Below are 142,616 nucleotides of genomic sequence, written 5' to 3' on the forward strand. Positions count from 1 at the left end.
CAAACTCCTCCTCCTCCTCCTCCTCCTCCTCCTTCTCCTCCTCCTCCTCCTCCTCCTCCGGGCTAAAACTGTATCAATGAAGCGCCTTTTTGCATACTCTGTTAGATATTTCTGGAGTTTTGAGTACAAAACCAGAGCATTGCCCATGATGAAAAGACATCCAACAGTGATTTATTGCATTTAATTATTACGTTGCTGTGGAGAATAATCACGCTTTGAGAACAGTTTATATACTGAGGGCTACACACCATTGGAAGGTGAAATAATCTATGTCTTGTCCCTGTTATCAATTTTAAAACTGGCAACAGCATGCGTGGTTAATAAAGCCACAGGCTTTTCAGGCAAACCTCTGAAAGCCCCCTGCAAATGTAAACACGGTTGGTTGGCAGCATTCCTTCTTTCTTCATAACTGAAAACTTCCAGCAGGCTGGAATTATCTATACAAGGTCTCATTCCAAGCCTGAAAAATGAAGACATTCGGAATACAGCAAGAGCCAGTATGCTGAAAGAATTTTAGACTAAGATCTGGAAGACCCATGTTTGAAACCTCACTCTGCCAGTGACACACACTCTTAGCCTAACTTACCTCACAGGGCTGACTGAGAGGATAAAATGGTCGCTTGCATGACAGCCTCTTCCATTATAACTAGGCTGACCAGACATCCCGCTTTTGGCGGGACAGTCCCGCCTTGAAACAACTTGTCCCGTGTGCCGCGGGTTTTTCCAAATGTCCCGGGTTTTGGAAGGCTGTCGCACTGCCTTCTGGGGGGCAAGGCAGTGCGGCAGCCTCCTGCGCGGCCGCAGGAGTGCATGGCCTTCTAGGGTGCTGCCGTTTCCCGCCCTGTTACAGGGCAGGAAACGGGAGCGCCCCAGAAGGCAGTGCGCTCCTGCGGCTGAGCGCATGCGCCCACGCGCCTGCCTGCCCACCCGCCCGTCCCGGTTCACGAAGGTAACCATCTGGTCACCTTAATTATAACCCCCAGTGGACATTAAGATCTGGATCAAAATGGCTTTTAATAATCCCTGGCCCACGCGAGGTTTGATTGGCCTCGACACGCGCCAGGACCTTTTCGGTTCTGGCCCTGACTTGGTGGAACAGGCTGCCAGAGGAGATCAGGGCCCTGCGGGACCTTATGGAGTTCCACAAGGCCTGTAAACCGGAGCTGTTCCGCCAAGTACTTCGCTGAGGCCTGTCCTAATGTTATCATCTGTCCCCTATGGTTATGTACCACCCCTTTGCAGTTGGAAGACTCCGGAGTTGTTCTCCTACATTCATGAATTTTAATCAGATTTTAATTTAACTGAATTGATCTAATTTTAGTTAATGGAATTAGTTGCTGTACTTGATTTTAAATTATGAGTTATCATTCTCGAGTCAGTTTTTATTGTTTTATTCCTATTGTAAATTGCCCCAAGCCAGTTTGGGAGGGACGATCAAGAAGTTTGATAAATAAATAAGGGAATGTTGTAAGCTACTATGGATTCCAATTGAGGGAAAAAGTAGGATATAAATGAAATAAAAAAATGTAAGAAGCAACAATCAGACACTGGGAAGAAAACAAAAGCCCATTAGATATATCACAACCGACACATACACAAAGGGGAAAGATTTGGTATACAGGCATTGCTAGGCATGTTTATTTAGAAGTAAGTGTTGCTAAAATCCTTGCAGATGAGCCCCATTAAAAATCTCTGCAAGTAGAAAAGGAGCAAGAACACTGAGCAAATTGAACGAGAACTTTACCTTGGTAGGCTAGTTTTATGTTTTTCTTGCAAGAATTTTTACTAAAACATGAGGAACATTCAAAAATTATATGCTCAACTTGCCACCATAAGCGCTATTGTCCGCTTACCATTCAGGAGTCTACCACCTCATTTTCCATGCACCAATTTACACCTCACTGGAAAATAAATACAGCTAAGGTCAGGTGCTAGAATTTAGGTAATAGGCAGTATGTTGCAGAAATTCAGGACAAGTATTTCTGGCCACAAATCTGTGCCACGCTGACCCTGTTTATTACAGTGTTAGAGTAGGACTGGCGAGACCAGTATTCAAACATCATGATACGCACTCACCATTAACTTACCTTACACACTGAACACCTTGGAATAAAGGCAGGATAAACATGTTATAACTTATGAGGTAATAATAAAGATTTTGCTGTGAAAGAACCTTGGATGTAAATGAGATTTTTTTTTCTTGATAGGGGAAATTTTCTTGTTGGGGAAATTGGTAAAGCATTTGTTTTTGATGATTTTAAAAAGAGAGAATTCTACCGGCTTCTGTTCTTGTTCATGGTTTGATAGAGAATGCAGAGAGAAAAAACAGTTAATGGATCAGGCAGTGTGACAATATAGAAAGTGTAATTCTCCTGTCAAGTTAGAAAGCTTGTTTAGGCATAAAAGGGAATGGAGATTGATGCTCTAACATACAAAACGGCAGGCGCTTCGGAAAGATTAATTACCAAGACTGAAACAAATAATGTGAAAGGTTTCTGGGAAATAGTGACGGGAAGTACAAAATCAGAGAACCTCTGTGGGTTGGTGAGATGCCTAGGGAATGGGAGCAACATTATGAAGAAGTATTTAAAACACTGTAAATGAAGTTGGTGGCCACACATCTTGAACTGAATAGTTGCTGGCATCCAGTTTCAGCAGAGGTGGGATCCAGCAGGTTCTCACAGGTTCCCGAGAGTAGGTTACTAATTATTTGTGTGTGCCAAGAGGGGGTTACTAATTGGTGATTCTGCCACGTGATTTTTGCCTTAGTTACGCCCCTCCTCTCAGCAGTACCGCACAGAACTTGAAGCAGTCTAGCAGGAGGTGCACCGGTGGGTGTGGCAGCCTGCACCTGTGTGCATTTGTTTCCCGCCCAAGGACCGGCGCAGTGGCTGCGCCCTTGCCACAGCCCCGCCCAGCAATGCCCCTCCCCCGGAGTGCCCGACCACGCCCCCGGAATGCCCCGCCCAGCCCCATTGGCGCTGCACCACAGTTTGAATCCCACCACCATAGGAACCTGTTACTAAAATTTTTGGATCCCACCACTGAGTTCCAGATGAAATTAAAACAACTGATATCAGTAACAAAGGAGGTAAAAGCATTAGGACCTAACTGTATCCTTGTGGAATCTGTTAAATCAGATCCAGAATATGGGGCAAGAGGTTTTTTACATGTGCTTGCAAGAGTAATTGAAACAGGTCCATTCCCTGCAACATGGGCCAGGTCCATAACTGTTCCAGTCTGGTAATAAAAGAGATTCTTCCTCATACTGTCTATCTTTCCAGTCTCTTGTAGATTCTCAAAATTCTGTCTGGTTGACCTTAGTAGAACAACAAATACTAATGCTAGGATTTACACTGGAATCACTAGTTATGCTGCCTGCTTGAGAAATTTTTCGCTCCTTAAAGCAAAGATTAATTGATCAGGAATTCCAGTATCTCAGCAGTGCAGCAAATCCTGCTCTCCCCCTTTTTAAGAAATTCCCTTTAACACAGTTAGGGAGGCCAAATACCTGGGGCCCTTCCGCACACACAAAATAATGCATTTTCAAACCACTTTCACAACTGTTTGCAAGCGGATTTTGCCATTCCGCACAGTGCTTCTTTGAAGAGCACTGAAAGCAGTTTGAAAGTGCATTATTCTGCATGTGCGGAATGAGCCTGAGTCAATTAATCTTACCTAACCAGAGAAGAGCTCTCTCCTTGGCAAAGTACAATGTGCTTCCTTTGGCTGTAACAATGAGAAAACATCTGAAAATTTCCTATCAGGACAGAATCTGTGCCTGTGGCATGAAGCAAACTGAATCTGTAATTCATATGCTTCTACATTGCCCATTTTATAAGATGCTCATACCAGCACATATAAGATGATCAGGTCCAACTTGTTGACCTCTCTATTCATTAATAAAGGTCTGTCAGACCAACAAAAAATTCCTTCTTTATTGAATGATTCTTGCTCTGTCTCTGAAACGATGGCTAAGCACCTGTGCTACATCATTAAATTGTGACCATGTATTATTCTGCGATCACTATTAATCTATCTGCCAGGATTTTTTTCCTGTTTTATTATACATTGTACTGTTTATTACGCCACTAAAAGGTTTTTGATTTGATTTGATACTATCCAATTAGCCTGATCTCAATTATGGCAAAATTATACGTGCTGTGCTTACATGGAAAGCTGTTAGAACATGACATCCTGGCCCTATAGCAGGCTGTTTTTCTTAAAGGCCGTTCAACAACTGACTGGTGTCTAACACTCTCTCATTTAGTGTATAAATATGCCTCAGCGGACCATGGAATTTTATTTGTGGCCTTTATTGATTTGCAAGGGGTTTTTGATATGGCAGGGGTGTCCAACTCTGGCGCTTCAGATGTTCATAGACTACAATTCCCATCAGCCCCTGCTGGCACGGCCAATTGTGATATGGCATCCCACCCACGATTTTGGGAAAAATGATCTCTAACATCTATCAATCAGCACCTACTATGGCTGATAATTAAGCTGCATGAACGGCCTACAGCCAGGATTAGATGAAGGAATGGGGTGGGGAGAATGTCTGGAAAGATTCCATTAAGAAAGGGGGTGAGATAAGGCTGTCCCTTTGCCACTGTATTATTTATTTTATATCTAGGAGATATACCAGCTCAACTGCAAACAATTAGTTCTCAACATCATCTCATATTGGTCAAAAATAAGATCTGAATTCTGTTGTATGCAGATGATACGGTGCTGTTGTTGCAGACAGCAGCAAGTGGGTTGCACAATTTAATAGAGAAATATTGCAAAAATTAACATTTGATCATAAGGCCCAGAAGATTAAGATCATAGTGCTGAGTCGGAAGTAAAAATACCAGAAGTTGTCTTGGAAGGTGATGGGCCAAGAACAGCTGGACAACTTCATTTATTCAGACACTTTGTGTACTGCCAGATTGAATTAGAACTAAAAGTAAACAGGATGGAGGAATTAATGCAATTGTGAAGGTTTATTTCAGATGAGGAGGGCAATTCATACCAGTACATAAAAGAATATTTGAGGCTAAGGTAGTCCAACTGTTATACAGAGTCTCAATTCAGATTCATGGAATAAATGGTTCTGTGAAACTCCTCAGTGTAAGTTCTTTAGATAGTTAATGGGTTTACCCACATATGTTGCCAATGTAGCAATACGACCTGAACTGGCACTGAATTCACTCAAAATGAGAGCTTGGCGCTCTACTTTTAAGTGTTGGGAAAGGTTGGCGCTAAATATAAGTCCCAACTTCTATGTGCAATGTCTTTGGAATGATAATTGTAAGTCACCATGGAAACAAATGGTAGATAAAAGGGCTAATCAGCTAGGATTGTCGATGGATACTGTAAAATAACTGAGGGAAAGGAAGGTAGTGACTCTGATTTTTAAAAAAGCTTGGTCTTATTAGATCACAGTAATGTACACAGAAGAGCACTAAGAGTTTTCTTTTGGGGTATATCCCCACAAAGTATGCCGGAGTTTATAAATCTGCTAACCTTTCCCAAGTACAGGCCTGTATGCTTGCTTGTTTGAATGCTCTGCTGTCACCTGAGTAGACAGGTAGATTTAATAAAGTTCAATTTCCCAATAAGATCTGCCCTTGTGGGTCTGGTAGTATAAGTACAACATCACTTGTTTCTTCATTGTTCATTATTTGAAGTTGATACAGACTGGTTGAGTCATTTGATAACGAAAACAAGGCATTCCCACTTCTTGACATTTTTGTAACAAATAAATTGGAGATGGTAAAGATTACAAAATTTAGATATATTTTGGCTGCCTGTTTTAAAGGATGAGGGAAATAAGTTAAATGATTCGGCAATGGTGCTTCAGTGTGGTCCTGCTTAAGACCTATTGGCTGTTGGAGCTGAATCATTAAAATGAAAGTGAAGTACCCTTTAGCTTATCCTCTACCACTCCGTTTGATCAAGTCTGAAGCCTTCTACCAGCCTAAGGAATATTCCTCCAGATCAGGGGTCTTCAAACTATGGCCCTCCAGATGTTCATAGACTACAATTCCCATGAGCCCTACCACTTGGCCATACTGGCAGGGGCTGATGGGAATTGTAGTCCATGAACATCTGGAGGGCCATAGTTTGAAGACCCCTGCTCCAGATTATGTGGCCCTTCCTCTGGCAGAAAAGCCACGCAAATTAAAGGGAACATTCATTAGGCTGGTGGAAGGTTTCAAACTTGACTAAGCAGAGTTGTGGACCATGAGGCTCACCATAAAAGAACCCCAGTACCAAAACAGCATGCCCAAGTTTCCATCCTATTAGCATCTTTTCACACTCAGAAGAAAAAATCACGCTCGTATGTAAAAAATTGTTAGAATTTATTGAAATGCAAATTTCCAGATAATAAATTCTACACAATACAAAAAGCCATCATACTTTTTTTTTTTTTTAAAGGAAGGCGGTAAACCAACTTTCAAGACAAAAAAAAATTATCAAAAAATTAAACTGCTGGCATTTTGAAATTTACAGCATCTACCCAAGGGTTCTTAGTCCTCACATTCAGAAGTAGCGGATAAAAAGACAGTCCTCTGTGTCCATCCAAAGTGAATTTGCAATTTTCATTTTACCTTGTAAAAAAATGTCAAGAGACAGTACCATTCGGAACTTCCTCATCGGAATAAGGTGCCAGTGCACTTGGAAACAACATTCTTGCTTAAATTCAAATCCCATGATCTATAACAGAGTGAGAGAACCTGATAGCTTTGGCAACATCTCTTGAAAGAACATTTCTTGGAGTTTATGTTTTTTTCACTCCCTGAACATTAAAATATATGCTTGGAACTATGGCACTACAGATGTCTGGACTGGTTTGGACAGCAAAGCACTGTACTATTTAAAAGCCTCTTTTCAGCCTTTCCTGAAATATATTTCTTCTCTTTCTCTTGCAACCATAGCAAGGCATGTATATTTTTTTCTGTGTTTTAAATACAGCTGGCATTACAGCATAATGCAATTCATGTCCGAAGGATTTAAAGGAAGATGTCTTCTTGCCGTGCTGGGGGATCTTGAAGTTTACGTTTTTTGGGCGTTGGTTCTTCGGTTTTCTGTTCTGAGCAGTCATTGGTTTTTAGATTCTCATTGATTACAGTGATGCCTGTCAATAGGTACCCTCCGCCGCCACTCATGGTCAATTTGGGATGACTTCGATCCGGCAAGACCTTTTTGAAGAACAAGAAATAGCATGTCAGCATCACCAAGACTACAGTTCCCAGGAGACCTTGGGGCTCACAAGGTCTCCTGGGAAGTATAGTTCCCATCAGGCCGTTTTTACTGAGAACAGGCCTTTTGCAGCCTGAAAAAGTTCTCAAAAAGGAAAGGAACTAAGGTAAGTGTGGGAAGGGGGAAAGCTGCGCCGGGGGTGTGTGTGTGTGTAAAATATAAAATGTGCACCGGCCGCAGTTTGGCCCAGCTACGCCTCTGCCATCTACTCAAGCTCTTAGTTGCTTCCTAATCTGTCAGTCAAGAGCTGACTCTTCACAAGCCCTGCCTCAGGCACCCTCTGGAAGCAAAACAGAAGCACTATCACCAGAATAGTAGCTGGGCCATACTGCGCCCGGTGCACACTCTGTGTTTTCAGCCCAATGCCCCCCCCCCCCCCTTACCTTAGTTCAGGCTGAACTTGAGGCTGAAAACGGCCTGGTGGGAACTACACTTCCCAGGAGACCTTGGGGCTTGCAGTGTAGTTCCCACCAGGCCATTTTCAGCCTCAAGTGAACAGGCCACTTTTCCAGCCTGTACTTTCAGGCTGAACTAAAGTAAGTGAGGGGGCGCCGTGGGGGCAGTGGTGGGATCCAAATAATTGAACAACCGGTTCTGGTGGCGGAATTCAAATAATTTAACAACTGGTTGTTTACAAGCACCATTTTAACAACCGGTTCTGCCGAAGCGGTGCAAACCTGCTGAATCCCACCACTGCGTGGGGGGGCAGGAGGGGAGGTGCCGCAGGGGGTGATTTTCCACCCCCCTCGGCATGAGCCTGGTACGATGCCCATCCCCCACCCCCGCCGCCTGGTAGCTTCGCCTCTATCACTGATACACAGCCTCCTGCCAAGTATGGCTCCTCTAGAATAGCTTTTTGTTGACAGAAGGAAACCTCAGAACACTAAAAAAAACACCAGTAAAATACAGGAATGCCTCACTAAATAACTACTGGTTTCTGTCTGCTTTAACCTTAACCCCAGTATTTTCCGTATTCTGTTTTCTTCAGGTAATCACAGACTACGAGTGGCATACAGAGGATTAGCTGGGTCAAACTGCGCCTGGTGCGCATTCTATATTTTCTGCCCCCCCCCATGGCCCCCCTCCATGGCGCCCCCCCCCCCTTCCCACACTTATCTTAGTTCCTTTCCTTTTTCTTGAACTTTTTCAGGCTGCAAAAGGGCTGTTCGCAGTAAAAATGGCCTGATGGGAACTATACTTCCCAGGAGACCTTGTGATCCCCAAGGTCTTCTGGGAACTGTAGTTCTTCAGGCCGTTTCTACTGCGAACGGCCCTTTTGCAGCCTGAAAAAGTTCAAGAAAAAGGAAAAGAACTAAGGTAAGTGTGGGAAGGGGGGTGGGGGGGACGTCGCGGGGGGGGGGTGCCGTGGGGGAGAAAGGGCAAGGGACCTGGGAGCGATTTTCTGCACCCCCCAGGCGTGCACCCGGTGCATGGCGCACCCCCCTATCCCCTTGTCGCTCTGCCACTGGTGGCATATCAAAACAATGCCAGATATCAAAACAATTACAAATAGTGTGTCCACAAGTTAGAGCTGAGAGATTGGGGGGAATATAATCAATTTCTTCAATCACGTTTCCTTACCTGGTAGTTGCGTAACCAGGTTTCAGAAAGCTTCAAATTAACAACGCCGCCCCTCTCCCTCAGCTTCGTGTAGCATTCCAATAACGGCTAAGACGCAAGGGGGAAAACAAACAGTTACACAAATTTGCTTGAAAACTTCAAAAAGAAAGAAGAAAATTGTATTTGGATTCACCTCTTTATATTGGCAGTAAACAACGAAAGGCCTCGAGGGAGCCACAAATTCTAATAACGAGAGTAATAAAGGCGCTGGGTGGAATCGACTGGCTACAATTAAACTGCAACAGAAAGTGGTAGACGGGTTAGCTACATCTCCCAAAACATCAATTAAGAGAGTAATGGCTCGTGTCCTGCCATCAGCTTCCACTTATGGTCAAGCCTTCTGTGTGCCTCTAGGGGAAAGGGGAGAGTTGATTTCCCACAAATTCTTCCCACTCACAGCAAGACCCCCCCCCCTTGTCATGTGCTGTTCATGCAGGCCCTCTGACTCCGCCTTCCCGGAGTAGAATTTGTTTTTCTGGGAGAAGAGACTCAACAACTGGAGAAAGGATGTGAGAAAATCCTGTTCTGCAAGCATCACAGTTTATTATTAAAAGAAGAAGAGTTTGGATTTATATCCCCCCTTTCTCTCCTGTAAGGAGACTCAAAGGGGCCTACAAACTCCTTTCCCTCCCCATTCCACAACAAACACCCTGTGAGGTGGGTGGGGCTGAGAGAGCTTGGAAAAACTGTGACTAGCCCAAGGTCATCCAGCTGCCCTGTGTTGGAGTGCACAGGCTGATCTGGTTCCCAAGATAAGCCTCCACAGCTCAAGTGGCACAGCGGGGAATCAAAGCCGGTTCTCCAGATTAGAGTGCACCTGCTCTTAACCACTATGCCACTGCTGCTCTCCACAGGGGACTACCACAGGGAACTATTAGATAAGGAAACACAATTTCATAAAAGGTCCTGACATGGGTGGCCCAGGCTTGCCTGATCTCATCAGATCTTGGAAGCAGGGTTACTATGTGGACTGGAGACCACCAAGGAAGTCCAGGGCTGCCATGCAGAGGCAGGCAATGACAAACCACCTCTGTTAGTCTCCGGCCTTGAAAGCCCTACGGGGTCACCACAAGTCAGCTGGGACCTGACAGCACTTTCCACCACTTTATACAAGGATGGAGATAAAAGTCCTTAGGGTTAGTCCAGGGGTCTGCAACCTGTGGCTCTCCAGATGTTCATGGACTACAATTCCCATCAGCCATGCTGGCAGGGGCTGATGGGAATTGTGGTCCATGAACATCCGGAGAGCCACAGGTTGCAGACCCCTGGGTTAGTCTAAGGTGGATCAGGGGACTACTGCAGCAAAGCCATGCCAAGGAACATCACGATACCCTAATGATGCAAGTAAGTAGTGACATTACTGGGAGAGACAGTGTGGTGCGTGGAGCGTCGAATCAGAATCTGGGCAATCCCACTCTACCACCAAAACTCCCATTTTTCTCACTCTCAACCAAGTCTAGCAATAAAGTCGGTGAGGAAGGAAATGGGGCAGCCATAGAGGCTGGACCGCCAGTGTGTGAAGTGTGAAAGCCAGACAGGGTGACCTCAGACTCTGGCACAAGTGTTGTCACCTTGCACCACCAGAATTTAGTGCTGACCGAGAACACAAAGGGTAGACTGACCTGCTCTGCTTTGCCAGAAGCCCATTCTGTTTGAGTTGCTGAAATAAAAATGAAGACATTGCTTCTGGCAAAACACTTCACATTATATAATCAAACTCACCCATCGGCATCTTTGCCTTTCAGCAAAGCGGCAGCTTCTACCAACTTTTTTCTCCTTTCCTCTTGTTTCTTTTGTTTGTTCTGCATCTGAAAAGGATATTAACATATTTTAGAGGTTTTACGTAGCAGTTGCAACGAAAGAGCTACAGGTATCTATATCGCAGAAACAATTATTGAATGATGCTCTCGCCATATAGCTTAAATTGTTTTAAAGAGTGGCTTGGTTATATTCTGTTATGTTCATTTACTGATTTCCTCCGATCATGATGATACAAGCTGGGTGGGTGTGGGTTTGTGGATTCTCCCATCTAGCCAGTTATAAGAACTGGATCACCTTAAGAAGAAGGAGGAGGAGGAAGAGGAGGAGTAGTAGTTTGGATTTATATCCCCCCTTTCTCTCCTGTAGGAGACTCAAAGGCGCTTACAATCTCCTTGCCCTTCCCCCCTCACAACAAACACCCTGTGAGGTGGGTGGGGCTGAGAGAGCTCCGAAAAGCTGTGACTAGCCCAAGGTCACCCAGCTGGTGTGTGTGGGAGTGCACAGGCTAATCTGAATTCCCCAGGGAGGCCTCCACAACTCAAGTGGCAGAGCTGGGAATCAAACCTGGTTCCTCCAGATCAGAGTGCACCTGCTCTTAGCCCCTACACCACAATTTCTCTTAGCTTCAATTGTTACTATATCCTGGGCCTTCCATAAAAAAATAGATCTGCTGTGGAAGATAAGTGGTACCCCCAGTGGCTGCCATTAGCAGCTTCCACAATGTGCAGACACCTTGGCAGTGCCATGTGGCAGTTCATAGAGTGGACAACCTATGGTGCTCTAGATGTTCATAGACTACAATTCCCATCAGCCCCTGCCAGCATGGCCAACTGGCCATGCTGGCAGGGGCTGGTGGGAATTGTAGTCCATGAACATCTGGAGCACCATAGGTTGGCCAATGCCTACAGGCCTTTCTAACAAAATGAACTATACATCTCCTTACAAAGACTGAGTGGAGGTAAAAGCACCCAAGCGGATGTCTTCATGCTCTACTCTCAACTCTGCTCCATAGGGTTGTAATTAAGGCAGATTGGGAGGCTACTATAGCAGAGGCGTTCTGTGGAACATCACATGGGTCTGGAGCTGCAGGTAAATGTTCTCACGGAAGATAGGCAGAATGGTGCACTGGTTAGATTGTCTGACTAGAATCTGGGCAATTCTGCTATGGAATCTTGCAGGGTGACTTTGGGTCGGTCACTCACTCTAAGCCTGGTCTTCCTCACAAGGTTACAGTTGTGAAGTCAAAAACAGGATAACAATGCTGTTAAATATTTTGGCTCTCCACTGGGGGGAAAAGTGGGATATAAATTAATGTTGAATAAACAAACGCAAGAGTGGACAACCCCCTGAAAGAGTTATTAGACAATTCAGCATTCTACCAAAAGGTCCTGAAGTCAAGCATAAATGAAGATACCCTAATAACTAAAGCTATCTGCAATCAGTTTTCACAAATAGCATTTGGATAGATTCTTAAAGTTATAACATTTCTTTAACCATCACAATTTTAAATAGTAGCCACTCGACTAACAGTTCCTTTTGCTTTATTATCTTCCATTGCGTCCCCATCGGTGGGAAGATCCATGGTTTCTTGTTCGTCAGATGGCCTGGACTCCATCGCGACCTCAGTACCACTCGCCATATCTGTTTCTTGCATGGAAAGCTGCGTTTCATCCAGTGATCCATTGCTTTCTTCTGCCAATGGCATGTTCTCTTCGGTATCTGAAGGCAATGCCTTGATAGAAAATGTTCCAGAGAGAAGACTTCCCACTTTGTTGAGAGGAAACTCATAAAGTGTCTGGAAAAAGGATTCTGGAAACCCAAAACAGTTGGTGGCTGTTCGAACGGCTCCACCTCCAGGGTACATCTGAATAAGGGATCCATAACCTGCAGACAGAGGTCATAATTAACTCCATGTGGATCCAAACTCTTTTGCAGCCCAATGGTCTCTAGCCAACAGAGGTGGAGCTTCAACGGAGCCACCTGGGAACAATGCCCTGGGCGGCCACTGTTCAGTCACGGGGGCAGAAAATCACCCTCCACATCCCCTTCCTTTCCCAGGGAAGGCAGGAGCTGACCTTCCACCATGGCGCCTACCTGAGCCGCCCGCGGCCAAGCCCTACCCCTCGCCCTCTGGGGAGGGCAGGAGCCGGCCTTCAGGGAAGCTGGGTGGTGGTGGTGGGGCTCGGCTGCTGGCAACTCGGAGCTGGCCTGCCGCCACAATGCCAGTCCGAGCAGCCGAGCCCCGCCCCCCCCCCTTCCTGCAGGCCGGCTCCTCCCCTCCCCGGCCTTTGTGCTAGCTGCGGTAACTGGGGTGCTTGGGGGGATGGGGCATATCTAGGGAAAATAGAGTGCCCCCCCCCCCCGAAAACTCAGATTTTTGCCCCAAGCGCCATTTTCCCTGCTATTCCTATTCATACATGCCTCCTACTCAGGGAAAGACTGCAAGATCAAATGATTCAGATGTACATACGCAAAAAGACATGAAACTTTGTAGGGGTTTCCCATCTTTTTGAACAATACTTTTGGGCAGGGACAATTCATACATGCAGTAGTGCATCAGCAAGGATAAAAAGTTCAGTGAGCACACAAGCGACATGAATACTCAGATGAACAGGCTCCTCAGGAAGTCCTGTTTAGAATCAAGGTAAGCAACAGGGATGCCGTTGGGACTGAAGAGAATGTTTACAAGATTTACAATGCGACGGGTGTGATCCTATGATCCCTTCCACTGAGCAAGGAGAAATCCTCTGATGAAATAAGACTCCCTTCAATGGAGCAAGACTCCAGACTTAGGCCGCTTCCGCACATGCAGAATAATGCACTTTCAATCCACTTTCACAATTGTTTGCAAGTGGATTTTGCTATTCTGCACAGTAAAATCCAGCTGCAAAGTGCACTGAATGTGGATTGAAAGTGCATTATTCTGCATTCCCCCTGACACTTAGTAGCAGTTTTTTTTCCAGAAACAGCAAAGGGTTATGCTGAAGGGGCAGCAAAATTCCCTACGAATCACTCACTCTATCTACAAATGGATCAAACCGCAATGGTTGGGATCTAGAGAAGAGTGGAAACTACTTCCACAGGCCCCAGAGAGACTTCGGATTTGTGTATTGCAAGCAGCTGTGCACCTGCTTTTATGATAGCCCCATTTTAAAACCAAGGGGACTTTCAAACACTGTTTGTCTTATCAAATGGGGCTCTGATGTTCAAAGGGGGGAAAAATCCACTGGCCACATCCTAACTCTAAACTGCATCTAAAGTAACTCCAAGTCCTGGATTAACTAAATCAGCTACACCATCCTGCTGTTCTTAAAACTACTATTCACCAGAGACCAGCCCGCAGCACTCAGTGATTACTTACAGCAGGAACAAGAAACAGGAACAAGAAACATCTTCCACCTGCTTATTCCTCGCACCCAAACATACACTAAGCTTGCCTGACAAAATGCAGTGGAAGGGAGACGTGAGCAGGAGACATGACATTTCACCAGTGGTTTAACACTTCCATATTGGAAAAAAAAAAATCTTTTCCTTGGGTTTCTCATGGGAGTCTCTTCATATGCTTACCACCATGGAAATTTACCATCATCTAAAGATCAGACTGTACAACCAGGAATACCAATCTCTCCTGAGTACTGCACAAAGCCCCTGTTCCCCTCTATACTTTGGGATCACACCCCCGAAATCTAGCCCTGCTGTATATTTAGAACAGCTTGTTAATTATAAGTGCAGATGGGTCATGACAAGAGCAAGGTGCAACTCATTCCCCTCTGTCTATCTTCAAGGTCGTTTCCTTAACATCCCACAAAGTGAGTGTTGTTGTCGGTAGTGCCCCAACGCTATGGACTCAATCCCTCATATCCTGCTTTACTGTTCGAGGTATAATGATATTAGAACTGATCTGGGAGCTTTACTACCTTTAGAATTTATGTTTCTCTCAGACAAACTAAAAATGTCTAAGCTATTGAACAGCCCTAATGTAGAAATTTCTGAAGCAGTTGCTACATTTTTAATCCATGTTCTACATGATATATAACAATGATCCTGTTTTTGTACTTGGAATGTATGGTACTTCTGGTTTATGCCTAATAAAGGTTTTTGGATTGGAGTGGATTGGTTTAACACTTTTATCTTCCTTTGGGACTCTAATAAACAAATGAGACGGGGTTGTAGATTTCCGGTCCAAATGCTTTGCTCATCAAAGTGCTTTTCCAACATGGATACTTTACAAACACATGAAGATGAAAGGTCAAACACATATGCTAAAACAGAACTCTCGCAATGTAATGCTCTTGCTCTCGCTCCAAAAGAAACCAATGTCTAGATATCATGAAGCTGCATTTTCTTACCCCCCATCCGTTCCATCACTGCACCCAGCACCAATCCTGCACAGGTTTCCATTACGATCATCTTGTTCCCAGCATGGATGTTTCCCAAAGTCAACATCTGGGCTAGAGTATCGTATCGTAAATAGCTAGAAAAATAAGATCGCTTACTCTCAGCAAGACAGCAAATCACATCTGGACCAATTAATAATTCGGCTTTAGTAATCTGTCTCACGCGATAGGACATAGCGCGAACTTTGGAAGTAAGGAATTCAACAAAATAGTTAGATTAGATGGTGAAGATAGAAATAAGATGTGTTGATGATAAAGCAAGGTTGGGCAATATGTACCCACCTATAACCTGCAAAGTGCTTTTTGGAACAGGGAGGTTATTATAATAAAGAACCTTATGACTCTAGTGCAAGGAATTAGCAGAGGAAACAAAAGAAAACAGACATCAAAGCATTTCTGTGTGAAATATTATGATTCTGAAGACTATCTTATACGGGATCCGTCAAGTGTAAAAAAACTGATGTATGTTATCAGACTGTTTTTTAAACTCATGACGTTGACTCAGACTACTGATTCCAGGTGAGTAGAAACCAGCACCTTGATAGGAATCTGGAAATACTGAGTCTCTGAGTTTGCACAAACTGTTGCTAGGCTGCTGCAAGTAAACATTTTACCACAGTTTATCTATGAGTCTGTATAACTTGTTAAGACAGACAGAAGCCTTTATTGGCATTATAAATTACCACATTACAATATTAAAAACAAATAGGGAACTGAACCCATTAAAATATGCATTAAATATCTACATACAGACCCTGTATACAGAACACAAAGAGAGCTAAATTAACCATGACTATTTTGTGCAGAATAATTACACTTAGCCAGGTAATGCTTCAGAAAGCTTGCAACATTTTCACAGATAAGATCACAAGAACCACTGAGTAGGAAGTTCATAACAGATGATGACACGTCAATATTTAACCTCTACATATAACTTGATAAGCTGACCAGTGCGGTTTTTGTGCTCTCAGGGTACATGATAAGTTCAGGGTGGAACTCATCAAGTGTTACTTGTAACTTCCTTTAGAGTCTGTTCTGCTGTGTGCATCTTTCCATAAACAGAATCTTGGGACTGTCAGCATCTCTTGAGTCCCTGGATCACACTTCCTCTTCCGTTCCTTCTCCCCCCCCCCCACGCCTTTCCCCGTTTCCTTTCCATTCTGCCCCCATGCCCTTTGCTTCATCAGTGTTTATGCCCTCCCCATTAACATTTGTTGGCTCCTTTACTCTGCATTTCCATGGTTTCTCTGAAATCATTTCTGAGAACTGAAATTGAGGGAATCAACTCAGAAAAACACGAGCAGGACACTATTGTTAGTCTGAGTTTTTGTTTACATTTCAATTGAGTTTTATATGGTTATTTATCATTTTAACTGCATTCGTTTATGTTGCTAGCTGCCTTGAGCCAACTTTCGGTCAGGAAAGGCTGGGGTAAAATATAATAAATTAAAAATGAAGAAATCCTAGGAAATCAATTTCATTTGCAAAGTCTCAGTGGTGTTCCAGTCCTTGAAACTGATTTCAGCACAAATGGGTAATTGCTCAGGTCACATGGGCTCATTCCGCACATGCAGAATAATGCACTTTCAAACTGCTTTCAGTGCTCTTTGAAGCTGTGCGGAATACCAAAATCCACTTGCAAACAGTTGTGAAAGTGGTTTGAAAATGCATTATTTTGCGTGTGCGGAAGGGGCCTTGGTGATTCTCAAGTACCGAGAAAGAGAGGAAAACTTACTGATCTGTACAGATGTCAAATTAATTTGGATTTCTTGACCCAGATTAGAATTTGTGTCTACAAGCAAACTGTGTTGCAAAATATAAGCCTCAAATTCTACAATCTTATGTGTGTTTCGTAAACCTGAGCTCATTGATCTAGTTCTCACATTTTCCAGAATCTTCCAGACTATAAATGTGTGGCCAATTGCTGAGAAGTAATACAGGCTTTTACATAATCCAATATATTTGATATATTATGCATATTATTAAGGTCAAAAATGGATTCTGTGCTAGTTAGATCCTCATAGCTCAGATTTCCTAGAGTTGCCAGAAGAAAGCAAGATTTGCCACCCCTTCAAGCTAAAGTGAATCTCTATTTTCTTCCCCAAGCACACAGAAAATACTGCAGATTTAAGTGTTTGGGATTTTTCAAAAGGCTAAAAAAATAAAGCCTTACTTGATTTTTCCAGGTTCTCTTGCATAGTACATTGTTGACAGAATTCGGGTAGATGGTTTTATGATTGTAATGACAGCCTCATACCTGTAAACAAAGCACAGCAATGGTATTGAAATGGCAGACGATCTCCAAGTCACTATAGCCTCTTTTATCTACTAGAACTTACTTTTTCTTCTTTTTCTTTATGTATTTATCTTGGGCGAATTCTGTCTTGTCTCTGAACGTGGCGCTGTTTTCTATCAGCTGCTGAACTATTTCCTTTAGGGGAGAGAATGGTAAATCGTTTTTCTGTATAACATAAGTCGGGTTTGTTTTTTTAAAAAAAGAATCACTTAGAAACTATAAGATAAATAGCCAGTTTCTAATACAAGTTAGCATTTGTGGTTGCTTATTTGGGGTTGATCCAAAGGCACTATTCTGTCTGTGTAACAGCAGTTATGCTGGCAGATAGGCACTTCCACTGTTGGAAGAAGAGAGGGCAGCATGCACCCCCCCTCCCAGGGCCCCTTGGTTTTCTTCAAGGGTTTCACTCAATGGGTGGCTCTTAGGATCCTGCCCATTAAGTTTTGATCTGAGCTTTTGGGAGCAACGAATTCCAACTGATATCACCCAATCTGGGAGAATTGTGTTTCTGTATCTGAAAATGAACAATATAGTATTACACTAGGTTTTTTTTTAACAGGCGCCTCACCCCACCCCAACAGGAAGTCTTAGGTTCACATTTATATTTGCGTGTAATGTTTTTATGGAGGTGATCTTACTGTCAAGTTTTCTTTCTTTTGAGTAAACATGAGAACTGAATAAAAGGACAGCTAGATTCAAGCCCTGACCTAGATAACCCCGGCTAACCGGATCTTGTCAGATATCAGAAACTAAGCAGGGTCAGCTCTGGTCGGTACTTGGATAGGAGGCCACTGAGGAAACCTAAGGTTGCTATGCAAAGGCAAGCAATGGCTAAGCATCCCTGTTAGTCTCTTTCCTTGAAAACTCTACGGGGCCACCATAAGAAGAAGAAGAAGAGTTTGGATTTATATTCTCTCTTTCGCTCCTGTAAGGAGACTCAAAGGGGCTGACAACCTTCTTTTCCTCCCTCCCCCCCTCCCACAACAAACACCCTTTGAGGTGGGTGGGGCTGAGAGAGCTCCAAAGAACTATGACTAGCCCGAGGTGAGATTATTCTGGTTCCTAAATATACAAATGTATTTGTATATTTATATTTAATAATTGGGCCTAAAATGCCTGATGAAGACATAATAGTCGAAAGTATTGTTCTTTCCCTGGGTCAACACTCCCACTTTCCATTGACCACCAGCCAATGATTTTATCAACATCCTGTTCATCTAGGACAGTGGTTCTCAACTGGGGGTTGGGACCCCTTTGAGGGTCGAACAACCCTTTCACAGGGGTCGCCTAAGGCTCTCTGCATCAGTGTTCTCCATCTGTAAAATGGATAAATGTTAGGGTTGGGGGTCACCACAACATGAGGAACTGTATTAAAGGGTCGCGGCATTAGGAAGGTTGAGAACCACTGATCTATGAATACATGAAACCCATCAATGGAAGTTGAATGTTTGAAAGGCATCAGACACTGGTATCCTTCACTTCTACACCATTAGTGGATCTTACTGCATTACAGAGACTTGCTATTATTTTATTTTGGTTCCCCTGTGCGTGTATTGTTCATTGTTTTATTGTTGTTGTTTATAATATGTATGTTTTTGTTGTTGATTAAGAGTTGTGGTTCTGGTATATAAATGTTTTAATTATTTTCATTAATATAGAGTGTTAAAGTTCGCACTAGAGCCAGACAAGTTCTTTTCCCTTCTGTAAACTAGATACTGACTCTGGCTCATTATATATATATATTTTACTAGCCCAATGTCACCCAGCTGGCATGTGTTGGAATGCACAGGCTAATCTGGTTTCCCAGATAAGCCTCCACAGTTCAAGTGGCAGAGCGGGGAATCAAACCCAGTTCCTCCAGATTAGAGTGCACCTGCTCTTAACCACTACGCCACTGCTGCACTCCAGCTGCAACCCGACAGAACTTTCCACCACTAGCAGCAGACTGAAGTCCACTAGCAATTTAGAGACCAACCAGATTTTGGGGGTATAAGCTTTTGAGATTCAAAGTTTCCTTCATCAGATAAAAATACATTTTAAAAAATAGTTATAGGTAGCAAAAAAGGAGGGGGGGGGGATCCAGCAATCCTGTATTTCCTCAAGATGCTGACACCCAAGCTAGCTATGGTCTTCTAGGGGATATAGAAAGGCTTATTTTTCCAGGCCTGGGTATGCCAGGTATGCCTGGCAGGGGCTGATTGGAATTGTAGTCCATAACATCTGGAGTGCCAAAGGTTCGCCACCACTGGGATAGATGGATAATGAAGAAATTGTAAAAGAAGAAGAGTTGGATGTATATCCCACCTTTCTCTTCTGTAGGAGACTCAAAGGTGCTTACAATCTCCTTTCCCTTCCCCGCTCACAACAAACACCCTGTGAGGTAGGTGGGGCTGAGAGAGCTCAGAAGAACTGTGACTAGCCCAAGGTCACCCAGCTGGCATGTGTTGGAGTGCACAAGCTAATCTAGTACACCAGATAAACCTCCACAGTACCTGCTCTTAACCACAACATCATGCTGGAAGAGAGGGGATTGTATCAGCTCCGCACCCCACTTCATTAAACAGGATTTTATTAGCACGGTTAGATTTTTTTAATATAGTTTTTCACAAGAACAAAATAGTTTCACTAAGGAAAAACAGAAAGTGCATCCTAACGCAGCTCCAATACCATCACATACTGAAATAATGCTCAGACATGAGGAAAAGTATGAGACAGACCATTAAAACAAGGCATGTCCCAAATGAATTACCTGTCCTTTAATGCCTTTATCCTTCAAAGCCTTTATATCATCGTGAGTCAGTTTTTGAGACTTCCCATCATCAATTATGTTCCGGTTGTCGGTGCCTGCTTCCTTTGTTTCTGAGGAATTTTTTAAAAAGGCAGTTGTGAAACATTAGTGGAGAACAGCCACCTAAGAACTAAACGTAAGAAGTCTAACACCAAAAACACTTCTTCGGTCTCAACGCTCAGTATTTGCCATCACTATTTTTAAACATTTTTGCCTTTTCAGTATTTACAGAAAGAAAAAAGAAAAGCAATAAGAACAATAGAAAAGAAGATCGATCTTTTCCCGACTACCGTTCTCGGCACTAAAGGAGGCAGCATGGTTACACAAATAATATTTGGTGAAATCATAATCTAATCAGCAGATTTTACAATTTTTTGCCATCGCTATTGAATTGCACCAGTTGACCAATAAGTAAATGTTCGATGAAAGCCTCACAGAACTGAAAGGGCACTGAAAGTCACCGCACAAACCACAAGATTGTTGAAGCAGCTAAAGATTTCAGCTACTATTCATATTAATGTTAAGAAATCACGGGGACCTAATTTATCCCAGAAGGGGTAATCAACTTAGAAAGGAACATCTGAAGGTCAAGTCTGCCTCACAGCAAACATTACTGCTTATTGTGACCCAAGGTGTTTCATATCAAAGGGCAACTGGAGCAATTTCTTAGAAAACACCGCATGAAGATAGTCACGTACTATGTGTGACAGTTTCATTTTAGAAATATATGTCTCCTGGGGGTAAAGACAGCTGGCTGGATCTTACCGTTTCACTGGCAACAAGAGCCAACTGTGTCAGTAGAAAGTCCCAAGGGTTAATGGAGTAAAACAGCAGGCAGCAACACAGTTAACTCAAAAGGGACTGAGCCACAAGAAATAGCAATAGTTTTTGTGCATCTTTGAGGCTCTTTCACTTCTTGGATCAGTCATCTCCCCCCTACTTTTTTTAAATTAACCGTAGCACTGAACAGATTTGGAGTTTGTGCAGAATCAAGAAAATGAGCTTACAGCCAGGAAAAATGGGGCAAGGGAAAATGGAGCCCGGGGCAGAGTCCAAGTTTTCTGCCGCCCCCACCCTGGGCCCCTGCACTACCCCCTCCCCCTGTGCCCCACTTACCTTAGCCAGTGGCGGGGCAGAGGTGCCTGGCAGCAGCCTCTGCCAGACCTGGCCTGGCAAGGCTAGCCCGGCAGTGGTCTCTGCTGAGCCTGGTGGGGCGAGGGGAGGGGGAGGAAGAAGGGTGTGGGGGGCGATTTTCCTCCCTGCCACGTGACCTCAATGGTGACCACCCAGGGGGCCTGTCCCCATCCTACCCCATGTTAGCTACGCCACTCCTCACAGCACAATCCTATGCAGAGTTACTCCGGTCTAAGTTCATAGAAATGAATGAGCTTAGACTAGAGTAACTCTCTTTAGGATTGCATTATTAATATTTGGTTCCTGCTAGTATGATATTAGGGGAACAAAATCATATGTTGGTTAAGAGAAATACTCATAAATACAGCATTGATTGCATCTCTGCCAAGCAACTGGCCGCTGCTTCTCTCTTACCTGCAGTTGCCTCTTCCGCCCTCTTTTTTGGCTGAAGGCTTCCCCCACCAGTCACCTCAAAGGTCGTTCCATAAACGTGTCCAATGGCATTGTCCAGAAAGAACCACTGCTTTTCAAAGGTGATTTTTCTGAAAGGATGATCAGACGGAAACTGATGTCCTGCAACATTCATGTCACTAATGCTCTTGAAAACTAAGCAAAGGATGATAAGACCTTCCTAACTGTCATGAAAACAAAATGAAAAAGGAAACATTTTTTCACACAACGTGTGATTGGTGTTTGGAATATGCTGCCACAGGAAGTGGTGATGGCCACTAACCTGGATAGCTTTAAAAAGGGCTTGGACAGATTTATGGAGGAGAAGTCGATCTATGGCTACCAATCTTGAGCCTCCTTGATCTGAGATTGCAAATGCCTTCGCAGACCAGGTGCTCAGGAGCAGCAGCCGCAGAAGGCCATTGCTTTCACATCCTGCATGTGAGATCCCAAAGGCCTGGTGGGCCACTGCGAGTAGCAGAGAGCTGGACTAGATGGACTCTGGTCTGATCCAGCTGGCTTGTTCTTATGTTCTTACCAATTGTACAACAGCTCATTTAAAATTAACAGTACTTCCACAATTATTTGTGGACGCGGCTTGAGCCAAAGTGGCTACTTGCAGATAGCTTTAAATGATTTGGGCGTGAGGCATACTCACTCAGTTTCCTTGCTTCTGATATCCACTCCCCCAAAGAAACAGGAACTTAGAAATGAGGAAAATGAGAATACAGAAAAGCCCTTTTTGCAAATCATAAACACAAAGAATATCAGTGTTCAGTATTCAAACATGCAGTTTACTGCTTGTCAACTGGGCTCAAGTTCAGGACATGACAGCTAAGAAGAAAATATGCTCGTGTGGCTAGAATTAATTCAGAGAACTACTAGCCTCATTTTTACGGTTTCAAGAGCATGACTGTGCATCCACCATAGTGGTGCATTGTACTGTCCCGGCTGAACAACTCAGGGTAGGGCTAACCTAGCTACTGAGACAGCACAGTGGCAACAGATGTGGTAGGAGAAAGTACATGGAAACATGGGAAGAGTCAACAGCAAGTGATGGTAAGACGTGCTTTCAAGTTGCAGCTAACCCAATAGGGTTTTCAAGGCAAAAGAGAAATAAAGCTAGTTTGCTATGAATTGCCTCTGTATAATAACCCTGGACTTTCTTGGTGGTCTCCCATCTAAATACTAACCAGAGCTGATCCTGCTTAGCAGCCATGATCTAAGAAGATCAAGGTAGCAGGGGCCACCCAGATCAGGGGAATAGCAAGTTAGACAGTGCAAACATGTATATACAGAGTTGCTTCTAGTCATGGCTTTCCCAGCATTTGTGCACAAAGCATTTTTTTTTCACAAGACTCGAAACAAATAAGGGCAAAAGACTTACCACAATATACAAAACATGCCTAGCGAAGTATACATGAACACCATTAATCAACATAATGAATTACAGGTGCTGGTGAGAAATTATGAAAAGTTATAGAATGACTTATGTAATTAGTATTTCATCATTTTATTTTTGGTTTATAGCACATGTGTCAAACTCGCGGCCCTCCAGATGTTATGGACTACAGTTCCCATTATCCCCTGCCAGCATCATGCTGGCAGGGGATGATGGGAACTATAGTCCATAACATCTGGAGGGCCGTGAGTTTGACACCTATGGTTTATAGAATAGATGTGTTTCTGTAGCGCAAAGGAATTCAGACAGCGAACACTGCAAAGTAAAAGGGATGGAGAAGACTAGGAAATATTTGAAAAGCAGAAGTTCACTTTGTGCAGCACGGTGCAGTGTTTGGAATGTCAAGTTAGGATCCAGGAGGCCTGGGTTCAAATCCCCACTCTGCCATGGAAGCTCTCTGGGTAAGCTAGGGCTAGTCATACGCTCTCAACTTAACCTACCTCAGAGGGTTGCTGTGAGGATCTAATGGAGAAGAAAGATGTATGTTGCTTTAAGGCCATTTATTCATGCACTTCTGACCGCGCAGCTGTTTGCTTTGGAATGGGGTTTTCTCGTGGTTTTTGGATACATGGGGATTTTCACCGTACGAAGTGTCCCTAGTGATCCATCATTTTGCTGCTCCTCCCCGCCCCACACACTTCCTCATTGTTTCCTGCCAATTTTGATCTCGCCCTAGTTTGCCAGACCATGTTAATTTCTTGTCAATTTCATAGTGCCTATTGCTCCAGTGGGGAGAAACAGCCCTTCTGAAATGGTGACTGGAAGAGAGGGAGGAACTGCTGCAGTGAGTCAAGGGAAGGCGAGGAGGAGCAAGAAAACCTGGATAAAGCTAAATGCTTGCTGATCTCTTTCGCTTCCCCTGCGAAGGGAGAGGAACAGTCACACCTTTCAGAGCTTTTGGAAACTGTGGGGATTCTCTGGTCTGGCAGGCAACTGCTGAAAAGGGGGAAACGTGTGCATAACTGAGAATCAAACCTGAAGGGAATGTAAGCTCAATGCAAAGTAGACTACAAATGTGTAAATGGCCTTTGTTCCACTGGAGAGAAAAGCAGGGAACAAATGAAGTAGATGCATAGATCAATGCAACAGGAATATTTATGTCATCTCTGTAGCTTGCATGTCAATGAAGAATAAGGAGATTTCTACCAGTATTGTTTCTTCCATTTATGCCTTTATCCAAGGAAGTTTATTTTATCTCCTCTGGGACTGGGAGCTGCGGCTCAGTCCTAAAGTACCTGCTTTGCACACAGATCCCAGGTTCAGTCTCTGACATCTCCTGTTAAATGGATCACATAGTAGGGGATGTGATAAAATTTCTACCTCTTGAAAGCTGGGATGATGACAACAACAACGACAAGATTATCCAGCATCCTAACAATAAAGCACCCACAAGAGAAAGAAAGAAAGCCCTCCACCGAGGAAATCCCTCTTTATTTAATATAATAGGAAGGCTGCAAGAAAAGAATCTGGTTGGCAAGCAAGTCCTCATTTGAAATGTGACGTTGTAGGAGAGTTTTACAGATACCAAGGAGCACCTAAAAGACAAATAAGTGAATTCTAGATCAAATCAAGCCCTAGCAATTAAAATAACTGATCTGAGGATATACTTTGGCAATATTACGAGACTCACTGGAAAAAACAACGATAGGAAAAATTTGAAGGCAGCAGGAAAAGCGGGTGGGTTGCCTCCACAAAGGAAGCCACAACCTTCGGTTTGCAAGACCTGAGCAAAGCTTTTTACCAACAGGATGTTTAGGAGGTCATTAATTCATAGGGTCGCCATAAGTCGGAGGCGACAAGAGGGCACTTAAGACACACACATGCAAGCAAGCCCTATCGGGGACCTGGCCATTCCTGCCCCTTACCTTCGTTTCAGCACCGCTACCGCCTTGAAGACTTCGTTCCGCTTGAGCACGGCCCAGTCCCCCTCGCGGATCACGTGCAGGGGACCCGATCTCAGGCTCTCCTCCATGAGGTGCGCCTGCCCCTTCCCCACAATGTAAACAGCAGCCCCTTCCGCAAATGCCGGCTCACGCCACAAGGAAAAAGGAAGTAGAGCCTGTGCGCATGCGCCAACGGGACTAGCGGCTCTCTTTCTCTCGTTCTCTATGATCTTGCCTCCATTTTGACATTACGACTCATTCACGCATGCCCAGTGCCTGTTCTCCTAGCGGGTTTTTAAAAAAAAGTTTTGAAATTATATGTTGGCGCTTCTAATACAATAAGTAAGTGGAAAAAAAGAAGACAGGCTTTCATCGCCAATATTCCCTCGCTACACCACGCTTTCAACCTTTCAGATAAGAAATACCCAACTGCGCATGTCTGTAGGCAACGGCACGCTTTCCTCACATTCATGAGCGAATGGAAGCCCGTTTTCATAGCATGGACTGCGCATGCGTTTTGGGGGTTTCGTTTCGTTTATCGGAAGCCTCGCTATTGTGACCATAGCAACAGAAGCCGCGTCGCTCTTACTGGTGCCGCTTCCGGATGTGGGCGGAGACTGGATGTTTTTGCGCCAAAATAGAAATTAAGGAAGAAAAGCAATAGATGAATTTGCGATTAGAATTAAGGTAAGCGTAGTATTCATTACAGGTTGCAGTAAAGTTTCTAGTTTTGGTGTTGGAAAACTCACGTGACTGGAAGTTTCTATACGCTGACCTACCCGCCTGAAAGTTCCTCACATGTAGAAAACTAGCATGTCAGGGAGGGAAGGCCTAACCTAGGGGTATGCAAACTTTTTAAACCGTATGCAAACTTTTAAAAAATTACTTTTTAATTTTAGCAACAAAAAATTACAGGACAAGAAAAGAAAATAGTAATAACAATAATATATTTTAAAATTGTTAGAATGGATCTGTATTTATGATCTTGTGCTGTGCTAGTGTTACCGCACCCTGGGTCTAGGCACGATGGAGCCAACACCAAAAATAATCACAGAAAAACTTTTATTTTAAACTGACAAGGATTCATTCAGCAGAGGGGCAAAGAACCAACAAGCAAAAAAAGACAACCCCTTTTATAGGGTTTCAAACAGTTACATCGAATCAGAAATTATTCATAATAATCCATTCCTACCAAGATTCTTCTCCGGAGACTCTCTGGCACCTCTCAGACGTCAATCATCCCAGAATACAAACATCATACGATAGATACTTGTCTCAGATGCTTCTTTGCACATCTGGTCATTCCTGCCCTATATCATTCCTGGGGAGGGGGTACTTGAAACATTTTATGGAGTTGTTGGAAAAGTACTAGGCTTGCGTTGTTGTTTTCCTATGTCTCTTAGTCAAAACTTTAACACGTTCAGTATTACCAGGCAATGTGACCTTCCTTCGCCTTTGATAAGACATTTTAGTGTTTATGTCAAGTATGTCCTGAACTGTTATCTCTTTTATTCTGGGCCTGCAGGAATGTCTGCCAGGCAGGCTTTTTCATGTTTAACAGAAGAACCATTTTATGTGTCTAAAATCAAACTTATATGTCCATCTAAGGATTACATTTCTCTAACTAGTTTCTAAAATAAATTTGATTTCTTATGGTCTGGTTACACTAGCTTTTGATAGACATCGGCTTCCTTGTTTGAAATATTTCATCATGCCCTTCTTACTGTTTATTGCTCCCTGTGGTAACCTTTACAGGGGTCATGACTGAGTTTCACTGCCACTGTTGCTTTGGCTGCTGTTACTTCTTCATACCATGGTGATGGTGGGCTCTTTCCTCCCCCTCCCTTAACTAGTTTGCTGAGTTTGTGCTCAGCTACCCAGCATTGGTGGTGTCTGTGGGGTTGGAACTGCTTCCCCTGTAACCTTGTCGTACTGCTCTGCTTTATTTGTAGGAGCAGAGGCTAAAAAAGGCAGGTTTTGCTTCCTCCTTCTCAGTCGTGAAGATCTCCCTGGCATTATTGAAACTAAGATGACTTTGTTGTCATTATAGAATGCAGGCGGATTAACCCATCAGCAGGTAACAATTGCAATACAGGCACATAGTAAGCCAACAGGGATCTTTCCCTCTGATACCGTGTTTCTCCGAAAATAAGACAGTGTCTTATATTAATTTTTGCTCCCAAAGATGCCCTATATCTTATTTTCAGGGGATGTTTTATTTTTCCGCTCCACAGCTGCATGCTGTGGTGTTCTGTTCGATGGGAATGCTTCCAAACAAAAACTTTGCTACGTCTTACTTTCGGGGGATGTTTCATATTTAGCACTTCAGCAAACCTCTACTACGTCTTATTCTCAGGGGATGTCTTATTTTCGGAGAAACATGGTAGTCTTGGTTTTGACCTTGGGCCCTTGGAGATAGAGCCTATGGCCATCAACCGTTTGCCTGGCTGTTACCTCTCCTGTGATGGAGGACTGTGCCTGCCTGTGAACCTGCGATCTGAAGATACTGACTGGAACAAAGTCTCAGTATGGACTGGTCCTGTTTCCTTTTCTTGCTGAGACTTGTTACAGCTCCCTGCAAAATGAAATATAGATCAACAGCGACAGCTTGTCATTCTTTTATGGAGGGTTCCCCTCATTCTGTTTGGACCATATATTCTGATTAATGCTCTTGGTCTCTCCAGATTCTAGTTTCACTGCCTAGTGTGTGCTGTATTAACACCAGATTTCCATGTTGGCTAACATCATCAGTAGTAGCAGTAGTAGTAGTAAGTTCAGTAGGAACTGTTAGATGCTATACAAGTTGTGAGAAATTTCACAGATATGGGAACAAGACACATGGAGTAGTATGCTTACTATTGCTTACCTGTTCTGATTTACTCTAGTCTCTGTCTTTCCCAGCATTAAAGGTGGCAATACTAGGAGTCAAACACAGGATCTTGTATGTGCAGAAACATTTATGCCACAACTGAGTTAAGGTCCTCCCCTCCGCCAGGCTTACTTCCACTCATTGCGCTCCAAGCCACCTTCCAGTTATTTTCCTAGTTTAAATTGTAACAAGGAGCAAAACAAAAAGCATATGAAATTTTTAATTGATCTTTATCCAAAGGGACTCTCTCCTCAACCAACCCCAAATCATCTCATCCTGTCCCTTAATGATAACAGCATTACTAAACCCAGTAGAGTTGTATGTGCATTTTGGTATCTTGTTACTTTCTTCCATTGAAATAACCTTGGGCCCTTGGAGAGGGCATATAGAGAGGCCTGCACAAAGCAGTGTACTGTAATTTGCTATACATTGCTGAGTGACAGAACTGTTCTTTCGATTACTTTGTAGATTGCTGATGTGTTAGAATGCTGAGATGAGCGCTCAGCACAGAGGGAAAGGCCCAGGGCCAAGAGGAAGAGGTTTCCAGCAGTGGAGAGGAAGAGGAAGATGGCAGGGGAAAGGAAAAGTGCAAGGACAGAGAGAAGACTGGAAAAGCACAGCTGGGAAGCCGGGATCGGGTATGCTGACTTCACAGTGTGACTTTGCTGTGTTCTGTTGTTGGGGCTTTTTAAATTTTTAGTTACATGTTGGCTGGAAGGATAAGAAGAACATCTGTTTTATTTTATTTCGTTTGCATTCTCTTTTCTTCTGTCGTGGAACTTGAGGTATTGTACATAGGATTCTCTGAAGATCTAGCCACCCACTAAATCTTCAGACTCAGGCCTTCAATAAATAAGGCTGCCACTGCATCTTACTCCTACCAACATGAGCTGCAGTAGCTTGTATGCAATGGCTAGTCTTGGGTCTTGCTGTATTGTGGAAGAGCAAGACACATAAGGGGAGATCTGGGGTAGACTGAAGTTTTCAGAGAAGATTAACATGTCCAAGCTGTTTTTTTGTGGTGCCCATTAATTTATCACTTTGGTTCTTAAGTGTAAACTTAATGTATGTTTCTCTCCCGTGTTTCTCTCCCGTCCCCATTATGATTAACACATAGTTTTGATACTTTGCAGCTCCATCCCAGCTCATTCAGGCAAAACCGAACCCAAATAGTCCTTATAGGGGATGGAAGCTTTATTTCTCAGAAGGTGAGTATTTTTTATGGAACACTTGACTGCATATAGAGAGGCCAGCCCTCAGGACTGAAGAAGTGAATAATATTTCAACTCTGACTTTATTCTCAGTGTAAATCCATGCATGCCTTGATAACCCTCACCAGTTTAGTACATGTTTAATCAAATTAGTGCAGTTCCAGTGGGATTGCTTGTAGTCCTGATTATGTATAATTTAATATAGTAAGCATACAAGTATCTGAAGAAATTCTAGACCACAATATGTCAACTGACGCCCAAATTACAGTCTAAATGAGGGACATTTCTCCCACTGACTTAATGACTGATTGCCTATCAGCAGAGCAGTAAAATGTGGCCACCTACAGACAAAATCCCGGGCTTTTCCAGGTATGCAGAGAATTTTTCTTTAAGAAGCAGCACCGCCTCCCTCACATGCTTACTCTCTTCCTCACATTGAGGGTTGATCAAAGCAGCAGAGGAAGAGAGATGGGGAAACTGTTCTTCTCAAGTCCCTAAAACCTGAGCCAGCATGGTGTAGTGGTTAAGAGCAGGTGGATTCTAATCTGAAGAATTGGGTTTGATTCCCCACTCCTCCACCTGAGTGGCAGAGGCTTATCTGGTGAACCAGATGTGTTTCCGCACTCCTCCATTCCTATTGGGTGACCTTGGGCTAGTCCCAGTTCTCTCAGAACTCTCTCAGCCCCACCTACCTCACAAGGTGTCTGTTGTGGGGAGAGGAAGGGAAAGGAGCTTGTAATCCACCTTGAGTCTCCTTGCAGAAGAAAAAGGTGGGGTATAAATCCAAACTCTTCTTTTTCTTCTTCTACAAAGTCCTGGGGGACAGGGCTGGTATTCTCCTTTGTTATGTATCCCCATGCAATTTTTGTAGGTTCCTAGATTGTAACCAATAATAAAAATGAATAAAAAAGTGTTTCAATCCTACACGGAATCTTCAAAAATTGTCAGGAAAAAAAGTGTATTAGTTCAAAACAGCAACAGTTCCTTCTTTTTCTAAAAAGATGGGAAATAACAGGATCGACTTCTAAAACAACAATATCTACAGATTAGGGATTTTAAAAGATTCTGTATTGCAAATAGTAATAAGCAATTGCTCATTGCTGAGAATGTTGGGAAGCCCGCCTACCCTGAGTTGTTGGTCTTAACAGAATAATTTCAAAACTTAGTAACTTAAATGAGTATTTCTCTGATTGCCTGATCATCTTGACTTCTGTGGTTTTATGAAAGGGTCCTTGTCTGTTATTTTTAATGAGATTTTAGTCTGCTGGCTTTAATTGTCAGGGTTTTCAATTGCATTGTAACCTATTTTGAGTTCGTTGGACAAAAGCAGGTTAAAAGCACTGCTAAATGCTGTGTGTGCCTTCAGTGTATAAGATTGGGGAGACTTAAGGATATGAATCTAAATGACTAAATATCTACATTGTCTAATTCAGCATATGACGACAACTCCCCTTTCGTTCAGAAGATTAGAGCGTTTGAAAAGTTTTTCACGTCGCGCATAAACCTTTATGATAAGGTAAGACATTATGGGGTAAGGGAAGGTGGTATGGCATAGCCCAATCTCATAGATCTCAGAGGTTAAGCAGAGTCAGAATCTGGAAGGGTGACCACCAAGGAAGATTGAGAGAAAGGGAATGGAAAACACCTCTGCTTCTCACTTGTCTTGAAAGCCCCTTACAGGGGTTGCCATAAGTTGGCAGCAACTTGATGGCACTTCATACACACACAAGGCATTACAGTTTCAACACTTGCTCACCCCACATGTTACGATCTTCAGGCCAGTGGCGGAGCTACAAGGGGGCCGGGGGTGCGCCGTGCACCAGGCGCACTCCTGGGGGCGTGGAAAACCGCCCCAGGCCCCTCCCCCTTTCCCCCTCCCCCGCGGCAACCCCCCGCACACACCCTTTCCCACACTTTCTTTAGTTCTTTAGTTCCTTTCCTCTTTCAGAACTTTTCCAGGCTGCAAAAGGCCTGTTCTCAGTAAAAATGGCCTCAGGAACTATAGTTTCCAGGAGACCTTGGGGCTCTCAACGTCTCCTGGGAAGTATAGTTCCCATCAGGCCGTTTTTACTGAGAACAGGCCTTTTGCAGCCTGAAAAAGTTCTCAAAAAGAAAGGAAGTAAGTGTAAAAAGGGGGAAGCGGGGGTGCCGGGAGGGGGGCCATGGGGGGGGCGGAAAATATAGAATGTGCCCCGGGCGCAGTTTGGCCCAGCTACGCCTCTGCTTCAGGCGAAACCTTGCTTGGTTGGTAGAAGTATTTTGGCTTTTCTTGTGGAAGGGCATCTCCTGTGTAGTCCCCTCTTAGAGAGACAAGTAGACCAGTCGTGTACACAGGTTGTTAGCGAAATCTCATTCTGTGAAGTCTTTTGGGGCTTGGATGGTAGCTTTATTTTGTGTCCTTGCTCTGTGTGTGTGTGTGTGTGTGTTTTTCACTGTTTTCTATTGAGACAATATTTTTACTGGGTTTTGTGTTGCTAATCTATCTGTCACTGCATTTATGGTTTTATGCTGTGGATAGCTTTGAGGGCCTTGGTGTGCAGAAGGCTTTGCTATTAATACTCTCTATTTCTCAGTCTTGGGACTAGAAGGGAACTGGGCATTGAGATCTCCCTTGCTCTGCCTGGATCTCCTTGTGCCACACCATATCCACTTCATGCGTTAGCCTTCTCCCACCTTAATGCACCATATCCTAATAATAATATGGCACAATGGGAAAACAGAAATCTGTAGGCCAGAAGTTCCTTCTTGATGCAAAAATACTTGATTATGCCATTCAGAAGATACTTTTAAAATATAATTTGTATTGGTATATTTGGATCATCCTCATAAACATATTTCATCATTGTACTACATCCATAATATACTTCCCCCCCTTTTTTTCCCTCCCACCCCCAAAATTCTTTCTTTTTTCTTTAAGTGCGCAGCAGCAGGTTCATCCGTTCCACTCTCTTTTCCCATCTTTCCTCTTTGATTCCGGCTTCTCTCCTCCACTCTACGAATTCAGCCCAAATCTTCATCATTTCCATGTGTTTTTCTTACCATTCTTGGTTCCTTGACATTATTTCAAAAATTTATAATTATACTTGTTCCCATACATATTCTAACCACTTCTGTATTGTCCATATCCTTTTATTTTTCCATCCCAACGCAATTACTGCGTGGGCTGCTCTTACCATCATTTTATATGATATCTTTCTCTGTTGTTCTGTTGTTCTATTTGCCATTATCGCAGGCAGCGCCACCTGGGAACACATCCAGCCTGTGCTGCGTCAGCTGCATTGGCTCCCAGTAGAGTTCCGGATCATCTTCAAGGTGTTGGTGTTGACCTTTAAGGCCTTACGCGGCCTGGGACCATCGTATCTTCGAGACCGCATCACCCCATATGTCCCTGTAATGGGCCTTTCGCATTCGATCAGTTGAGGGGCCAATCTACTAGTGAGATTCCCTGGCTCCCTCGGTGATCGCGGCTGGCACTCCACACGGGCTACCAGGGCAGCTTCACGGCTCTGGCCCTGGCCTGGTGGGAGACGCTTCTTCCCTCCAACTGTCCGGGCCCTGCGGGACCTTGGTGAGTTCCGCAGGGCCTGTAAGACAGAGCTGTTCCGCCTGGCCTTTGGAGGAACTGGACGCTGGATGGTGCCCCCTCCCCCCCTTCTTTCATGGCCCTCTACACTCAGACAGTGGCCCTCTACATCTGGGACCTGCCATTCCTCCCTCTTGGGGAGAGGATTTTGAATATGGAGCTGCTGGACGCCATTTATATTTATTATTGTATTTTTATTGTATTTTATTGTATTGTATTTATAAGATTTAGCTTTTACTGTTTTATCACTGCTTTTAAAGATTTAGCTATTTTATGTTATATTATGTTTATTGTTGTGCACCGCCCGGAGCCCCTCGGGGATAGGGCGGTATAAAAATCTAATAAATAATTATACCCATGAACAATAAGTCTATTTTACTGGTATCTTAACTTTTACGTATTTCTCTATATACAATATGACCAGATCCCACCATTGTTTTACCGCCACATATGTGTATAAATTGCATTTTTTTACCACAATGCCAACATTTTGGACTGAATCCCATTCAGAAGATACTGATTCATCAGCCAAGCCATATAATTTCACCCCTCCTTTGAACAGTCCCCTTAGAAAAGTATCAGTGATATTGATTAAACCAGGGGTGTCCAACTCTGGCGCTTCAGATGTTCATGGACTACAATTCCCATCAGCCCCTGCTGGCATGGCTTGGCTGATGGGAATTGTAGTCCAAGAACATCTGAAGCACCAGAGTTGGACACCCCTGGACTAAACCCTTAATGATGGTGATCCAGCCTTGGCTGTGACAAATCTGTTTCCCTTTATCTCATTTTATAGGATGAAATAGAAAGTAAAGGAAGCATTCTTGTGGATTATAAAGAGCTGATTAGCGCAGAAGAAGTAGTTGAGTCAGTACCTGATATTTCTACTGAATTGAGGGATATACCGCAGAAGATACTGGACTGCATGGGCTTGGCAATTCATCAGGTAAATATCCCAAGTGGGTTTAGAACAATACAGTTTTGAGTATGAAACATTCACAGACCGTAAGAAGCATTGTGGGGGTATCGTTTACAATTGGTAGAAGTATGACTGCAAGAGGAAAACTCCTTAAACACTGACCAGTGCTTGGAAGTACAGCTGTCCCTTCCACTTTCTGCATTGCGGTTTTATTTATTTATTTTATTTATTACTTAGATTTTTATACCGCCCCATCCCCAAGGGGCTCTGGGCGATGTGCAACGTAAAATCTTGATACAATTATAAATATCATTTCTAAAACCTTTAAAAACAGCAATAAAAATAATAGTAGACACAGGCGTCTGCTAAAACCCCATTTTCAAAATCCTCCCTAAAAGGGAGAGACGGCGAGTCCCATGGGATGAAAGGGCCCGGATGTAAGGGCCAAAGCAAGGGGGGGGGGCACCTTCAGCGGCTGGTCCCTCCAAAGGCCCGGCGGAACAACTCCGTCTTACAGGCCCTGCGGAACTCGCTAAGATCCCGCAGGGCCCGGACATCTGGAGGACGAGTGTTCCACCAGCCCGGGGCCAGAGCCGTAAAGGCCCTGGCCCATGTGGAGGCCAGCCGCATCATTGAGGGGCCAGGGACCACCAGTAGATTGGCCTCAGCCGAATGGAGAGGCCGTGTAGGGACATATGGGGTGATGCAGTCTCGGAGATACGAGGGTCCCAGGCCGCGTAAGGCCTTAAAGGTCAGCACCAACACCTTGAAGACGATTCGGAACTCTACTGGAAGCCAATGTTTTGGCTTATTGCGGGTTGGCACTGAACCCCATTCCCCAATATGAGCACCCCCTGGTACCACAAGGGGAGTTGCTGTGAAAAGCCCCCCATATCCACCACTATCCATGGGCCACTGCTGCCAATGTCACCGTCCACTGTCTCTGGAGCAGACCCAGAGAAGCTGAATAGCCACAGCCACACACAGACTGCCACACACAGACCACCAACCCCACCACTCGCTTCCACCCAGAGGCAACCACCTTGTCAAAAAAAAATTAGACGGTTTTCCAGATCACGGGGGGCGCCGTGCCCTGACCCCAGCGATGTGAAAGGGACAACTGTAAGTTCCACTGAATTCCATGGGACTTCTTTTACAGTAAAATATATGTAGGGTTGCGATTCAAGTCTTCTCTTTCCACAGAATAATTACTTTGGGTTACCAATCTTTTGGTTTATTAGTTTGGTTTGGTTTATTAGATTTCTATACCGCCCTTCCCCGAAGGGCTCAGGGCTGTGAACAACAACTGCAGAATGACAGTATCAATAATATAACATTAAATAACAACCAGCAAAAACATAACATCAACGAACATGGAATAAATAACATAACATTATGACATATCATTCTAACTACAATGACTATAACATTTTAAACCTAGGATTGTAACAACAAACATCAGCATCATAACATCATATAACAGTATAATAATCATAACATAACATCGTAAATTATATAAAGCAATAATACCCATAACAACAAACATCATTAGCGGCATAACAACAATAATAGGGTACGTGGTACATTTCTTTTTCAATAACATACTACAAAAACAACACAGTGACCCAAGAATTAATCCCCCATACCAACTACAGCTAAGTTAGCACAAAAGCTTAGCTTAATAATAAATCTTAATACAATAACATACCACTACACTAAACCTATACCTAAGCTAAACTAACTCTTCTAGCTGAATATGCAATAATACAGTAAACACAACCAATATAATAATAAATGGTAGAATCATTCCACCTGCACTAAGATCATCCTAACAACTTTCCTTTGCAAGATCAGGACTAACCCAGTTCCAACCTAAGCCAGGTTACATGCCTCTACATACGTCAAAGGTCGTTTCCCCACTTACCTCGACCAAAAATTGCTGCGCGCTACTCCCAGCGCGCGTCATTTCTGGCACGCTCCTGGGCTTCCCCACGACCCCGCAGTCATCAAAAGGCGCCGTTTCGAGGAGCGCCAGGAATGACGCGCGCTGAGGGGGCGCAACAGCAGCAGCGTCGGGGGGGCTGCATTGTCGCCGCCCCTGTAGTGGGGAGTGCCGGGGGACCCTGCGCTACTTGGGGAGAGTAGTGCGCAGCAGGAGGTAAGTGGGGAAACGACCAAAGTCAACAAGCACTGCATTTGCTATAAACAGCCATTTCCTTATAGTATCCTTTATCCTGGGTGTATTTTCTTAAAAAGAAACGGAGACTGGGTCGCAGCTCTGTGGCACAATTGGTCCAGTCAGAAGTAAATACTGTCAGGCTGGAAATGACGTAACACAGCCATGGGTGGTACAGCCATCTCCTGACTACATTGAAGAGGTGTAAAAGACCTTCATGGCCGAGAAACGAGACCTCAGTAGGAGCTATGGGGCTGATGCAGAGAAGGTGGGTGCAGCTTCACACGGAAAGCGACCTGGAGAGACTGCCAGGTGTGCTCTGATACAGGCACCCAACACAGGCAGTTATCTGGTGACTACTTTCTCCTCCACTTGCTGCCTTATATGTTATTTGTACATAATAAATAATCGTGTTATGAACACTGCCCCATTAGAGCCCTTGTAATGAAGACCTCCTAAAGGGCTGTTCCACTTAGTACTCTGTTTTTAGAAACAGAACCAGGATTGATCTCATTTGACCTGAGGAAAACTCTGCTGAACCAGCAAGCACTTGCGTTTGCATCATGGAGAACACAAAAATTAGAAAGGGGTTTGCTTTTTTTAAAAGGATGCGTATGGGGAAGCTTGTTCTGTCTCCTGTAATTGTTTTTATGTTTACTGGAAAATAGTCTTGCTCTCTGATTTTGGCAGGAGAGGGCAGGAGGAGGGCAGCTGTGACTTCCTTGAATGCCTTTATAGAAGTCTGTTTCAATTAAGCATGTTTAAAACTAAAATCCTACAGTTTTTTCCGCTAATTTTTTTGATTATGTTATTGCAACATGTGGACATCCAAGAAGAAGAAGAGTTTGGATTTATACCCCCCTCCCTTTTCTCGCCTGTAGGAGACTCAAAGGGGCTTACAATCTCCTCCCTCCTCCCCAAAAAAACACACCCTGTGAGGTGGGTGGGGCGGAGAGTTGTGGCTAGCCCAAGGTCACCCAGCTGACGTGTGTTGGAGTGCACAAGCTAATCTCTTTTAACAGCCATTCATCACAGTTGCTGTGTGATTGTGAGGAACCAAATCCAACTCTTAAACAAGCAAAGATTCAGTCGGCCTTGAGAGAACCAACCCATCATCCCCATCCCATCTCTGCCTTGCAAATGTCCAGCGAAAGAAAAAGAAAGTTGGGGTGGTTATAATTCTGGACTTCAGGGTTATAGTTGGGGGAGGGGATGAGGCTTAGTGGTGGAGAATCTGTTCATCATGAAGATATTCCTGGGTTCAGTCTGCAGCACCTCCAGGTAAAGGGACCAGGGGTCTGTTTCGGGATACAGCCACAAGCTAATCTAGTTCCCCCGATAAACCTCCACAGTTCAAGTGTCAGAGCGGGGAATCAGACCCGGTTCTCCAAATTAGAGAACACCTGCTCTTAACCACTATGCCACTGCTGCTCCAAGCCCACATGTACAAGATTTTTAGGCTTCCAGAGCTTGTGCTTCAGGAAATATTTATTGTTGGCATCAAATATCTCTTTCTCATGCTATCTCTTTTAATTTGTATAGTTTCATAGAAATATTTTGCCTCTTTTTCCCCCTTGAGGTGCTAAGCAAAGATCTTGAGAAACATGCCGCAGAACTGCAGGCCCAGGAAGGACTGTCCACTGATGAAGAACCCATAATCAGTGTTCCATGTATCCATGCAAGGTAGCTGTTCCTTTAATTGATTTGTTAGTGCATCATCGGGCAATTCCTTCCATCAGTTAAAAGGGTGTCATGGGATGTCATGTTGATGAGGGAACAGGCTTGTTTTCTGCTGCTCCAGAGACTAGGGTCAGCAGTAATGGGTTCAAGGTGAAGGAAGAAACTTCCTGACAGAAGGGCTGTTCGACAGTGGAATGCACTATCTAGGAATGTGGTGGAGTCTCCTTCTTTGAAGGTTTTTAAAGAGAGGCTGGATGGCCATCTGTCAGGAGTGCTTTGATTTTGTGTTCCTGCATTGCAGGGGATTGGATTTGATGTCCCTTGAGGTCTGTTCCAACTCTATGATTTAATGTAGCATTTTTTTAAAAAAAATCTTGAATATGGATATAAAAACTACAACATGTCTATGTGTGATTTTTTTAAAAGGGACAGTTGTGAACATTTCTCGTCCCTTCCCTGGAGTATCCCAAGGATGATATTTAATTCAAAAAATAGAAATGGCCAAGAGTGATGATACCACCCAGAAAGACTGTGGGGCTCTGCCTCAAGTCTAGATTAAAACCTACTAATTACAGTGGTCTTTGGCAGATTTATTTGGAACAAATTCCTCAGAATTCATGGCGAAATTCTTTCCCAGAAGAACAAAATTCGAGTCCAGGACCACTTTAAAGACCAGCAACAATTTCCAGGGTCTAAGCTGTCCTGAATCAAAGCTCACTTCTCAGATACAAACTGATAAAGTGAGCTTTGACTCAAAAAACCTTATACCCTGAAAACTTTGTTGGTCTTTAGGGTGCCGCTGGACTTGAATTCTGTTCAGCATCTGCATGTTAACAAAGCTACACCTCTGGAATTATCTCTCCAGATGTGCCTAGGATTGCGTAGGGTTCAGGAAGGTCCATGCCTTGACCTCAGAAGCACCCTTGTCTATTGTATCCCTGTCCACACATCCTGTTTGGGGCTTGCAGAACCTCAGAACTGGAAAGGCGAAGGGCTTTGCTGCACATGTTTCCTCTGCCCTCTTCTGGGTCTCTCCTGTGCAGCATGGAGAGAGAGAGAGAGCACATCCACCTTCCCACTGGCTTTCTTATAAGTGGGCCACACACATCCAGTCTGCTCCTCCAAAGTCTTGTGAGAGCTACCGGTCTCCTCAGGCTTCAGAGAATCACAGTTTGCACTGTTTCCATCTTCCATTACCCCAGTAAGGCTAAACCACTGATAGCTTTGGGCAGTGGCAGCACTGGGGCTGTAAATGGTCCAAACTGTGTCGCCGTTGTCACAGCGAGCTTCTTGGTTGCCCTTGCAGTGAATTTCTAAGCAACCATCCCATGGCTCCAGCTTCCACAATGGGGTGTGGACCCACTCCTAGACTAGGGGGTCCTCTATGAGGTGCCCATAAGCAACGTGGCGCCAGCCAAAGCTTTCCTGGTACCCACCATGTGTTTTTCGAAAGTGGGTGGAGCCAGATGGGTCTTCTGCTCAGCAATGCTTCTGATTAGCCAATAGAGATTTGATTGGCTGTGCAGATTTTTCTAAATGTTGTGTTGGTGGCAGCTACCACCATAGCACAAGGATATGCACTATGTGACTGTGGGTAAGCTGTGGCAGCCATTTTTTTTAATGCCTCCTGAGCAGCTTTTTTGTGACATCTGTTTTGTGGCTGTACCTGAATTTGAAAAATGCCCACAGGCTGAAAATGGAGGATAAGGAGAATTTATATCCCTCCTTTCTCTCCTGTAGGAGACTAAAATCTCCTTTACCTTCCCCCCTCATAATAAATACCCTGTGAGGTGGGTGGGGCTGAGAGAGCTCTGAAGATATATGACTGTCACTAGGTTACCCAGCTGGCGTGTGTTGGAGTGCACAAACTAATTTGGTTCACCAGATAAGCCTCCACAGCTGAAGTGGCAGAGCGGGGTATCAAACCCAGTTCCCCAGATTAGAGTACACCTGCTCTTAACTACCACACCACGCTGTGCTAGACAGATTGTATCCATTGGAATGACTAACATTCTCTGTTTGGGGCATGATATGCTTAAGGTACAACTAGGGAATAGCATTCTTTCTTAATCGCTTTTTTAATAGAGTCTATAACTATGAGCCGCTTACTCAGCTAAAAAATATTCGAGCCAATTGCTACGGGAAATACCTTGCAGTACGTGGCACTGTCGTGCGGGTCAGTAACATCAAGCCTTTCTGCACCAAGATGGCATTTATGTGCAGCGCCTGTGGAAATGTCCAGAGTGTACCTCTTCCTGATGGAAAATATACACCCCCTACAAAGGTAAACAAACGACTTAAAAACTTTACAGCTACCTTTTTTCTCATGTAAGTTTACAGACATTAAAGTAATGAGAGGACACAAAACGTCTTCATCAGAATTAAGCTAGATTGTAAACTGATTTGTGGAGAAATAATTCAGTACAGTTAACTCCCCCACCACCAAATAAATTAAGTCATGTCAGGTACTGCAATGTAAACTTAAATGTAAATGTCATCTGTTTTTAGTGTCCTTTGCCTGAATGCCACGGACGATCGTTCACTCCAGAAAGAAGTTCTCCTTATACCATTACTGTGGACTGGCAGTCTATTAAGTAAGTGTAACCCCCATGCTCAGAATGGGTTGACCCAGTAAGGGGTGGAGACTCAAAGCAGCAAGAGGCTGCAGCAGACCTCATGTAGTTGGAGGAGACAAGGCTACCAGACTCGGACCTTGGTTGTATTAGCCCTTAACACCTTGTTAAGGGTTTCTTTTAGTGGTTGTAATGGGTGAAAGTTCTCCTGGAAACCTTCATCATGTTGAATCCTGTTCACCAAGCCCTTGGAGTCTTCAGGAGCCAACCCACTTGCAAGAAGAAATGGACTTGGCAGTATCAGTAGACTGTAAATATAAGGACTTGAAAATGCAACCTGAACAGGACCTTGAAGTGTGATGTTAAATGTTGATGTTTAATGTTATGTGTTAAGAAAGTAAACCATATTGTTTTTAAAAATTTGTTGTTGCAAACTCATTCCACGTTCTGCCCCACAGAACCCACAAGCTGAGGTTACATAAGCACTCAGTTTTGTTTCTTTAAACCAGTGGTTCTCAACCTTCCCAATGCCGTGACCCTTTAATACAGTTCCTCATGTTGTGGTGACCCCCAACCCTAACATTTATCCATTTTACCGATGGAGAACACTGATGCAGAGAGTCTTAGGCGACCCCTGTGAAAGGGTCGTTCGACCCCCAAAGGGGTCCCGACTCCCAGGTTGAGAACCATTGCTTTAAACTCATGTCTGTTGCAATAATTGAAATTTGTATCTTAATTGAAATGTTATTGTTGAGAACCAGTTGTCCAAGAGCATTTCAGTGAGCTGAAAAGTACAAAACCCTGAGGTATAAAGAATCCCCACAGCTCAGACTAGGTAGCTGCTATCAGTCCCTTTAACTACCCAAACAACCAGAAGCTTCCAGCCTTTCAGGGAGTCACTCACCCTGCCTACAAGGTCGACCACTTACTGAGCGAGTTTCATAAGAATCAGTTAATTTGGGAGCCAGAGCCAATCCAGGCTGAGATCCCAGAACAGTGGTGGCAAACCTTTGGCACTCCAGATGTTGTGGACTACAATTCCCATCAGCCCCTGCCAGTGCCATGCTGGCAGGGGCTGATGGGAATTGTAGTCCATAACATCCGGAATGCCAAAGGTTCGCCACCACGGTCCTAGAATTAGATTGAAGCCTCCTAAAATTAAAGATTCCACAAAAATATAAAGGGGTTTTATTAAAATTTTGCAAGGAATATGAATAAGAGAGACAGTGAACAGTGAGGCTGAAAATAAAAATGACTAACTACACAGTAAATGATCATAGCTTAACTTGAATAATGGGGCATATAAGGAAAATATTGTTTTTTAAAGCAATCTTAGAACTTGTCTCAGTTCTTATATGAAGTAAGCAACAGAACAGTGGTTTAAACCTGGAGTATAACTTGCCTTTAAAATGGCAATGAATAAAAATACATTCAATTCAGATGTGGGTGGTAATCTTCTGCTCTCAGAGAAGTAAGGTAATGGATATAGGTCACACAGAATTCTGAGACAGGCTTAGCATGATGAATTGGGAACAGCAGCCACCATTGTGCTATAAACGAATATTCACTCAAAAAGTACATAGCTTAATCCCGTGGTGGCAAACCTTTGGCACTCCAGCCAATTGATGGCAGGGACTGATGGGAATTGTAGTCCATAACATCTGGAGTGCCAAAGGTTCGCCACCACTGGCCTAATCTATTGCACTGCTTAGCATGCAGTGATGGAAACGAGCAGCACTTCAAAACAGCAGTGTTGGAGCCAGGTACTACACCAGACCTACAGGTGGCACATGTACCAGCCAAACTTCCTGAGCTTATCTTGTGTTCTATCTAATGATCGGGCAATGGAACACATGCAGTCAGTGATTTGGGAACCAAACTGGGTTTCTGGAGCCTTCCAGACATGCTGGAACTCTGTTTTGGGACTGCAGAACCCTAAATAATTTGAGCACTCAGTACTGAGACATTCCATCCGTCCTGCACTCTATTTAACAAGGTTATTACCTTCTGGTAATAGGCTGGTTTAGGCTACCTTCTGGTTTAGGCTGACAGCATAAATATTATCTATCTTTATGTAACACCAGTGTGATATAGTGATTAGTGTCAGACTAGGATCTAAGCAGCCCAAGTTCAAGTCCCAGCTTTTCCATGGAAGATTGCTGATGGTTTTGTTTCAATCTAATCTACCTTATAGGGGGACTCTTGTCATGGAAGAGAGGGAATGATGTAAGATGCTTTGGGTCCTGCTTATGGGGAAAGGCGGAACACAGATATCATAATAATGCATATTGTGAAATATGTTCTAGGATTCAGGAGCTCATGTCAGATGATCACCGAGAAGCCGGTAGAATTCCTCGCACCATAGAATGTGAGCTGATGCAGGATCTTGCAGACAGCTGCGTCCCAGGAGATGTGATTACTGTCACAGGAATTGTCAAAGTCTCCAACAGTGAGGAAGGTACGCTAAATCTGTCTGTAGCTTTTGAAGCAAATCGATGCATCTACCTCAGAGGATGTTTGTTGTGAGGGGGAAAGGGAGAGGAGTTTGTAAGCCCCTTTGAGTCTCCTTACAGGAGAGAAAGTAGTGATATAAATCCAACTCTTCTATTTTATGCAGATAAGCAAGACCACGTCTACTCTAGCAGATGCTTTGCTCTGTCAACATCAGATGTAGGACTTGCAGCACTTTAGAATTCAGTCCCGTTTCTCTTTTACCCTGTAAGCTCTTTGTACTATTTCTCTGCAAACCAAGTATAGGTAACATATTCCATGGAGGTCATAGCTTCCAGAGCTTTGCTTGAGGACAGAACACAACCCTTTTTGGATGTCTAGATAATCTGATTATTTGGGAAGAGACTTAAAATCCACTCAGCTTTTTTCCTGCTGTGCTTCCTGCTTCATTCGCTGTCTGTAGGGAGTTCATATTCAAAGATGTTCTACTTGTCTTTTCCTACAAATGCCAACTGGTAACTCATTATGTGTCTGGCTAAGTAGAAGATTCTCCCCCATTGTGTACCAGGACCTCTGAGATACTTAACCACATACTGGGTCATCCCACCAACAGCCTGAAAGGGATCAAATGGGGAAATAACTTGTATTGTCGAAGGCTTTCAAGGCCGAAATCACTGGAGTGTTGTGGTGTTTCCCGGCTATATAGCTGGGTTCCAGTAGCATTTTCTCCTCTGAAGATGCCAGCCACAGATGCAGGCAAAACATCAGGAGAAAATGCTGCTGGAACACGACCATACAGCCCGGAAACTCCGCAACACTCCAGGAAAAGAACTGTTTGCTGTGGCAGTATTCTCTGCTCCGTTACTTCTGTCTCTGATTTGCCATGAAAACTGAAGGGATCCAGTTGTTTTCTTCATTGAAAAGAAAGTAAGGCAAGCCCTTTAGTCATAATGGGTTGGATCCCACTGGATGAGCTCCTCTTCTTCAGCCACATCCTGTTGCCCCTGAGAACCTTCTTCAACCACATCCTGTTGCCCCTGCGAACCTTCTTCAACCACATCCTGTTGCCCCTGCGAACCTTCTTCAACCACATCCTGTTGCCCCTGAGAACCTTCTTCAACCACATCCTGTTGCCCCTGAGAACCTTCTTCAACCACATCCTGTTGCCCCTGAGAACCTTCTTCAACCACATCCTGTTGCCCCTGAGAACCTTCTTCAACCACATCCTGTTGCCCCTGAGAACCTTCTTCAACCACATCCTGTTGCCCCTGAGAACCTTCTTCAACCACATCCTGTTGCCCCTGAGAACCTTCTTCAACCACATCCTGTTGCTCCTGAGCTTGGAATTATGGGACTGTTGTGGATAAGAAGTCATGAAGATCACATACTTGCAGTGAGGAAGTGGAATCAGGAAAGATTCCCCCCCCCCCCCCGCCCCCGCCTTTCTTGCAACAGAACACTGGCTGGATAGTTCTCAGAGTTTCTGTCTGATGTCCATTGTGGAAATAAAGCATTCTTTAATATTAGAAGTACCTGGTTTATCTTAGAACTGCATGCACTAACCGTCTGTCTAGTTATTTCCAAAATGTTCAGGAACCGCCTCCTTTGTTCTTCATGCCTTTTAAAACTTAAGGCTAGTGATTTACTGTGAGGCCTTGGAAATGATAGACCATTAAAAATACCTCTGACTATTTCAATAGGGACATCTAAAAACAAAACTGATAAATGTGTCTTCATGTTATACATCGAGGCAAACTCCATCAGCAATAATAAAGGACAGAAAGTCAAGGATTGTGAACTTGGACTACACCATCGGCCATGCATGGAGTTCTCGCTTAGAGATCTTTATGCTGTTCAGGAGATCCAGGCAGAAGAGCGTCTGCTCAAACTCGTCGTCAAGTATGTAAAGGGTATTCATTTTCTTTCAGCTTCATCTTGGTTTCCTACTTCAACATCTGTGTCCATGCGCAAGGATTTTACTAGTAGAGCAGGACCGGTTGGTTAAGCATGAACTTGCAGTTAGAAATAACCGCTGGATTTGTTAGGCATCCCAAATATTTGTGAATGCAACATATCAGAAGCTTTTGTTCAAATGTTAAATGCTAAAACGCAGCAGCTTTGGTATCTGGGATGCACTGCATATTGGTGTGCCTTCATCATGAAAATCAGGCATGTTTCATTGTATTCTCATCCTCTGAAGGGGTGGAAGAGTGTTCTACAATTCCCATCAACCTCTGCTGGCCTGGCTGATGGGAATTGTCGTCCATGAATATCTGAAGCGCCAGAGTTGGACACCCCTGCTGTATAGCATATATTCACTTTCAATGAAGTGTTAACTGCACATTCTTTTCTCTCCGTAGCTCCCTTTGTCCCACTATCTATGGTCACGAGGTAAGTATATGCCAACAAAGACATTCCAGCCCTTGATAACATTGATGGTCGCCATTTTTGTTCAGCATTAGAGTCGTTATGTTGTTAGATATGCTTCCAAAGTCTTCTGGGGGTTAGGCACTGATGGTAGTTGGAGATGTCAGGTGCTTTGAACGGGTTTTTCCTCCCCCTTGCTTTAAATTGAAGCAGCCTGGCCAGGACTCTGGAGCATATATGCAGTTCCTTCTTGTTTACTGGTTTATGTTTCTCCACGAGGAACTATTTCACTTTTGCAAGAGCCAGCATGGTTAAGTAGTTAAGAGCAGGTGGACTCTTGTCTGGAGAACTGGGTTTGAATCCTCATTCCTCCACATCAGTGGCAGAGTCTGATCTGGTGAACTGAGTTTGTTCCCCCGTTCCTACATTTTTGCTGGGTGACCTTGGGCTAGTCCCAGTTCTCTCAGAACTCTCTCAGCCCCACGTACCTCACAAGGTGTCTTTTGTGAGGAGAGGAAGGGAAAGGAGTTTGTCAGCCGCCTTGAGTCTCCTTACAGGAGAGAAAGATGGAACATAAATCCAGATTCTTCTTTATATTTGTGTATTTTATTTTTGTCCCATCTGGAAAATTAATTTTTAAAAAAGATATGTGAACAAATTTGCCTTTGAATAATCTGCCAATGCTAAACAACAGATTCTATTAGTCTGGCTTGAAATTCATCAGAATAAATTACCTTTCAGGAAATATTAAATGTCTCCACTCTTCTGATTTGTGTCTTAATTTACTGCCTGTCTTTGATTTAACAGATAGTGAAAGCTGGTTTAGTGCTGGCATTGTTTGGAGGATGCCAAAAATACGTGGATGACAAAAACAGGATTCCTGTTCGAGGAGACCCACATGTCTTGGTAGTTGGTGATCCAGGATTGGGGAAGAGTCAGATGCTGCAAGTACGCAATTATTACCTCATGCATATGGTCTCTTGAACATACTGTAATCCTTAAAGGTTTTTTTTAAAAGCACTAGCTGCCATATTTCCTCGAATACAAAAATATCACACGTCCTTTTCCCAAGGCGTGTTCTTTTAGTGTAATTGTCGTAGCCTGACCACAAGCCAATAAATGTTTTCCATTTGTTTAGGCTGTATGCAACATTGCTCCTCGCGGAGTGTACGTTTGTGGCAACGCTACAACTTCGTCTGGCCTGACTGTCACTCTGACAAGAGATGGCGCCTCTGGGGATTTTGCTTTGGAAGCTGGGGCCCTCGTACTTGGAGATCAAGGTACGACACAAAGCTGTTAGATTTCTTGGACGCACCAGTTGAGCTAGGCTCATTCCGCACATGCAGAATAATGCACTTTCAAACTGCTTTCAGTGCTCTGAAGCTGTGCGGAATAGCAAAATCCACTTGCAAACAGTTGTGAAAGTGGTTTGAAAACGCATTATTTTGCATGTGCAGAAGGGGCCCTAGTTTCGGTCAATTCATGTAGCAGATGCTATCAGCAGAGTTTAAAGCGGAGTCACTCTGATAAGGTGTGAAGGTCTAGTAATCTTCTTCCACTCACTGCAGCCTCCTACCACACTTGGAAAAGAATACTCTCCACACAAGATATTCTTTCCATAGGAAGGTTTTACTTTAGCAGTTGCAAGGTTACACAAGTCTCTGCTATACAAGTCAATAAGACTATGCAGAACTCTTCAGCAAGAACAAATTTCATCACATACACAGAACTCAACATTCTGAACTTAGACTCAGAACTTAGCATATACCGGTACAATGCTTTGCTTCTTATACATCCAACAAGGATACTTTCCCCCTGCCCCGGCAACAGCCTCTCATTGGTCTAGAGTCACAGTTGAACTCATAAATCATGTTAAAGGTTAACTGTAGCCACTTCTCCCTAGACTGACTGTCTCCGGCCTTTTTGTTGGGCAAACTTCTGCTGACTAGAAAATGAACCTTTTGTGAACCTTTCTTTTATATATCATGACAGATACGATACAGTAAGGCCCTTTCCGCACGGGCCAAAAACAGCGTCCTAGGGATGGCAAAAACGCCGTCCCTAGGGAGCTGTTCGCATAGGAGGTAGTGCTGCATCGCAGCAGCGCTGTCCTCGCTCCCCCCCCCCCCAGCAGCACGAAGCCGCCATTTTCCCACCTCTCTCCAAGAATGAGGTTGTTGAGAAGGGACGGCTTCCCGTCAGCATGGTGTGAATTGCACCGCAGGGAAGCTGCCCCTTTCCCTGTCGCTCCCACTCACCTGCCTCTCCAGCGTCATTCTCCAGGGGTCGGACTCCAGGGGTCGGAGGGCAGCGTGGGCGGATCCCGGCAGCCCTCCAGAACGACGCTGGAGAGGCAGGTGAGTGGGGGAGGGCGACCGAGTGGTGGCTCCGTGCAGAGCCGCCTCTCTGGCGAGGGAGGGAGTTGGGACTGCTCGTGCGAGCAGTCCCCACACCTCCACCGGCATAAATTATGCCTGTGGAGAAGCCCTGCTGCCGCAGTGCGGAAAGGGCCTAATTTTTTTTAAAAGCCTTCCTTCCGAGTGGGTTAGATTCAGCACAAGAAGACTTTGGGACTGCGCAAGGGGACCTTTCCAACTTTCTTCCTGCTTCCAGCAACTATTTCCAGCCTTTGGAAAGTTTGTCTCGCAGGTCCAAAGGCAGCAGCTGGGTGAAATCACTCCCTTCTTCCTCGTCCGTCAGCAGACCTCAACTCATGCAAGAAGCAGGAGGGAGGGATTTTGTCACCTCCCCCCCGCACGCCTGCCCCACCAAGAACCAAACCTTAGGGTGATAGCAGTGCCAAGCACCATGAGCTCTAAGCCAGAATCTCAAATACCCCAAAAGATTATTTGAAAATGTATGAATGTAAAACTACAAAAATGCAAACTGAAAATAACAGTAGAATGCATCAATGAAGTAGATCAGTAAATGAGATCAAGCATCATTAAACCCTTTCTGGGCTGCAAAAGTGTACCGTGGATGCCGTGTACAGAACTGCTACACAGGGCTAAGTGCACCACCCCAGGTGCTAAACCAGGAACCACTTAAGCATGTGTTGGCCACCTCGGTCAGTTCTGTCAACTTTGATAGCACCAGTTGCACAACTGACAAAGGTTGGCAGGGATGATGACTCCATCCAGTTTTTCTCCAATGGTGTAGTGGTTAAGAGCAGGTGCACTCTAATCTGGAGAACAGGGTTTGATTCCCTGCTCTGTCACTTGAGCTGTGGAGGCTTATCTGGGGAACTAGATTAGCTTGTGCACTCCAACACATGCCAGCTGGGTGACCTAGGGCTAGTCACAGCTCTACAGAGCTCTCTCAGCCCTACCCATCCTCACAGGGTGTTTGTTGTGGGGGGGGGAGGGAAAGGACATTGTAAGCCCCTTTGAGTCTCCTACAGGAGAGAAAGGGGGGTATAAATACAAATTATTATTATTCTTTTCAGGCCATGTGGTTGGTGCAGGTGGGGGCATCTGTTGTAGCACTCGGTATTGCTCGACATCACTGCCTTGAGGGGAAAGAAGAGGGATTTTTATTTAGACCGGTATCTAATGGGGTGTCTCAAATTAGTCAGAACTGTTGAATACCGTGTTTCCCCGAAAGTAAGACAGGGTCTTATATTAATTTTTGCTCCAAAAGATGCGTTAGGGCTTATTTTCAGGGGGTGTCTTATTTTTTTCCATGATTTTGCGCCGCCCCCCCCCCCCCCCAACATGACCAGATCAGCTGCGCAGGGGAATCTGTAACTGGGGCTTATTTTTGGAGTAGGGCTTATATTTCAAGCATCCTCCAAAACCCCCGAAAAATCATTCTAGGTCTTATTTTCGGGGTAGGTCTTATTTTCGGGGAAACAGGGTATGTAAAAGAAATTCTTGGCCACCCCTCTTTCAACTGTTAAACGATGACTCAAATTTAGGAGACAGAAAATACAGATACAAGGAGCTGCTGTGGATGTAATGGGGGTGGATTCTACCCTTGTCCTTTTACTCCGCTGAGCAAAGTTTGATGCCTCCTCCAGCTAAAGTGGCTCTTCCACTGGAGGAAAGCTTGGTGGGTGGATGTTTCTACCCCATTATATCTGATCCTTTTCCTTCAATGCACTCTGCTATCACTGTGATGGTTTAAGAAAGGATTCACCCGCCAATTATTTTCTCTCCCCCCCGTCCCCGCTTGTGAAAATTATTTCCAGGGATTTGTGGAATAGATGAGTTTGACAAGATGGGCAACCAGCATCAAGCCTTGCTGGAAGCTATGGAGCAGCAAAGTATCAGCCTGGCGAAGGCCGGCATCGTTTGTAGCCTGCCAGCTAGGACGTCAATAGTAGCAGCAGCCAATCCAGTTGGAGGCCACTATAACAAGGGCAAAACAGTATCGGAGAATTTGAAGTAAGTATTTTCTACAACGCTACTTGTTTCCAGCAGGATTGAGATGGGTGGCGGTTCTGCGATCGTTCATGCAAAACTGGTTGTTGTGGGTTTTCCGGGCTGTGTGGCCATGGTCTGGTAGAGCTTGTTCCTAACGTGTTGCCTGCATCTGTGACTGGCATCTTCAGAGGTTCAGGGGAGTTACACACTGAGTCCAGACTTCTCTCTGTGATACACCTCTGATGATGCCAGCCACAGATGCAGGCGAAACGTTAGGAACAAGCTCTACCAGACCACGGCCACACAGCCCAGAAAAACCCACAACAGCCAGTTGAATCCGGAAAGCCTTTGTCAATGCATTGTTCATGCAAACATTCAAAGCTTTATGGTAGGAACCTACTTTTGCATCTGTTTGCTTTTAGGGTGGAAATGTATTTTCTGTTTTCTCCAGAATTCACAACATGAATTGTTTTTACTCCTTGTAATGTGTGTGTATGTAGTGCCTTAGTAAAGGCTTGCAAACGTGTGTCGTGGCTTGCTTTGAATAAATTTTGTGCTATCTGATATGCTCTTCCATAGAATAAATACATACTCAACATCCTGCACAGTTATAGACGTTCTGCTTGCTGACTGTTCGTTTTCCCTCCCCCTATTGTAGAATGGGCAGTGCCTTATTGTCCCGGTTTGACTTGGTGTTCATCTTGCTGGACATACCAAACGAAGACCACGACCACTTGCTCTCTGAACACGTCATGGCAATGCGTGCTGGGAAACAGGCGGGGCATAGCAGTGCTGTGGTGACTCGTGGAAGTTCTCAAGATTCACATGTGTCAGTCCTTGAAACCATTCCAGATAAGCCATTATCAGAACGTTTAAAGGTAGTTCAGTCTGTTAAGGTATTTTTTTTAAATAACATTCCCTATCTTCATATGTGAGCGTAGACTGCCTAGATGTGGTTTGCTACAGAAGGACTTTATCATTCTTCTGTATGCAAAAGTGGAAGAAGGTGCTTGGGCATTATTGTTTGTAACTCACACTAAATCCTACTACTGTGTCAGGTCTGTGATGGCGTGAGACCATTAATCTGCACTTCATCATCTTATGCTGCCCTCTTGAATCACTGCTTTCTATATGCTTCAGTTAAACTTCACTTGTGATGCTTCTGAGTGCCACAAATCCTTCCTTTATTTCCTCTGGCCTCCAACTTGTGTGCTCTCACTCATCATGTTCTTACCTTTCCCCCCTTCTTCTGCTCCACTTCACCCTTAGGCTGTTTCTGCACAGCGGCAGGAAACGGCTCTCCACCGGCATCATTCATGCCGGTGGAGCTTCGGGACTGCTCACATGGTAACGTGCAATCAGCCCCAAAGCTGCTGTGACCTGCAAAGGCGGCTCCGCATGGAGCAGGTTGTCCCATTTACTTACCCTCTTCTCTGGACATCTGGAGGGCACTCTGGGGGTTGGAGGACAGTGTGGGCATGTCCCCCTAGCCATCCAGAGCTGCGCAGGGAGAAGAGGTAAGTAAACGGGAAACCGGAGGGGCCAAAAGTGGCGCCTTCACACTGGTGCGCTTTGCACTGCTCCGGCAGGAAGATCCTGCTTTTGAAAAACCTCGCTCAGGGAACAAGGTACAAAAGTGGCGTCTTTGCACCAGTTTGGGGGGGGGGAAGCATGCAAATAGCGCCCCAGGGACGGTGTTTTTACCATCCCTAGGGGGCTGTTTTTTGGCTGTGCAGAAACAGCCTTAGTTTCTTCTGTATGACTATCTATTAATCTTGTGGCAGGCACTGCTGATTCTTGCGAAGTTCTTGACATGCCCTAAATTCCTTTTGTGACTACTGCTTGTTATGTGTAGAAGTATCTGCCTGCAAAAACAAAACAACCTCTGCCCCGCTAGCTGCCTCAAAAGGATACCACAGCTGATGATACTGAAAGCTTCTGGGAAGGCCAGAACAACCAGAATGTGCTACCCGGTGAAGGTCATCTAACAAGGTTTCCAAGAAAGTTTCTGTGCCACAGTGAGGAGAGAAACCAGAGGAAAAAGAGAACTAAACTCTCAGGCTGTTTCTGCACGGGCGGAATACAGTGACCCAGGGAAGCTAAAAACAGCGTCCCTGGGGAGGGGTTCGCACGGCCGCCGCCGCCACATCGCAGCAGCGGTGGCCTCGCAACCCCCGAGCGGCACGAAGCCGCTGTTTCTGAACCTCGCTCCCTGCAAACGGCAGCGGCTGGAAGGCGCCATTCCACCCCCTTTCCTGAACGCCTACCTTGTCTCCTGGCTTCCGGCTTGTCGCAGAGGCCAGGGGACACGCCCCCCTGGCCTGCGACTCCAGAGCCGTCGCTCCAGACTGCGGGGGCGTGTCCCCTGGCTTCTGCGACGAGCTGGAAGCTAAATTCAGAGTAAGCGGTCGATAACAAACGCCCTGTGGGAATTTCGCCGCCTTCTACCGCTCCCTCCTGGGACCGTCCACGTGAACGGTCCCAGGGGGGTGCGTCGGCTTGATTTATGCCGACGCACCCCCGCACCGTTGCGGTGCGGAAAGGGCCTCTGTTTCATTCAGAAAGCCCTGAAGAGTTATGTCTTGCCCAAGGAGAATAAATTCTCTGCTGCTCTTCAAATGTTTCTCATCATGGAGAAGAAGTGTGCACACACGCTTCCTGCACATGTAGGCATAATGCTGATGAACCACCAATCTCATAAAGGCAGTGCGCACATGCATGTTCCCTTCTTGGTTCATTTTCTGAATTTACAGAGTGTGCTCAAGGCTGAACTGGAATTCCTTAAGATCTAAATTATAATTATCAATCTTAGGTCGTTCCTGGAGAAAATTTTGACCCAATTCCACACCAACTGTTAAGGAAGTATGTTGGCTACGCTCGACAATATGTTCATCCCAGACTGTCTCCAGAAGCTGCTCAGGTTCTGCAGGATTTCTACCTGGAGCTTCGACGGCAAAGCCAAAGAGCAGACGGGATGCCTCTCACGACAAGGCAGCTCGAGTCCCTGATACGTCTTACAGAGGTATGCTTTCATTTCATTTCACTTTCTTACCATAACTTTTGTGCATATTTCTGCCTGTGTGAAAAAGATAGTGGAGTGATTCTTGTATATCCGTCTCTCAAAGAGTTTGTTCATTAAACCTTTTGGGTGAACCTGGATCAAATGTGAATTTCCTGGTTTCTTGTGGCTGCAGGGGGGAAAAAACGTGTCTTGCCATTTCAGGGGCAACAACTTACCTTTGGTCATCTTCTTAAAACCCTTTTAATTGAATATTTCCTGTGTGTATATAAAATATCACTCTATCCCTCGGGTGAAATTTTTTGTCAACTTCATCCTTAGATTGGCTTTTATCTAGCCAATCAAGCATTTTACCAATTAGTACTATACTCTTTTATGTCCTCAGAAGTATTTTGTATCAGGGCCTAGTTTCAGAGTATATGCCTTGCACTAAATCGAACAGTTGATCCATCTAACCCCATGTTGTCAGATCTAGCGTTGTTTCTCCGAGGTCTCTCACAGAAAGAAACTCCCAACTCTGAGATAATCAGGGACTGACCTTGGGACCTCTTCACACTCACATCCAAGCTGTGAATAAAATAGTGTGTAAGACTTCAGGGGGCACCTAAAGTGAAATCCCACTTTGACAACCACGTGGCTTATTTATAATGAATCCAGTACACATGAACACATGAAGCTGCCTTATATGAAATCAGACCATTGGTTCACCAAGGTCAGTATTGCTTACTCAAACTGGCAGTGGCCCTCTAAGGTCTCGGCTGGAGCTCCTTCACATCACCTGTCACCTGGAAGAACTGGGGATTGACCCTGAGATGGTCTGGAGTTCAAGCAGGTGCTCTACCACTGAGCCATGGCACCTTCTTAGAAAGCTGTAATTGTTGAGAGCAGCAGTGGCGTAGTGGCTAAGAGCAGGTGCACTCTAATCTGGAGGACCGGCTTTGATTCCCTGCTCTGCCACTTAAGCTGTGGAGGCTTATCTGGGGAACTAGATTAGCTTGTGCACTCCCAACACATGCCAGGTGGGTGACGTTGGGCTAGTCACAGTTCTTTAGAGCTCTCTCAGCCCCACCAACTTCACAGGGTGTTTGTTGGGGGGAGGGAGGGAAAGGAGATTTAAACCTCTTTGAGTTTCCTTACAAGAGAGAAAGGGGGTTATAAATCCAAACTCCTCCTCCTCCTCCTCCTCCTCCTCCTCCTCTTCTTCTTCTTCTTGATTGAGTGTAGTTTACCAGTCTGAGTTGATGGAGTCCTTTACTCTGTCATAAACTTTAGAAGAGCTTCCTGAAACATGCCTGTATTCAAACTGAGGTGCGAGTATGCTAAATATGAACGTTGCAATGCGATTTTGTGTGCAAATAAAGATTTTTGGCATTTGAAAATGTGGATAAACTCTTCTCACCTAAAGCTCTTCAGCTGTTATTATACAAGAGCTTAGCAATTCTATGACATGAAGTATTAATTTTTCATTTAAGGCCCGATCGAGGTTGGAATTAAGGGAAAAAGCCACCAAAGAAGATGCTGAAGATGTTGTAGAAATAATGAAATACAGGTATGTACACTAAGGTGCATGCACATCTAGCTGCCCTAAAATTATAGGAAAAAAGCAGAACTGCTAGACTAAGATCGTTTAGTAGTCAGTCATTTAATCTGATGCTATCCAATGATCCAACACATCTTGATTTCCTTAATAATATACGATCTCAATGCTCAATCCCAAATGACCTTCTAGGGCCACCAGGAGACAATTCCCAGTTGTATAAATTTGATGCCTTGATAAATAGAGCACTAATCTTGAAATCGCCAACTATTCCATGGTTTAAATTATTCAAAAGTGATCATCTCAGAGCTGCCTATTTCAATCAGTGCGGCCTTCGCATTTTTATGCTTTCAGTGGCTGTATTGGCTAGACGCTATGGTCAAACACCCAAAAGCCATTGCTTTTGTATCTGTAGATCTCCAACGCTGGATAACCTACTCCGTTATATAATTGTCTGTTGTATGTGGAACCCAGGGCTACATTTCTTGCCGGAATGGTTTCTGTTTTAAGTATCCACTCTAACGATAAGAGACTAATATTTCTGTTATCAGATTGCAATGAGTATATTTCTCATAAAATGTCCCTGTGTGCCCTGGCAGCAAAGAGAATTGGTCCAATGTGGTTGCTAAGAGAGCTTAGGTTGCTAAGTTTTTTAGATCTGATTATGTTGATGGTTATGTTTTACTGGTAAATTGTGGTGTATTTTGTCTAATATTGCAGTATATTTAGGTAATGTTCTATTTTTTAAATTATCTATATTCATAATGTTTTGAGATACCTGTTGATGTACGACTACATACAAATAAATGCATTCACATTCACACTAGACAAAATGTGGTTGGGGTAAAACTGAAACTTGATAGAGCTCCGATAGGTATCTGGAACGCTATGTGCCCTCCTCACTCACTTTGGTGAACTGCTCACATTGCCAGAGGATTGTTTTTATTTATTTTATTTACTCCACATTATGTACATGTGGAGCTCCACAAGATTAGAATGAGTGTCTGTCTTGAATAGTTTGATCTGTGTTTGTCATGCAGACAAATTCATTATTAGCTAGTAAAGATGGTGGGCCAAGTGTGATGAGGGGTTGGGTCAAAAGTTTTGTTCTAATAATGGTGGAGCCTTTGTGTAGTACAAGGAATCTTCTATCAGTGGGACACATTTCACCACTAAAGGAAGGACGATGAACTAATAAGTACCATGGACAAGTGCTGCTCATATTTGTTCCTTAAACACTTAGCATCAACGAATAGTCAATATTTCTTAAAGATCTTCTTGCAGCATTATAATTTACAGATTAATGTCAGCCAAAGAGTCCAAGGGAGGATTACTGCTTAGAAGCTTTTGTTTAAATAGTAATTGACAGTGTAAACTGTTGTTGATTTGTGTGTGTCTATATTTTTTGCTGTCTCCAGCATGTTAGGAACCTACTCAGATGAGTTTGGAAGATTGGACTTTGAACGTTCTCAGCATGGTTCTGGTATGAGCAACAGATCACAAGCAAAGAGATTTGTTTCTACCCTCAACGGCATTGCAGAAAGAACCTACAACAATGTCTTTGAGTTTCAGCAGCTCCGGCAAGTTGCAAAGGAGGCAAACATAAAAGTAAGTTGGAAACTAAAAATATGAGTTTGGCAGGGATGAATTTTTAATATCTGCTTCAGCAAATGTAAAACCGTTGTAGAAGTTAATTAAAAAAACTATTCCATTACTCAATGGGATCCATACATACAGTTCCAGCTGATTGCGAAACACAAATATATGGAAGTTGTTTGCCTTATTCATGTGTCATCTTGCATCAGCACACCAGGCAGTTGCTTCCACAAACATAAACACCAAGAGCTATTTCTACTGGGCTAGAATGTGCCATTGCTTCTTCTTGATTCCCCATCCTTTTAAGTAGCATTTCACAATGCCACAGCACTAATTGCTTTTGGAAATCCTCTGCTGTAATTTTTTTTGAAAGAGCCTTAATATCATATATTTACATTTTATGTATTGCATATTTATTTGTCCACATGTCATAGTTAGTGTGTTTTTCTTCTTCTACCAGGTGGCTGATTTTGAAAACTTTATCGGATCTTTAAACGATCAGGGTTATTTCTTGAAGAAAGGTCCAAGATTATATCAGCTTCAGACTATGTGAGGGAATCTGTCCAGTAGAATACCATGTTGTGTTGTGGTAAGGATGATTACAACTTACAGACAACCAAAATTATTATCTTGGCTGAAATTCAAGATAAATTACTAATTAGTACTTCCTGAAATACTGTTAGCATGTGTTCTAAGTTGCACAATTGTATACTGTGTGTGCAGAAATTATTTGCATGATAAGAGACGGCTGGAAGAATATGTAAGCTCATACATTCCCTCCTTCCTTCTATCGTGGGGCTATTCTCTATTTTCCAGTTCTAGTGTTAACCGTAATTACTTGTCTTGATGGTTAGCATTAATCAGGAAATGCACACCGAAACCACACGTGACTGGGGGAGGACAGAACATAGGGCTTGTTTGTGACCACTTCCTGAAGCAAGCTATTGTTAAAATATCTTGAAACTGAGTCAATAGCAGCAGCTTCTAAATTTTATTTGGTAACATTTTTGAGAAACTAATATAATTTGGTGTTTCAGCATTTTTCATGTTGAGACTGTTTAAAATGGTTTGCTAAATTTGAAAAATGTGTGTTCTGCCTTTTTAAAGAGAAGAAAAAAACAGTCTTGGTATATGTTCAGAGCACTGTGAATAAATGTTTTAGTTGTATAAAACTGCTGTGCCAGCTTTAAGCTACATACAGGGTACAATGTTGGGTTATATAAAATTAAAACAAAAACCTTGCTGAATACCAAATGTTAGCTTTGTGTGTTTATATTTTGCACAGTAACATGGTGTACCCAACTTCTACTTGCATGTGAATAAAGCCCAGGCATCACCTATATAACAAGAGGATTGCTGGGCTTTTTTATAAGACACATGCTTCAAGAAAGCAACAGTAGGTGGTAGTTATACTGCTCTGTATGGTAGCATGGTTGGCCTCCCAGTGGACAAGAGATGATCGAACAGTTGCTAACACAAGCAGCACAGAGAGTACTGCATGTGCATGCATTTCTCTGAAGGCAAGTTAACAAATCCTGCAACTGTTTTAAGCAGCTCTGGATGGAATCTAAAACTGTCTCTCCCTGTGCACATCTTCCTGAGGCAAGCGAAAGAAATTCTCTACAGGTTCCAAATGCCTTGAATATGAATATCTAAGGACATATACTCATGAGGGCTGCAATCATTTAAAATGTTCACACACACCTTTTCTCCCAGTAGGAATCAAAATGGCTTGAGCCTCGAGGCCTTTTTTCTTCTGTTGGTAATCCATTTTGCTCCTTGTATTTACATTTGATACAGCTGGAGGGTCAAGCTACAACACTTTTGGATTGAGCTGTGCTATCTCATCTACAAAACAAAAAACAGGTAGTACAATTTAAGGGACACCTGCTCTGTGTACAGAGCCCAGCAAACTCGAAACAATAACTCTCCTGTTAGAAAACTTTTGACATTTGGAATCCATTTCTGATTGCAACATGTGCGATTCCTAAAAATGTGATTTTTTTTTTCAGGCTGTGGTGTTTATAGTAGATAATTCCCCTTTTATCCTCTCAGTCTGGCCCTTTCCGCTTACATAGCGGTCGTCCAGTGCACCCTGGGACCATTAGCGGTGGATGGTCCGGGAGAAGCGACGAGGCTGATGGTGCAGCCGTCCCTGAAAGCTTACCTCGTCCCCTGGCCTCCGGCTCGTCCCAGAGGCCAGGGGACCTTCCACAGGCTGGAGGCGAGCAGCTCTAGAGTGCATGAGCAGGGGGGGGGGGCTTGTCCCCTGGCCGAGCGAGGCAGGCGGGAAGCCAGGAGAGGCGAGGTAAGCTTTCCAGGGATGGTGCTGAGGGGCGTGTAAGCGCCTTCCAGCTGCAATGCTTGCGTTACGCACGGCATTTAGCGTTTGGGAAAGCTTTCACTGTTTCCGGAACAGCGGCTTCGTGCCATTGGGGGGGAGCGAGGGTGGCGCTGCTGCATTGCGAACAGCTCCCTAGGGACGGCGTTTTTGCCGTCCCTAGGGCGCTGTTTTTGGCCCGTGCGGAAAGGGCCTGTGCTCTAAAGAAATTTATTTTAGCATAACAGAGGGTTTAGAACTGTGGGGTGGTCTAGCTGCATTATCAGCTAGGCTTTTATGTATCTCTTAAACTGGGCCAAACAATACTAATGTAATAGCTAGAGAGCCAGCGGGGTCTCATGGAAGCTTGCTGGATTGACATGGGACCAGTCACAACCACTCTAGTCTACTTCACAGCAAAGTTGTAAAGATAAAAAGGAGAATGATGCAAGCTGTTTTAGCTCCTCACTGGGGAGAAAGGTGAAATATATTTATGTCTGCCTCTGGTAAAATATCTTTGATACTTTAAATGATTCTTATAAAATTAAGTTGTCTGTGAAGACCAGATATGTCTGCTTAATCACACATTTTGTGTTTCCTGTGAATCATCCCCCATGCATCTTTTTATCCTGCTTTATTCACCCTGAACATCAATTCAGCAGATTATGGGAAAAAAGCAAAAGTTGGATCTGTGTGGATTCTCTAGTTTTTCATTAAAAAAAACAGAACATCCCCAAATTCAGTATCAAATCACAAGTCTTAGCCAGGGACACAGACTGAACCATACAAAACACAAGTCCAGTACTTGAAGAGCCTGTGTGGTGTAGAGGTTAAGAGTGTCAGACCAGATATGGGAGATGCAGGTCTGAACACCCACTTGTGTCATGGAAACCTGCTGAGTCACCAGTCACCCGCTCTCAGCCTAACCTATCTCGCAGGGTTGTTGGGAGAATAAGATGGAGAGGAAAATGATGTAGGCTGCTTTGAGTCCTTGCTGGGGAGGAAGGCAGGATGTAAACGAAGTGAATAAGTTTCACGGTATTGCAGTTGCGCAGATCTAACTTTAATCCAGTCCCCTGCTTTATGAATGAGCCAGTGTGAAGTGGTTAAGAGCAGTGGACTTTAATATGGAGAACTGGGTTTGATTCCCCACTCCAACACCAGTGGTGGACTCTCACCTGGTGAACTGGATTTGTTTCCTCCCACACGTGACGCCTGCTGGGCTAGTCACAGTTCTTTCAGAACTCTGACCTCACAAGGTGGGCAGATGAAAAGAAAGGTGTTTGTAAGATGCTTTCAGACAGGAGAGAAAGGTGAAGTATAAATCCAAACTCTTCTTCACTGGTGATTACTATTCTGCTCATTAATTCATCGCTGATGTGACACTAGTGCGCTGACATGACACTAGCGCATTATCAGCTCTCCAAAAGAGAATGGACCTAGGATATAAGCGGCAGTAACATCCACACAAACAAAAAATGCACCCCCTCCTTGTCAACTGCCTTCCTACACTTGTTTCCCACACCTGTCTACCTCTTGGCTAGCAAGGTGAGCGAGGAGGAGCCCGTCTTTGTTGGCCATGTGAGAGTGTCTCCCCCCTCCTGACCCACCACCAAAAGCCCTTCAATGCGGAAAAAAATAGCTACTTCCCTCCCCAAAAAGGCTCTGTTGGGGCGGGGGGCTCATCAGCCCCATAAATTAAGGGGTTGGGGGGAAATAGCTGGGAGGCGTGCCGCCGTAAAGCAAAGAAGCGACGTCGTAAAGGCCACGCACGCTCCGCGCGGTGTCCGGCCAAGGTAGTCGGCGGGCGGCTGAGTTGAATGGAGGAGGCGGGGTGGCGGCCACCGGCGCTGGGGGAGCGGGCGAAGAAGAGGAGGGGCCTGAGGCCTGCACCCCTTCCTCAAGGCCTCCTCTAGCGGGCAAGGAGGCCGTCCGCCTCCGCCGCACCGAGTCATGCTGACTGCGGCTTGGTTGGGCCGCGGCGCCGCTTGCGGGTGGAGGGTCCTGAGGAGCGCCAGCCTGGGGAGGCCCCTCGCGGCCACCGTAGCGGCCAGAATAGTCGGTGCGCGCCGCAGCAACAGCAGCGCTGGAGCGTCGCTCGCGGCCTCCTCCTTGACTGGCCTCGCGGCGCCCTCCGCCCCTTCCCCCTCCCCACGCCGAGCCCACCGGTCGTTATTGCGCGTGCGCAAACCCAAGTCGGAGCTGTTCGTGGCCTCTACCTCAGCCGGCGGCGTCGCCTCTCTCGGAGCGGGACAGCCGAGGCGGTCCCGCAGCAGTGATGAAGGAACCCCTCGGGACGCTGGGAGAGCGGAGCGACAAGGATATGCTGAACTGGTAGGGGGGGGGGGATTAGTGGTGGCAACCTGTGGCCGTAGCGACAGGTGGGGGTCACGTGACGATGGGACGCCCCTTGACTGGCTACCTTTCTACGAGCAGGGGTTTGGTTTACAGAGAGCCAAGCAGGAGCCTTCCTTTTTATTTATTTATTTATTTATACATACATACATACATACATACATACATACATACATACCCACCCAAAGTGGCTTACGTTGTTCTTCTCTCCTCCATTTCATCCTCACAGCAACCCTGTTATGGTGGTGGCGAACCTATGGCACTCCAGATGTTCATGGACTACAATTCCCATCAGCCCCTGCCAGCATGGCCAATTGGGAATTATGGGAATTGTAGTCCATGAACATCTGGAGTGCATAGGTTCGCCACCACGGGCTGGGCTAAGGTCATCCAGTAAATCTCTATGGCACAATTGAGGATTGGATCTTGGATGCGCCAGATACTATTCCAGCTGGCTTTCTTGTGGCGCCTTAAAGTCCCTGCGGCGTTTCATTTTAGTGTCAGCTTTAGCACAATGTCTGTTTTAGTGAAAATAATTCCCACTCGTATTCTCACATCTAAAAAAGCCCACAAAGGCTTTATGTTGAAGCGGAACTTTTTTGGCCTTTAAGATGCCTGTTTGTTTTTGATGCAACAGACTTTTGTGGGTTCTTCTATGCAGTTATGAATAGTGAGAATTGGCCTTTCCTATGTAAATAACCTGCTGTGGTTAACCGGAAGGATGACTTTTCCTTGGGAACTAGCCTGCCACAAGCATATATTAATTTGGGATTCTTTTCATAGATAAGCAAGAATGCTCTCGCATCATATTGACGACCAGAGACCAGCTATCCAGCTGTGTTTGACACTGCTTTCCTCAGATTGTCAATAGCTGGGGAAGTTAGATACTTGCTTTGCAATCCGGCACACATCCATCATCTGTTCAACCCACACTGAAAGAGCTGATGTCACGCTTTGAAAAGTTTTCCTTTAGCTTTTCTGTCCTCTGTCTCTACATTTTGTTTTGTTTTTTAAATCTTTGAAGTAGGAACATCCAGAAGGTCTTCAGAATGACTTAACTATTACTTCCATGATGCTGTTTGTAAAAACAGATGCCCTTTTAATCTATTTTCGTTTGAAGGGTTAGCCAGCTGCAGTGTCATATCCATGTACTGAGATTTGGTTAATGTCAACTGAATAGAGAGATGTGCTTTGCTTGGTTTAAGTGTAACTTCATCAGTGGCTTATGCTGTAAAGTTCTGCCTAGCGGTTTCGTTACAAGTGGCCACATACAGGGATGGCAGCACGTGAGCAGCTGTTTTATAATGTATGCAGTGGTAGGATTCAGCAGGTTCACATGACTTTGGCAGAACTGGTTGTTAAAATGGTGCTTGTAAACAATCAGTTGTTAAATTATTTGAATCTCACCACCGGAACTGGTTGTTAAATTATTTTAATCCCACCACTGAATTTATACATATGGCTTTGCCTCTTATGATGCAGTGTGAGATCAAGTCGTGACTTGAATATGTGTGATGGAGCCTGTTACAGATAGAATTTTTCGCCTTGCGTGCATTGTGTTTCAGTGGTGTCAAGTTCATGCACTTCAGCTGTCGATCATCCAAGGATGTTTAGTCTCATGAAAAGACTTTATCTTCAGCAAGGGGCATTTGAGTAGACCTTGGATTGAGAGGTCAGCAGGTCAGTCAGAGACAGACAAGATGCTGCTCTGTGCAGCCCATCATCAGATGCATCAGAATTGTTCTGTTCCCCCCCCCCCCCCCAAAAAAAATCAGGTGCTTTGTACTTGGCCAGAACAGAGCGTAAGACCCGCAGACAAATAAGTAACAGTTCAAAAACGGTTGAATAATACTGAAAGTTTCGGACTCTGACTCCTCCCATGAAGTCTATTTAATAAAGAATACTTGCAATGCTGGAAATATTTGGAGATTGTTTGAAGAACTTTCAGACACCAACTCTTTCCTTAACTGCCTTAACTTTTTCCTTAACTGCTCTGTGCTGCTTGTACTGTTTCTGAGATCTCCCGGTGTCCTCTACTTGGACTGTTTCCTTGCAATTCTGTTGAAACTGGATTACTTAAAATATCATGGGTCTTTTACACCTTAAAGGACTGAGATAGTGTTGTCTCTAGCCTTCTCCAGACACCTGAACTAAAACAAACTGTAAAACAGGAACTGTAAACTAATGAGTATGCTATAGTGTTTTGCCTCCAGAGGGCTTCTTAAAGGGACAGGGTCTAAGCCAGGGGTAGGGAACCTTTAACACTCAAAGAGCCATTTGGACCCGTTTTCCATGGGAAAAGAAAACACTTGGAGCCGCAAATAATTTTTGACATTTAAAATAAAGATAACACTGTATATATTGGGTTTTTTTACCTTTTACTCCTCGCTTTATTCTGAGAAGCTGGATGGCTGTCCGCCTTTGCCTGCAGGGCGAGCAAGATGGGGCCAGCGGCTCAGACTCTTCGCCTCACGGCTTGCCGCCTCAGCTCGGGCCCAACGGGATACAGGCGCAGGGTGGGGAAGCCCAAGGGCATCGCCCAGCTTCAGCTGTAAGCAGTTGGTGCACTCCACCCTGCCACCTTTGTATGCAAGCAAGGATGGGGTTAGCCGCTCGCCTTCCATGGAGTCAAGCGCAAGGGCAGGCAGAAGAGTCAAGACGTGGCTCTCGAGCCACAGGTCTCTCTACCCCTGGCCTGGGTCTGCAGAGTGCAAGGGAACTGTACTCAAAAATTTGGACCCGTTTCCATGGGGAAAACACTTGGAGCCGCAAATAATTTTTGACATTTAAAATAAAAGGTCTTACTGTATATATTGGGTTTTGCAGCACCTCGCTCATTCTAGAGAAGCGCCTTGGACCTTCGCCTTGCTGCCTGCAGAGGCGGAAACAAGAGGCCAGCAGCTCCCAGCCTCGCCGGCTGCGGAGAGCGCCCGCCCGCTCAGGACAGAAGCGAGAGAGGGAAGCCAGCGGCCGCAGCCCAGCCAGCTGCAAACAGGTTGGAGTGCACCACCCTGCTGCCTGCAGGGCGCAAGGGAATGGGGCCAATGGCTTGACTCATGGAGCCCATAGTGCAAGAGCAGAAAGAGCACTTGCTCGACTCTCGAGCCACAGGTTCCCTACCCCTGGTCTAAGCGATTCCTAGAATCAAATTACGCAAGAGAAAGCATACCAAAAAACTCACAGGGTCTAACAGAGTGCTATTCAAAAGGCAACTAAACCCATTCTAACTAAGGGTACAACTGAGGCTTAAGTAAGGAAAATAGTGAGGGTGTCTCTGGGGGCATGACATGAATCTCATTCACAATTTTAATATAATTATTTTCATATCCTATTTTTTCTCTTTTCCTTTAACTAACAGAATACCATGGTACTTTACACATTTTCCTTGTGAAATGCTTCAGTGTCAGTAGAAATTGCAGTCTTTACTTAGTACATATTCTCCTGCTCTTTCTCATTTTTTCCTCTTTACTGTCCTTCCAACAACCATGCAAAGTAGGTTAGTCTGAGAAAGTAGCTGGTCCAAAGTCACCCAGCAAACTTCCATGACAAAGTGGGGATTTGAACCTAGATTTCTGAGACCCATAGACCACATCAGCTTTCCATGGGGTATTGCAGAGGGTGCAGTTTCATTACACCTAAAACTGTCTTGGGTTCCTGGGACCCCATTTTTGGTTCTTTATTGTTTTCTAGAAACTTAGTTCATTCTTGAATTCTTGGACTGCAAAGCAACTGCGAAATTTTTCTTTTTGTAACCAGCACAAACCAACTAAAACCGTTGAGCTTCTTAGACTGAAGTATCTCTGCATAAGGTTGTACTGACAGACTTACTTGAAATGCCTGCTGCTGTTGTTTCCTCAGTATGAAAACCCCTGGACGGTCCCTAATTTCCTTTCAATGGCGAGGATTGGTCTCGCACCAGTTTTGGGATACTTGATTGTTGAAGAAGATTTCAATATTGCATTGGGCGTATTTGCTCTAGCCGGCATCACTGATTTGGTAAGTCTTATGTTACAACATGTTTTTTTTTAAAGACTCACCTTTACATCTTCCATAGGCAAGAATAGAAATATGCCACAAAGATCATGCGACAAAGATCATGTGCATAGCAATTCTGCCAGCACACGGGGCCGACCAGGCTCTAGAGGCCAACTAAGGTCAGCCCCACCTTCCAGAACAACCCCACGGGGTAGCGTGGGAGTGCCAGTGCAGAGCTGGGTGGCGCAACCAGGTGTCCCAGGGCCCTGTAGCATCCAGGCACCAGTGGAATTGTCATTCCACTGGGGTAAGTGCCTCAGGGAGGGCAAATACGCTGGTCTAAGCTTGCGCTGCTTCCAGAGGGGGATTTCCCCCCCCCCCGCCCCCTTGGCTGTTCGTGTATGAAAAGCCCTGTTGTGTATGTATTTGCATAGCTACAATTTATTGATATCTGGTTGGATTCCCAGTGTTTCTGTTCTCATTATTACTGTATACATTGCGCAGTTAGAAGAAAAGTGTGCACAATGCCAAATTGTGTAATGAACTGAAACCGTTTTCTTCTAAGAGCCAGGATCCAAGGTATGGTGCAACTAAAGAAAGGGGCGGAAAGGGGTGGTTTAGCTGCTGTTCTTGATGCCACATTCCAGGCCTCTGTTGAAATTGAGCAGACTTTTCCAGAACAGTTAACTGAATGAATTCCACGGGGAATACTCAACATTTGGGAATGCCTAAAACAACTCTTTGGATCCTGACCAAATTTTTAGAAGTGAACAGTAGCATTCCTTTTTTTTCTCTCAGTTGGATGGCTTTATTGCACGGAACTGGATCAACCAAAAATCTGCATTGGGGAGCGCCTTAGACCCTCTGGCTGATAAAGTACTGATCAGCGTCTTGTACATTAGCCTCACTTACGCAGATCTTATTCCAGGTAAGAAAATAGCCATCCTTCAAATGGCAGTGGTTACGAATGATTGAATGAGGGGGAACTTTCTTGTTTCTAGATTTTGGGTGATTCGACCTCAGGGTTAGGCTCATCACTTAAGTTCCCTGTAAACTGCGTGCGTGTGAAGGTAAGGGGTCGCCTGACAAGGGGAGCTCTCCTGGGTGGCTCAGTTTTGCACAGCTTTTTTGAACTGATGCGGAGCACCAGAGAATGCTTAGAGGAGAATGCAAGCATGGCGTGGTATGGTGATTAGACTGGTGAGTTTTGTTCCGAGAGACCTGTATTCAGAGCCCCTCTCTGCTGTGGAAGCTCGCCCTGTGATTTCAGCCAGTCATGTTCTTTCTGCCTAACCTATCTCAAAGGGTTGTTATTAGTATATAGTCAGGAAGAGATAACCAAGTATGCCACAGAGAGCTATTTGGAGGAGTAGCAGAATGAAAATGGACTAGGTGGCCTAGCAAAATGCGAATCGAACAGAAAATGTAGTTTATATGTAGTCTTGTAATTGAATTAATTACTGCATTCAGTTTCTTCTCTAAGATGATTTAACTAGACCTTTAAAGAGTTTTGAATGACCTGGAAATAGCAAGTGATAATTGGTGTTTGTTAGAATATACAACAAGGTTCACCTCTGCCTGGTTGCTGGATGAATTGCTAGTTAAACAGCATGTGGACTTCAGAATTGATCAGGAGATGTGCACCACTGTTAATAAGAAAGCAGTTAGTATGTACACATCGCATATTACCAGGGTACCAGGCACCGATATAACTTGTGCCTGGAAATGTGATTGGTAAATCAGCTTGAAATCTCCAATTAGTTGTCCGTTTGTCCTTTTATGTCTGTGAGTTTTTTGGTACACTTTCTCTTGTGTAATTTGATTCTAGGAATCACGTTAAAGTTGTGCTTCTATATCGGGTCTGCAACCTACGGCTCTCCAGTGGTTCATGGACTACAATTACCATCAGCCCCTGCCAGCATGGCCAAATGGCAAGGTTGATGGGAATTGTTGTCCATGAACATCTGGAGAGCCGTAGGTTGCAGATCCCTGTTCTATAGCATCCATTGAATACGCAGCAACAGATTTTGTTCTCTGTTCCTGACCCTTATGCACTGTTACAATACGCTTATCCTGTGGATAGCACATGCAGCGCCACTGATTTAGACTGAATGGAAAAGACCAAGTAGACGGTGTGTGTTGTCTTTATGTGTTAATGAATCTAGATGTTGTGCCCAAGTACATTATTATAAGGGTAAAGTTTTAGCTTGCCTTTTTCTCTGCACGCATAGAGTGCAGATATTATATATATTTAAAACAAATTCTTCTTTTTTTTTCTTTTCCAGTTCTCTCGTTACTTCTATGCGATCAGTTGGTTAAGAGTATTACGGCATTAATTGCTGCTGTTTTTTATGTGCGCTACAGAACACTTCCTCCACCAGTAAGTAACAACTTTGTGGTTGAATCCTAAAAACCCCAATTGTAATTTTATGTGTAATAGCAGAATGGCATGAGGTGTGGGGGGGGGGGGGGGGGCAGAGGGGACCAAATGATGCAACCCTGAATCTTCACTGAGGGAGGCTGAAATCTGACGGTGTCTCTGGTTTACTGCTCTTAATAGGGAAATAGGAGGATCCATTCTGCAAGTTGTGTTTCTGCTCATAATTCTCATAAAGCACCCTGAGAACTCCCAGCTGTTCTTAGGAGTTCAGAGGAGCCAGGAAAACAAAATCCCTGCTTTAAAACGATATGCCAACAGTTGAACAATGATAGAAACACCTGCTCTTAAACTCTGTCTTCCTCTTCAAACCCTCCTTTGGTGCTGTTATTATCAGGCAGCTGAGCTGGCATTTTGACTTGCTTTAACAGTGTTGCATATCGTAATGGTACATACGAAAAATTAGTGTTCCCTCCCTGAATGCTTCAGTAGGTTTTCTGGTTTCAATGCGGAGTATCGGGCAAGAAAAGGTTTGCCTCCCATCGACTGTGAGAAGAGTATCATTTTCCAGCATGAGTCCCTTGTTGTTAATGATGTGTTCAGCCAGTTTGAGCTGAGAGCCATATTTTAATGTTCTAAGCTTGTTGTAACCCGCCCAGAGCCCTTCAGGGCGGGATATAAATCCAAAAATAAATAAAGTTTTCTTTCCATTTTCACAGAGAACGCTTAGTAGATATTTCAACCCGTGTTATGCCACTGCTCAGTTAAAGCCGACATTTGTGAGCAAGGTAAGAATAATTGGTGCTTCTTGCAGTTTGTTCGGCGTCATACCCGTGTCATTCTGTTGCGGCGCTGGGAAACTTACAGCAAGTGTGAAATGTGAACTTGGTCCAGCATTATGGTGTCTTTGCCCTCCCTCCAAATCTTGTCATGGGATAAATTTAGAGCATCTGTGCATGGGGATTGTAACAAACTAGTGAAAGACAATGGGCAAGAGACACTGGTGCTGTCATCCCCTATCCTTTGGTACCCTGAATGGTTCTACTAACAAGCCCTGGGGAGAAAATCACAAGGTCCTTTGCTTCCATCCTTCTTCCCCTCTGACCAGGCCATCAGCTACTTTTTTACTCATTGTCTACTAGCAGTTTGTGTCCCAAGGATATTTTGTTCATGTAGGTCCTGTAGGACCACCTTTTTGGGTGGTCAGAGAGACCTATCCAACCCATTTCCTCCTGGGAGGTGTGTATTGTGTCTGCATCTGGTCCCACAGGATGCCACATGTATGGTGCAGTGGACACTAATCTGGAAAACTGGGTTTGATTCCCCACTCTTCCACATGAGCAGCAGACTCTTATCTGGTGAACTGATTTCCCTACCTCTACATTCCTACTGTGGGCTAATCACAGTTTGTTCAGAACTGTCTCGGCCCCACCAACCTCACAAGGTGTCTGTTATGGGGAGAGAAAGGGGAAGAAGTTTGTAAGCTGCTTTGAATCTCCTTGTAGGAGAGAAAGGCCGGGTATAAATTCAGACTTTTCTTCACAATGGGCTGATCTCTTCCTTTTATTTCTTGCGTGTGGGTGGTAGTTGCTTTGAAATTTTTACTCCTAATATTTGGTGGTGAATTAATTGAACTCAAGTTTTCTTGGAGGGAACAAGATTTTGCCAGTTCATCTGGTTGAACTAGCAGAATCCTGGTCCTACCAAGAGAGAGAGAACGAGGAGCTGAGACAGAATGTACAGATTTAAGAGTATGAAGTTGAAAAAGATAAAATGAAATGCTTGAAATTCCTGTTAAGTTTAGTGAACAAAAGGTTAAGCACAAGCATGCGTCTTGTTGACCCTAGTGGGATGTCAAAATGCTTAATGTTGACAGGTTGGTGCCAGGATGGTTATATCTCGTGACCTAGGTTTGTCATTTAATCTTTTATCAGATGAACACTAGCCAGCAGCCTAATCTTAGTGGCAAGGCGTCCATTATTAAGCAGCTCCGCTTCTAAATTACGCGGGATGTTACATACCTTCAAACGTTATGGTATGTAAACATTTAATATTTTTTGTGATACTGTTAATTTGCAAGAGAAGTGGGAACCTGGGCAATATATAGATACAAATTTGTATTACAACTCATCCTACAACTAAATTAAACCGGAATATAAAGATGGACTGTAAATAGCGTGAAACTCAGTCGGATGCATATTTACCTGAAAATATGTTCCACTGAATTGAATGGAATATAACCCTAGTGCGAATGGCATATCCATGTACACTGAGTGTAATAGTGAAATTGGTATGGTGTAATGATTGAGCTTTGCAAAAAAATTACCCCTTGGTTCCAGATGCCCATTCAGTGAATTTGCCAGAAGTCTGTGGGCAAGCCATAATCTGGTCTGTAATATGGAAGTAATAAAACAGACCTTTTTACAGGCTTATTGCTGGAAGTACTATCATAATCTAAAGTAGTCTGTGAATACTATGTACAATTGCTAGAAAGGCCACAGAGCATATGCTTTGGATGAGTGGAGAAAATACCAGTTCCATGTCCCTGGCCTTTCTAGTTAAACAGGCTTCCTAAAGAGCAGGCTGGAAAAGGCAGAGCTGACGCCAGAGCTGGATGTGGCCAGACTCAGTGGATAACACCAGGCCACATCCCACTGTAGTGTTGCATGACCACACTTTGGGGAGATGTGCTCTCTCACCTTTTCTTATCACACTCCAGTGTTTGTCCCACACATCTTTCACAGAACGCCATATTTTCTACCTTCTTTTCAAAACCAACATTTGAAACCGTGATTTTGAAGAGTTGTCAGTCTGAGTGCAGAAGATCAATCCAAGCCATGGTTTGATTGATTCGACATCCTATATGGAGCAGCAGTGGAGTAGTGGTTAAGAGCAGGTGCACTCTAATCTGGAAGAACCGGGTTTGATTCCCCGCTCTGCCGCTTGAGCTGTGGAGGCTTATCTGGGGAACTCAGATTAGCCTGTTCACTCCCACACACACCAGCTGGGTGACCTGGGGCTAGTCATAGGTTTTCAGAGCTCTCTCAGCCCCACCCACCTCACAGGGTGTTTGTTGGGGTGGGGAGGGCAAGGAGATTGTAAGCCCCTTTGAGTCTCCATATAGGAGAGAAAGGGGGGATATAAATCCAAACTCTTCTCTTCTGTGATGCTGGAATCTGAAAGGGGTTGCAGTGCAGTGACTGGAATCAAAGTACTCTCACCATGTAGCCAAACTACAGTTTGGCATTGCATAAACCGGGCTAATGTGGGTCCGTTTCATGGGCTCATAATTTGGGCTTAGTTCAGGTTTGGCTTGAACTGCCAGATGGCTCAGTTTTCTTAATCACCATTAGTTGCTGCAGCAACAACATATTTTAAGCCCTGCCTTGGAAGCCCCTGACTGGTAGGCCCTTTCTGCACGGGCCAGAATCACCGATTCCAGCCCAGTAAAACATTGTTAGGGGAGGACGCTTCGCACAGGCGGTGCTCCAAAAACAATACAGCGCCACTCTTTCCCTCCCCAAACAATGGGTGAGGTTTTCGGAATATGTCGTCTTCCATCTGGTGCCAAGTGAATGGCAGTGAGTGAAAGCCGGCGTATTCCCTGCGCTGGCCCCAAACGGCTTCTTACCTTGTCCTGGATTCCGTCGCTCTGAGGAGGCCAGGGAACATGCCTCCTGGCCTCCGCCACACGCTGCAAAGGTAATCTTCGGGCCCTTCTTGGCCATGGGGATGTGTCCGTCCTGGCCTCTGGTATATGCTGCTGCTGCTGCCGCTGCCGCTGCCGCTACGCCGCTGCTGCTGCCAGAGTAACAACAACAACGGAACGGCCAGGAGAAGGGGGGCTCATGCCGCAGTAAAAGCGGAGCCTGCTTCCTGCTAGCTGGCGCGAGCCCCGTGGGGCTGTTCAATAGAACAGAATGGCCCCAGGGCTAGCATCGGCATGAATCATGCCGATGCAGTCCCACAAATCTGACTGTGCAGAAAAAGCCGTAGAGATCAGTCGTTCTTTAGGTGTGATTTGCTAAGAAACTTAATACAATTTGTTTTCTCCCTGAAGGTGCATCACAGCTTTCACAACAGCAACATCTGCATACAGTTACTATCATTATGGCCGAAAAACTATTCAGGTGCTAAACAACAAATGAAGTTTTGCAGCACAACTGCTCATGATCTGTTGGGCCTGCTTTGGAACGCCGTTGCCTGCAATGTGTCTGGACTGTGGATGAGAACACTTTTTTAAACCAGTAATTTTGTCTCAGCGAAACCATGTCTTCACCACAGAGCTAATATGAAGTTAATATGAAGCTTTGATCATGCAAATATGCAGAATTTTCAGTGTAATTTTTCAATTTGTTACAAATGAAATATAATTTTGTACGTTAGTGTACTCGAGCAGATGCAGCTGTTAGTGCCTGATGCCACGAGGGTTACTGATTGGTTTTCAAAAGCTGGCAGTTGGTTGTGGAGGGTATGAGGCGAAGTTGTTTCGAGACATAGGGTGTCAAACTCGCGTCGCCTTCCAGGATGTTATAGTGGATTCAGGTTCCTTTATCATCCCCGCCAGCATGATGCGCTCAGTTTCATCATCCCCGCCGCAGGAGATGATGGAACTGGAGTCCATAACATCTGGAGGGCTGCGAAGCTTGACACCTACAGTTTCACACCATTTGGCAGCCATCTGAATCTGAAAGATTTTATCATGGAGCAATTTTGTCACAAGCCGCAAGTAATAACTGAATCTCTGGAATGTGGTGACTTAGTGGATTCCTCCTGAAAGTTCCTGCGAAGGAGTTATCTCTCAATGTACATAAAACGAAGGTGTCCCTGGTTACCAGAAAAATAACCTTTTAGGGAAACTATGGTCCATTTTATGAAAGCAGTCCCCCCCCCTAAAAAAAAGCCACCTGTGTCACATATAGCTTTCTTTACACGCGAGCTCCATTTCCAAGAAGCTCATTTGTGGAAAGGAGAATCCACTTCCACTGACGTTTCCATTTCAAATCCAAATCCAACAAATATATCTGGAGTGCGTATTTCTAGCCAGCAGGACTCATCGGGTTGTGAAACATCAAGCATTACACCTAACAGCGTTAGGCAGGCAGCATTATGCTTTCAACTGAGGAGTTCTCTTTATTTGTCTTCTTTAGTGATGTGCTCCTTCGCTAAGTTACGAAGCCCTCCCTTCAGGCGTAAAATGAAACCTTGAACATCTTCTTCAAGCACCCAATTTCTAGATAGGCAAGCTTCTGTTTAGCACCGAAACATCCTTAAAAGCACTGTGTTGGCGTTAGCTTTCAGCATGGAACCTTCTGTTGCTCTATAGGAGGTTCTGGATCAAAATCAGTGATTTCACAAAACAACGTGGAGCTTTTGGAAGAAAGCTGGTTTTGATTTTTTTTACAAAAATTAGGCATTAACTGTTACATCAGGATGCCCCATTTTAAGATCATTTTGAAAACTCAGGCAAGTTTCTCTCTTTCTTGGCTTCAACTCTTCCCACCTGCAAAAGAGAATAACACTGACTTGCCTTAACAGGTGGGTTGTGAGGCCTCAATAAAATAACGTGCCTGAAATGCTGCATGAATGTGGCTATTGTTTTGTGAATACATCGGGAGCATCTTGCCTGTGAACAAAGACAAGGTCCGCTTAAAAACCTGTTGTCAGTGGAACTAGCATTTGTCAATGAACTGTGCTGTGATTTAAAGTTGCAACTCTCTTATAAAGCCTGAAGATGCTGAAAACATTATGAGAATATTATGCAAAACACTCAGTAGCATGGAAAGCGGTGCAGACGTCATTTTACTAAAATCTGTGGTTGGAGTAGTGAAGTTCTTGGAGATATTATGTAGTCAAAGTCAGTGAGCCTTTTGTTCCTCTGGCACACATATAGAACACAGGAAACTTTCTTATACAGAATCAGGCTATTTGTCTATCAAGTATTATCTGCTCTGACTGGTGGCAGTGCTAGGATCTTGTGGCCGTCTCTTACATCATATATCACCTAGCACTTTTAACTGGAAATGCTGGGGATTGAACTTGGAACCTTCTGTGTACAAACCAGATGCTCTGCCATTGAGGCATGGGCTGATCCCTCAATGAAATGCAAAGTAGTTATCGTGCTAAGGAAAGCATTTCCTCCTCCCTCCCAAAAATGTGGTTGACATAGCATGTGGAGAAGTTTGGTGGCAGAAAAAGCTTAAAGGGATTGGTCAGATTAAATAGCCAATGGCTCGGCCTTTGAGTTGTATTTAAATTGAAGATTCTCTCAAAGGACGCTAAGAAGGACATAAATAGTTTCAGGGTGGTCTGTAATTCTTCAGGCAGGCAAACCAAACAGGGAAGAGCTCTTGGGCTGAACTCACACCTGCAAAAGCCAAGAGAAAACGGCATTGAATGGCCCTCCATTTTTTTTAAATGTAATGCTGAAGTTTTGTAAAGCCAGTATAGACACAGAAATGAAGCATGCTAGGCTGGAAAACGTAGGATGCGTAGCAATGTGGCATGTGGCATGTATTGCACGAAGTAAATATTGTGTTGCACTGTTACGGGACCGAATAAACTGAAAATGGATGTGGGCATGTTGGGTCAAGCTGCAAACTCACCAGGTAGGAGCTTTCTATGGAAATGAAGGCTGGGTGAAGGGGAACTGATTAGGATTTGCTTCTTTATGTATATAAATAATTTTATACTATGATTTTTATATGGAAACTTGTATAGAGACTGTATATTGGGGGGAAAAGCCCTTTGATACTTCATACGCAATCTCTGGATGCTGCAGTCTATCTACTAGTGTCTTGTGATATGAACTGGACAGAGGAGGGAATTTTATTCTCTGGCTTCTGGTGATTTTATCAAGGCGAAGGCATGGTGAGCTCTGTAGCCAATCGCGATTCTTCCACATGAAGACAAGAACGGGTCTCTATTGACGGGTTTAGAGAAATGAATGGTAATGACGGGATCCTTTTGCAGGACTGTTCTGTTGGTACCACTGCCCTTTCAAAATATAAATTCTTTATACTATTATTCTGGGACCCCTGCAAGGTTCAATTGTACTGCTCTGATGAAGCCCGCCATTGTAACTAACAGAACTTTTTCGCAAGAGTTTGCCGGGTGTGGGTAAAGCAGCGAGTGACTCTAATCTGGAGGAACTTGGTTTGATTCCACAAAGAACCCGTTGGGTAGGCTCGCGAATAGTCGCTATTCTCTTCAGACTTTCAGTCCAACTCCGCTTCACGTAAAATCGCCTGGAGGGAAGTAGGTGATTGTCAGCTGCTGGCACCTCTTCTGGCGTTGAGCGTTTTGGTAGGAAACCAAACCTTCGCTTTGAGTTTGGTAAGTTGCTATACAAAGCTGGAATTTTAAGTTTTCAATGCTGCTTTATAAACCGGATCCTTAATATATCTACTGGTTCACCATTATAATCTCAGCATCGTGATAGCAAACAACAAGCTAGTATGGTTAGTGCCGTAGCAGATCAAAATCCAAGTTCAACTCTGCCGAGCTCTCGCTAGCCAGACTCTTCAGCTTAACCTGTTCCACACAGATTGGTATCGTAAGGAAAACACGCATACCTGCTTTGGTCCCCGGCTAGGTAGGAAAGGTTATAAAAACAGTGGTAATGTGCAGGAGCTCTTTCAACATCAATTTTATCCCCATCAGTTTGTGTAGGGGTTTTATCCCTGATTTTGAAATGTCAGAAACCAATGAACTTTTTTGTCATCTTAAAAAAATCCACCAGCTATAAAAGGACAGTAAATGGATTTGAAATGAAAAAGACTATGTCTCTGCTCAGGATTAAAGCCGCTCATGCAAGTGCCGTGCGTCGACAGAGGCAATGAAGGTTTTGGGCCAAATTCGCTGCTTCAAACCATGACAACAAAAGGCATAATTGTGCATGGTGTTCATATTCTTTCAACCATCCATGATCATAAACATAGCTCAGCGGATCAGACCAGAGTCCATTCCACTGCGCTACCTGCTACCAATGCCCGCTACTCAGAAGCCTTTGGAGCTCATGCAGGATGAAAGTACGCCTTCTTGCTGCTGCTGCCAAGCGTTCTGGGATACATTCATTAAGCGGATTGGCAATCCAGATCAAGGAGAACGGCGATTGCAGATCAACTTCTCCATAAATCTGTCCAAGCCCTTTTAACTATCCAGGTTAGTGGGCCATCACCAATCTTCTGTGGTGGCAGCATATTCCAAACACCGTAATCACCATCGCTATGCGGAAGGAAGTGTTTACTTTATTAGTCCTAATTTTTCCCCCAGTGGTTTTTTTCAATGAATTTCGGTTCTAGTATATGTGAGAAGAGAAAGTTTCTCTCAACAACATTTTCGTCCCATGCATAATTTTATAGATCTTCAATTTTTTTCCCCAGAGTTCCTCCTCTCAAAGTGCAAATATCCCAACGCGCCTCCTTAAGGTGCTCCGTCTGGTGGCGTCATGGCGAATATCCAAAGATTATCTGGATGGCGCAAGTGGTCAGCGCCCGCCACTGGCGCTTTACCATTTTTTATGCATTTGTTATCGGTGCAAAATAAAGATTCCATCAGATGGGATCCCCCAGAATTAGAGATCTCCTGCCATGGTATATGGATATCTTGAGGTATCCTTTGCCCATAGCAATTCATTGACGCCATACTGGCTAACCCCGGAACATCGTGGTTTCCGAACCTGGATGAATAACGAATTCCCAAAATACAGGGAAACTGCATTTAAAGTCATGCAATTGTAATGCGGATGCGCTCGGCGATGCGAGTTTCGCTTATTCCTCGCATCCCAACATTAAAAATCCCGGCTGTTCAAACGAATATTTATTTAGTTCGGTTCAGGTCGCCACCGCATTAATACATAAACGTGGTAGCCGCACTCTTCAAACCAGAAATATTATATTTCATAAACATACTAAAAGCGCAGCAGAAAACCGTAGTTCAACGGTATTGTACATGTTAGCTGGTTTTGATATGCTTAACCCCTAAATATTCGCTAAAGTTTTTAACCATTACTTTCCCATTGTCAAAATAATTTGTGTCCAAGCATCAATGCTGCTTTAACTTCAGCAATTCATTTTATGACAGGAGATGTCTTTCATTTTAGCCAGCCATTCCTTCCTCCAACTCTAAGTGACCCATTAAACTTAAACCGGTTTACGACGCGTATGCAGAAATCACAAAAATATCCCATCCCCAAAGAAGCGCCGTTTTACTGCCAGAGTAAGTTGATGACATGAAGTATCGTATGGACTACGAAATTAACAAGCTCCACCACACCATATATATCCTCCACCAGCGTTCAAAAAAACGGTTCATAATGGTAAAGCGATACCCCTGCCGTTCACCCACAAAAAAGTTTAAAAAATCCTTGAATGCCGAGGCGTCGCCTCCCGAGAAACGGGCACTGGGTACTTTCAAATGCTTCGAAGCATATTCAAAAGATCACCTCCCATGTTCCGGCGAGCACCTGCAACTCATTAGTTATCCCTTTGGAGCCTGACGCCTAGTGGAACGTTGTAAGGCTCTGTAAGAGCTACAGCTGACCAAGTTTGGTTGAGGCAAAGCCTCCCCATCAATGGCCTCCCTCCTTCACGGTTCCATTCCTGTTTGCGGGCCATCAGAATTTGTAAATTCATAATAGTAATGTTATTTGTACCCTCAGGTTTTTGAGGCTATTATGAGTTTTAAACTGATGTTTCGTGATTGTTTATATTATTACGTATGTTGTGATTGCTTCGGAAGCAGCTCGGCCTGAAGTGGAAGGGTCACAAATATAAGTATCGGTAATAACAAAACTCTTTGCCGTTTGTCTAATAGAAATGGACAAATCTTCGCCCAGTTTTCTATCAGATTTTGCGGGCAATAAACAGAAACGCAAGCTTTTCATGCTTCAAGTTCTGGGAAATCTATCTTCCTTAGAGACGAAGGACGAGCTCGACCACCTTTCCGTCATCCAGTGGAGATGACATTTAATTCCGCGACATCTTGACAAGGTAGTCTGATGAGTTTCATCCATCCGACTCATTACCATGCAGGACTGATGCACAGAAGGAAGGTGAGCCTGGAAGACGTAGCCCGAAGCATAAAGAAGGCTTTTGCGATAGGATGCACAAACGCAATTTCATCAGCAACAGTTGGCCGGGCGTACAGGCTTACCAATCAAAGACTGGAGGTTAAGAGAGTGGCAGAGAATACATCATCTCCTCTAAATCACTATGCGCAGCCTGTACCAACCCGTGGGATCAGATGCCTGTGTATACAAACTCATCTGCTGAGTTGTCCCCTTTGAGAACCACAGCCCTTTTTTTTTCGGAAGCGAAAGTTACTCCTTGTCGCTGTACCATCCGCTTACAGCGGTAGCGTTTAATAACCTCCTGAACGCTTTGGTAACGAATAATGCGGTAAAGCGGTGGTTGCCTTTGAGTTTCTTATATCGACGTATTGTGATCTTCAGCGCACGCCAGCCAGGGATCACTTCTGCCCTGCTCTGGAGTTGCAGGGTAGGGCGTAACTGCCCACAGCCATATCGAAGATCGCAGGGATGCCGATCGGTGAAAAGGGGATGGCAACGCCCGTACTGGCGCAGCGAAGCTCGCCGAAGCTGGAAACAGCGTCAAGGCTGCTGGGGTGCGAGATGGGCGTGGCTTCGTAATGCAGCAGCGTTCTTCATGCTTAACAGCTCCCTAGTGCTTTTGCCATCCCTAGGGAAGCGCCAATGGCCCTGCGCCCAGCGCCCTGCATGGAACAAGGTTACCAGAGATACTATTTCCTTTACGACTCTTTGAGGTGAAGATGAGTGAGCCATAAGTCAGTTTCTGGAGAATTCCTCCATGGCTCTAGTTGCCGCTGTTCAAACTTCTTTCAGCATACTTAGTGTCGCCAGGTCCGCGTCCCCGAACGCCGCTGCCTTCCGCCATCGCTGACCACTGAAATCTTTGATCTCACCGTTCCTGTCACCCGATTCCAATGTCAGTTTAATACCGACAATTTATCAGTCCTCTGTCAGCATGGCCAATTGGCTATGCTGGTAGGGGCTGATGGGAATTGTAGTTCCTGAACATCTGGAGAGCCGCAGGTTCCCTACCCCTGTCCTAGACGGAGCAATGTTAGAGTTCGTTACCTTATTGATCATGCTGTGGAATAACCAACCTCAGCATTGGGGCGCCAGAAAGTGAGATGCTCCCATTTACAGCATTCACCTAGAAGTTGATCTACTGCACAGTTTCACGTTCCTTACTCTGAGGTTTAAAAATTGGAATTGAAATATATTTTGGGAGGATGGCAAGTTTGGTTTTTAAGTTTAAGAAGAAACCCCCTCCCATAACCCATTTGTTTATCATATTTATAAAATAGTAAAAATAAAGGGAGGGGGAAAATAAAACATGGAAAACAGTAAGTGGAAGGCAGACCCGGGAATGAATCCGGAAGTGCCTTTCCATCCGCAGAAGGAATCTTCTACTGGTAAGACTCCTTTCGGAAATGCAAAAGAACCCCCACCCCATTTTTGTCATTTAAAACAAAAGGTCCATTTAAAAACAAACAAGGTTGAGCACTGGTTGTGGTGGGCTTTCCGGGCTGTGTGGCCGTGGTCTGGTAGATCTTGTTCCTAATGTTTCGCCTGCATTTGTGGCTGGCATCTTCAGAGGTGTATCTGCCAGCCACAGATGCAGGCGAAACGTTAGGAGCAAGATCTACCAGAACCCGGCCATACAGCCCGGAAAGCTCACAACAACCAGTTGAGTCTGGCCGTGAAAGCCTTCGGCAATACAAGGCTGAGCATCTTCCTAACACATCTTACCTTTCCTATTTCGAGGAATCCTCAAAAGCAGGGTTTTTATAGGAAACAAGATGTGTGTTTAACTGTTCAGGGTGGGGCGTTTTAAGTCTCTTGCAGAAGCACCCGGACGTGCAAAGGATACCAATAAGAAGGAGTCCGCTCACGACACTCAAGACAGCAAAACTGGATTTGACGTTGGATCTGGTGGTAAAGGCAACACACGACACATTGCGTTGTGACCAGCCTGTGGACTGGCTTGACCCGGCTTTGTTGAAAGCAATTACGCATGCCTGGTAGCTGGAACCGGGTCGGAGGCTGTTCAGGGTGTATTGTCTGGTAGTGTGGAAAATATCTTCAGAGACAATTTTTTTATTCAAGCTGCCTTTGAGGCGGTAGATGAGCTGATAGAATCTTACATACGAGTTTGGGGCACACCAGTGGATCTCTGCTGACGTGTCCCTTATTTTGGACACCTCGCGGAGCCTTGGTGGTTCTGGGATGGTGAAATCGTCCGATATCCCTGGACACAAGCAAAAAGATAGTTGCTGGAGCTCAGAGCAAGGTGTTTGCAGATGTCTGCAGGGATCATAGGCACACGGGCCAATCGTCTGGGCTTCAGATTCCTCTTGGTGATCTTCATAGTCATTGTGATCTACGTAATGTAGTGGAACATCAGTGGAAGCAGGATTTGAAAGAGTGGGTAATTTGGTCGAGTTTTGCATTGGTAATTCGGTTGGAGTGGAACTTTTCAGTGGGATAAATAAGGCACTTGGGGTGGGCGAAGAACCTGTTTCAGTTGGTGCAGCTGTAGGAGGGCTCAGAGTAGAATTGTACAATGTTCCTACTGGATGGACAAGTGAATCTGCTTTTGTGGGATCGTGACTTCTTAGATCAGTTGTGTCCCCCAGGGTCTGCTCAACAGAAGTCTTTGCCAGCATTGTGGAGGTAGTAGTCAGAGCGACCATTGTAGATGGGCTCTCTGTAGACCCGTTTGCTGTTTCTTCTTTATAAGCAAGCATGTCTGCCTGTGTAGATTCTTGCACTGTTAGGTCGCCCCTAGAAACGCTGTGCGGGTCAATGGAACTGTGGTGCCATTCCTGGGGAAATGAAGCAGAATCTGGTGATGTTTTTGTGGTGAAGCTGGAATATGTGCTGTAAAGGTTGCCTGTCTTCAGCTGCGGGGTTGGATCAGTAGTTCTGTTGGATTGGCACTCATCATAGAGTCTTGACAGCGGTATGGATCCAAGTGTTACGTTGTCTTCTGGGTGTGCGTAACAAATGGTTTCTGATGCCCTGAGTTAAAACAGCGGAGAAGGGGTTAGAAAAAGGATCCTTGAAGACAGAAATCTGATGGAAATCACATAACACAAATGGTGCATCTGTAACTTTTTTTAAAAAAAGAGTTTATTGATAAATGTTAAGAACAGTACATAGTAACAATAACAATTTCAGCAAAAGGCAATAACATATAGCATACTACAGGATATACCGGTATGTTCTGTGAAAGATGTTCTGTGAGGTCAGTTTAGGTGTAGCGGTTGAGAAAACTGTATGCTTCCACATTAGAATATAGTCCCAAACCAGAGGTGTAGCTGGGCCAAACTGCGCCCTGTGCGCAGTGTGTTTTTTCTGCCCCCCCATGCCCCTCCCCCGCGGCCCCCCCCCCCCCCGCCTCCTTCCCACACTTACCTACGTTCCTTTTCTATTTCTAGTACTTTTTGAGGGTAAAAAAAAGCGGCCTCTTCACAGTTCAGGCTAAAAACTGACTGAGGAACTATACTTCAGCAGTTGTCCTCAAGTACCACTTACTAGTTGAGAGATGGCATTAGAATCGGTCCCTTTCTCAGCAAATCAGAAAAGATACCCTGATGGCTAAAAAAATCTAATACCACAGAAACAGTTCCTGCAGGGGATGCTAGAAAAGACATTGTGCTGTTTACATTGGACTGTCTTTATCTACAAAGGAGAATCACATTATGGGCAATATTAAATTCTACATGGTTAAAGCTTCAATAACAAACTACCACACTTTAGCCAAAGAAGACATGTCAAACAATTCAAAGGCTGCTGAATTGGAACTCATGCAGACGTGATGGTCTTGGTCACAATAAAACAGTAGAGTTGCTCCTTTAAGGCGGAAAGCAGTTTTCCCTTTTTAGAGGTTTATGCCTATCGTTCAACTTGCTGTTCGCTTCCACAACACCAGCTGGGTGAGGTCGGGTCACTCTGACCTGATTGTGTAAGCTTTTGAATGGTTTCCATTTGTGGATCTGCATAGCAATGCAACACACCCACCTTTGGACTGCTGAGCCTCCAGGCACCTGTTTGGCTTTGATCTACCACAAAATTGCTGTGGGCTTAGAGGTGCTTGAGTTTTGAGGATTCTTCTCCTTCTCTCTTTCATAAGGACATGCTAAAGCATATGCCTGCATGCTAACTCTCCACTAAGCAAAGTTTAAAACCTGCCTCTGTCCAAAGGAGACTTCCTTGTAATGGGCAGCCCCATGCAAACCGAAGGCGGCTGGGGACAGCACCGACTCCAGACAGTTTTTTGGCGGCATGGGGAGGCAGGAAAAAGTAACAGCCCACCAGCTGCCTTCAAAGCCCTCCATTGGCCAAAACAGAGTGGCATAACTCCGAGCCTCAGACCACAGCCTTTCTGGCACCAAAGCCCACCTGCAGCAAGGCCCCGGCCTGCCCTCCTCTTCCTGGCCCCTGAGTGGACACCAGCATAGCTTTGTGATGGCACCCACTCCCAGGTGAGACGGCTGAATGCCCTTCCCATTGGCAGGGATATCCGCTACACTGGCCGAGGGGGCAAAGCAGTGGTGGGATCCAAAAATTTTAGGAACAGGTTCCCATGGGGGTGGAATTCAAACAGTGGCGTAGCACCAATGGGACTGGGTGGGGCATGACGGGGGCGTGGCCAAGCATTCTGGGGGTGGGGCATTAATAATTTCTCTGTTACTGTAAAAAAACTCTTACTGTAAAAAAAAGTTCCTAATTTCCAGTTGGTATCTTTCTGTCCATAATTTAAACTCATTATAGCAAGTCCTATCGTCTACTGCCAACAGAAACAACTAAAGAGTCCCCTGGACCCAACAGTAGTTAAAGGGTCCCTCTTCTTACTAGCCGGCAAGCTCCGCGCTATGAGAAAGAAGAAGAGAGGGGGAGGCGAGAGTGTGGAGACGGAAAAGCGGACCCAATTAGTAACCTCCTCTCGGCACACACAAATAATTACTAACCCACTCTCGGGAACTGGTGAGAACCTGCTGGATCCCACCTCTGGGGCAAAGATGTTGGTGCGAACTTGCGCTGCGTCCAAGTGGCAATTTGATCCTCCCCCACCAATTTAGACTGCAGTAGAGCCATTTCTGTTGGAGGAAGACTCCTTAGGCTAATGGACGGTTTCAAATGGGAAGATACAGGCTGGACTGTGATGCCTGTTAACTCAGCCCTGAACAAGGAACCAGGGACTCTCAACAAGGAAATAGGAATCATCTTTGTAGCTCTCCTTACCTTTGCAGAACTATTTTTTGGGGCTCAGAGAACAGCCAGGACAACTCACAACGGCACTCCAAAGGGTTTCCATAGAGGTCGATGACCAGATTGTCCAAGGAGCTAAGATCCCATGGCTTTAAGGAACTCAAATTACAGCTAGAATAAGAGAGAGAAGCATGAAGTTAACTAATGTATGGATGATAGGTTTTGTAGATTCTTCTGCCCATTATATAGGGCTGACTCTTGCTGATCGTTTCCATGCATGCGTGGTAGGGCTGAAGGAGCAACATTTTGAGGGGCATTTTGAGCTATGGTGGCAGGAGAGACTGAGAAGCTGCAGTCCGCTGATAGACCTCTTTCCATCAGCAGAGATGTTTGGGGAAATCCATGCCACTACATGTAGGTTTCCACCAATTCCATAGGCAAAAGCAAACGGAAACTGCTCTATACTGAATCAGACAATTGATCAAACTGGGAGCAGATCCCCTGGGATCTCAGGCCTGAGCCTTTAATTTGGCAGTGCTGGAGATCGAAACTGGGACCTTCTGCATGGCCAGTGGATGCTGTACCAACCACTGAGCCACTATCCCGCCCCAGGTATATATCCTGGTCAGTGGCGTAGCGCCCAGGGGACAGGGGGCATCTTGCATTGGGCACGCACCGGTGTGGGGGCGTGGCAGGGGCACAGGGCACACACGTGCCCCAGGCACTGTTCCCCCTTGCTATGGCTCTGATCCTGGTAGGAGCTGCATATGGATGCTACACCTGTTGGATTTAATTGAAAAATTACAGCTTGAAGCAATTAGCTGCTGGGCTTCTTTAAATTACAAGGGGGAGAGTTGTGTTGGAGCAGCAGTGGCGTAGTGGCTAAGAGCAGGTGCACTCTGATCTGGAGGAACCGGGTTTGATTCCCAGCTCTGCTGCCTGAGCTGTGGAGGCTTATCTGGGGAATTCAGATTAGCCTGTGGGACCTTCACATATACCAGTTGCGTGACTCTTGGGCTAGTCACAGCTTTTCTCAGCGCTCTCTCAGCCCCACCCACCTCACAGGGTGTTTGTTGTGAGGGGGGAAGGGCAAGGAGATTGTAAGACCCTTTGAGTCTTCTACAGGAGAGAAAGGGGGGATATAAATCCAAAACTCTTCTTCTACTCTTCTCTCTTTCTTTTGAGGACAGAGCGGTGATAAGAGAAAGCAGTAGAAACCGCAGGCTAGGTGTGTTGACTATAGGGAACTATTTTAAGGAAGTGTTTCTGCTTTGCTGGATTATATTTTGCATAATTTTTAATATTTGTATTAAAGAAGAGTTTGGATTTATACCCTGGTTTTGTCTCCTGTAAGGAGACTCAAGGGGGCTTACAAGCTCCTTTCCCTTCCTCTCCCCACAACGGACACCTTGTGAGGTAGGAGCGGCTGAGAGAGTTCTGAGAGAACTGTGGCTAGCCCAAGGTCACCCAGCAGGAATGTAGGACAGGGGAAACTAATCTGTTTCACCCGATAAGAGTCTGTCATTCAGGTGGGGAATCAAATCCACCTGCTCTTAACCACTACACCATGCTGGCTCTAGAATCCATAACATTTTGTCCTCATGCCAACCTGCAGCATTACCCCTTGAACCTACACAACTTTTCTTGCTTAATGTTAAAAAGGGAACTGGTGAGCACTGTCAATTTTGCTAGAGATACAGCCATCTTAACAAGTAGGCAGAGGAAAACTTACTTTTGGAACGTGAGAAAAGCCAGCTCAGAGATCTGGCTGAAGGACTCTGTTTCCACCTGGCTAAGGACGTGGGAATCGTGGCAGTACAGTTTTTGCAGCCGGGGGGTCTGCACGAAGACCGCCGCGTCAAGGCTTTTCAGGCGGCTCATTCTTGACAGATGGAGGGTTGTCAGCCTGGGCAGATCTTTGAGCCACTCTGGATTAACTGGGGGAAGAGAAGAAATTTTTAACAGACTGTGTGATCTCAAAACAGAAGAGACTGGAGGAGGGTTTCACCCTATGGAAAGCGACTTGACTGCTGTCTGACAAATGCCAGAATTTGCAAAATAACAATACTATTACTAGAAGAAGAGTTTGGATTTATACCCCACCTTTCTCTCCTGTAAGGAGACTCAAGGTGGTTACCAGCTCCTTTCCCTTCCTCTCCCCACAACAGACACCCTGTGAGGCAGGTGGGGCTGGGAGAGTTCCGAAGAACTGTGACTAGCCCAAGGTCACCCAGCAGGAATGTAGGAGTGCGGAAACACATCCAGTTCACCAGACAAGCCTCCACAGCTCAAGCGGCAGAGCAGGGAATCAAACTCGGTTCTCCAGATTAGAATCCACCTGCTCTTAACCACTACACCACGATGACTCTACTGCTAATTATAATATGAGTGCATGAAACTACGTTGTACTGTGTCAGACTATTGATCTGGCAAACTCAGTTTTGCCTGTCCATGTGACAGCACCATATCTGTTATCTGGAGGGCAGTGTTGTGGCTCAGGGTAGAGCATCCGCTTTATCTATCTATCTATCCATCTATCCATCTATCCATCCATCCATCCATCCATCCATCCATCCATCCATCCATCCATCCATCCATCCATCCATCCATCCACCCATCCACCCATCCATCCATCCATCCATCCATCCATCCATCCATCCATCCATCCATCCATCCATCCATCCATCCATCCATCCATCCATCCATCCATCCATCCATCCATCCATCCATCCATCCATCCATCCATCCATCCATCCATCCATCCATCCATCCATCTATCTATTTATTTATTTATTTATAGGCCGCCTCATCCCCGAAGGGCTCGAGGCGGCTCACAACACTGCTGTTTCCAACAGCAAATTGGTACAACATAAAATTACCCCATTAAAATCAGCAGCAATTAATAACAATAAATTAAAACAGCAAGATTGTGTAAAACACATATACACACAGGCGCCCAATCTAAAGGCCAAAGAAAAAAAGAAGAAGGAAGGAAGGGGAGGAGATAGGCAGGGTCCAAAGTGGAATTAGGGCCCAACCAGGTGGTCCTAACAGGCAGCTTTGTGTATGGAAGGTCAACCCCCAACAGCCCTCGCTGGTGGCATCGGGCGATCTCCCACTATTACTATTACTATATTCTCTCAGGCTTTTCCCCAAATCTCCAGGAGTCCCCCAACCTGGAGATGGCAACCCTACCCCATGTCCCCCGCTGGTGTCGGGGGTGGGCGGGCGCATGGCAACCCCAGAAGTCATTCTCCAGCGGAGCCATTTTCTCCCAGGGAATTTATTTCCTGTTGTCTGGAGACCAGTTGTAATTCTGGGAGCTCATCTCCGGTTCCCATCTGGAAGTTGACCATCATACTTCTAAAGGCCTTGCAGAACCCCACCCCCCCACCCGCCCCGTCTCCTCCATTTGAGGCCCGCAGGAGCTCCCCAGCAGAAATTTAGCTCTTACTTCTCTCCAGGAAGGTGGCGCTGAGGTGAAGAGTAATGAGAGCACTCCCCACAGTCTCAGAGGCGTCCCCGTGCAGAAAGTTCACTGCAAAGGCAGACTCCTGAATCCCGTCGTTGCCGTCTTGACCCAGCAGAGTGGAAGAGAGATCGAGGAACTGCAGCTGAGGATAGCAGGAGAAAGCAAAGGTCTGGATTTCTGTGATCGGATTCCCAGCTAGAGACAGCTGTCTGAGGTTCCCCAAAGTGGAGGCGTTGCAGGCCGGCACAGATGACAGTAGGTTGAAGCTCAGATCCAGGGTCTGCAACCTGGTCAGGCTTCCAGCAGCACCCCATGACACTTGCTGGATCTTGTTCTGTCTCAAGGAAAGGACCTGCAACCCAGGCAGGTGAGCTGCATCCTGACCGCTGAATTCAGGCAAGAGGTTTTTGCTCAGATCCAGATGTTCCAGGATCCCAGGCAAGCACGATGGGAAAGACGCAAGATTTCTGTTGTCCAGGTGCAAGACGGTTGACTGGTGAGCGCTCAGCTCCTCACAGGACAGGTTGCCGTTTTCCCTTTGAGGGGTCACCATAACCACCTGGAAAAGGTTTCCCTGGGTTGCAGAATCCGTCTGCATTGCGGGCCTGGCCGGCGCTCCCCTTACAAGCAGAAATACACAGGCCAGGAGGAAGGCCATGACTATTCTTTGAAGGAGCTCCTAATAATAATAATAATAATAATAATAATAATAATAATAATAATAATAATAATAATAATAATAATAATAATAAAAGAGAACTGTTTTCAGAGGGCAGGGGAAAAGCAAATTGAAGGCTGTGCTGCCCCACATTTGCCACACAAGAAAATTCTCACCCACATTATTCAAAGCATTAGTTAAAATCAGGATCTAATGTGCTCTATGTGACACCCAGGTTGCTATTCAACAGGTGAAGTCTGGAAGAAGAAGAAGAAGAAGAAGAAGAAGAAGAAGAAGAGGAGGAGGAGGAGGAGGAGGAGGAGGAGTTTGGATTTATATCCCCCTTTCTCTCCTATAGGAGACTCAAAGGGGCTTACAATCTCCTTTCCCTTCCCCCCTCACAACAAACACCCTGTGAGGTAGGTGGGGCTGAGAGCACTCAGAAAAGCTGTGACTAGCGCAAGGTCACCCAGCTGGCATGTGTGGGAGTGCACAGGCATATCTGGTTCCCCAGATAAGCCTCCACAGCTCAAGCGGCAGAGCTGGGAATCAAACCCGGTTCTCCAGATTAGAGTGCACCTGCTCTTAACCACTAGGCCACTGCTGCTCTCCCAGAATGACAACTAATCTCTAGACTACAGAGATCAGTTCTCCTGGAGCCAATGCTGCGCTGGTGGGTGAGCCCTGTGGCTTTATAGCATGCTGTAGATCCCTCCCCAAACTCTGCCCTCCCCAGGCTTCACCCTAAAATCTCCCAGAATTCCCCAACCCAGAGATTAGGGATGCCAATCTCCAGGTGGGACCTGTGGATCCCCCAGAATTACACCTTATATCCAAAGAACAGACATCAGTTCCCCTGGAGAAAACGGATGCTTTGGAGGGTTGACTTTTTGGCATGATACCCCAATAAGGTCCCTGCCCTCCGCAAGCTCCATCCCCAAATCTCTGGGAATTTCCTAACCTGGAGGTGGCAACCCTACTTCCCTATCCCCCATCAGTGGCCACGGGGGACCTGGTAACCCCACCAGAAAGAGCAACCCTAGTATTACCTCCCACTTTTTGAAGGAGAAGGCTGCTGGGGTTTTCTCAGGGGTGACACCTTAGCTGTGGAACCCCCCTCCCCAGAGATCGGCTTCAGCCCTAATCTTTCACACACCAGGGAATAGTTTTCCAGTGCCCCTGGGGTAGTGGTTAAAAGCAAGTGGACTCTAATCTGGAGAACCAGATTTGATCCCCCACTCCTACACATTAAGCCAGCTTGGGCCAATCACAGTTCTTTTTGAACTCTCTCAGCCCCGCCTACCTCGCAAGGTGTCTGCTGCGGGGAGAGGAAGGGAAGGAGTTTGTAAGCCACGTTGAGACTCCTTACAATTGAGAACAGTGGGGTATAAATCCAAACTCCCCTTCTAATAATAAATAGCAGAAAGTTGGGGAGCAGGGGGACAGAACAATCTTTGCTGATTATTTGATTTTTAATTAATTATTTGATTTTTTAATTAAAGTAATTAATTTAATTTGATTAATTTAATAATTAATTAAATTAAAATTTAATTTTAATTAATTAATTTTTAATTCTGCATTTTTTGTTGGCTATTGTAATCCTGCCGGTTTGTTAAGATTATTGTTTCAGTAATTTCTCATTTTTTTTACCAGTTTGGACCCCTATTATGCAGGAGTGGAAAATATATAAGGTAACTAACTAGTTATTCAAAACACTGAAAGAAGCCGAATAAATGGAAACCTCTAGGGTGAAAGACGATTATTTCTAAAATACATGTTTATCCCATTTTTCTCCCGAAGGGGGATCCAAAGCTGCTTACAACATTGTTCTCTCCCATCCATTGCAGCCTCACAACAACAGCCCTGCAAGGAAGGCTAGGCTGAGACAGACTGTTTGGCCCAAGGTCACCCAGGGTGTTTCCAAAGCAGACTGGGGACTCAGACCCTGGTTTCCCAGATCTTAGTCTGATGTGCCGAATGCTTTGCTGGCTTTCGAAACGGTCTGAACTCAGTCTTCGAACCCTACCTCATGCCAGACTACCAACAAACCCCCCTTTCAGCCTCCCATCTCAGACAGAAACAATGACCTCAAAGCATTGCTATGGACATTTAAAAAAAACATCACTTAGGGAAAATGGTAGATAGAATAACCGGCTGTAGCTCCCCTCCTACAGCCCACCAAGGAGGTTCTGGGCCCTGACTTTAGTTTTGCATTGAAACTCCGCACATGCAAAATAATGCACTTTCAATCCACTTTCACAATTGTTTGCAAGTGGATTTTGCTATTCCACACAGTAAAATCCAGCTGCAAAGTGCATTGAAAATGGTTTGAAAGTGCATGTGTGGAAGGGGCCACAGTTATGCTGTAATAGGACTAAGGGTAACATCAGCACGCATGCTCCCACTGAGAGTTTCTAATGCTGGTTCTATTTCATTTAGGGTTGCCAACCTCCAGGCAGGCCCTGGAGTTCTGGAATTACAGCTGTTCCAGACCACGAATATCAGTTTCCCTGGAGAAAATTTAGAGGGAAAACTCAATTATTTATATACTTATTTAGAAAAAACAAATTATGCCACCTCTCCAGGAACCTGATCTCCAACATACCATAGATTCTAGGTGAAACCCCTCCCGAGATTTTCCCCTCCACACTCACCACCCCCAGTTGGCAACCACAGTTTCACTGTAATCCTTTGAAAATACAACTCATATTCACCAAGTGGCAGAATTCTGTAAGGTTCTGTGGTGCGGTGGTCAGAGTGTCTGCCGAAAATTAAGAAGACCCAAGTTCCAGTCCTCACTCTGCTATAGAAGTTGGTTGGCTGGGTGACCTTGGGCCAGCCACATACCCTCAGTTTACCCCACCTCACAAGACTGTTGTGATGATTAAACGGGAGAGAGAAGAATATCGTAAACCGCTCTGGGTCCCCATTGAGGAGGAAGGTCGGGTAGAAATAAAGTAAATAAAATGAATAACTGCATTCCTGAAGGAATGGGGTTAGATCAATTTGCAATGAGTGAAGAAGACACATTGGTGGACCTTTCCCTAATAATGAAAACGAGACGAGGGAGAAGAGTAGGAGTTGGGATTTATATCCCCCCCCTTTCCCTCCTGTTAGGAGGCTCAAAAGGGCTTTCCCTTTCTCTCCCCGCAACAGACACCTTGTGAGGTAGGTGGGACTGAGAGAGTTTCTTCCTCTGCCCTCCACAGACACCTTGTGAGGTTGGTGGGACTGAGAGAGCTCCGAGAGAACTATGTCTAGCCCAAGGTCACCCAACAGGAATGTAGCGTGGAAACAAATCATGTGGAGGAATGGGGAATCAAACCCAGTTCTCCAGATTAGAGTCCACCCACCCACTCTTAACCACTACACCACAATGGCTCTCAGGAGGAGAGGAGCTCAGATTGCATCAAGGCTGGCAATGCCAGTCAGATCCAACCGCCTGCACTGACTTCTAGCTCCTGTGTTGCAGATTTCTCTTTCAGTCACTGCCCATTCATTCCAAAGCCATCAGCCCTCCCCAAGAGTGGTCCCACCATCACCTTGCCTTAGCCCATTCGGATCAGCTTGTACTTACCCACCAAGGTACTGAAGTGAAGCAGATGGTTCACACACTTGGCTTTATACAGTCCAGTGATTCAGAGCTCAAGCATGAACCTGGCTGCTCTTTCCCCCTCGCCTCTCCCACCTGAGCCAGCTGGGAATGAAAGATCGCCTCTCTCTTCCCAGTTGCTGTTGACCTAGACTCTCTTAGAAAGGTTCTGTTCTCATCTCCCTCCCATTCCTCCTCCTTGTGTGGTAGATAGGCAGATTTGATCCCCCTACCCCAGCATATACATGCAAATGGATGGATAGCTCCTCCTGCACAGCTGGGGTGGCCTCAGGGAGAGAGCGGCCTCTCCTTTCTCTGCCGCCGGGGAAGGGAGGAGAGGATTGCGTTTTGTGAAGATGAAGGGTTCAAGGGGGACCGCCTGTCTGCTGATAAGACAGCCTCACTAACCAGTTAGGTCTTTTCTTGTTTTGTTTTTACAAAACCAAAAAGAGTGAAATCTTTCACACAACTTGTCCTCCGGCATAAAATACCCCTCACCTGCAACTCTCCCTTAGTCTTGACAATTTTTTGAGATGAAAAGTTGCCTCAGGTTGGGCTCTGTCAGATGTGGAATCTGTTAAGTGTAGAAGAAACAAAACATTGGTTATTTTTCCTTGAAAAATTACCTCAGTCCTCAAGACTGATTCAATTCCTTTTGCATTTGTTGAGGGGAACAGTTGTGTGTGTATATGTGGGGTGGGGGGTAGGAATGGAAAACCTGGCATTGGGAAAGCATTGAAAGTGCTCCTACAAAATTGCCCCAATTTCACCCGCAATGAAGTGATTTAAGAGGGAGATCTGTTTTAGTCTATTGCACCTTAATCAAGCACATATCCAGTGGCACCTTAAAGACTAACCACATGTTTATAAGTAGTAGTAAATTTATTCTCTTGGCCGTTGGCCTTCACAATCTCCTCATACACAACATAATAAGATTAAAACATACACAAAAGCACCCCACATACCAATAAAACTGAATAAACTAATTAGTACCAATACAAATAACCCTGTCAAATAATAAAACGCATCATTGTTACACCAAAAGTAGTCTGAATCTTCTTGCAGCATAAGCAAAAAGTGCTACTCTGCTGGAAATGTATGGATCGCCATCGGATAGTAGATAAATCAGTTTCCCAGTGTCGTGAGTATCCCCCACAATTGGGAGAAATCCCTTAATATATTTGGTCCTTATGTCATCATAAAGAGAACACTTCAAAACATAATGCAGAATGTCCTCATCTGCCTCACTGCCACAAAATCATCTGCAGTTAAGATACTACATCAGGCTCTATACACTGCGGTTGGCATAGCCTGGAATCTCAGGTTAGTAAGTGCTATTCTAAAAATATAAGTTGACAAGTTCTCTAAATATGGCGACCTAATATGGTCCTTCTTAAAAAGTTTAAAGAAGGGGGCAACTTTGGATTGATTAATTCGATCTCTATCTATTAATGCATCCATCTGAAAGATTCAGTCCCTCAGATCTGTTCCCTGGCTGCCGCTATTGAGAACATCATCTGGTACGGAGTAGCGCAGTGGTGGCGAACCTTTGGCACTCCAGATGTTATGGATTACAATTGGCCATACTGGCAGGGGCTGATGGGAATTGTAGTCCATAACATCTGGAGTGCCAAACGTTCGCCACCACGGGAGTAGCGTGTTTATAAGCAAATTTATACCAAGTGACTTTTCTTGAAGTGATGGCAAGATGAAATGAGCGAAAGGAGCTCAAGATCAGCATATTAATTGAGGCTGTCTTTCCTCAAAATGCACAAGCTCACCTTATCTTCAGTCACTTCAAGGAAAACTTGAGGAGACATTGCATAACAGAGAGTTTAGGGCTCCTTCCGCAAATGCAGAATAATGCACTTTCAAACTGCTTTCAATGCTCTTTGAAGCTGTGCGGAATGGCAAAATCCACTTGCAAACAGTTGTGAAAGTGGTTTGAAAATGCATTATTCTGCGTGAGCGGAAAGAGCCGAAGAGTTGCCAAGTGAGTCTAGTGCCAAAGATTCATTTCTACCTCAGGAAACAACCTGGGAAAACCAGACCTCTGTCACACAGGGCAGCTTAGAAATGCGCATGTCAGGTCATGCCACACCAAATCTTGAGCTAATCATCTGAATTAAATCATGTCAGGACTGAAAGAGTGGCTTGTACTGAATTAGAATCCCCAAACCATGCCCTCCTGAGAGCCAGCGTGGTGTAGTGGTTAAGAGCAGGTGCACTCTAATCTGGAGAACCGGGTTTGATTCCCCTGAGCTGTGGAGGCTTATCTGGTGAACCAGATTAGCTTGTGCACTCCAGCACACGCCAGGTGGGTGACCTTGGGCTGCTAGTCACAGTTCTTTGGAACCCTCTCAGCCCCACCTACCTCACAGGGTGTTTCTTGTGGGGGGTGGGAGGGAAAGGAGATTGTAAGCCCCTTTGAGTCTCCTTACAGGAGAGAAAGGGGGGATATAAATCCAAACTCTTCTTCTCTTCTTCTTCCCGGTTAGAGTTTGGGACTGGGAAGAAAAGTTGATCCTGTTAGCACAATGAGTGCTAACAGATTTAAGTCCAGTAGCACTTTTGTGAGCCACAAGATTTTCAGAGCATGAGCTTCCAAGAGTCAACGTTCCCTTCATTAGAGAATGCTACGTTTATTGCAATGAAAGACACTAAATGCTACACAGAGCACAGCAGTGGGTGGCGGGTGGTCTGTGCTTAGAAGACCTACACCTTATGCAAGAATCTCTCTCTCTCTTTACTGGAAGCATATGAGGGAACATTCCAGCCTCTGTGCATATGTGGTTACAGATTTGTAAGCATTTAACAGTATTTCATCAAAGAAGTTTCAAAGAGAAACTCTGGGATTCGTATGCAGATCTGATACTTACTGGAACTCAACAGAGGGCACTTCCGCATATGCAGAATAATACACTTCCAATCCACTTTCACAATTGTTTGCAAGTGGATTTTGCTATTCCGCACAGCTGCAAAGCGCGTTGGAAGTGGATTGAAAGTGCATTATTCTGCATGTGCAAAAGTGCCCTCAGAGACTTGAGATGGTTCGCTCGCTGTGGAAAGTTGTTCTTCCTTATACGTTTATGAACAGCATTCGCATTCATTCTACTTTGCCACCCCCCTTGTGAATAATCCATACCCAGTATAACACACCAGTCTCTTGGGATGAGAAGCCTTCGGGCTTGTCTTTGAAATAACCCTCACCCACCCACCCCCTTTCTGTTTGTTGTTCCATGACACATTTATCTCTGACAATTCAGTGTGAACTCTTCATCCATCTGTGGTAGATGGGGTTACCAGGTCCTCCCCTGGTCACCAGCAGGAGATTGGGGGTGGGAAGGGTTGCAGACTCCAGAAGGGAAAACTCCTGGACATTTCAGGGTGGAGCCTGGAGACGACAGGGGAGCCCAGTGGGGCACAAGGCCACAGAGTCCAACCTCCAAAGCATCTATTTTCACTAGGGGGACTGATCTCTGTAGACTGGAGATGAGCTGTAAGTCCAGGGGATGTCCAGGTCCCCCCTAGAGGTTATAGTTTAGGACAGAAATAAATAAATCTGTCATTAAGGTATCAGAGGCCTCTGTTACTTTAACAGCAGTTGAACATGGAAGGGGAAAAAGAGCCAGCATGGTGTAGTGGTGAACAGCAGGTGCGCTCTAATCTGGAGAATTGGGTTTGATTCCCCGCTCTGTCACTTGAGCTGTGGAGGCTTATCTGGCGAACTAGCTTGGCTTGTGCACTCCAACACATGCCAGCTGGGTGACCTTAGGCTAGTCACAGTTCTTCGGAATTCTCCCACCCCCACCTACCTCACAAGGTGTTTGTTGTGAGGGGGGGAAGGAAAGGAGTTTGTAAGCCCCTTTGAGTTTCCTATAGGAGAGAATGGGGGGATATAAATCCAACTCTTCTTCTCCCAACTTACTCTACTTATTTGGAATTTGTCTTTTAATGTTAGGATATTAGTGCCATGAGATCCTAATCTTGGTTAGAGTCAAGATCCATAATACCTTGGAAAGCAAAAGGACTACAGTGCCCCTGGACATGGGCTGTTCTATTGCAGACCATGGCTTATCTTGGAAACTAACCATGGTTAGTGGGGCTGGAAGCATTGAATCCTAATACCTGGTTATAATATGCTCCAATTGCCCATTTCATTACACTTCACTATAATCCAATATATTTCTGTCCTGCATTATTCTTGTTTAGGTGAACTGAACATTTCTAAAACACATGTGCCGAGACAGTAATCTCAACACCAGTGTAAAAATAATGTTGGAAAGTATAAGATGACTTATAAGTATAAGATGATAAGATCATGCTCTGGTGATGGAGTACCAAACCAAAGGGCATCGGGGCATTTACTTCCAGGTATGTGTGCACAGGATCACACTTAGACATCCTCTTATTGTACTCTGGAGAATCAGGGGTGAAACGGAGTTGTGTAAAGGAATCCAATCCAGATCTAGAGAAAGGCCCTTGGTGTTTTCAGGGCACTCCAGTTATCCAAACACTGGCCACAAGCCAAAACAAACGTAAGATACACTTGAGCCTGTTGAAGTCTAGAGCCTTGGACATTCCTATTTACGGTGATCTGTGGGTGTTGAAAAGAGGCCTTCTTCTATAAGAACAGCATTTTGGGAAACTTTGGAAGGTGCACCCATCCCTCTGCTGTAGGCGAAACCAGTGGCTGCAACAAATCATTCGGGGTGGAATGTTAGGACTGAAAGCTGAATTCCTTAGTGACACAGGAAGATAAACAGAGAAAGCCATTCCAGGAGTAGGCTGTGCCAGTCTCTGGGCTGAGTGCCTGTCTCCCTACCCCGCCCCCCCCCCCCACCAATGCCGAGAGTCTCCCCACCAGCCCCTGTAATTGTAAGGATCAAATTGTCCTGCAAAGGATTATTTTTAGTGCTAATAGTGATGCTTCAAACTCTGACTGGACCAGATCACTGTTTGAACAGAAGACTTATTTGTCAACAACATAAACAACAGGAAATATAATATGAAGTCCTCTTGTTGTTCCCTACTTCCCTGAGACCAAAAGTTGAGGAGGACAAGGAAGAGTTGGGGATATCTGTAATGTTTTAAATCCTTTGGCATTTGCTTAGTTCACCAAGAAAGAAGACCCAGCTGTTATGCAGCTTTATGTATTTCTAATTTCAAAATCTCTGTGTGTGTGTTTTTGTGTTTAACATTTGTTTTATTTTTATTTATTTTAGACTTCTACTCCACCCACACCTGTCCTGGGTCACAGAGCTGGGGGTGGCTCACAACATTCAGTCAACAATCAATAAGAACAAGACATAGTTACAAAATCTGAAAACACAACCCGTAAAATAATATCATAGAATCATAGGCCCCTTCCGCACACGCAAAATAATGCGCTTTCAAACCACTTTCACAACTGCTTGCAAGTGGATTTTGCTATTCCGCACAGCTTCAAAGAGCACTGAAAGCAGTTTGAAAGTGCATTATTCTGCATGTGCGGAAGGAGCCATAGAGCTGGAAGAGACCACAAGGGCCATCAAGTCCAACCCCCTGCAATGCAGGAACACACAGTCAAAGCACCCCCGACATATGCTGATCCAGCCTTTGTTTAAAAACCTCCAAAGAAGGAGATTCCACCACTCTCCGCGGCAGTGAATTCCACTGTCGAACAGGCATCACCACTCAGGCATCAGAATAAAACACAATCATTTGGCAACATCCCCGTCTGCAGTTAAAAACAGGCGGCATGAATATTGGGCGACTTCACTGAATCACCTGGGGGAGCAACTCCATTTTATAGGCCCTTCTGTGGAATCTAGAAAGTGCCCTCAGGACCCAGATGTCATCTGGCAGAGAATTCCATCAAGCGGGGCCACTTTTGAAAAAGTTCCCGCCCTTGTTGGGGACAGTCAAACCATCCTTTTTTGAAAAAGATAATAGGAAATATACACTTGCTTCAGAAGCAAGAATCTGCAGAAACAGCTTTTATCAGCTTCTGCCCAAGTCTACTTCCGTTTAGGCGCCAGGCCAAAGTAGTTTCTTTTTACCCAGATTTTTTAAAATAAAGCGTTTGATTTCTCACTCTCTCTTGTTTTTGGTGGTTGTTTTATGGTTTTTTTCTAGCCTGAAGTCTGTTTTATGGATATTTCTTAAGCTGCTTAATGGTTGCTTTACAGAGTTCTCATGACCCTGGCTTATTTTCAACTGTTGTTTTACACAGTTCTCATGACCCTAGCTTATTTTCAATATTGATATGTGGTTGCAATATGGTTGCCATGTTCTCAGTTCTAGCAGGGGTCAGGGACCCCCAGCTTTGAGACCCCTACCCCCATTTGGGAGGCCAACAGGGGGGAAATGAGACAAAAACAGGGCTGGGAGAGATGAAAAAATCAGTGTTGTGCTGATGAAACCAGTTTCTGCTGAATTCTCAAGATGCATGACATCACTTCTCTGTTTGCTCCAGAAATGATGTCAAACCATTGGCACAATCCTGCGCCCCCCCCCCCCCAAGTCTCTTGCTAGGTGCCAGCCACTGACTAGCAACTCTAGGTTGCAAAGTGCCTCTTCAAGACTTCAATCCTAATCCCAGATTTTTTTGAGGGGCAGGGAGTGAAGATATGGACTTGACAATGGTTGTGCATTCACTGGACTTATTGGAAAAGACAATAACACTAGGAAAAGTTGAAGGAAGAGGAAGACCCAGTGTAACCCCTGTGTAAGAATGGGATGACCCAGAAAGGGGTGGAGTCTGAAAAGAAGCAGAATGCTGCAGAACACATGAGGTTGGAAGAAGCAAGGCTACCAGGCTGGGACCCTGATTGATTTTATTAAACCCTTAACACCTTGTTTAAGGTAACTGCAATGTTGTTGGGAACTAGTGGGAAGGGAGTTTATTTTTTTGCTATATTGTAAATGTTAGAATTTATTGTTTCAAGGTTTTTGTGTATGTAAATGGTGAGAGTTTTCTGGGAACCTTCATCCTCTTGAATCCCATTCACCAAGCCTCTGAAGTCTTCAAAACCAACCACCAGCAAAGAAGAATTGGACTTGGCAATATCAGTAGACTGTAAATATAAGGACTTGAAAATGCAAAGTTAACAGGACTGTAAATGTTAAATGTTTTAAAAGTGTTATTTGTTAAGAGAAGTAAACTGTTTTGTTTAAATTTAGTTCTTTGCAACTCCTTCCAAGTACTGCCCCACAGAACCCACAGAAAGAGGTTACACCAGCAAGAGAGAGATGGACTCAATCAAAGACGCTTTCGGTTTGCTGTTTGAGTAAGGCTGTTAATGACAGGCGTTTTGGAGGACATTGACTTCTACCAGGGGTCTGCAACCTGCGGCTCTCCAGATGTTCATGGACTACAAATCCCATCAGTCCCTGCCAGCATGGATTTGTAGTCCATGAACATCTGGAGAGTCGCAGTTTGCAGACCCCTGACTTATACGGTCGCCATAGGTTGAAAGCAACTTGACCATACTTATAACACACTCCGGTTAGTAAAAAGACATTCTGCACATGTTCAAAGGTACCCATTCCTTCATTCAGCCAAGAGGCAGGAAGGTTGCTTGCAATTTGTGATTTAAAGCAGACAAAGGCGAGGAGATGTCTCTTTCCCCATGGCATATCTACTTCCCAAGCAAATTCCTCACTGAAAATATGCAATCCCAATTTTGTGAAATCTCACTCAGAGTTTCTGGTCAGTACTTCTCCTTTTTACTATTAACATTAAACAGGAGAGCAAACGAAAAAGACAGAAGGAGAGAAACAACGTTTAAAAAAGAAAGAATATTCACCGGGTCATTCCTTTAGAAGGCTATCAAATGAAGAACTGCTTGTCATTTTCCTTTATATCTCTGTAAAGAAAGGGCCAGTCATTTTTTAAAAAAAAGAACACACAGAGACACAGGTTCCTTTAGCTATGGACTGGATGGCAATTTTTAAATAAAGCTGTCAAAGCAACTTAAATATTTAAAAAGAGAATGTTAGAAGTTGTTTTGGAAGACCTTTAATCATAACCCCTTTCATTCAGAAACTGATTACAAAAGCAGCTCACAGTAATTAAAATGCGATACAAATTAGAATTCAGTACAAAACATTCCTTGGGAAGGGGATTCTTAGATGGGTTAGAAACCATACATGATAGATTTGGTAGCTTCCTTCCTTCCCTAAGATCAGGGGTCTGCAATCTGTGGCTCTCCAGATGTCCATGGACTACAATTCCCATCAGCCCCTGCCAGCATGACATGCTGGCAGGGGCTGATGGGAATTGTAGTCCATGAACATCTGGAGAGCTGCAGGTTGCAGACCCCTGCCTAAGATAGTGTCAAGCATCCTAGATTTAAAGCACAAAGGTTGTATGTTCTCCCAAAATAAGTTGTACAGAACATTGCAACATGTAGGAACACAGTCTCGCAAAGTAGATATTTTACTTTTAAAATCTGAAATGGCTATAAAAACGTACAAAAACCCAGCTGAAACATTTGCATTGAATTCGTAAAAACAAACCAAAAAACTCCTCAAGGTATGAAAAAGAAGTTGGACAAAACAACTATAAGTAACAATAACAAAAATGAAAACTGCAGTTGTAGATTTATTGGAATATTTTTGCAAAAATAAAATCTATGCTTCTATCTATTAAAACGTATGTAATTTTACACATTACACATTAACATAACATTTCATTCCTGCTCCCTTAGCTCTTCTCTTCCCAGTCGATACCCCAGTTAAAATTAATAACAATAGACTTTTAAAAATCCAGCATAATACAGAATCTTAATGCATGTGGTCCAAATATGACACACAAATTGTCATATGAATCCTGAGTGCTTCCTTGGAAGCAAATTCCACAGATTTCGAGAAAATATGTGCAGGGCCGAAGCCTTATTCCACATTTTCAAGCAGCAGCTCTGTTAGAATCAGAATCCCAAAGAACCGCCACATACATGTTCTGTGCATGAGCAGGCAATTTGGGGCCTCCTGTTTCTATAACGCTCCCTGAAAGTGGAACATTAGAAAGTTCTAAGCCCGTATTGCAAAGTTTCAGGTCTATGCAAAGAACTCTTTGGATTCCTAATCAAACGGAATGATCTGAGAGCATGAGCCAGAGGCGTGGGGGGGGGGGGATCGGCGGCTTTGGGCGCCCCCCGCTCTCCCTCACTCCCCACTTACCTTAGCCGGGCCGCCCCTCGTCCCAGCCCTGCGAGGCTGCTCCTTTGGCCGGCGGAGGCTTCGCCGGCTAAAGCAACAGCCTGGCAGGGCAGGGCCATGGGGAGAGGTGTGCGCCTGGGGACATATGACCCCATGTTCCCATGAGTGCTCTGCCCCGGCATGACCCATTCTACAGTATCAAAAAAGGGGTTGGATTAGGGTTACCAACCTTTAGGTGGGTATTGGCGATCTCAAGGGATTTCAACAGAGGTCAGTTCACCTGGAGAAAACGGCTGCTTTGGACAGCGGACTCCAAAGGATTGTGGTCCCTCCCCTTCCCAAACTACATCCTTTTTCAGATTCCACCTCCCAAAACCAACAGGAATTTCCCAACTCAGAGGCTGGATCCAAAACACATGAACAGAAAGGAAACATCTGCTAGAAATATTCTGTAAAGCAAATGTTGTTCCTGAGTTCTTGTAGTGCCAGAAAACAGACCTCGCAGCAACCTTCTGCATAGAGAAGATGCATTCAGTTTGTGGATTTTAGACCTTCCGTGCGGAGATGCATTTTGCTCACTGAAAAACAGTTTTAAATCATGTGCTGTGTGAGGAAAGACACCCCAACTAGAAGAAGAAGAAGAGTTTGGATTTATATCCCCCCTTTCTCTCCTGCAGGAGACTCAAAGGGGCTTACAATCTCCTTGCCCTTCCCCCCTCACAACAAACACCCTGTGAGGTGGGTGGGGCTGAGAGAGCTCCGAGAAGCTGTGACTAGCCCAAGGTCACCCAGCTGGCGTGTGTGGGAGTGTACAGGCTAATCTGAATTCCTCAGATAAGCCTCCACAGCTCAAGCGGCAGAGCTGGGAATCAAACCCGGTTCCTCCAGATTAGATACACGAGCTCTTAACCTCCTACGCCACTGCTGCTCCTAGTGCAACTTCTTGCACAAGGTTTTCTCACTGCATTAATTTTTTTTTTGGGGGGGGGAGTAAAAACGTGATCCAGTTGGTCCCCAGTGAATGCCCTTGGGTCCCTCAAGCGATCCTGTCAACGCAGCTTGCAGGACTGCTGACGGACAAAGAAATCAGTAAAAGGGAACTCTTGTATGTGGAATGGGTCACGTGGAAAGGGAATGCTGGGTGTGTCCTGTGCATATAAAAGGTCAAGGTCTTAACTGCTTTCCACAGACTAATGTGTTAAAATGGCAGAGAAACAAAACTGCCCTCTTTGGTTCAATCTGCACAGCAACAAAAAAAAAGATGTCTGAGGGAATGGGATGTCTTAAAAAGAGGGGACTGCCTCTTTTCACTCTGCACACCCAAAATAAGACGTCTGGGGGGGGGGGGGACGTTTTAAAAAGAGGCAGCTTCTAGTGTGCTTTCCAGACAGCAAAGACATCAGAGGGGAAAAGAGATTGTATCTCACCCAACTATTTTGCTCTCTGGTCTGCTCCAACCTCTGCTTGCACCTGACATTTTGTGGGCAGCTGAAGGGAGTCTCCCTGCTGTCATTTGCTGAAGGTTACCCCAGGAATTCTGCTCTGCAGGCTCCGATCCTGGGTGCCTTTTCAGCCTAAAAATGCACAGTTGTACTCAGCTGGTCCTGCCGATTCTGTAATATATAGTTTTCCTCTTTTTTTTTCTTTTTTGGAGGAGCGATCTTTGAAGGAATGCAGACACGCATCAGAGAATCTTAGCCACTCAGAGGACTCGCATTGAAAAGCATAGGGACCACAGAGGACAGATCTACTGCCCATTGAGAAGTATTCTCCTGACCCAATGCTGGAATCAGCAGGACCAGCTAAGAGCAACTATGAACTTTTTGGGCTGAAAGGGCCAGCTCCTTTGCAGGATCGGAGCCTGCAGAGCAAACGTCCTGAGGCTACTTTCAGCGAATGGCAGCAGGAAGAATCCCTTCAGCTGCACACAAAATGTGGGCACAAGCAGAGGGTGAAACTGACCAGAGAGCAGAATGGTTGGGGTGGGAAACACGGGATGCCTCTTGAACTCTGCATTCCACAGAACCAGGCAGGAGACATCTTGCAGGTGGTTTGGGGGGAAAGGTGCACTTTGAAGTGTTCTCCAAAAAAGACGCCTTGAACTGAAATGAGGCACCCTGACGACATCTTGGAACGAAAACTGTGCACATTGCTTTCCCAGGTCAGCCTTTCTTAGCAACCCCAGGTCATCTTATTTAGGCTGTGCGGAATGGACCTATCTTACCGTGACAGTATTTTGTTGGGAGTGAAATAGGTTTAAAGTATTGAAATTTGACTTGGCTCACCCCTGAGATACGGAGGAGAAAAAGATTTAAGACCACAACTGCTTACACACTCAGCACCTGTTCAAAAGAGATGAATAGAGGGAGAATTTCCCGTCTTGCATTTTTCTGGAGCTGACATAATCCAGGTGTTTCTTGCCCTCACTCCCACCCTCCAGTTAATTTGTGGAATAAATCTTCATCCAGCGTTTCGTTCTGGTCTTTGGCACGGGTTGACAGGAAAATGTAGCCTCCGATGTATTCGTGGACGACCTTGCAATCCGCGCTCAGGCACGTAAAGGCAATAGACACGTTCTGATCAAATTCAATTGCAACCTGAAGGGAAAAAAATGAAAACCAAGTATAGATAACCATCAGATCTGCTATAATTCAGCAGTCCTGTCACTCTAGAGACGAGAGCAAACCCAGAGTTCAGGAGGCATCCCGTGTTTCCCACCCCAACCATTCTGCTCTCTGGTCAGTTTCACCCTCTGCTTGTGCCCACATTTTGTGTGCAGCTGAAGGGATTCTTCCTGCTGCCATTCGCTGAAAGTAGCCTCAGGACGTTTGCTCTGCAGGCTCCGATCCTGCAAAGGAGCCGGCCCTTTCAGCCCAAAAAGTTCATAGTTGCTCTTAGCTGGTCCTGCTGATTCCAGCATTGGGTCAGGAGAACAGGGTTACCACCCACTGAGAAGCTTTGCCCAATACTTCTCAATGGGCAGTAGATCTGTCCTCTGTGGTCCCGATGCTTTTCAATTCTATAACAATCTTGTTCTGGCTTTAGAGTCCAGTGTTACAGATGAATGAGTGAGGAGAGAAAGGGTTTGCTCTCATTTCCTGCTGATTCACTGAAAAGAAGCCCCAAATGCAGCAATCAGAAGCAAGACACCATAGGCAAGAAGATGCTATTGAACTCATTTTTTCCTGCTATTTTTCTGCTGAAGATCAACACCCACCAAAGGGGGAAAAAATGAGGGTGCCATTAAAAAATGACAAGGTCCTTAGATCTTTCACTCTGCAGAAAGAAAAGCAACCGGTAGGCTGAAAATTTTTCGTGGACCAATGGCAGGAGAGAAACGATTACATCAGTAGTAACTTCCTTATACCAATCCTCTGTTCAGGCTAGGAACACTGTGGCTGCTTTTAATTTTTAAGTACACAGAAACACACCTGCTTTGTGGGATGTTTTGATTACTGTCTTATACAGGGAACTGCCTCGGTAAATTTCATTGAAAGGAAGAATGCAGGAGTTAAGTAAGAAACTGCTTTGTGTGTGGGGTTGAACTAGATGACCTTGGCGGTCCCTTTCAATTCTATGTTTCACGGAACTTCTGGGAAACATGATTTGGTCTTGGCTGGAAGCCACAGCTACTCAAAATCAGTAGTTCAAATACAGGTGGCATCTGAAGTGGTTGTGCTTAGTGGAAAAGGAAAAGCCCTTTGTATACTAGTGGGAATCCTTGGTTTCTCAATGGGCCCAGGAATCCATGCTCCATCAGACTGGAGGCGTCAGTATAGTTTCCAAAAGGCTTGGAGAACAATGTCCTGCCAGTTTTCACAGGGGCTTACTAGGATGTTATTCATCAGATGACGTTATTCACTTCCATGCGGCGAAAAACCTCAGTTGCCCATTTAAAGATGTTCTACCTCTGTTAAGGGACAGGGCATTTTTCTCAGGGCTTATTGAACCAAATTATGTATATACAGAATTATATTCCTGATTTGCCAATTTGTAGGATTATTTCCCTCCTGGAATGAGCAGAAGAAAACTAGAAACAGGGCAAATCATATGTATATTTTTACTATGTACAGATGCCCGAGTTTGCCGCCGAATTGCTATGCGCAGTGATTGTTTATCCTAAGATTTGCAGACTCTGTGCCTTGTTGCATGTGCCAGCTAAGTTATAATATGGAGAGTAGCGGCTTCTGAGATATAGGATTGGCCCGGATTGGTTTACACCAAGAATCCATTTGGACTAGCACTCTATTTCCAATACAGGTCAGGCAGAAGAAGAAGAAGAAGAAGAAGAAGAAGAAGAAGAAGAAGAAGAAGAAGAAGAGGAAGAAGAGGAAGAAGAAGGAGGAGGAGGAGGAGGAGAAGGAGGAGGAGAAGGAGAAGGAAAAGGAGAAGAAGAAGAAGAGGAGGAGGAGGAGGAGAAGAAGAAGGAGGAGGAGGAGGAGGAGGAGGAGAAGGAGAAGGAAAAGGAGAAGAAGAAGAAGAGGAGGAGGAGGAGGAGGAGAAGGAGATGGATTTATGTCCCCCACTTTCTCTCCTGTAACGAGACTCATAGGGGCTTACAATCTCCTTTCCCTTCCCCTTCCACAACAAACACCCTGTGAGGTGGGTGGGGTTGAGAGAGCTCCAAAGAACTGTGACTAGCCCAAGGTCACCCAGATGGCATACGTTGGAGTGCACAAGCTAATCTGAATTCACCAGATAAGCCTCCAAAGCTGAAGTGGCAGGGCAGAGATTCAAACCCGGTTCTCCAGATTAGAGTGCACCTGCTCTTAACCACTACACCACACTGGCTAGGTGGTGCTAACAAGCAGCAAAACCAGACCACAGTCCTCTCCCACTGGAATTCAGATGTTCTTTGCCTCTGAGCAGGATCCATTTAAGTCCCATGGCTAACCCTGATTGAAAAAATCTTCCCTCCTCCTCCACAGACAATCCCTTTTAAGGATATCAGAGTCAGCCCCCCTCCTCCCCACCACATGTCATGGCAAGAAATTCCACAAATTATTACACATTGGGAGCAAAAGGAAGGTCTTTTGTGAACTCCCAAATGGATTTACGCATTCCCTTATCTGTCTTCCTGTGGGTGTGCCTATATCTATAACCTTCTCCCTCCTTCCTACCCCACCCCCCCCAGAACTGAAGGCAGGAAAACCTAGAAGCCAGGTTTGATATCTGGATGGAGATCTCAGATTTCAAGTCTTTGATTAAGGCAGTTCTAAGGAAACCTGGCTTGTCACGTGCCGAAAAAAACAACCCGATCTACGAGGGAACAAAAGGTGCGTGCAGATGGTGCTCATAAGAAAAAACACATGAATGCAGCAATTTCTGTCTGAGAGGTGGAGCTGAATGATTTTACACTCCCAAGTGCATGCAACAAACAAGACCTATTACAAAATGCTAATAGAGGCTGTGGGTTTGCTCTTATCTACTGGAGGCATTTCAGTCGACTACAATCAAGCGGAGAGAGATGCCCGGAGGGTGGGGGGGTGGGGGGTGTCAAGGAAACAAAAGACTCCAACCTGCCGAATCTCCCAGTTCACATTCCACTGCTTCATATTTGAGAATCTCCATGTTGTAATCGGATCCCCGGTGGCAGAATCAATCCTTATCAGTCTGTTATAAGAAATTCCCAGGAGATCATCTTTCTTGCTTCCTTTAAATCTGGGGAGGGGGAAGCAAACAATTTCCTGATTCTGTACATGTTTCTCAAAAAAAGCAAAGGTGTATCATGTCTCCAACAATACAGAGAAAACTCTTCCTCCCTGACTTCATCCAGCTTAAGAAATACATGACAAGAGCCCATGGTCGTATGGTTGGAGTAAGGGCTGTATTATCCATCAAGCTGACTAGGCTGAAGCTGAGGGGCCCCTCAGGGACTGGAGGCCCATCAATTTTTTTACTACATACATACATACATACATACATACATACATACATACATACATACATACATACATACATACATACATACATACATACATACATACATACATACATACATACATGTAGTATACTTATGAAGTGGGGAATCATATGCATACATATAAATGCACACACACACATACACAGTGGAACCTTGGTTTTCATCAATTTTTTCAGTGAAAAATTTGTCTCAGTTTTCATCGATTTGCAGTGAGGTGCAGGGGTTTGTGGAGAAAAATCACCCGGACAAAGCTGTTGCAGGCCATGTCTGCAACTTGTTTAATGACAATGTCTTGCCCCATTTCAGACAAATTTTAAAGAGGCATCAGAAACAGACCTCTTTGGACAGCTTTCTGGTGCGACATGGGTCCACTGGCTCTGAAGCTGGTCCTAGTGTTATTGTTTGTTACTGTTTTCAGCATTAAACACTATGTTTATTCACACACACACACACACACACACACACACACACACACACACACACACACACGTGTGTGTGTGTGTGTATACACATTACTTTAATGCCACATTGCTTACTGGTTCTATTTTTGTATCTCAATTCTCAATTCCAATATTCAGGTGAGAGTAATAAAAGGCAGGGGATGCTTCTTTTCAGTTCATATCTACTCTTCCACCTATTTTAGTCCATTTCTATGAAATGTTTATTGTTGTAAACTTCTCCACTTACCTGTGGAGTGTTACAGAATCCCTACAACCCCTTTTCGTACAGCCATGTGCTGAACAAGTGGTCATAATGTAGAAAACCTGAGAAGTGGCAAGACACACTTGTAGGCAGCTGAGGTTGGTTTTGAGTCAATGAGAAGGGAGATGGCACCAAAAGCATGCTGGTTCCAGGGTTGTGACGTCAGGCCACCTCCTCCCTTATTACACCTCCATGAGCAATACAGTCTAGTCGTGACCTGAAAGCCCAGGGGCTGAAAGACCAGGTTCGAATTACCTCTTGCCACAAACCTTAGTGACTGCCTTAGGGACCATTGGGATCATCACACACTCTCAGCCACTCTGAACTCCTCGAAGGAAAGGTGGGATTAAAATTACACCAAAGAAATAACAAGAAAGATGGGATGAAAATTACACCAAAGAAATAACGAAGTCCTGAAATGCTCTCCTGCTCCACTCTTTCGAAGAACACACTGCATCCCAATGTCATAAGACATGCACCACCTAGTGGACAAAGCATGCTCTGCAACCTATGAACATTTGTCTGTGAAGTGCCTTCAAGTCACAGCTGACTTACAAAAACCCAGTAGAGTTTTCAAAGGCAAGAGACTAACAGACCAAAAGGTGGGATTCAAACGTTTTGCAAATGTATTAGGAGATTTGTGCAGAAAGGGCCCATGCTAGGTTGGTCTAGTAGGAAAAAGAGGCACACAGACAGAGTGGAACGTTTTGAGAGCACTCCAGTCACAAATGCCAGAAATCCTATTGCAAGAGCACCGTGCTTGGCTCAAAAGCACCTCAACTGATCTTCTTGGCTGGTCGTGCCTTTCGGTTAAAATTGAGATAGCAAAACATGTTCAGAAAAAACTACTTGTTAAAAGATCAAGGCCATATCATATGGCATCAAGTTTACCTTACTATGTAGTATGACAAACCAAACTCGGGAAGCGACTGCCATGCCTGGATAAACCGAAGTTTGGTTTCCATCAGAGACAGGTGGGAAATGTTTTGGTGGGCTTCCAGAATGCGAGCCGTCAGCTGTAAGGGGGAGAAAAAAATGTGGTTTTCATCAACGGAAGCATGAAATTAAAGTGCAGTATTAGAGAGATGGACGCAGATTTAGTCAGTCAGGCTAAATGTTAATGGCTGCTACCTTCAGGGAGCAAACTGGTATCCAGTGGTGGGATCCAAAAATTTTAGTAACAGGTTCCCTCGCCAGCAAAGGGGGCAGAGGCGTACCTAGGCAAACCTGAGCCCTGGGCAAAACCTGCCCCATGGGCAGCCACCCCACCATGACCCAAAAATTTTTTTTTGCACCAGGTCATTTCTAAATCATCATCACATTATAGAAAATGCCCCAACTCACAAATCTGAACACAGCAATGGTGAAACACACAGGTTCTTTGATGGAGACGGGTGAGAAAAAGGTACGAAAGCCTGAGAATCAATGAATTGCAGTACCTGAAAGGGATTAACCCAGTTCACGGAGTTACATTATTAGTCGCAATTGCTATATGGAACCTTCAAGTCCAAAGGCAGGATGCCTCTCGGGGAGGCGAGGGCGTGGAGATGGAAAAGCGGACCCAATTAGTAACCCCCTCTCGGCACACACAAATAATTAGTAACCCACTCTCGGGAACTGGTGAGAACCTGCTGGATCCCACCTCTGCTGGTATCTGCATACAAAACCAACGTGAGGTCTATGGGCTCCATCCAACACTTTTCCTGGTGTTTGCTAAGTGTTTTTAGAAAGTGGGTGGGGCCATGTGGGTCTTTGGGCCAGCAAGGCTTCTGATGGGCCACTGGAGATTTGATTGGTTATACGGATTTTGTAAAAACGATCCTTTGGCAGCAGCTACCCCCACAACACAAGCATCTTCACTGTGAAACTCAGGGTAAGCTTCAGCAGCCATGTTGTGACTGGCTCTGCCTCCTGTGGCAGCCATTTTGTGGCAGCCATTTCATGGCTGTGCCTACCTTACTGTATCAGAATTCCACAGATACAGCCAGGCTCAAAAAAGTTGGGGACTGCTGGACCAAGCAGACTGCAATACCTGTAATAAAACAACACACCTGCGGGGTATGTTGTGCATGATGGGAAGCCTCCCTATTTGGTTCACCAGTTTCTCAGGAATGTGCCACCCCTGACACCTTGGGGCTAAAGGATACTCAAGTGCTTCGGATAACTGCAGGGCAAAAAGAAAGGCAAGCTGGTTTGGCCACTCTGAAGATCAGCTTGCATCTGGTCACCTAGTCAATTTGAGGCAGAGGTGAACCGTCAACTTGATCATAATGTTTTCTCTTTGCCATCAGGCGAAAAACACACCTCACTTTGAATTCTGACCAAAAAAAAACTTGCAATCCAAGCATCCCACTGAAGTAACTGGAATTCAGTTCGCAGTTAGAATACTTTAACAGCTTGATTCTCAAGAGGAGGAGGAGGAGGAGGAGGAGGAGGAGGAGGAGGAGGAGGAGGAGGAAGTGTTTGGATTTACACACTGACCTATCTATGGGGGCAGGAGAGGTCATTTCACCCAGGCACCATCCACCTGTGAGTAAGCCCTGCTGAGCAGACCTCCTTGAGTGGGAAGTGTTAAAGATGACCCTTTCTCTTGGTTAAGACTATTCCGTCCATGAATTGAATGATGCAGGCCTGAAACAGCTTGAGACTTGCAGTGCAATCCTAAATAGAGTTAAACTCTCGTTCCCTGACTTCAGTAGACTTTGTTAAACTCTTGCCCCCTCACTTCAGTAGACTTAGCTAAACTCTTTCCCCCTGACTTCAGTAGACTTCGTTAAACTCTTGCCCCCTCACTTCAGTAGACTTAGTTAAACTCTTTCCCCCTCACTTCAGTAGACTTAGCTAAACTCTTGCCCCCTCACTTCAGTAGACTTAGCTAAACTCTTGCCCCCTGACTTCAGTAGACTTAGCTAAACTCTTGCCCCCTCACTTCAGTAGACTTAGCTAAACTCTTTCCCCCTCACTTCAGTAGACTTCGTTAAACTCTTTCCCCCTGACTTCAGTAGACTTAGCTAAACTCTTGCCCCCTCACTTCAGTAGACTTAGCTAAACTCTTTCCCCCTCACTTCAGTAGACTTTGTTAAACTCTTTCCCCCTCACTTCAGTAGACTTCGTTAAACTCTTGCCCCCTCACTTCAGTAGACTTCGTTAAACTCTTTCCCCCTCACTTCAGTAGACTTAGATAGCAGTAGCCCTGGGTAGGCTGACACTGAATATTTTACTATCTGATGAAAACACAACTGTAATTCCATTTGCACACCCTCTCCTTCATTACCTGTTTGGACTTGTATTTCTTTGCATATCGTGGCGAGACAAAGCACTCTGGTTTCGCATCCATGCTTTCTGGGCTGGGCACTGCTTGGGGAACGGTTGTCCTGCTTTTCATCTTCAAGAACGACAGGATGTTATGGACCTCAAGGCGGTACGAACTATCCGCCATGGTCTTTCCTTTAGAAGCTAAGGTGCAAGCCGCCATCCACCTGGCATACTGATTTTCCTGCAACAGACAATCCATTGAGGACGATGAAAAGAAATCTGGCAAATAAGGTTGCCAGCTCTGGGTTGGAAAACTCCTAGAGCAGGGGTAGGGAACCTGCGGCTCTCCAGATGTTCAGGAACTACAATTCCCATCAGCCCCTTCCTGCATGGCCAATTGGCCATGCAGGAAGGGGCTGATGGGAATTGTAGTTCCTGAACATCTGGAGAGCCGCAGGTTCCCTACCCCTGTCCTAGAGGCTTGAGGGTGTAGGTTTGGAAAAAGAAGGCATATCAGTGGGGTATAGGTTTGGAAAAAGGTGTAGGTTTGGAAAAAGGGTGTAGGTTTGGAAAAAGGGTGTAGGTTTGGAAAAAGAAGGCATATCAGCCCAACCTCCAAAGTAGCCATTTTCACCAGGGGCACTGACCTCTATAGTCTGGAGTTGAGTTCTGGCAGAGCAACCATACCAGCAAATTGTATTTTGTTTATAATCGCCCTGTTAGGACCCTCCGATCTTCGGAGGAGTGCCTATTAGTGGTCCCTGGCCCCAAACACGTCCGGCTGGCCTCCACTAGGGCCAGGGCCTTTACGGTCCTGGCCCCCCTCTGGTGGAACAGGCTCCCTAGAGAGACCAGGACTTGGTGAGCTTCCGCAGGGCCTGCAAAACGGACCTGTTCCGCCAGGCATTTGGCTAGCCAGGCTGAGTGTGGTTACATCGTCCTGGCCTCCGGTGGGCTTGGGGGTGGGATTTTATCGCCATCCAAACTGTTGTGGATCTTATTCTGGTTTTAGATTATTTCTTTGTCTGATGTTAATAATAACGATTCTAGGAAATGGACGATTGTTTTATGATGTTGTAAGCATCCCCGAGCCCTTCGGGGGAGGGCGGCCAATAAGTCGAAAATATAAAATAAATAAATAAACTTAATGGATCGTCTTTCGTTAGCTTCAGCCATGATTCTGAAAGGACCAGAGAGAGATGGTATTTCTCCAACAAGGACTAGCCAAAGTTTACTGATATAGGTGCCCATCTTTGGTGCCCTCTTCAACCCAATTAGGGTTGCCAATTCCAGGTTGGGAAAAATACCTAGAGATTTTGGGAGTGAAGTCTGAGGAGAGGAGGAGTTGGAGAGGGGAGGGAATTCAATGGAGTATATAATGTGATAAAGCAGTCGTTTTCTCCAGATTAATTTATATTTGTTGCCTGGAGATCATTGATTTCCAGCCACCACCTGGTTGTTATCCTAGGACAGTGGTGGCGAACCTTTGGCACTCCAGATGTTATGGACTACAATTCCCATCAGCCCCTGCCAGCATGATGTTGTAACTGGCCATGCTGGAAGGGGCTGATGGGAATTGTAGTCCATAACATCTGGAGTGCCAAAGGTTCGCCACCACGGTCCTAGGAGATCTCCAGCCACCCCCTAAGCCTTCCTATAGGATTGGGTGCTTATTTTGCTACTCACGTTATCACATCTCAAGTGTACTTCATTCATTCCATCAGCAACAGGGATGAGTAACTTGATTCCATATTTTTTTCCTGACACACTTACGTCTGGCACAATTTCACATCCTGAATGACAGACACGTGAGAAACCATATGTGAGGTTGTGCTTTACCTACGCTTTTGGCTAAAATTAACATACAAAAAAATTACAACAGATGGAGCTGAAATAAAACATCCTGAAGACATGTTAGAAAAAAAGTTGTGCGGAGTTCTTTCCCAAAACGCTTCTTTTTACGTCCTCGAGATGTTTTATTTGTGCTGTGCAGAAAAAGCCATGAATTACCAGTCCTATCATCCATTTTCTTGCTTTATCACTGGGACTTGGCCATAATGACCACCTGCACCAAATTTTTCTTCTGACACATTCCTCCGGCAAATGGTGGTTTCTAGCCATGCGAGATACTCTTGCATTGGTGCAAGGGCATCTTGGGTCATCTCCTGCGTCATGCGAAAATGACGCATGCTGCAGTGACACACCGCTTGCCAGAGAAGAAGAAGAAGAGTTTGGATTTATGCCCCACCTTTCTCTCCTGCAAGGAGACTCAAGGTGGCTTACAAGCTCCTTTCCCTTCCTCTCCCCACAACAGACCCCTTGTGAGGTAGTTGGGCTGAGAGAATTCCGAAGAACTTTGACTAGCCCAAGGTCACCCAGCATAGGAGTGTAGGAGTGCGGAAGCACATCTGGTTCACCAGATAAGCCTCTGCCACTCAGGTGGAGGAGTGGGGAATCAAACCCAGTTCTCCAGATTAGAATCCACCTGCCCTTAACCGCTACATCACGCATGCCAGTATAGATTCCATCACAGAGTTGCAATATCATTCTTTATTTACTGTGGGTCGGCTAATGCTTCAAGCATTAACAATAGAAATTCAATGAACGAAATGAAATGCAACTTATAACATAATTTACTCCATCGAAACATTATACAGTAGCAGAGCTGCGTTGGTATTATTCAGGTGTAACTGTAAACTATGAGTCTGGGGAGGAGCTTCACGGGTTCGCACCCTTCCTTCTCCTCCCAAACAGTCATCTAATTAGCCCTGTTTGCTTCCGTAGCAAACAGTATTCCATTACATTTGAGCTGGCAGGCTCTGGTTTGCTCTTTTCCCGCCATCCAGAATCAAATATGCACTTGGGTCCTGTTTTGCAAGGAAAGCACAAAACTGTGGTTTGTTGGTTTGGACATCCCGGCCAACTGTGGTTTGCTGGAAATCTGGAAATAGTTAACTATCAGCTACCTGCGAGGAGATGCGAAGAGGTAACATAGGAACCCACAGATTCAGAGGGTTTATTCAATAGTGGCACACGGTGCTTTGGTGTTACACATGAACCATGCCTGCAACATAAGCAGAAGTTTGCAAAGAGCACTGTGTCAGGGAACTGTGTCTGGAGCTTCACAAATGAAATAATAAAAGTCATCCCTTACCTCTTAGGCTCAGTTTCTCAATGGGTTCTCCATATTCAGCTTCCTTATTTTTAAAGTAAGATACTGATGTGTCTTTGAAGACAAACCAATACTCCTTGAAGGCTTTCAGTGTTAGCTTTTTGGGTCTGCAAGCAAACAATCGCTGCATGAATTCTGATTAGTTCATTCTCCTGAATGTCAGAAAAGTTTCCTCAAGTACAGCATGTTTTTTTGATCTGAGCAGATTTGTGGGGTAGGGGTAAGTGGTAGTTTTAGTTACTTTCCTAAGAAAAGCAAACAAAATCCCAAAATATTACCAAAGCAGATGCTATATTTTATATCTTCTTATCCATCCTTGGGACAAGACAAGCCCAGACTTATCTGCTAGGATGAAGTCTCCTAAACGCATGGGCAGGATGAAGTCTGCTAGGATGAAGTCTCCTAAACTAACCTGGATAGCTTTAAAAAGGGCTTGGACAGATTTATGGAGGAGAAGTCGATCTCTGGCTACCAATCTTGATCCTCCTTGATCTCAGATTGCAAATGCCTTAGCAGACCAGGTGCTCAGGAGCAGCAGCAGCAGGCCATTGCTTTCACAGCAGAGTGCTGGACTAGATGGACTCTGGTCTGATCCAGCAGGCTTGTTCTTATGTTCTTATGTTCAGAACTCAGTTTCTCTTTGCTCCCAGTTTAGTACCTGGGCACCAAACAGAAAAGTGGGTGTGTGCATAATGCATTTGTGCTGCTGCTATTGTAGCACTGTGGTGTGGAGTACACTGTCCTTTGCATTCCACGTTTGGTGTATGTTGGCCTGACCTGATATTTTGCAGGTTGCTGCCTACATCACTGCTATAAAGATAATAATGTAGTCCATTGCAATGTTTACTGTACGCATCACCTCTGTTTTTACTGCAATATCCTTTCGTTAGCCGCCTGACCTCATTTGGATATGTCCTCAGAAAGTTTGGGTTGCCTTAGACAGTTTTTGGTTTACACTGTTTTCCAGGTCTGTAATTCTAGTCCCACCGTATCACTGACTGGAGCTCTGTGCTGCCTGGCTGAATTGGTTCTCATATTTTGTAATCTGCCTTGAGTCACAGTGAGAAAGGTGGTCATAAATGAAGTTAATATTCTTATAATATCTTAATTGTAATGCTTCCATTGGTGATGGGCAAACTGGTACATATTTGTAGTGATTTAGTGGTTAAGAGCAGGTGGATTCTAATCTGGGGAACTGGATTCCCCACTCCTCCACCTGTGGCAGAGGCTTATCTGGTGAACCAGATATGCTTCCGCACTCCTTCGGAACTCTCTCAGCCCAACTACCTCACAAGGGGTCTGTTGTGGGGAGAGGAAGGGAAAGGAGCTTGTACGCCACCTTGAGTCTCCTTACAGGAGAGAAAGGTGGGGCATGAATCCAAACTCCTCTTCTTCTTCTTCTCTGGCAAGCGGTGTGTCACTGCAGCATGCGTCATTTTCGCATGACGCAGGAGATGACCCAAGATGCCCTTGCACCAATGCAAGAGTATCTTGCATGGTTAGAAACCACCATTTGCTGGAGGAATGTGTCAGAAGAAAAAATTGGTGCAGGTGGTCATTATGGCCAAGTCCCAGTGATAAAGCAAGAAAATGATAGGATGATAGGACTGGTAATTCATGGCTTTTTCTGCACAGCACAAATAAAACATCTTGAGGACGTAAAAAGAAGCGTTTTGGGAAAGAACTCCGCACAACTTTTTTTCTAACATGTCTTCAGGATGTTTTATTTCAGCTCCTTCTGTTGTAATTTTTTTGTATGTTCATTTTCTTATTATTATTCTTTTTATATTTCATCCATATTTTCAAAGGGGCTCATCTTACAAAATGGTTTTTGAAGGTTCTATTCAGTCTTCCTATGTCTCTCAGTTTGAAAGTGTGTTATTTGAGATGATTTTGGATGGATGCCGGACAGTGGACTCTGCCTGAAAACAATAATGCTCAGAAAGGTTGAAGGCAGTAGGAAAAGAAGAAGGCCCAACATGGGACGGACTGATGCAACAGGCAGTCATGGATTTCAGTTTGCAAGACCTGAGTCAGTCTGTTAAGGATCTGATCTTTTGGAAGTCATTCATTCAGACGGTCACCATAAGTCAGAAGTGACTTGATGAAACATGACACACACACTGGATAGTTTCTGCATTTCTGTGATAGAACAACAAATGGAGATTGACTAAACAAACATTTTTGCAGAACATGCAGCGGTAAAGTTAATCCTACAGCCTGCTGGCATTTCAGGGAGGAAGCGGATAAGATTAGGAGCAGCAGTGGAGTAGTGGTTAAAAGAAGGTGCATTCTAATCTGGAGGAACCAGGTTTGATTCCCCGCTCTGCCGCTTGAGCTGTGGAGGCTTATCTGGGGAATTCAGATTAGCCTGTACACTCCCACACACGCCAGCTGGGTGACCTGGGGTTAGTCACAGCTTCTCGGGGCTCTCTCAGCCCCACCTACCTCACAGGGTGTTTGTTGTGAGGGGGGAAGGGCAAGGAGATTGTAAGCTCCCTTTGAGTCTCCTACAGGAGAGAAAGGGGGGATATAAATCCAAACTCCTCCTCCTCCTCCTCCTCCTCCTCCTCTTCTGCTTCTCAAACTGAATTCCAAATCTACAGTTATTTTCCTTTTGTGGGGCTTTGATCTGAGAGTTCTGCACCTACGCATTGGGGTGTTGGGTCTGAGATTTGGGTTCAGGGTCTTCCTTCCCTTTTTTACAAATATTTATTTAATTGAAACATTTGCAACTCTATTTTTTTTATTAAATGGACCCACCTCACAGGGTGTTTGTTGTGAGGGGGGAAGGGCAAGGAGATTGTAAGCTCCCTTTGAGTCTCCTACAGGAGAGAAAGGGGGGATATAAATCCAAACTCCTCCTCCTCCTCCTCCTCTTCCTCCTCCTCCTCCTCTTCTTCTTTATACCCTTGCCTAGGGAGATCTGCTTTCCGTTTCTCTATCTATTAAAATTTGGGTCCAACAAGCTTCATGAACAGTCCGGGTGGGCTCAAGTACTTGCACGGTACTTTGTGCTAATCTGGTCTGTCCAATGAAAAGTACTTCATGGATTTTGTTCTGGTTTGGGGGATGTTGCATGGACCCATATGGCTGTACAAAATCTTCTAACAGGGTGCATCTAGAAAGAGTTGCCATAAGGCCCATCCTGAGTGAGGGAACTTGCAATTGCTTTGCGACCCTGGCAGGTAAGGAACTGGTTTGTGGTCTAATTCTGTTGTCATTTAATCCTCAGAATACAGCAGCAATTCTTGGTAATGTGCATCCAAAAGTAACCATCAAGTTCACTTTGAAGCGAAACAAGCTTCTAGGGAAAAGGCTGCGACTGATTACTAATATCAAACACTCAGCCGAGTTCAAAGCTTTTAAATTCTTGTTACGTGCCATAGAATTGTTGATGAATATATGAATGGATCAAACAGCTAGCGACTTACCACTTTTAAAAGACCGCTACATAAAGGAGGCTTATCTCAATCACTTTAAAGCTCTGATATCCAGCACATGCAAAAGATAATAATACAGTAAACACCCTGTCTGCCACCCACCTATAATTTGTACTCACTTAATAATTACACGTGCAGTTGTGTAGATAGAAATTTCACGTAGCTGTGTCGGTATGTTAGGGAAAAATATTTAGTTTATTAATAGCCTGCCTTTCTTGTAAGACAGTGTAAGACAACGCAGTCAAACAGCGGCCCTTTCTGCACAAACGTTTTGAAATGTTTTGAGACAGGAAATAAAATATGTCCTCCATGGAGTTCTGCATTGTTTTTACCCCCAAAACGTTTTATTTCTAAGAACATAAGAACATAAGAACTAGCCAGCTGGATCAGACCAGAGTCCATCTAGTCCAGCACTCTGCTACTTGAAGTGGCCCACCAGGTGCCTTTGGGAGCTCATGTGCAGGAGGTGAAAGCAATGGCCTGCTGCTGCTGCTGCTCCTGAGCACCTGGTCTGCTAAGGCATTTGCAATCTCACATCAAAGAGGATCAAGATTGGTAGCCATAGATCGACTTCTCCTCCATAAATCTGTCCAAGCCCCTTTTAAAGCTATCCAGGTCAGTGGCCATCACCACCTCCTGTGGCAGGATATTCCAAACACCAATCACACGTTGCGTGAAGAAGTGTTTCCTTTTATTAGTCCTAATTCTTCCCCCCAGCATTTTCAATGAATGCCCCCTGGTTCTAGTATTGTGAGAAAGAGAGAAAAATTTCTCTCTGTTAACATTTTCTAGTACAAATTCTAGCCTCAAAATATTTTAAATGAATCCCCCTTTAAAGTGATTCTCAGACTAAAATGTTTTGAAAATGTCTTCAGTTGCTGTGTGATCTGTTGACTTTGTTTCCCACGCTTCTCTGCTTCCCTGAACTTCCTGAATGGCACTATTTTCTGAGTTCACTCAGTTCTCCCTCACCTGTTTATCTGCAGAATTTCTGTTTGTTCTTTTATTTTTTTGTGGGGGGGCTGATCTTTGAAGCATTGAGTGTATGAGGAATATAGAATGTAGCTTGAGGCTACGAAGCATCGAAGTATCGATTCAACACAGAACTAAAAAACCAGACAGGCTGCTTAGGATCTAAGCCTACATTTTGTTTCGTTCTTAGCCACAGACACTTTCCCACTTCTCTGTTTGTTTTCCTAGTTTGCTCGTTTCTCCTTGTGCACAGGATACTGTCCAATAAACGAAGAAAAAGAGTTTGGATTTATACCCTGCCTTTCTCTCCTGTTAGAAGAGTCTCAAAGTGGCTTACAAATTCCTTCCCTTCCTCTCCCTGCAACAGACATCTTGTGAGGTAGGTGGGGCTGAGATGTTCCTTATGATTGAAGCCTGTGGAATCCAAGGTTTCCCTTGACAGCCTGGGGAAGCACTTATCGCTCTCATCAGCATGGCCAATTGGCCATGCTGGCAGGGGCTGATGGGAATTGTAGTTCCTGAACATCTGGAGAGCCGCAGGTTCCCTACCCCTGGACTAGCCCAACGTCACCCCACAGGCTTCGAGTGTAGGAATGGGGAAACAAGTCCCGTTCCCCAGATAAGAGTCTGCCACTCGTGTGAAGGAGTAGGGAATCAAACCAGGTTCTTCAGATTACAGTCCACTATCCTTAACCACTACATCGTGCTGGCTCACGCTGGAATTATGAACTTCCACAGGTGGACTGTGAAAGATAACACACAACATCTGCACAATCTATCTACACAATTTCTATCGAACATCTGTGTGTTTCTACTGAAATGAAATCTGATGCAGTAAAAACAATTCATCTTTACTAGGAATACAGAATTTCTGAAACTTTTTAACACAGGCAGGTTAGTTGCTAGTGATCCCTCACTAAGAATAATCACAATACAGTGCTAAGCGGAATTACACCCTTCTAGGAATATTAAAGTCCATGGTCTTAGAAGGATATATAGGTCTGATTAGGATTGCATTCAGGATTGGTTCAAATAAAAATATGAAATAAAGCTAAAGACATATTTACTAGACTTGTTTGCTTGTTGCTTAATTTGTTTTTACTTACCTAAATAACTTGAGGTTATCTGCAAGCTTTGGTATGTCTGTGATGTCCTCCTAGGAACAGCCAAGGAATACTTTAGTGTAATACAATTCTTAGGTATAACTTACACACATTGTTTCATCAGTCCATATTACGCTTTCTGACTTTTGCCGCCTGGCCTATAACATTTTGAAACCCCAGTTTAACAACAGGTTGTGAGCAAATGTAGATGAGCACCTAAACTAAATTAACACAGGTCCCCACACAGTGAGTTTATTAACAGCCCCACCCAAGGGAGTGTGCAAATCCATTGCTGGAGGCGGTGTGGGGCCATGATGGCAGGTTTTCCTTTCCTGGGGCACTTGCCCTGACGGAGGGGCTTATTTACTGGCAGCCGGCCGCTACAGCCCTCTATGGCAGTTGGATAGTGGGAGCGTGGCCAAGCCACATTAGTTGGCTTCAGAGGCGGAGCTACCAGGGGACCAGGGTGTATGCACTGCACCGGGATGCCTGGCGTGGAAACTGCCCCCAGCAGCGCCTATGTCAGCCCCCCCCCCCCCACACTTACCTTTCTCGCGGAAACAGTGCAGGGCTGAGAAGCAGGCCTGTTACCTTCAAGTTGGAATGGCTCAGGGGAACAACACTTCCTAGGAGACCCTATGAGCCCCAGGGTCTCATGGAAGTGTAGTTCCCACCAGGCTGTTTACAACCTGAAGGGAACAGGCCGCTTTTCAAGGCTGAACTAAGGTAAGGCAGGTGCCACGGGGGCGCAGTGCAGAGTGTGCACTGGTGCACTCTGGCCCAGCTACACTCTGGTTGGCCCGGCTGTTGGCCCACCTATGTCAGCTGTGGATTTGCGCCACCTTTTCAGCGTAGCGGGGGCTTTCCGGTGGTGGGTGGCTTTGCTGTGCTTTCTGCCTCCCCAAACCACTGAAAAGCCCCCTTGGGAACGGAAGGCAGTGTGGTTGCAGCACCGCATCTGTGCACCCAGCCCTGGGGGGGGGGAGGGAGAGGGAGAGGGAGAGGGAGAGGGAGAGGGAGAGGGAGAGGGAGAGAGAGAGAGAGATATGTAGAAATAATGGATACAAATTCTATCTTTCTAAGTCACAGCTGAGAAAAAGGCACAATCAACCTACTGTTAAGACGAGAGCCAGTATGATGTGTGGGCCAGAGTGCTGGACTAGGATGGGGAAGACTCCAGGTTTGAATTTCTACTTCTGTTATGGATGACCTTGGGCCCAGTCACACACACAAAGCCAATATTCTATTGGGACCAGGTGGCCAGATAAATTAGAATCAGGAATCTATCAAAGTTTTACCCAGCATGGCCAATTGGCCAATTGGCCATGCTGACAGAGGCTGATGGGAATTGTAGTTCCTGAACATCTGGAGAGCCGCAGGTTCCCTACCCCTGACCTAGCTCATAGAGTTGTTGTTGGGATAAAAACGGAGGAGAGGAGAATGATGAAAGCCGATTTGTGTTCCCATTGGGGAGAAAGGTGGCATATCAATGAAAAATAAATGAATGGTTGAGTTGGAATGACGAGAGAATTTCTATGAATGGAACGGTTTCTATCTGTGGTGTACAGCTTCTTCACCTCATCCCAATTGCTGCTGTAGAGTGTAGCATTTTGGGCTGTAACAGCAGAGGGGAGGGGAGAAATTAAAGGTGCTTGAGTAGAAATCATTCCATGCATGGAAAACCAATCATTTCAATAGGAGACCGGTGTTTACAGGGAGAGGAGGAATGGGATTATTTATTTTATTTATCCTAAGACATAAATTGTCAAGGGATGGACTGAGTCAACAATGCACCTCCAACCAATCGGCACCATGGAAGTGAGTCCTGAGTGGCAATTGGTTGGCAGTGCATCCCAAACAGCCTGGCCAGTCCCCCACCCACATGCCCCTTCATGCAGGAGCAAGCTGGGCCTGGCGGGGCAGAAGTGGAAAGCCGCCCGCCCCACTGTACCCAGCCCTAGAGACCCAGCGTGGTATAGTGGTTAAGAGCAGGTGGGGAAAAACAGAAGTTCTTTCTTCCATGCCTAGCCATGTCTTGAATTTTTGATGCATATCCTCAAACGCATGACGTACCAAAATACTGTCTGCTTTTCCGCCTTCTAGAGCTACTTCCAGATTCAGAAGAGCAGCCTCCACTTCATCTGTCTCCGTTTCAGTGGTGAAGTCTTGTGACCCTGACAATGACAGCTTGCTGATGTGATACTACAAATGGAGATAAAAAATACACAGGTGGGCCTGATGCAGTTCACGTCTTTCGTATGCATGATGAATTTGCCGTTAGTTACTAGTGGAAATGTGAAGGCCAAAAAATTATTCTGAGAATTATTTTGGAGAAAAAAATCAGTCCCCCCCCCCCCCATCCTGTTTTTTCTTTTCATTTTCAATGGAAAAAAATTGAAACTCTGGGAAGTACTGAAAAAAACTCCTATGAAATATTTTTCTCATTTACAATGAGTGACATGCTTATAAAGACAAGGTGGACATGCTGTAGACATATACAGTTTCTTTTCGAATACCTTTAGTGGCATATAAATAGTTTAAGATTAACTTAGCAAGATAGTAACAGCCTTTACAACTTTACAACTTCTGATGAGTTAAAATAACACCATTAAAAAATTTAGCCACCGCTTCCAACAGCTCGTAGTTGTGGCTGTTTAAAAGATATATAACCTTCTGTATCTGTAATGCCTTCACTTCCATGCAGGAAGGGGATTATGTGCTTCTTCCTACCTATCTCATAAAAAGGACAATTCAACAGCATATGAGATACTGTTTCCACAGAACCCCTGCCACACGGGCATTTCCTTTCTTTATGTGGGATTCCAAGGTGGCGTCCAAGGCTAAAGGAAGAAGGCAGGGCATTACACCTAGCTAAGGTGATTGCTCTATGCCACCGGGCCTCAATCAGGAGATAGATATATACAGTTCTTAAATCCAAGATGGATTTCTTCACCTAGGATACTGAGAGCCAGCCAGAGGCGTAGCTCCAAGAGGCTGGGGGAGGGGTCGCACCAACATGCGCCCCTTTGGGGGAGGGTGGCGAAGGCATGGTGGGGATGTGGCGGGCGGGACGGAGGACGCACCAGTGCTTTCCCTCCTTGTTACACCTCTGGAGCCAGCGTGGTGTAGTGGTTAAGAGCAGGTGCACGCTGATCTGGGGAACCTCTATCACCTGGTGATCCCAGGAGATTTTCAGCCACCATCTGGAGGATGGCAAACCCAGTTGGCAAATTAACCCAAAACTGAGAGCTACAGGAAGCTTGAAGACCAGAGAGGAGGAAAGAAAAAATTCCTAGGTAAATTAGCAGTAACAGAGTCCTGAGTGCCGTGCCAAATCCTAAACTGGCATACAGGAAGCCAAATGTAGGCTCCTTTCTCATGAATATGTCTCTCCTGTTTCGTTTTGAAGCAAGATCGCCTAGGTGATATGCCCACCTTCAATCTAAGAGATCCTGGCTGGCTGCCTGCACATACCACAACAGCCGCCCTCCTGAATCCAATGAAAGAGCTCCACAGACCCAACCCACAATTCAAACTTGCACTATCATCCCATTAGTTTGTAACGCCAAGCGGGTTCAGAAAATTGTGGAATGCTACTGCTGACATTTGGATATGCTTGCCAGCAGACCAACATGCCTATCTGAGTTTTTGCCAACTTTGTACAAGGTAGGGTGCCAAGTTTGGAAATCTTACACTCAGGGGAAATTCAGATTGCCAGAACATAACTTGAGTAGGGAACTTTTTTCTAAAGTGGAAATGGCCAGACTGGCTTTGATATCAGGAGTGCTTTTCTCACCTGGCACCCTGGGGATCAACTTTGGGAAAAGGATATTTAGCTGGATGTTTTGAACCAAAAACGAAGCAGACACAAACGGCTTCCTCCCTTTTAAAATATGAAGCAAAGCCAGGAGCTAAGTCTGAAGGGTTAAACCAGCATGGTGTAGTGGTTAAAAGCAGGTGCACTCTAATCTGGAGAACCGGGTTTGATTCCCCGTTCTGCCACTTGAGCTGCGGAGGCTTATCTGGTGAACCAGGTTAGCTTGTGCATTCCAATACATGCCAGCTGGGTGATCTTGGACAAGTTAAAAATATATATAGTGAGCCAGAGACAGCCGGCCTGTTATTTAGGCTACCATCTAATGTGGCTCGCCACCCTCCCCCCCCTTTTCTTCTCCTGGGAGAATTTTTAATGAAAAACGGGGTTGGTCGGACGCCTTCCCATTATTATTATTATCATCAGTGCTATGTTACCGCTGTTTTAAAGATTTTAGTAATTTATTTTATTATATTTTATGCTGTACACCACCCAGAGCCCCTAGGGGATGGGGTGGTATAAAAGTTTAAACAATAAATAAATAAATAAATAAATAAAATATCTTGTTAAAAGAAAGGAAAAGAACCTGTCTGGCTCTAGTGTGAAATATACAAATCTATTTTAATGAAAATAATTCAAGCATCTACATACCAGAACAACAACTCTTAATCAACAACATATTGTACACAACAACAACTACACAATGAACAATATACACATAGAGGATCCCAAATATAATAATATAATAATATATTAAGTCTCTGTAATGGAGTAAGAGATCCACTTGATCTTGGACAAGTCACAGTTCTTTGGAGCTCTCTCAGCCCCACCTACCTCACAGGGTGTTTGTTGTGTGGGGTGGGGGAAGGGAAAGGAGACTGTAAGCCCCTTTGAGTCTCCTTACAGGAGAGAAAGGGGGGATATAAATCCAAATTCATCTTCTTCAACCTTTCCTGCACAGTCTAGAGGCAAACTTAGGCATTCAGTGATCTTTGTATCCTCTGTCTGAGCCCTAAGAGTGCACTATATTCATTGATCTGAATATTGCTGATGTGTCTATTTCCATCTTGACTTGGATAACCCTGAGTTAAACCGGATCAATCCTGGCAAGTATTTGGATGGGAGACCTCCAAGCAATATCAGGGACATGATGTAGAGGCCTCTTACCTTAAAAACCCCACCAGGGGTCACCCTGAATCAGATGCAACTTGATGGCAAAAAAATAATAATCTATCTCTGTTGTTTTGACTAAATAAGAATGTTCCTTTAACAGCTGCCGAATATTTCCTGAATGAGCAATTCACCTCTGGGGCAGAGTCAGAGACGAGGGCTCTGCAGCTGCACACGAGAGAAAAACAAAGAATCTGAACAGACAAGAGTCTGCAAGGCAGATAGACGAGGAGCTGAAAGTTGCTAGCTGTAGCTGCAAATTGGCATCTATCACAGGTGGGGGCTGGTCCATGGACCAAGTACCAGTTGGAAAGATCCCTGTTTGCATCCATTTGCATAGCCTGCAATGTAAGGCAGACATTGCAAAGTCCCTATAAGTCTCTTGCCCAAAGGAAATGAAGCTCCAAATTGTGGCTCCCACAACTTGCGACTGCTTTGGAAACTCCCCTCATCACAGGATATTGAAAAGCTTAACCACAAAATGCCATTCAGGATTGGGGCATCTGTTAACGGTAGGCGCTGTGGATTTTCCGGGCTACGTGTCTGTGGTCTGGCAGTTTTTCCTCCTAACGTTTCGCCCACATCTACAGCTGGCATCTTAGGAGAAACACATATCACCGTGACATGCGTCTGAAGATACCAGCCACAGATGCGGGCGGAATGTGAGGAGCAAAAACGACCAGACCACGGACACACAGCCCAAAAACCCCCAACAGTTAGTTGATTCTGGCTGTGAAAGTCTTCAACAATAAAAATTCACCTGGGCCTAAATGTGGAGTTTGCAACAGCAAATCGCTATTGAAATCTGTACGTGTGTACGCACATGTGTGTGTGTAAACAGCGCTCACCCAGAATAATCAATACAGGCTTCCTTCATCGGGCTCGTGTTTTGGCAGGTGCCTGCCCCGACTGGAAAACCGGTTTGGCAATGTACGCACATACCTGCAACGCAGCAAAGATGAAGGTCTCTTCTTCAGTGCAGTCGATTTCTTCCAGCAGAATAGCCCACCGGGCCTGTTCGTACAGCTGGTTGATCCGAATCGCATCATACTGGCAAAAGAAGCGTGGCGCTTAGAGGGTAGTCCTAAACCAGTAGCTGTCTAGACTTCAAACAAGCTTGCCACCACCACGTTATGTTTTGGCTGGTGCCATAACGTTTTGTGTGAGGCTCTCCAGCTCCTTCTCCGCATACCTGCCAAATGTTTTTTATCTCTTAGGCAATCCTGTGCATTTGCATTGGGGTGTGAGCTCCACGGAACTAACTGTCTCTTAATAAACATGCCCAGGGGTTGTGTTTTCTGGCTCTTGAGCCGGGAAGGAGGCGGCAACGTCACGTGGGTGTGCAGATCTGATTCTATGCAACAGGGTTCGTCTGAGTGTGGTGGGCTATGTGAACCAATTGTTCACAGTCGGATAAATCTCCTTGTTGTACGCACCAGCCCAAACCACTGGTGTTGTCTCTTCTGCTGGTGCCATAGCACTAACGCCACTTTCATTAAAATATCTGTACTCAGATACCTACACCTTTCCTGGGGCCCACCAGGTGTTTTTAGAAAGTAAGCAGAGTCATGTAGGGCTTTGGCCCAGCAAAAGTTTTGATTGATTGCTCGGGCAGGTTTTTAAAAAAACAATGATTTGGCTGCAGCAGTGGCGTAGGAGGTTAAGAGCTTGTGTATCTAATCTGGAGGAACCAGGTTTGATTATCCGCTCTGCCGCCTGAGCTGTGGAGGCTTATCTGGGGAATTCAGATTAGCCTGTACACTCCCACACACGCCAGCTGGGTGACCTTGGGCTAGTCACAGCTTCTCGGAGCTCCCTCAGCCCCACCCACCTCACAGGGTGTTTGTTGTGAGGGGGGAAGGGCAAGGAGATTGTAAGCCCCTTTGAGTCTCCTACAGGAGAGAAAGGGGGGATATAAATCCAAACTCCTCCTCCTCCTCTTCCTCTTCTTCTCCTTCTGTAGCTGCCACCATAGCAAAAGAACCTTCACTGTGTGACTGAAAGTAAGCTGCAGCAGCCATTCTCTGGCAGCCATTTTGTGGCTGTATCCACCATGTAGTGCCAGGATTCCAAATGGGCCAGCAGGCTTACAAAGGTTGTCCTAAGGATAACTTATCCCTACCACCCCTGGGAGTCTGTCCAACAAAGCAATAGATATTAAGCTTTAGTAAATACCAGGCAAGTTACACTAAACGGAAGTACAGCCAAAAGGTGACAACCTGTAGTTGGTGCCCAGGTATGGATGGAGAGGGATGGTTCTTCAGATATGTGGATTTGGGGCTATGAAGGGCTTCAAGGGTCAAAAACCAGCCCCTTTGCCGCTGGAATTTGTTTGTTCCCCAAAAAGTTCAGTCCCCTCATTGCTCTAAGGACCGCCAGTAACTGTGTAGGAGATCTGTTAAAAATATTCTGTGGCATAGGAAGCCTGGCTTTGATTTGCAGTTCAGGTATGGCATAATTATAGCATACAGCTCAGCCTCAAGGAGGAGAAGATGTGACTCTTCCTTAACATATGATGGCAGGAAAAGCTGTAACTCCTCCTTAAGATTGTCTCCAAGTGCAAAGTAATGAAGGATTTTAACAGGACTTGCAAACCTGGGTGCAGGTTAGGGCAGGAGTTACAGGAGTGGAGTTTTTGCAGCATATCTGCATAAAGATCAGCACTCTGACTGTGGCACTGGGATAGCAGAAAAACACATTTGTTGTTTTTTAATCTCTATGTCTTCAATTTAGTCTGCAAACAGTTTCATTCAATGCTAATTATAAACAATAATTTGTGGGAATCATATCCCTGGCATGTTGATCTACCAAAAGATGGCTCCATGAAATTTCAACCTGGGTTCACCTTTTTGTTAGAAACGTGAGTCAAAAGTCTGACGCAGGCTGATAGGAATGACGGAACTAAATTTTGGAGAAATAAAATACGATCCCTACATAGCAGACAATACATTTTTGGAAAGAGGCTGGATTTCTTCCCTGTCAACTCAAGAAGTTACATACTATAGTGTTTGAATGTGAGATTAATTTTATATTCTTAACAGCACAATCCTAAATGAGGTTTCAGTCTTCAAAGTTCATTTGAAATCAGTAGGCCTAGTATGGCATAACTCTGCTTAGGATCACACTGTCATGTTACGAAGATGCATAAGTTTTAAAAAGTCAGGTAAGACAACCAGAAGTGCTAGATATCTGGGAGAAAAAATATTGGAAGAACAACAAAACTATCTATCTATCTATCTATCTATCTATCTATCTATCTATCTATCTATCTATCTATCTATCTATCTATCTATCTATCTATCTATCTATCTATCTATCTATCTATCTATCAATCAATCATCACCACCAATTGGCCATGCTGGCAGGGGCTGATGGGAATTGTAGTCCATAACATCTGGAGTGCCAAAGGTTCGCCACCACTGATCTATCACATCCACAAAGGAACAAGAAATTGATGAAACAAATTTATGGCACACCTAAAGTGAGTTTTTAGGAGAAACGTAATGCTTTTTCCTTGTGTTTAGTGATCCAACATGGAAGGTCTTGTGTTAGATCTAACCTGCTTTCCAGTGCGTAAAAAAGGAGAGCAGCCCCCTTTGAGTACCAAAAATGGTTCTACTGAGGATCATGGTCTTTGCATGTAGAAAAGCCGTGTGGCAGGGGTGCTGTGGTAAGCAGAACTGAGTAAAACAAGATTGAAAGCGCTGGCTGGATCCAACACTACAGTTGAACTTTCTTTCATCCATCTGAATGTTTGTATTCTGCCTCATGCAAACCTGGCAGGTGAGGTGGCTTCATCTTTGTAATTGGATTAATTTATTTTACTTAACATATGTAAACAAAACTGGGATGGTTCGGTAATATATGGAAGGTACAAACACACCCTGTTAGTTACGAACAGTGGATTACTGAGATTTAGATAAAATATACATGCCTAGACGAGCCTTCACATTTGCTTTTTTATCTGACATGCTAAAAATGATGACAAACTGTGAAGGAAAGGCTGCAAGTTTCTTACTTTTGCATTCAAATCGAAGAACGTGTAGTATTTAAAGCGTAGAATCAGCTGATGGTCCTCCTGGATCCCTTGTTCCATAAGTGATCGGGATGAATCTAACCACCTGGAAGAAGAAGAGTTTGGCTTTATATCCCCTATTTCTCTCCTGTAAGGAGACTCAAAGGGGGTTACAATATCCTTTCCCTTCCCTCACCCCTCACAACAAACACCTTGTTAGGTTGGGGGGGCTGAGAGAGTTCCGAAGAGCTGTGACTAGCCCAACGTCACCCGGCTTGCATGTGTTGGAGTTCACAAGCTAACCTGGTTCCCCAGATAAGCCTCCACAGCTCAAGTCGCAGAACAGGGAATCAAACCCGGTTCTCCAGATTAGAGTGCACCTGCTCTTAACCACTACACCACACTGGCTCTCCAAAAAAACAAGAAGGGAAACATATGCACACACATTAATTCCACCAAACTGAGCCGAAAGGCAACTTTTATAAGTTGCAACCCCTCAGAAAGCAAGAGATTCATCTTCTGATATTGGAACATGATGAGGTGTCTCCTTTTATGCAACCAAATTCCATGAATCATTCAGGCATAGGATATTTAAAATCTATTTTAAAGATTTCTTCTGACATTCTTGGAATATTTTAACAATTGTTAGTATAAATATTTCTAGGGTTGACCAGGGTGGCCCAGACTAGCCTGACCTTGTCTGATCTTGGAAGGTAATCAGGGTTGGCTTTGGTTATTGCTTGGTTGGGAGACCACCAAGGAAGTCCCAGGTTGTGACACAGAGGCAGGAAATGGCAAAAAAGTGTCTTGCCTTGAAAACCCTAGAGGGTCACTGTAAGTTGGCTGAGACTTGGTAGCACTCTACGTACAGGGTTGCAATGGGACAGATGTTAGACGAGACACAAGATATGAGGCAGCAGAAGTCCTCATATGGGGCACTGATGACCACAGAGGATGCTATTAAGTGATTCTGGATACAGAAACTCCACCCACTAAGGAAACCCTAATTCAAGGCTCACCTGTCTCTACCTTCTCTATATTGACCTCACCCCAGAGGCGTATCTAGGGAAAATGTAGCCCGGTGCAAAATCTGAGTGTGCCCCCCCCCCTCCCGTATGGGCGGCCACCTTCCCCCCACCTTGACCAAGCAACTTTTTTTGCAACAGGTCTTGAAGTCAGTGTATGGACCAGGGAAGAAGGAGGAGGGTTGTCGGGGGGGGGGATTTTTCATCCCCACGTGACTAAATGGCTGCAGCCCGGGGACATTTGACGGGATATGTCCCCTTGGGCAGTCTGTCCCTGCCTCACCCTCTATTGAAGAAATCTTGATTTAAGGTCCTATAGGCAGGGATTATCTCCAAACTTTTGCTTAAATAACAAAGTACAGGGACTTATGCACTGACAGCCCTATGTTGATAACGACAGCCATTTTTGGAAAGCAAAATTGTCCTTCTCAATGTGGAAAGCAGCCCTGAGTGGATCATCATTCCAGGACTGGGAACAGAAGACATCTGCTGTCTTTAAACTCACCAGGTGACCCTGGGCCAGCAATTCTCTCTCTCAGCCTAACCCACCTCAAAGGTGTGTTGTTGCAAGGATAAAGTGAAACAAGAAAGAATGACTCTGAAATCCACTTTGGGAAAGAAATGCAGAGTATAAATATCTAAATCAGGGATTCCCGAGCTTTTTGAGCCAGTGGGTGCGTTTGGAATGCTGACATGGCATAATGGGCGCAGAAACAAAATGGCTGCCACAAAATGGCTGCTACAGGAGGCAGAGCTAGCCATGAATTTATGACCTCAACTTCACTTCAATAACACAGTGCAGATCCTTTGCTGTGGGGGTACCTGCTGCCAAAGCAACCCTTTATTTTATTTATTTATTTATTTATTCAATTTATAGACCGCCCCATCCCCAAGGGGCTCTGGGCGGTGCACAACATTCATATATATACAATAAATAGAGGTTCACAATAGTGATCACATAACGATCAACACGTTAGCTAAAATCCAATAAAATCTATTTAAAAACAGCGATCCACATAACAATGGTAGGCGTCCTATACCCAGTTCATTAAAATCTCCCCAGAAAGAAGGAAGGAGAGGCCAGATTCCTCTCTAGGAGGGTAGCATAGATGGAACCAGACTTAAGATGGTAATAAATGCATAAAACCAAAAGGGGGGGGGGCGCCACTCAGCGACTGGACCCTCCAAAAGCCCGGCGGAACAACTCAGTCTTACAGAATTCACCAAGGTCCCGCAGGGCCCGGACAGCTGGAGGAAGGGTGTTCCACCAGGCCAGGGCCAGGGCCGTAAAGGTCCTGGCCGGTGTGGAGGCCAGCCGCGTCATTGAGGGGCCAGGAACCACCAGCAAATTGGCCTCTGCTGAACGCAGGGCCCGAGGAGGGGCATATGGGGTAATGCAGTCTCTAAACCAGCATAGACAATTAAAGCTCCAGTAGTCAATCAGAAGCCTTGTTGGGCAAATACTCGGCGGGCACCAGAGAAGTTGGTGGGCACCATGTTGGAGACTTCTAATCTATACAACAAATCTACTTTCTGGGGCTCAAAAGACAAAAAGTACAGGGACCTGAAGATACCTGACATGAAAATACCTCGAGCAAACATCCACACTCTTCAGAACTGGCTAATCCAGATGTTTAACGGAAGTGTTCCCTTACCCAGCGCTGAGTTTGGCCTTGTCAACTAAAGTTCGGGGCTGATATATTTCCGCAAGCGTTGCTGGTGTACAGACGGGGCGGCTGGAAGCGAGGTTGTTCCAGTTCTGGTTGGCCAGTGGACTGTCACCAAACCACACAACTGTCGAGTCTGGTGTGCCGCTGGTAGGACTGTACGTTGGAGTTCTGGAATTGCTGTACAAGCTGGGACTCGCTGGAATATTAGACAGGAAGCAAACCGGTCAGTCTGTGACAGCACCCAACATCAAAACAGTAAGAATATTTTCTATGAAGGGGCAAAACTTCACGGTTACAAGAATGTATAGAAGTTATCGGAATCTTAAAAGTCATCGAAGTGCTCTATGGGCATAATATTAAAGTTCAGTTTAACTCTAAGCCTTAGGAGTGAAACAATAGGGCGCATGGGCAAAACGGCTTTCTTTGGGCCTCCTTCACACACCACACACATACATTTTCAGTCTACAGGGGTGGGCCTAGAGGGGAAAACTTCCAGGGGCCTTAGTCACCCAGAGTGTTGAACAAACCTCACTGTTAAATCCTACATTCACTTTTTGTAGGAGGAAAGGGTGAGGGGCAGTGTGACTCCGGGTTGGTCACCATCTCCCAGTACCCAGTGGCGTAGCAATAACGGGACGGGGCAGTACCCCATCCTGGGTGCGTGCCATTGGGGTCATGTGGGGGGCAGTGGAAATTGCCCCACACTCCTCCCCCCGCCCCACCAGCCAGGCTCCGTGACCCGGAGCAGGTTGTTTCTTCAGCCCACTGCAAGAGAAGCGGGCTGAACTAAAGTAAGTGGGTGGGGGACAGGGCTCATGGGGGGGCATCCTCCACACCCCTCCCCCTAACCCCGCCCTGCCCCATCAGCCCCCGCAGCTGGAGCAGGCTATGGGTGGGGCCTGTGGGGGGAGGGACCCGAGAGCCATTAAGCCCCAGGCGCCATTCCCCCCCACCCCTGCCAGTACCTCTTGTCTACCTCACAGTGAAGATATAATGGGATGGGGACCATGTGTACTGTTCTGAGTTCCCTAGAAGAAGGGAGAGGTATAAATGCAAGTGCGAATGTAGCAGGAGATCTCTAGGTGGCTAATCCTATTGGAGCCCCCAGAAAGAATCATTGTCTGTGCCCAGATCTCACCATTGCTTTATTTTTTTTAAAGAAAGAAAGAAAAGAACCAACTCTGATGTCTGCCCACGAATTAAAAAGGCTCCAGTTATTACAGGAAGAGGAAACTTGTATGTGCTGCAGGAAGGTTTCCTGCTCATGGAATTTTCTCAGAGCAGCTCCAGGCCAACAATGAAACCATACATTAAGCAACAAATTGGTCACGACAGGGAAAGAAGTGTGAGGGTTCAGAAAGACTCTTCCAACGCCAAACACCAGAACCGTTTCCTCTGTTGGAATGTACAGAGAAAGCCACTGAGATTGCAAATGGCTTTTCTTTCTTTCTTTCTTTCTTTCTTTCTTTCTTTCTTTCTTTCTTTCTTTCTTTCTTTCTTTCTTTCTTTCTTTCTTTCTTTTCTTTCTTTCTTTCTTGAGAGGGCAGGTTGTTAAGCAAATGAAGAATGGAGGACTTTGTGCCCCGTTAATGCACTCTGGGGGTACTCATGAAATGGTTAGGCTTTGTAGCTTTGTAGCTTCTGCTGTTTTCTCAGCTTCTATGCACCAGCACACAAAGCTCTGATGCAACAGCTCAGAAGTTGATGTGATTTGGCAAGTGCCAGTCACACAACCCAGTAATGAAGGAGTTAATGTTGTGCATGCTAATTAGTTAGCGAGGTCAGAAGTCAGTGACTAGGTAACTGACCTCTATTGGTCAATCAGACCCTGCAAGAGATACATGCAGGTCTGCACGTAGACAATAGGTATATAATCTTTGTTACTCTCTGCACATGCTCTCTAGCAGCTTTTTAGCCGCGTGATAGCCAAAGCAGAAGCTAGCTGTTGGAGCTAGCCAGATAGAAAGATACTTACTTGTTTTTACTCCCAAGTTTACCTTTCCCTTCTTTTATAGATAGTAAACTCTATTTTCAGTAAGCAACTGTCTCTGCCTCTTTATTGCGCAAACTCTGCATATATAGGAAGCGTGATATAATTATCACAACTAAAAATCACAACAGAAGTGCATTTCAGGAGAGAAGAAAAAATTCTCTCAATTCATCTAGCAGTAAAATTTGGTGTGTGGGGGTGTGTAATGCCAACAAGCCAGAACCAACTGACAGCTATCCCCAGCAAGGGGCTTTCAAGGGTTAAGCAGAGGTGCTATGCCGTTGCCTTCCGCTGCAGAGTCTTTCATGGTGGTCTCTCATCCAAGTACTGACCTTGCTTAACTTCCAAGATCTGATAAGATTGGGCTGTAACATGCTGCCCTCCCTCCCAGAACTGATGTGACCTGCTTTGAATAGATTGGTGCTTTTGGAGAAGCTATAGATGAGATGCAATAACAGATGAACAGCAGGATCAGAGCATAGCTTGTCCAACAGACTTAATCCACCCCAGAAAAGCAATAAAACCTTTGGCTCTTCTGAGAGGGTAGCAAGATGCAATGGTTAGAGGGTCAGCCTAGGATTTGGGGCGAACATCAGGTTCAAATCCCCACTTTGCCACTAAAGCTTGCTGCGTGGTCACTGTCTCTCAGCCTACGCTCAGTTTCTCATCTCAGTTTTTCATATGGTCATTGTGAGTGAGGTCTGGATTCCATGCCTTATGAGGAGCAGTTAGGGAGCTAGATATGTTTGGAGAAGAAGAAGAAGAAGAAGAAGAAGAAGAAGAAGAAGAAGAAGAAGAAGAAGAAGAAGAAGAAGAAGAAGAAGAAGAAGAAGAAGAAGAAGAAGAAGAAGAAGAAGAAGAAGAAGAAGAAGAAGAGGAGGAAGAAGAAGAGGAGGAGGAGGAGGAGGAGGAGGAGTTTGGATTTATGTCCCCCCTTTCTCTCCTGCAGGAGACTCAAAGGGGCTGACAATCTCCTTGCCCTTCCCCCCTCACAACAAGCACCCTGTGAGGTAGGTGGGGCTGAGAGAGCTCCAAAGAACTGTGACTAGCCCAAGGTCACCCAGCTGGCATGTGTGGGAGTGCACAGGCTAATCTGAATTCCCCAGATAAGCCTCCACAGCTCAGTGGCGTAGAGGCCTTAAGAATCAAACCCGGTTCCTCCAGATTAGATACACGAGCTCTTAACCTCCTACGCCACTGCTGCTGAAGAGAAGGTTAAGGGGTGACATGACAGCCATGTTTAAATATTTGGGGAGATACCATGTTGAAGATGGAGCAAGCTTGTTTTCTGTTGGTCCAAAGACTAGGACAAGGAGTAATCAGTTCAAGGTACAGGACAAGAGATTTCATCTAAACATTAGGAAAAACTGTATTGTCAAAGGCTTTCACGGCCAACATGCCTGGCGTTGTGGGGAGCTTTCTGGGCTGAAGCATTCGTCTCCTAGGCAACATTTTGCACTGCATCTGTATTGACTTATCTTCACTATCAGATCCTCTGAAGATGCCAGCCACAGATGCAGGCGAAACGTCAGGAGAGAATGCTGCTAGAACATGGCCATACAGCCCAGAAACCACACCGCACCGCATTAGGAAAAACTTCCTGACAGTAAGGAATGTTTGACAGTGGAATAATCTGCCTCAAGGGGTGGCGGAGTCTCCTTCTTTGGCAGTTGTTAAACAGAGACTAGATGGCCATCTGTCAGGTGTGCTTTGTATATTTCTGCATGGCAAAGGGGTGGACTTGATGGCCCTTGTAGTCTCTTCCAGCTCTATGATTCTTATATGTGAGGATAAAAATGAGCAGCTATACACACCACTCTAAGCTCTTTGGAAGGAGCATGATAGACAGAGTGTAAAACAGCATGCTAAAATGGATAGTCTGTTGAACCTTGGAGGCTAGGGTTCAAATTCAGACAACACTTAAGTGTCCTTGAGTAAGGGAGACTCAGTTTTTCATCTGCAAAATGGGAATGGGAATTTTCCTACCTCACACAGTTCCTGTGAAAATGAGCAAGGAAAAGGGAATACACAAGCCTTTATTCTTTACATAACCCACAGATTAAATGATATGAATTCAAAGAAGAAATCATCGGGAGTTTCCTCTATCTTGCACTATCCTGCTTTGGGGAAAGTCTGTGGGGCTCCCAGTTTTTCTCAGATCTTACTAGTAAGGCTCTCCTAAGGCTGTCTGGTTTAGGGAACTTCTCACACCCTGCAGGTCTGGAAACAATGGCTGAACGCACACCAGTCAGTGCCTTCAGACACGCTGCTACCCAGAAGAAACACACTTGGCGATCAACATTGTCAATTATACTATGACTTCATATTCATGCTCACACTCGACTACTGGCCACTGGCAAAGTCTACACCTTGTGTCTTTGCCAGACTTTACTTCTAGGTAAGGCTCTTAGAAGTCCGCCTATGCAATAAGTCACTCATTATTACTGTGAATGCTCTCTCTGTATGCCCTCCGGCCTGCATTTACAGCTTTTTCGAAACTGAAGCATCCATTTCTAAACTCAGAAAGTTGTTCAGAGTTTCACTTGACCGCCAACCAGCTCTCCAGCATACAACTGCACCCCATCCCATCCTATCTCTTGCCATGGTTCCTAAAGACTGACTTTTTGGTTCTGAGTTTCTATAATGTCCGCACTGATGTTCACCTTCTTGATCTTAACCACGATTCCGACCTAGGTTGCTAGCTCCCCCACCCCCAGTGCCAAATGCCCCAAACTCCACAATGTCTACCGGTGAGGTGGTGGGCATGCCAGCAAACAAAAAGAAGGTACATGTGGGGGGAGGGGGAGAAAAGGATTGTCCTTGGCCAGACCTATGGGGGGTGGAGGATCTTTTCCCTATCCTACAGCTCGATTGAGCAAAATCTGAAAGCTTCTTTTAGCAGCAGTGGTGTAGTGATACACAGAGTGTAAAACAGCAGTGATAGTGATAGACAGAGTGTAAAACAGCAGTGGTGTAGTGGCTAAGAGCAGGTGCACTCTGATCTGGAGGAACCGGGTTTGATTCCCTGCTCTGCCGCTTGAGCTGTGGAGGCTTATCCGGGGAATTCAGATTAGCCTGTGCACTCCCACACATGCTAGCTGGGTGACCTTGGGCTAGTCACAGCTTCTCGGAGCTCTCTCAGCCCCACCCACCTCACAGGGTGTTTGTTGTGAGGGGGGAAGGGCAAGGAGATTGTAAGCCCCTTTGAGTCTCCTACAGGAGAGAAAGGGGGGATATAAATCCAAACTCCTCCTCCTCCGCCTCTTCTTCTTCTAGCCTAAACTGGTTTTATGTTTAACGTTATTATAGTATAGGTTTTAATATTGTTATTATTCTATTTTATATGAATGTTGTATGCCGCCCTGAGCCCTGGACTGATAAGCCCCACTCGCAACACAATACTATCAACCACATCTTTGCATAACAAGTTCAACCCAAACACTTACTGATTGGTTCCCCACCCTGAGACATGAAAATTTATACCCCATTAAAACACTCCCTTCTCTCTGGACACAGTGTGTAACAGACTTCCCTCTGTGATACACCTCTGAAGATGCCAGCCACAGATGCAGGCGAAACGTTAGGAACAAGATCCACCAGACCATGACCACACAGCCCGGAAAACCCACCGCAACCAACCTTCCCTCAACTCCACTGACTCTTCCATTGTTGAAGGTCTGCATCTTCTTAAATAGCCACAAACAGAAAAGAACCCTTTCATCTTTCTTGCTCATTAAAAAAAATCAGCTCAGTAATAACTGTTAAACTCTTACCTGGCAATCCAAAACTCCCTGGGGAGTGAGGCAAATTTAAAATATCTTCTATGATTGGTTCTTTGCTCTTGTCCTTCTTCTTTTTCTTTTTTGTGTCTTCCGGCCGTCTCAGCAGAGAAAGCTCTTCTGCTCGCCTGATACCTGTGGCAGAATTTTAGAAGGCAGAGCTGCAATGCATTTTAAAATGAACAGACTAAAAAGACCAGCAGACTCTCTTAGTTGAAGATCTACCTATTAAGTACATTTTGATTTTTTGGAAACTACCCCAGTCCCCCTCACAATATTTTTTTAAAAACAACAAAAAATGTATACCTCAGTCAAAGATAGTGTCATCATATAAATCTATTGCTGTTATAAAGCCACAACGAGCATTGATATATGCAATCTACAATTCTCAATAGCTTGCCATTTCAGGATACTTTCAGGATATTATGGCTGTGCTTCCAGAATATATCACTTCTAAGTCTAGAACAAAATGCTTACCACTCATCTCAACAGGAATCCAAATACACCTCTGAACAACAGTTTTTGTCATGAGACTACAACAGTGATGGTGAACCTTTTTGAGACCGAGTGCCCAAACTGCAACCCAAAACCCACTTATTTGTCGCAAAGTGCCAACACGGCAATTCAACCTGAATAGTGAGGTTTTGGTTTAGAAAAATCAGTTGGCTCCAAGGTGCGCATTACTCGGGAGTAAGCTTGGTGGTAGTTGGTGGCTTTGCTTTGAAGCAACTGTGCAACGCTTCGAATGGGTGAATCACAAACCTAGGAAGGTTTAGAAGCTAGCCCCACTGTCAGCAACCGAGCTTACTCCCAGGTGAAGGATTGCGCTTTAGTTCTTCCCATGAAAATCCGTGGGGTTTGACAGCACTTAACAGGGTTACCTACACGTCATGCCCAGTGGCCCAGGTCAGCCTAGATGTTTGGGGGGGGCGATTTTCCACCCCCCACCATGACAAACTTTGTGCATGTGTGCCCACAGAGAGGGCTCTGAGTGCCACCTCTGGCACCCGTGCCATAGGTTCACCACCACTGGACTACAACATGTCAGACTGTGCACTGTTCATAGAAGACACTGGTCCATTCCGCACAACACAAACAAAACGTCTTGAGACTGAAATATAAAATTCTGGAATTTTGCACAGCTGGAATTCTGCACAGCTAATATTTGGAAAACTTTTTTTTTAGATCCCCCCCCCCCCCAAGCATTTTATTTTGAAAACTCTAAATAGCGTTTCTTTCCCCCAAAATAGCTTTCAAAACGTTCCCTGTTTGCTGTGCAGAAAGCAGGGAACATTTTATTTTTCCTGCCTGACTTACCAGCTTCCATTTTCTTTTTCTTGACAACTTGTGCCCACCATTTTATGCTGCTGCAGAGAGAGTCCATGTCTGCCTTGTTATACAGGGAGGGGATATTTTGGACATATATGTGATTAAAAGGACATGATCTAACCCCAAATAAATGAACCTCTTTTATTTCTTTGGTGAGCACAAATCAGGCATGCAATTATACTCCTTCTGTTGTTGCAGGAGTATCGAGACCTGTGTAAATACCAGCAAGCAACACAGGTCCTTCCTACCTTTCATGAAAAAGACTAACACAGAAAACAATGATTGTATTCTGTTGGTTAGGTCACACAGACCTTTGCAAGTTGAACTATTTTATGCACTCCGTAACTATGAATTGTGGTTACAAATACCAGTTGAGCAATTCTGTGACACACAGGTATACTAGGAATGTAGATCTGTTCATATGGTCTCTGGTGTCAAATTTCTGTATTCCATTCATTCTAATGACTTCAGAGATCTGAGTGCATCAGATTAGAAGCATTCCGAAACTGACAACCTTAGAGTGTCCCAGGTTGAGGCAGCAGACTTAAAACTGCTAGATCAACCCAAATTCCAATCAGTGGAATGAGTTGAGTATAGAAAGCCAGGATGTAGTGCAGGGGTTGCCAACCTATGGCCCTCCAGATGTTCATGAACTACAATTCCCAACAGCCCCTGCCAGCATAGCCAATTGGCAGATCTTACGGGAATAGTAGTCCATGAACAACTGGAGGGTCATAGTCTGGACACCCCTGGTATAGGGGTTAGTTAGAGTGTCTGACAAAGATCTCTGAGAGACCGGGGTCTGAATCACCCGCTCCACGGGATGATTTTGGGCAGGTTACATGCTCTCAGCTTTGCCTTTCATGAGGAGTTGGACAACAGAGTAAGATGCCTTTGGACACCACTGAGGAGAAAGGTGGGGTATAAATGAAATAAATCAACCTATGCCATAGCCACCTTGCCTATTTCAGAACCACTCCAAATTTTAAAAAGATGGATTCCACTTTAAAGAGCAATCTTCAAGATCAATTCCACTCAAACCGTACATGCAATAATGCTCGATAATTTAGAACACAGGTACTTGAAGGACTACCTTGGCCCATATAAGCCTGTATACAAATTCAGATTACCTGCCAATCCCCTGCTCTGCAGGCCTTTGGTGAGAGAGCCAAGATTGGCTAGAACATACAGAGGAGGAATTTTTCAGCAATTGGTGTGGCCCGCTGGTTACTGAAGCCCCTGCCCCAAGGGCCAGTATTCTGGCCAAATTACCCAAGTGACCGCTTGAGACACCGCAAAGAAGAGTGTACAGATGGCCACTTGAAAGGGGAGCTATACTGAGGTGAGTGCCTGCATGGGATGAAAAATATCTTGAACTCCTCCCACCTCCCCACACTAGGAAGCACATCTTGTCATTTTGTTTTAGCCTTTTAAAATATTTTTTTTAATGTGAGAAGCTTAGCGGTTTTTTGTTTTGGGGGGGCTTTGGTGAAATTGACTTCTGGTTTTAAGGAGCGGGGCCTTTATACTTTTGTGTGTGTTTGTCTTGGTTGCTGGTTCTAGGACTCTGTCTTGCTACCGATGAATTATTTTTATTATGTTAATGTTTCTTATCTTCCGCTTGTTCTTGCCGTATGCCGCTCTGGGAGTGTTCTAAAAGAAAAGCTGGGAATCCGTTTTGTAAAATAAAAGGACGCGAACGTGCGATTTCACGTATGTCGGCAACAACCTCTGCTCAGAAAGAAAGTCTGGAATTTCATATGAAGTATATCCAACCTTGGGCCTAAAAATAATGGCCTTGATAATACTTATCTAACTTACTGAGTAAATAGCCCTATCTTACTTTGTTTGAAGCTGTAAAACCACTGGAATTTAAAACCAAACACCGGAATTCACACAGGGCAGTATTATAGATCGTTCCACAGTAAAGTTGCCAATCTCCGGGTGACAGCAAGCAGTTCAGTAGAAGAAAATGGTTCAACTCTAGGGCATTATAACCCACTCAAGTTCCTCTCTACCCCAAACCCTGCCTTCCTCAGGCTCCATCTCCAAATCCTCCAAGTATTTCCCAACCTGGAGCTGGCAAAACTATTCCACAGTAATGTTTGGATAAACGAACCATAAAAGGAACAGCAAAACTGTTGTCTGATGCATCCTCGATCCTCACTAGAAAGATGATGACCTGAAGTACATCCTAAGATTGTCCTGTACAGGATACTGAACCCCATAATCTGGCAGTGGAAGGGATTAATGGCTGCCCATCTGTCTGGCTTTCTCCTGTTTTCTGACCAGAAAGTTCATTCCCAGGGTTGTGGAACCCATGTAGAGCAATACCCACATGAAGAGACAGAGTGCAGTGGGGAAGAGGTGAAATCTCACCCTTCCAGCAGTGGCGTGTCAGTCACAGAAGGGGCAACAGGCAGTGGTGGGATCCAAAAAATGTAGTAACAGGTTCCCATGGTGGTGGGATTCAAACTGTGGCGTAGCGCCAATGGGGCTGGGCGGGGCACGGCGAAGGCGTGGCCAGGCATTCCAGGGGTGGGGCATTCCTGGGCGGGGCTGTGGCAAGGACGCAGCCGCTGCGCCGGTCCTTGGGTGGGAAACGAATGTACGCAGGCGCAGGCTGCCACGCACGCCGGTGCACCTCCTGCTAGACTGTTTCAAGTTCTGCGCGCTACTGCTGAGAGGAGGGACGTAACTAAGGCAAAAATCACATGGCAAAATCACCAATTAGTAACCCCCTCTCGGCACACACAAATAATTAGTAGCGTACTCTCGGGAACCTGTGAGAACCTGCTGGATTCCATCTCTGGCAACAGGGAACAATTTAACATTTCCTCTTTCCCCAAAAACTTCCTGATCCACATGGCTATTATTCCATGTGGCCCTGTAACCCCAGGAATGTACTTCCCCAGGATTGACAAGAACTGCTGGAGGAAGGGAAACTAGGAAGATACTAATGCTGGCCCCGACTCCACAACAGGAAGTCCAGACATGTAATTTCCCCCTAAACCATAGCTGCAGGAGCCTAATTAAGGATCAGAGGTGCAGTGCTGGGATAGTTACAATTTCCCCCCCACAGAGAATGTGTCCCAAAGTTGTTTTAAGCTCACCTAATGAAAAAAAGGACAGCAACCTGCATTGTATTAATTTTTTCACTATTAATGATAAGCAGCCCTGTGAAAGGGCTTTTATGACTGAGGGAAAACAGCAAGAGAGGGGCAGAGAGCGGTCCTTCTCCTTCCCCAACATTATGGTCTTGATCCATATTAGATTCCCACCACCACTGCCTCCACAATGGGTGCTTTTCAGCACCAAATTACAGGTCTTGAGTTCAGACTGCTGATCTTCAAAGTCGCATGTGGTTTGGACCCAAATGCACGAAAGTGGCGCTCCCGATCACTCGTCCCTCAGTGACCCATGCACAGGAAAGTGAGATCAAGGGACCAGTTTTTAAAACTGAGATATGGAGCTTCCGGTTTCTGTGCCAGAAAAGTCACATCCAACAATTCATAGAGCTGGTGCCATCGTGAAAATAATGGATGAAAGAGTAACGTGTGTCCTTTAAGAGCTTCAAAGAGACGGAAGCCACTGAGCAGCAAACGTGCGTCACATTGTTTCATTATGGTCCGTCTCTTTTAAGCCATCGTGAAAATCCCTACACACAGTTAATATGTAACGAAGTCACAATATCTTTCGTCGTTGGCTCTTTGCTGCCACGAAACTGCCACGAGGAAAACTACCGTCATCAAAGGGTTACATTGATTTTGAGATATCCCAGGTCCCCAAACCCACTGGTTAGGATTCCTGAGTACCAGTTTCCTAGTTTTCCATCATAGCTACTCTAGCCCAGCAGTGAACTGACAAGTTATGAGATTATGCCCTTGCAATAGCATACACTAGAGCACAGGTGTCAAACTCGCGCCCCTCCAGATGTTATGGACTACAGTTCCCATCATCCCCTGGCAGCATGATGCTGGCAGGGGCTGATGGGAACTGTAGTCCATAACATCTGAAGGGGTCATGAAGTTTGACACCTATATTACCAGAGTAGGACCGTAGCTCTCCAGATGTTCAGGAACTACAATTCCCATCAGCCCCTGCCAGCATGGCCAATTGGCCATGCTGACTGGGGCTGATGGGAATTGTAGTTCCTGAACATCTGGAGAGCCGCAGGTTCCCTACCTCTGCACTAGAGCATATCATGTTTCACTGTCCAAATAGGGAATACTTAAGGTACAAGCATCGACCGTTGTTTACATCTTTTAATGTGGATATGACAGATGATCAAAGGATAAAGTATTTCCTGGATGGATCAAATCAGGATTTTTCTGAATTAGCTGCCAAATTTCTGTTGGATGTAATTGGTCCATCTGTGAAGGGAGATTTTTTTATATTAAATGATGGTTATTTGAGCTGTAATTATGTTATTCTGGTTGTAAAATGTCCCTATATTTAAAAAAGGGGTAATCACGGACCCAGCCAACTACAGGCCGATCAGCTTACTTAATGTTATAAGTAAGATATATACCAACTACCTGTGCACAAGGTTTCTGGTATGGCTCGAGGGAGAAAAGCTGTTAGGAGACGAACAGGCTGGCTTCCGAAAGGGACGATCAGCAATGGACCACTGCTTGATTCTAAACCATCTGATTGACAAATATGTTAAACTCCAAAGAGGCTCACTATATGCAACCTTTATCGATCTCAAGGCAGCCTTCGATAATGTGCCACGTGACCGCCTATGGGCCAAACTAGCAAACACCAATATTGACAAACGTTTATTGCACATAATAATCCAACTGCATGAGAACACCTCTTTGCGAGTAAGGATGACACAAGAGGGACATCTAACACCATCTATACCAGTACAGAAGGGGGTAAGGCAAGGGTGCCTTCTAGCACCACATCTATTCAACTTTTATGTCAACTCCTTCATAATAGATTTGCAGGATAAGGACGTTCATGCTCCTACACTTTCTCAGGGAAAAAACTACCCATTCTAATATATGCGATCTATTATTGTCGCCCTCTCACTAACCAAAGTAGGGATTAAGAGAGCCCTAAATGCAATAACTCCAAAATGTGCTGAGGAACATCTAATAATGAATTATTCTAAAACCAAAAATAGTACATTTTAATGCCAGGTTCAAGAAGGAAAGATGGACAATCGGGGCATCCAATCGATCAGGTCAAATGCTTCAGATACTTGGGGGTAATTTTCCAGTATAATGGCAAACCTACAGCTCATATCCAATCCCTTGTCCAATCTGCTCAAAAGAGCCTAAGCAATACTGAGATTCTACCGCACTCCAGGGGAGGATACATTCCAGCTGCTGTTAAATTGTTTACAGCAAATCCATTCCACAATTAACATATGGAGCCCAACTAGGGCAACATATCCAACTTTACACCTCTGGAAAAAGTTACAACAACATTCCTTAGATCTCTATTCAATACACCAAAATGCACGTCCAACCCTGTATTGAGACATGAAGCAGGAATAGCCAAAGTGGAAACTATAGTCTGGAAGAGAGCCATCAAATATTGGATTAAAGTCCACCTACACCCCCAGGGCCTATTACTAGCATTTCTGTCAACATCACCATACCCAATCTGGTCAGAGAAGATTATCCTGAAGCTTAAAACAGATTGGGCTAGACCCTATGCTGATGCTTGAATGGGACTTGCCCTTAGCTCTTAAGATGGTATATCAACCATTGACGACATTGACTACCAAAACGATAATGCCTCATTTCCTGCTCTATATAGGCCATTGAAATCTGGTAGTGGTACAGTAATGGCCCCCTACATTCAACATATTACCATAGCCAAATACCGATGGGCCTTTTCTAGAGCACGGTTTGACGCATTTCCATCATCTATGCTTATAGGCAGATTTGGGAAAACCCCTTGGCATTTGAGGAAATGTGTTTTTAACTCTGGGGACGTTGATTCTATGATACATATCTTGTTACACTGCATGCTGCATAAGGCAGAAAGAGAGCTCTTTATTTTACCTCTGCTTGTGCAACACAGCTTGATAATTGCAAAGGATCCTGACCAAGAGATCAGGAAAATGCTGTTGGAAGACAAGGATGCAACCATCTCCCAGCAGGTAGCAAAGTTCTGTGCATTGGCGTATAAAAAACGCAAGGGCCTACTTAATCAGGGATGAGCTGAAAGCCAAACATTCATGTAAATGGTTAGCTGTAATAATTGTTGTAATTTGCTGTTGTGAATGTGTGCTGTTGTTTTGTTTTGTCTTTGCTGGCCTTTGGCCGTATTAAACTATCTATCTATCTATCTGGTTGTAAAATGTTTCTGGCTACAAAATGTTTCACTGTATGATGCCAAGAAAGGCTTTGTATTTGTTGTTGTTAAGTTATGAGTTTCCACACTTACCGAGAGTCTTGCAGACGTCACCGACAACCTTGAAGACCACCGAAGAGAAACTGACGTTCAGCCTCACCGTTCTCATGCTCGGCAAGCAAAGGCGCAGCATCTTGTGCTGAAGGGTGAACAGGAGCCTGGCATCGGCCTGCACCCCGTACTTGTCTAGCGTCCAGTGGTTCTTGAGGAGCCAGCATTGCCTCTGCTGCCACCAGAGGGCGTAGTCAGACCAATCCTGCGATATCTCTGGGGAGGAGAACACAAGCCAAGGGTGAGCAAAGAGGAATTGGGGAAATAGAGAAGCCATAAAGTTTTATTTTGA

At 44.9% G+C, this 142,616-nt stretch overlaps 5 protein-coding genes across 9 annotated transcripts in view; 2 read left to right on the forward strand and 3 right to left on the reverse strand.

Moving 5' to 3' along the window:
- Window positions 1–6,330: 6,330 nt before the first annotated feature.
- Window positions 6,331–25,475, reverse strand: TRMT6 (tRNA methyltransferase 6 non-catalytic subunit). Of its 2 annotated transcripts, XM_048500205.1 has the most exons (11): window positions 25,022–25,474; window positions 21,659–21,786; window positions 20,072–20,181; window positions 17,366–17,457; window positions 17,200–17,283; window positions 14,979–15,103; window positions 12,158–12,513; window positions 10,591–10,676; window positions 9,002–9,104; window positions 8,830–8,916; window positions 6,331–7,187 (listed from the first exon to the last, which is right to left on the reverse strand). In XM_048500205.1, exons 1-11 carry the CDS (start codon window positions 25,126–25,128, stop codon window positions 6,999–7,001), a joined length of 1,467 nt encoding a protein of 488 aa, XP_048356162.1. In that variant the 5' UTR covers window positions 25,129–25,474; the 3' UTR covers window positions 6,331–6,998. The 2 variants fall into 2 exon arrangements, 1 of the variants encoding a protein (XP_048356162.1); XR_007244814.1 differs by lacking the exon at window positions 9,002–9,104 and having other exon boundaries at window positions 7,051–7,187; window positions 25,022–25,475.
- Window positions 25,476–25,636: 161 nt separating this feature from the next.
- Window positions 25,637–56,638, forward strand: MCM8 (minichromosome maintenance 8 homologous recombination repair factor). 2 transcript variants are annotated; one of them, XM_048500221.1, is made up of 19 exons: window positions 25,637–25,726; window positions 28,377–28,546; window positions 29,042–29,116; window positions 30,553–30,635; window positions 33,499–33,648; window positions 37,377–37,480; window positions 39,563–39,761; window positions 39,986–40,071; window positions 42,357–42,508; window positions 44,202–44,400; window positions 44,862–44,892; window positions 45,676–45,816; window positions 46,007–46,148; window positions 49,058–49,253; window positions 49,891–50,110; window positions 52,045–52,254; window positions 53,724–53,800; window positions 55,207–55,396; window positions 55,845–56,638. In XM_048500221.1, the coding sequence occupies exons 2-19, from the start codon at window positions 28,402–28,404 to the stop codon at window positions 55,935–55,937; spliced, it is 2,493 nt and encodes an 830-aa protein (XP_048356178.1). In that variant the 5' UTR covers window positions 25,637–25,726; window positions 28,377–28,401; the 3' UTR covers window positions 55,938–56,638. The 2 variants fall into 2 exon arrangements, with proteins under 2 accessions (XP_048356178.1, XP_048356188.1); XM_048500231.1 differs by lacking the exon at window positions 33,499–33,648.
- A 2,857-nt stretch (window positions 56,639–59,495) lies between these two features.
- CRLS1 (cardiolipin synthase 1) lies at window positions 59,496–70,937 on the forward strand. The gene is given in 8 exon segments (XM_048500265.1): window positions 59,496–60,038; window positions 63,918–64,055; window positions 64,833–64,962; window positions 66,320–66,414; window positions 67,131–67,224; window positions 68,397–68,416; window positions 68,418–68,446; window positions 70,472–70,937. Coding segments are annotated over 8 exon segments (975 nt in total). The 5' UTR covers window positions 59,496–59,657; the 3' UTR covers window positions 70,560–70,937.
- A 7,118-nt stretch (window positions 70,938–78,055) lies between these two features.
- Window positions 78,056–89,706, reverse strand: LRRN4 (leucine rich repeat neuronal 4). 2 transcript variants are annotated; one of them, XM_048500253.1, is made up of 5 exons: window positions 89,385–89,706; window positions 85,128–85,824; window positions 83,406–83,610; window positions 81,707–81,844; window positions 78,056–79,480 (listed from the first exon to the last, which is right to left on the reverse strand). In XM_048500253.1, exons 2-5 carry the CDS (start codon window positions 85,801–85,803, stop codon window positions 78,214–78,216), a joined length of 2,286 nt encoding a protein of 761 aa, XP_048356210.1. In that variant the 5' UTR covers window positions 85,804–85,824; window positions 89,385–89,706; the 3' UTR covers window positions 78,056–78,213. The 2 variants fall into 2 exon arrangements, with proteins under 2 accessions (XP_048356210.1, XP_048356202.1); XM_048500245.1 differs by having other exon boundaries at window positions 89,381–89,706.
- A 10,715-nt stretch (window positions 89,707–100,421) lies between these two features.
- The window catches only part of FERMT1 (FERM domain containing kindlin 1), a 52,706-nt gene continuing 10,511 nt past the window's right edge, over window positions 100,422–142,616 (reverse strand). Inside the window, exons 3-15 of one of the 2 annotated variants that reach the window (XM_048500277.1) lie at window positions 142,307–142,540; window positions 134,567–134,707; window positions 128,789–128,999; window positions 126,112–126,214; window positions 123,036–123,143; window positions 119,183–119,311; window positions 117,113–117,162; window positions 111,574–111,698; window positions 110,106–110,212; window positions 108,439–108,660; window positions 106,056–106,180; window positions 104,059–104,200; window positions 100,422–101,136 (exon numbers count right to left, since the gene is read on the reverse strand). In XM_048500277.1, the coding sequence (XP_048356234.1) occupies window positions 100,963–101,136; window positions 104,059–104,200; window positions 106,056–106,180; window positions 108,439–108,660; window positions 110,106–110,212; window positions 111,574–111,698; window positions 117,113–117,162; window positions 119,183–119,311; window positions 123,036–123,143; window positions 126,112–126,214; window positions 128,789–128,999; window positions 134,567–134,707; window positions 142,307–142,540 (1,871 nt within the window). In that variant the 3' untranslated portion in view covers window positions 100,422–100,962. The remainder of the gene's footprint in view (window positions 101,137–104,058; window positions 104,201–106,055; window positions 106,181–108,438; window positions 108,661–110,105; window positions 110,213–111,573; window positions 111,699–117,112; window positions 117,163–119,182; window positions 119,312–123,035; window positions 123,144–126,111; window positions 126,215–128,788; window positions 129,000–134,566; window positions 134,708–142,306; window positions 142,541–142,616) is intronic. The other variant, XM_048500285.1, reaches the window with a different exon arrangement.

Source organism: Sphaerodactylus townsendi, linkage group LG01, assembly GCF_021028975.2.
Source record: "Sphaerodactylus townsendi isolate TG3544 linkage group LG01, MPM_Stown_v2.3, whole genome shotgun sequence".
In the NCBI taxonomy this organism is placed as follows: domain Eukaryota; kingdom Metazoa; phylum Chordata; class Lepidosauria; order Squamata; family Sphaerodactylidae; genus Sphaerodactylus; species Sphaerodactylus townsendi.

Excerpts from the sequence above, each read along its gene's own strand:
- LRRN4 (XM_048500253.1), bottom strand. The coding sequence starts at position 85,803 with ATGGCCTTCCTCCTGGCCTGTGTATTTCTGCTTGTAAGGGGAGCGCCG. Across the intron at positions 81,845-83,405 it reads GCTTTTCTCACGTTCCAAAA|CTGTAATTTGAGTTCCTTAA; the intron begins GTAAGTTTTCCT and ends CTCTTATTCTAG. Across the intron at positions 79,481-81,706 it reads CAAAAAATAGTTCTGCAAAG|GGCATCAGAAACCATTTGTT; the intron begins GTAAGGAGAGCT and ends GTTTTAACTCAG.
- TRMT6 (XM_048500205.1), bottom strand. The coding sequence starts at position 25,128 with ATGGAGGAGAGCCTGAGATCGGGTCCCCTGCACGTGATCCGCGAGGGG. Across the intron at positions 21,787-25,021 it reads GTAGCGGTGCTGAAACGAAG|AAAAATCACCTTTGAAAAGC; the intron begins GTAAGGGGCAGG and ends TCATCCTTTCAG. Across the intron at positions 9,105-10,590 it reads AAAGGCAAAGATGCCGATGG|TTTAATTGTAGCCAGTCGAT; the intron begins GTGAGTTTGATT and ends TTTCTGTTGCAG.
- MCM8 (XM_048500221.1), top strand. The coding sequence starts at position 28,402 with ATGAGCGCTCAGCACAGAGGGAAAGGCCCAGGGCCAAGAGGAAGAGGT. Across the intron at positions 45,817-46,006 it reads GGAAGAGTCAGATGCTGCAA|GCTGTATGCAACATTGCTCC; the intron begins GTACGCAATTAT and ends CCATTTGTTTAG. Across the intron at positions 49,254-49,890 it reads ACAGTATCGGAGAATTTGAA|AATGGGCAGTGCCTTATTGT; the intron begins GTAAGTATTTTC and ends CCCCTATTGTAG.